The sequence below is a fragment of the Mytilus galloprovincialis genome, chromosome 4 (assembly GCF_965363235.1).
Source record: "Mytilus galloprovincialis chromosome 4, xbMytGall1.hap1.1, whole genome shotgun sequence".
Lineage (NCBI taxonomy): Eukaryota > Metazoa > Mollusca > Bivalvia > Mytilida > Mytilidae > Mytilus > Mytilus galloprovincialis.
Window position 1 is genome coordinate 37,197,761 of NC_134841.1, and position 144,179 is coordinate 37,341,939.

At 32.2% G+C, this 144,179-nt stretch overlaps 2 protein-coding genes across 3 annotated transcripts in view; both read right to left on the reverse strand.

The window, feature by feature from the left end:
• Positions 1-11,805: 11,805 nt before the first annotated feature.
• LOC143072046 (scavenger receptor cysteine-rich domain-containing protein DMBT1-like) lies at positions 11,806-73,109 on the reverse strand. The gene is made up of 23 exons (XM_076246827.1): positions 73,021-73,109; positions 67,534-67,611; positions 66,952-67,090; positions 64,783-64,970; positions 63,444-63,582; positions 60,517-60,704; positions 59,030-59,168; positions 56,377-56,564; positions 52,539-52,677; positions 42,138-42,325; positions 38,869-39,007; positions 37,742-37,929; positions 35,978-36,116; positions 34,790-34,977; positions 32,239-32,377; positions 30,952-31,139; positions 29,108-29,246; positions 25,445-25,632; positions 21,276-21,414; positions 17,111-17,298; positions 15,818-15,956; positions 14,939-15,126; positions 11,806-13,117 (listed from the first exon to the last, which is right to left on the reverse strand). Exons 2-23 carry the CDS (start codon positions 67,592-67,594, stop codon positions 12,543-12,545), a joined length of 3,906 nt encoding a protein of 1,301 aa, XP_076102942.1. The 5' UTR covers positions 67,595-67,611; positions 73,021-73,109; the 3' UTR covers positions 11,806-12,542.
• Positions 73,110-107,949: 34,840 nt separating this feature from the next.
• Positions 107,950-144,179, reverse strand: part of LOC143072047 (uncharacterized) — a 51,686-nt gene continuing 15,456 nt past the window's right edge. For both annotated transcript variants that reach the window (XM_076246828.1, XM_076246829.1), the window contains 12 exons: positions 130,277-130,407; positions 129,892-129,984; positions 128,718-128,804; positions 125,006-125,104; positions 122,321-122,507; positions 117,181-117,324; positions 116,854-116,939; positions 115,148-115,218; positions 114,318-114,496; positions 112,328-112,457; positions 111,869-111,942; positions 107,950-109,505 (listed from right to left, as the gene is read on the reverse strand). In XM_076246828.1, coding sequence (XP_076102943.1) covers positions 109,501-109,505; positions 111,869-111,942; positions 112,328-112,457; positions 114,318-114,496; positions 115,148-115,218; positions 116,854-116,939; positions 117,181-117,324; positions 122,321-122,507; positions 125,006-125,104; positions 128,718-128,804; positions 129,892-129,984; positions 130,277-130,407 — 1,286 coding nt within the window. In that variant the 3' untranslated portion in view covers positions 107,950-109,500. The remainder of the gene's footprint in view (positions 109,506-111,868; positions 111,943-112,327; positions 112,458-114,317; positions 114,497-115,147; positions 115,219-116,853; positions 116,940-117,180; positions 117,325-122,320; positions 122,508-125,005; positions 125,105-128,717; positions 128,805-129,891; positions 129,985-130,276; positions 130,408-144,179) is intronic.

Genomic DNA, 144,179 nt, shown 5'->3' on the forward strand with positions numbered 1-144,179 from the left:
AAAAATATTTTTGTAGCTTAATCTATACAAGATTTGAGGAAAAGTGTAACATATTTATTGATGTTGCATAAAATATGTTTGTAGCTACAACTACATAAAGTTGGAATAAAAGTTTTACACATTTATAGATGTTCGATTAATTGTATGAATTTCTATAAATTAATTTGTATGATTTCAAGATCATTATGGTTTTGATTTGCTTTTAAATCTTTTTTCGTCTCTCTCATTGGGTCCATCAGGTTCAAGAGTTCGTAACTGGTGCATCCAAAATCTCTCTCTCTTTTGTCTTCCTTGTGTAACCCAATAATGATTTTTCTCAATGATTTGAAATGTGACGTTTTCAAAATCATGTCCTGCTCTTAAAAGGTGTCTTGTAATTGGGCAGTTTCTTTCTTTTGTATAAAATGACCGATGGTTATTTAGTCGGACGTTAAATGGTGTTTCTGTTTCACCAACATATTGTAATTTGCAAGTTCCACACGTTAGAACATAAATGCAATTTTGCGTTTTGCAATTTGATGTTATAAATATGTTGTATTTTTTCTTTGTGACTGTGCTGACGAATTGGGTTTCGATGTTGGCGACTTTGCAGCACTTACAATTGCCCCTTCCGCATGGTTTATAACCTCCGATTGTTAATATCTCCTGTTTAGATACTTTGGATGTTACTAGAATATCTTTGAGGTTTTTTGGGTCTGCGGTAAGCTATAACGGGAGGTAATGGAAAAATCTCTTTTAAGGAAGGATCCAAAGTGTTACCAACCGATTTGACGAAACAAAATCTGCAGAATGCAAATTGTGCATGGTAGGACCTGAGAATTATAAACACTTCCTAGACAAGTGTGAAAGTCTGAATTGTGTGAGAAAAATTCATCACAATAGACTAAAATCCCTACTTTAGGATAATCATATCCCTTATTGCAGTATAATTAATTCTGATGAGGACCTTCTCGAATTCTTGGTTGACTGTTCTAGGAACAACCTTATAACTGTGTTTCAGCAGAGAGACTTAGAACGAATCTGCAAAGACTGGATCTATGCATTGCATGCTAAAAGAGCCCAACCTCTGGAAAACAAATGAACAATCAGTTAGAGTTCGGTGCTTAACTTGCAAGTGGCTGTCAGTCGTGGGAATGTAACATGTAACAAGTATTATACTACTTATGTGTATATACTTAATTAAATACTAAGTGATATAGCAAAGTACTTAGTAGTTAAAATCATAATTAGAGCATATGATAATTAATTACCCCTGTAAATAATCTTGTAGTCCCAAAATTGTGTTGACAAACTCTACTGTTTTAATTAAAACTATTTTTTATAGTTTATTTTTATCTTTTACCATTTTAGATTTTAAGTACATCATGTTAAGTGTATGGCATTAAACAGTTTGTCTAAAATCATCACTGAAAAAATGTAGCCTGCGTACCACATGCAGAAAGTTTTGTATCATTATGAATTTTCTATTGCATTTTAAAATAGATATAAATACAAAATTTAGTTCTTATTGAATGACTTTTACTTCCTTTGCTGAATTAAGTTAGTGGCGTGCATTGAAGTGTTTTTTCAACAATGAAAATTAACCTTAACAGTAAGATTTTAAAACATTTTAAGTAATTAAAAACTAATAGTTTAGCCCTTTTCAACATTCATCCAGATAAAAAAAAAATATTTCCCTATTTTTCAGCTTTCATTAAAACAATATTGTGATATATACTATACATGTTATATGCAGCTGTTTTTTTTATAACAAACCGTGGCATACTTGCCATTTATTGATCGTATCCTTTTTATTGATTTCATTATCTCGTTTACAATGGCTTATTCTGTTTTCTGTATAATGTTCAAGTATGGATATGGATGGCAAATGAATAATCCGTTTTAAGTTAAATGCATATCAAAACAAAAACAATCAAATTGAACACTGGTTTAAACTGTACGCTGGCCCAGATCCTTAACGTGCTCATGGGGACGCTGTTTATTATAATAAACCATTTGCAGACCCTTTATCCCAAATCTGAACTGACTAGTATATGATATTATTGGAGGGAAAGTTGTTATATAATTTGCAACTTTGGCGAGCTCTTCACTTTATTCGATACGGGCATCTGTGTGTCAGTTCGTATGCAAAGGTCACCGAAATGGTATTATCGCACGATAGCCAGTAGCGATGAGCCGATCTGGAACAGTTGTTGTTCAAAGGCTCCTGTATGGTTATCATTCTCTTTTTAGGATTGTATTGTTTGCCATGGGTTTCCTTCTGACCAACCTTCAGTATGCTTTATTTTCCCTAGCAGATGTTATAGGGGGTCTTTTTGACCTCGGAAGGTCTTTAATATCGTTTCTTGCCTGATTTTTATTCTCAAAACGACTTATAGTGGAATGGTGATGACCAACAATACGTGCAATTATCACAGCGACATACCTGCTTCCCTCATGCTGGATATCTGTTATCATGCTGCAGTTATGAGTTGTGGATGACCAATTAGCCGTTTCAGAATGTAAAGAATCATGGGTAATTTCATTGTTCGTACCCCAAAATGAAAATAACGTCACGTCATTGGTTGAATTTCCATTGTTTATGACATTTTTAACCAATCACGACGTTTTGGTGAACACTTTTGAAAATATTACCCAGGATGCATTAGATTCTGAAACGGCGAATTACAAGGTGTCAATAGCATAAATTTATAAACTTGGTTATTTTAACTGTTGAACACAATGAGGATAAAAACATCTGTTTTAGTGTTTCCGAGTACAGTAGCTGAATGTGCAGATAAGAACTGATAGAGTCGATATTAATTGACTAAACTCACGTGATATCTAAATAATGTTTAACTAGTTCTATTTCAACAAATTATTTAACAAAAAAAAAAAGTGTTTTTTTAATTTGAATTTCAATTTGGTGTTTTTTCCATGTGTATAGATGACAAGAAGATTTGTTAAATAATGTTGACATAGGCGGACGATATATGGAAATGATGATTTAAAATTTCCAATGAAAGAAACAATTTTTCAAAATATATAAAATATATATCATGTTATGATAATCCTTGTTGTTTAGTATTTTTGGTTATTTTACATTTTACGTAACTTCAATGAACTGCTATATCCATGAATAAGAGTGTACTTAGTACATATGTATTCACCAAAAAGTTATTCGGATGAGCTAGTGCAAAACACGCTCCACAAGTTCTCAGTCCCAACCATATATCAAACTGGTTAGAGGATAATGATTGTAAAGTAGGAGACGCATAAACTGTCGCATTACTCATTTTCAAAGAATAAACTCTCTTTTTATCATCGTCAATTTCAGTTCAAACGTTGTCATTCGACCATGTCTTGGAGATAAAGATGTTATATGTACAAGTAGTTTCTTCTCTGTTCTATGTATCGGGGAGTTTCAGATATTGGGCTACCATATATTTAGACAAAAACCATTTGTATTAGAAACTGGTGATCATTTCTTGCATCTGAAATTTTGACGGGTTTTCGTGGGAATCGTTTTTCTCTATCTTTTCTTTTTTCAAAGGTTTTGTTGTTGTTGTTTGTCTACTCTTTGACTTTTACTTAATGTTTTGTATGTAGAATATTTCAATGTTTATGGCCTTTTAGTACCTACTGGCATTCGTTACCTATGCTTAACATATGTAGAATAACTAACAAATGTTATTTTTGGTTTTTAGACTCCTAGAGTGCCTGCTTATTGTAAAAGTAATAAGTTTTGAATACATATTTGCACAAAGCCGGCTCCTATATGTTGTGGATGGTATTCTGCCGAGCAAAATACTACAGTGACTTCTTCTATTCAAGTAAGAACAGTTATCAAAAGTTGTACTACCACCATTGATTATACCGTATAAGTCTTTGTTAAATTTGCATTTTTCTAAAACATTGTACAGAATTTATCTTTGTTTCAAATACAGAAATAGTTGGCACGAACAAAGTGTTATCCTGTCCAATACGATAGAAACAAAATCACACAATGTTTCATTGTATTTAAAAAAAAAACCAAATAACCATCGCTGGAAGTTAAACAATCACATGTTTACACTTTTTTTGTATATATACAAGCTTTAGTAACCATTTAACAAAAAAAAGACAAAATCATGTTTATGCAACAGAGAACTATACATTTAAATATTGTTTTTTACATTATGTGCCGTTCACTATTTGTTTTTTTTTAACCGTTAGCACTGTAATAATGGTGCTTTGCAGGCATTTTTTGCGTGTGTAGGTTTTACAACAAATGGTGTATATAGAAAAGGGAGGATTGTGAATACATTATTTTTATTTTTATCCGTCATGTGTTATGCATTTACTATGTCAATATATTTTGTTCCTTTGTGTGTTATATTGATTGATTACAGCAAATGGCAAAAAAGATTAATATTGCTATAAATAAAAGTAAAAAAAGAGGTAAATGTAAATAATACAATGCTACAGTTTGCTTCAGACCAATTGTTACAAAAGGTAAACGCACGTTATTGCCGTATGAACATATTTCATTAGTTAACTTCAATTTTTTGCATTAACTGTAATTGCATTAACCCGATCGAAGTGTAAATATATTTCGTTAAAACATCACTTTAGTGGCAATACATGTAATAACAGATATAAGAAGTCAGGATGTTGACACACAAGAAGTAAGTATGTAAACACATATAATACATTTATTAAACAATTATTTAAAAAAACAATTCAGGTATTAAAAATGAAAGTGACCAAAATGTGTCATCACCCTTTCACTATTTTTTCAAACTATTTTCCCTATTCGCAATTAATACATGTATTTAATATAACAATAACCAATAGATATCTTCAGAAACGTCAACGTATCCGATACAGCTACGATACGTTTTTAAATGTCCCAATTCTATTATTAACTACAAATGGAATCAGTCATATCAGTGTTGGATGAGGCCGTTATATAAACTAAGCCGAACTACTGACTTTAGTGACGGATCATTTATTAGGGAACAGAAAGGAAATGCTGGCACTTTAAATTGATGCGGATATCATTTTGTAGGCATTTTGTTCCAATATAGCTGTCATTTATATTAAACAATCAATCCCGCCGTACAAATATTACTGATTTACTATGCAACTATAAGATTCACATAATGAAGTGCAAATATATTCAGTTTTTATTGAGGCGGTCAAATATTTTTTTTACACGAGCCAGCCGGAGGTATCTAAGCTACTCATTTTTCACAATTAAACATTTTGAATAAAAAAAGGACATGCTGGCCCTCTAACATGTCTTTTTTGATGCAGACAAAATGTTGTAGTCTTTGTGTTCTAATATTGCGTTCATAAGTATAAAACAATCCACCCTGACATAGAAATATTACTGATTTATTATGAGGCTATCTATTTTGTTAATTACAAAATTTATTACAAAATGGTCAGTGTTGGTTGATGCGGTCAAATAGTCAGCCTGAGGTATCGAAACTACAAATATGATTCAATGTTTTCAATAAAAGAGGATATGCTGGCACTCTGAATTGACGCAGACAAAATTGTAAAGACTGTGTTACTGATTTATTATGCGACTATGCAGATTAACATTATCCGATATTAAAGTTCCAATATTGCTGTCATTTGTTTTCTTACAATCCATACTGACATAAAAATATAACTGATATACTATGCGGCCATACATATTTACAAAAAAACAATGCAACCATGGTAGACCATCAATCACAAATTTATCTTTGTCAGAAAAAAACAACATTGAGATAAAACTGTAGAACCTGGGTCGCAAAACATATTGCATGTTACCCAAGTAATCATAACAATAGACGGTGAGTTTAAAAAAAATACCGAAAAAAATAATAGTACATTGTGTGATCAAGTTAAAACCTTAAAATTGGATTTTCTATTGGAACCATCTCATTGAAAAAACAAACTCTGCATATGTATTATTTGATAATTTATTTTGACATACAAATTTAATTGGATCTCATGTAGTGTTAATCGCCAGACGACAATATTGCCAATTGGGTGAAACCTTGTCATATTCACAAAGCTTTTTTACATGTTAATGGCAGGCCTTAACAACATATCGTATTTCATTTTCTCTTTACAGGAGCACATCAAAACACGTAATCATATACACAATAGTTGATGTTGTTGTTATTGTTACTGTAGTGCTGATACGTATAGTATGTCGTAGACTTCGAAGATTTCCTCCAAAATCGAACAACCATTCTAGAAACCGGATAAGCGAATATTACAAATATCTAACATATCTAATCAGCTATATGTTTTATTGGTTTGATTTACTCAGAATTGAAATGACGCGTCTCCGAACTTGTCTTCATAGGAACAACTTATTAACGTAACCTGTATGTATTCAACTTGGTAGTGAAAGAACATGACAGAATAGTTATCCCAAAACTGAAAGAAGAGAATATTGAAGCCAACGTATCTATAATGACTTTGTTTATTCATAGTTCAGGACAGATGATTCCAGCAGTCCGTGTAAATGATGAACAAGGTACTATTTGGGTTAATTGTGTAGACTGCTCTTGTTCAGAAAGTACATTACTGAATTGTACCTACACTATTGATGCATCAAATGGTCGTCACTCTGGAGATGTTCGCATCCATTGTTTTCTCATCAGTTCAACAGAAAATGACTGTATTATTCTGTTTAAAACAACCGTTCAAAGCAATCATCAAAAAAACACTCTTAGTCCGGCCGATCGGTGCAAAAATTGCTCAAATAATGAGGAAAGCACCAATTTTTGCATGATGGTACATTTTTGTGTACTGAGCAATATTAGCTATAGACCCATCCTCAAAATTCAATATGGCGGCTTATTTCAAGATGGCTGCCGTACGTTCTAAAATAGTTTCCAGTATTGCACAAACGACAGTTGATTTGATGCTGGGTGCACAAAAATCAAAATATTTGAATGACTTGGTGTACTTAGCAAGATTTTGTTTTGATCTATTTTTGAAATACAAAATGGCGGCTATTTTCAAAATGACCGCCGTGAAAAATAAGCAAATATTCATTATTGAGAATTGACCTTAATATAAGCATTTTATTGATGTAAAGTGTCATTTGGTATCTGTCCCAGTTCTGTCCTTTCTAATTTTGCCTTGCTTGTCATTTCATACACAAAGTAGTAGCTTTCATAAAAAAAAACTGCAGTAGTAGCTTTTATTAAAAGCTGCACTATTTGTTGTCTTGGGTCATACATAAAAGCTATTATTTTGGATTTATCTGCCTTAAGATATTATTCAGTGCCTATCTTATCTCTTGGTCGCAATATTTTGCAATTTGAGTCATTAAACAGTGAATTGAGAATCAGTTAAACACATATCAGTGAAATGGCAGGAATTGAGGACAACAAGGACAAGAACATTGAAATGGCAGAAACTAAATCACTTGGGGATATTGAGAAACCGCAAGCTGAAGACGCTTTAACTGAGGACAGCTCAGAAATGACTATTAAACAATTGTACCAAGAATATTTAACGGATAGAAAATCAAATGCTAAAAGAACAGCTGATATTTACCGCAATATACCGCAACAGAGCGAAGCGCGAATAGATAAAATATGTGTTGGTCTCATTACGTTTCAAGCTGAACAGAAAGAGGCAATCAATATCAATAACAAACAGGTGAAAGCAATATCTCAGCAAATTCAGCTGTCTGAAGACAGGATAGACCACAAGGCTAGTAATAATTGCTTGGCGGAATTGATGGTCAGACCAATAAGATATTCAATGTTGTGGTGACACGAATGGACAAGCTGACAAAAACTGAGGAAGGAGACACAGTTCTATTTCAAAGTGCATTTGAACAGCAGGGTACCTTCCAACAACTGGCATCTGTTGTGAATGAATCAGTGGACAATCGAAATAAAGAAGTTAATATTTTTGCAATGGACACATCATCTAAGCCAAAATTTGACCTTAGCCAGTACAACGCAAGTTTACAAAAAGTACACATCAAAATCCATGCCGTGGGTCTTTCCACAATTGTAGTTCGCATGAACCATAAACCGCGCCAACTCTGTTGAAGGTGTCTTTACCTTAAGTCAAAAGTCCTATGTCAGGGCCATGAGACAGTTCATATTATTCAACAACAATCTCCATTTAAGAACATACTATAAACCTCTAGTACTATTCAAGGATACCAGCAAAAGGCTTATGTGTCTTCTTACGCACACTAACCATATACTATAAGTCAATAATATTTGGTTTAGATCAGCACACCATTACAGAAACAATTAGCTGCAAATGGATTCTATCAAGTTTCTCCAATGTTGAATGCAGTGCCTACTTACGGTATCATCCCCGTCGAGTCTATGGCAAATCCCACATTTATCACTCCAATTATGACAACCTCGTCCGCTTCTGGAGCTCTAATATGCTTCCCATAACATCAAGTTGGCTCCATTGACCGATCCAGGAAAGGGCAGAGGAAAGAAAAAGAGTGTGACAACACCTCTTCTTCAGACTCTTCACTGGAGAGAGAATATACCTTGTGGCAAGAAATTGTTTGTGCAAGGGACCGGAGCCGAAGCCCACAGCTGCCAAAAATTCAAAAACTCAATTGAAGAGGATCCATCTCTAGGAAGGCGCTCAATTACCAATTTGAACGAACTGCCGGTAGATGACAATGGAAAATCAGGAAACATGTGTGTAGGCCCCAGATTGCCAGGGCGATGTTGGCTTTGAGTACGCTCGCATGGTAAACACAGATAATGATTCCAAGGCCTTAAAAAAGCATTCATTTGGAGCAGCGCTTCAGCAAGGAAGACGATCAAACCAGATTGGAACCAAAACATTCCGTCGAGGATGTAAAGACAAAGATTCTTCAAGGCATGTAATAGAGAGGAACCCAGAAACATTCAACAAGGCGTTAAAACAATTGAAAACCTCAAAAGCAAACCAGATGGCGATATATGGATAAAAAAGTGCCAATTATGACCATCGACCACCGATAAAGAAAATATGAGCAGTCCTTTGGATTATGAGTTGCATAACCTCACACAAATTGTCACAAAACTAGATGATGTTATGCTTTCAACTAATCAGCATAACTTCGGATTGGCCGATCAATATAATCTCGGTTCTTCTGATAAAATAATCATGGAAGATCACCAGTTCAATGGAAGATCACCTGATCGATATAAACAGGATTGCATTTTAGGACCATGCTAGCTGAAATGTTGCAAATTGGTTACGCACGTAGTTGGAAAAGGAAATAGTTGCCCCTTAACCATTTTAAATGATGGCAATCGTCTAATCCGCCTGAAGAAAGGTACACCTATTGATTACATAGAATATTTTGACGATGTAGTGGGTACGGCAGATGCAAACGCGATGACGTGGCATTGAAGAGACACGAGACATGGTGCCCTTGGCACTGCCTCAATGTTCAGATGAGTTACCTACTATTCCACTACATTTAACCGACCTATATTAACGTCAATCGACTCGTTTCAACCTATTTCATTCCAAACATTAAAATTAAAAGCGTTTAAATTACAATAACATGTAACATTATGATATTGATTAACATTTTGAATTTCACTATTTGTTTTTGTATATGCAGCTATATTTGCAACTTATGTGTTATAGAAATACCCAAATTATTTGTTTTATACTTTAGAATTAATTGATAACAAATTTAGGAACATGAAGTCCATTTTTAAAGAATCATTACTTTAATTTCCGAAATTATATAGAATACTTTTAGGACAATCTTGAATTTTTTACCGTTTTTCCGCCATCTTGAAAATGGCAGCCATATTGGATTTTTCAGAGTGGGTCCATAGCTGAAATCAAAGGGTATATTACCAAGAACTTTTTATGCAAAGTTTCATGCTTTCCTCATCAAGTGAGCAATTCTGCTCTAAATCTGCACCAATCGGCCGGACTATAAGCAACTGACTTGAGACTCTGTTAACGGTATTTTACACGGATTAACACTCTCAGGGGTTAATAATGAAACGTATCTTTGTTGTTTAATTAGAACTTCTATTGAAACGTGATTCGTACAGTATGAGATGTACTTTAAATTAATTTAATTATTCTGTATTTGAAACTTAACCATAATTGTTTGATTTACAATTTAAAGATAGGAGATATATTGTCTTCTTTGTCGGAATTAATATGCAAACATTCTTTTTTATTGGATTGTGGTTCATGAACACGTACACAAACAGTAATTGCTATTATGTAAGGTGAGCTGTAGACACGGTGGTCGGTAATTCATTGTTTAATTGACACATACAATCAGAGAAGCAAGTTATGTTATTAGTACGTTATCTTTCGTTAATAAATTTATGAAAGGTAAAACCAAAGACACTACATCCGACTTAAAATCCATCTTTATCAATAAACGATTAAGATTCATCCCATTACTCGCGAGTACTCGAGTATTATGATCAAGTATCCAAGTATTAAATTTAAGATTCCTAATCATATGATCATGATTCCGACTAACATATTGACCTGAACCAGAAATTTCATTTCTATTATACTTTTGTTATTTACTACTCATAACCATGGTGATGGATCGTATTTTTGCTCTTAAAATATTACACGTATGTAGATAATTTGGAAACTCTTGTACTAATACCAAAAACCATTTTTTTTAAAACATACATTAAAACTCCAAACAAGATATGACATGCAAGCCTCTGCGTTGAAGACCGTAAAATTATCTATAATTGTTTACTTTTGTAAACTGTTTAATGAATGGAGAGATGTCTTATTGGCACTCATACATATCTTCCGATATATATTTATTAGGTTTAAGTTATAGATAATGCATATTTTAAGGTGTTTCTTGTCGTAGAATACACCGAGGGGTGTCAGGATTGATCAAATGAAAGACCGACCGGAGGGAGGTCTTTCTTTGAACTATCCTGACACCCCGAGGTGTGATCTACGACAAGAAAAACCTTAAAATATGCATTAACTGACTTATATACCGTCAACAAATATTAATTTGATAAAGATTTGTAAAATTAAGTATCCTATTTTACCAACACCTACAGTGGGATATTCCTTTTTAATGCGTTCAGGTTCAGGTTTTAATACACCCTGCGGCTCATTTACAATGTGAAATAAATGATTTAGATATAAACCTTTTAAAAATTGTTATCCATATACAATAAAAATATTACTGTAACTGCATGAAGTAAGACACACATGTATTGTTACCATCCGATAACGGTGTATGGCAAATACAAGACACATTGTGAGTTATTTATTGTACCACTTAGCTTATGGAAAAGGGGGAGGGGGTATGTTTTTTTTCTATTTGTTATGGTATTTCTGTCGCGGAAAAGTGGTCAATTTTAGTTGAATCGAATGAAAAATTCAGAAAGATTGTCTTTTGAATAGCAGTACATTTTATTAAAAGATAATCAGGATATAATTATATACCCTCCGCACCCGATCCTTTCGTGAGTTACGTTAATGTTATTCAATAGAATATCAGATTATCTAATTAGTTGATCAGTTGAAAGAGTAAAAGGCATACATACAATTTAAAAGTTAAGAAATGACACGAAGACGAATATGAATACATGTAGGTCACAGCATGATTTCCTATTCAAGGTGTATCGTTCTGAACATGCATGCAATATTTGCCACTGGACGTTAACCAAGCAACTAAAAATCAATCAACCTATTCAGTTGACTCAATAAGATTTTCATAATCTTACACACGAGTACGTTAAATCTAAATTTATTTTATGAAAGTCTACATTAAAATTCATCTGACATATATGATAATGTTTCTTTATTATAGCGATAAATCAACAAAACTTCACATTATTTGTTTCTAAAATTAAAATGCGGGACTACAATGACGGTTTCTTTTGAACTTTAAAAAATAAATTTCAAAATCAGCAACAAAAAACTATTAGACGAATAAAGTAAATCATAGATTGCATGTTTATCAAGGAAAATAACGACCTTACACAGGTCGTTATTTTATGCCTTGGAGCATATATCATTGAAACATGGTATCGTCCGGGTTGATTCCGAAAAAGAATGACCTGACATTCTGAAAGAAAATAACTCCATATAGGTATATATATGAATGTGTTTAAACATTATACTCGTAAAATGTGTACAATATGTTTGTAAACAAATGGTAACGTCTATAATAATATGTTTGAATTATTTCTTGATATTTAAATATGTGACGACAATTAAAATTAATGCTTAACACATCATGTTAAAAAGAAGGCATAATAGAATAACCAACCTACTAAACATCATTTATTACACATACACAAAATTGAATAGCAACTTTTGAAAAAAAAGTAAGTAATTCGAAACTAACACTAAAATTAATATTATTTGTCTGTTTCCAACATGCCAATGTTTATCGGTGGTGCCATATCAGACTGAATATCAAAATGCTTGAAACCTGTTGTGATCATATACATATAACGATACTTAGTTAAAGGCTTTTTTGTCACGTAACGGAATCAGCACTATCCGGATATATAGATCGTGTTCTGAAAATTCAGGCATATCCGCATACAATAAATTAGTTACGCAGCTGATTCAGGCATATCCGAATGAGAATGTCTTATCGCCCTTGGATCAGGCATGTCTGAATGAACCCTCATTGTCAAACTTGTTGCAGGCATAGCCGGGGAAGCATTAATTGTTTCGCTTGATTCAAGCACGTTCGAATTTCCGCTTGTGTTTCTCAGCTCGCAGTAATCATGTTGTTGCTCTGTATTAGAAGTAGATTCTCCTTGACTTGGTTCCAGATAATCTGAATTTGAACAAGACAAACTAAGTTCCATGTTATTAATTCTGTCATAATGATCATTACTTGAGCGAGAAACTATTGTATTACGATTTTCAGCTTCTCCAAGGGGTCTTCTATTTCTTGGAGGAGATCGATTGTTCGGTTCGCCAAAGGACCTTTCAGGTCCTGGGGTCGATCGATGTTCAGGTTCTGTATTGGATCTTGCAGTTCTAAATTGAGAGCTACGTCGTCGAAACCAGCAAACTAGCAAGGTAGCAACAGCACCAATTAGAACAACAACAACACCAAGTATAACAACAACAACAACACTAACTGTTGGTTGTGTGACATCTTCATTCGGTGTGACACCTGTTGATAAGAAATTTAAGTTTGATTAAGAAATAATTCATGGGGGCTTGAATACATCGTGATTTTACCACGGGTTGGCCCTTTATGACAAATATTTTACCCTGAGTGATAGCGAGGGGTAAAATATCGGCATAAAGGGACAACCCGTGATAAAATATAGATATATTCAAGCCCCAATGAATTATTTCGATTCTAATAGGACAAATACGGCAATTCTTTTGGATCAAAGCGCTCTAGGTGGAGGCTGATATTTGCCGTTCCCATAAATAAACGCACCATTCAATTCGCGTAAAAGAATGGAACAAACTGAATAAGTGACATACTTAAACTGTTTACAATAATGTATTTAGATAATTGATTTAATGAAAATTTACTCAAATGTCTTATATGTTTAAAAACAATTGGCTTATATCACAATTTAGCATCGTTTATTTACGTTTTCTTGTTGTGATGATTTTCGGTTTCACAAGCGTGTATTTTCCCGTAAAATGCTTATATTCTGAAGTCGTTGTTCTATGACGTCGGGTAGCTCATTCATTAAAATATACATATGACGTTGGGGTACAATAGGAACAGCCCTAGCAATATATTCATATTTTACCACGGGTGTGTACTCAAAAGCGTTTGAAGGACGTCAAGTTAGAATATTAAGTATAACATCCCCTTCCAACATTAGCAGTCTTGATGTTAAGAGTGTGTAAATTAAAAGGTCATAATGTAAAGAAAAATATCGTCCTTGATCTACGAGACAGTCTATTTTTTTATATTGATAAAACAAATTGCCAACATGAAAGAATAGGAAATAGCAAAAGATCGACGACAAAGGAAATTTCGATGTGGTAAGTTCCGTATAGTTTAAGCAAAAGCTTAATTTGAAATATCAAGTACCTGACTTCGTAAATGAATTTACATAATGTATAGTAAAAATTGGTTTAATTCTTATTGTAAGCAAGCTAATCTCCTGACATTTGCATATACTTTTATGATATTGACACATCATTGTTACGTCAACATGAATCAACAGATGCTCGAGTTTCAACGATTGAGACTCAGCAAATTGCATTGTATTTCTAGCATTATCACAATAAAACAAATAACTATTTCAACATGACTTATAAAATCTAAATACACAAATTAAAAGTTTAAATGCAAAAGCCAAAATTACAAATATAACAGTAGCACAATAACGCACTGGCGGAATGTATAGTTACTTTATATGTTTAATTTAATTTGACACTGGAAGCTTAGCTGTAAAGTGTACCATAACAAGTAAGGTATTGTTTTCGCTCACTAACTTTAAATTCCTTTTTATAACAGATTTTTTAACTGTTTATAAATTCTTAAAAACCTTTACTATATTTATCAAAAGATATAAATAGTTTGTTTTGAAGTTTAATTGTACACTGCACAGAAAGCTTAAGACTGAACGACATGAACATCGCCATAAAAAAGATAATCACAGATGCTCACAAAAAGGGAATGAATCATGCTTTACAAGTGATATCCACCGGGTTTCTGATGTAAGTACACATCTGCTCCAAGTAATCATATTCAGGAAACAAAGGACGTATCTTTTTGAGGTTAAAACAATTGGAACATATAGGTAAAACAAATACATGTACTCCATAATCTCAGCCAGTTCTTGATTGAATCAATTACATTTTTGAAAGTATTATAACAACTATAAAAATTAGACCTTTTCATTTAATAGCTTTGTGAGTATTTCCTCTATTTAAAGGAAATAAAATTTGGCAAAAAAAACAAGGAATAGTGAATCAACTGGAAGATACATATCCCGTATATGTTTTGACAGTAACATACCTTCATCTTCTTTTGAACAGTTGAGAAAACAGTGAATTCCAACATCATGATAATGACTACAGCTTAATGTATCTGTAGTGTAGATACACTTCAGTAATGTTATTTCTGAACCTGAGCATTTGACTTCAGTTAACCAAATAGTACCTTGTCCATCCCTAATAAGATCAGCTGGCTGCATGATTCCTGAACTATAACAATAAAAGGTGTATAAGGCTCAGACATTTTTAAATACAAGTTGAGGGAGTATAATCAAGTCAAATACTTTTCACATTCAGTGTTAGAGAAATCAACTTCCTAACTGTTACAGCAGATTATACACACATCATTGGTCTGTATACAAAATATTGATTCATTAATCGGATTGATTTTTTTTTGTGAAAACGCCATCTGTTCTGCAATTAATTCCAATGATCATTTGGGTCAATAGTGAACTGTATGCATAATGATGTATCGCAATGACACATCCTTGTCAAGTTATTCATCAACAAACATGATGAAAAGCAATGACATTAAAATATGACGTGCACATGTCGTCATGATACGAATATGAGTTCTACTTACCACATTTATGCAATCACTACGTCACTTATTTAAACCGGTTATAAAACCATGATAAGAATGGAGATCAACGCTTACCCAGGACTGCGAAAATGGCATTAGGTTAAACTCAACTGGAATGAACCTTTCTTAAAATACACATACGATGTGTAAATAATTAAGGCGTCATATCAGTTAGTATCATTTTTGACATAATTATCTCATTAACAGTAAAATTAAACTATTTGTTATCATCTTTAACATAATATTGATTACTGGAATGTTTTGATAGGGATATAGTTAAATTTTGGATAAGGAATCTGATTCAGACGTAATACACACCAATATCCAAGCTGTTTACAGGCTACTTCTGCATCAACATTATCAAAGTATCTATCGCAAACTGTTCCCCATTCACCTTTATAACGAACTTCTAGTCGTCCTTGATTTTCGGCAAAACCATCAGTAATGCGTAAACTATCTGTAGAGGAGAAGAATTAATAAAATTCAGAAACACTCGCCGTGAGAGGTGTTTAAATTTATGTACTTTTTAAAGATTTAAATGTTTTCGTTCGACTTATTGTTGATAAATATCTTTGATAATGAATTGGTTTCTCATATTATTAAATGCTAATGACAACGAAGATTACAATACATTGTTACTTGAATATACAAAAATGTGAAATGCGAACCTATGAGACAACTCCCAATCCAAACTTAGAAATTTAATCTCTCATGTCTTCAACATGGTGTCTTGACTCACAACGAACAGCAGGCCAACAAGGGCTCTAAACATAACTAGTGTTAAACAATTCAAACAGAAAAAAACCAACGGTATAATATATGTTAGAAAAACAAGAGATAATGATGAATCACATCAACAAATGACAATAGCTGGATTTTAAAATTCCCGAAAAGTACAAACCATTGCAGCGGGAATGATCATTTAAATAAAATCAAAGGTTTTCAATTGTAATGTTAAATTCAACCGGAACTTGTTTGGTATAAGTAATGACGTACAGACTTGCATAGATGTAGATGTATTCCGTCCGTATTTCATACATTTTTTTGTACATGTAGATTAAAAACACATCATTTCACTAAACCGGTACGAAATAAATAAATTCAGCATAGAAACCAGGATTGAAATTTCGTATATACGCCAGAGGCGGGTTTCGTCTACAAAGACACATCAAAGACGCTCAAATTAAAAAAAGTTAGAAATTCCAAATAAAGTACGAAGTTGAAGAGCATTGAGTACCAAAAGTTCTTAACGTTTTGCTAACAACAGCTGAGGTTAAAACACGTGTGTCATTCTAAAGAGACAGTTGTTTTCCCCCAAAATCGCCACAAAAATAAGACGTTTGTAAGCATATTGTTGTCGCACTTTTTGAATGCCTATTTCAAAAAATTTGCACCGTAATCAACAATCTTAAAGTCGGTTCATGCCAATAAGACAAAAGTCTCGACAACTACATTGCACATTTTCAAGATTTGCTCGTATGAAATGGATATAAGGGTGTTTATCCAACATCCAGTGGCGCATCACTTCAAATTAAGGACAAAAACGTTTACCAAAGCCATGTGAATTGTGTGATAGCATTGCTTTCAGCTTTGATTTAACCAAATATTTACCTTGATCATTTGCTGAACAGCTGAGAAAACAATGAACGCCAACATCATGATGATGATTACATTGTAACGTATCTGTATTGTATTCACAGTTCAGTAATTTACTTTCTGAACCAGAGCACTTTACTTCAGTTAACCAAATAGCATTGCGGCCATTCCTAATAAGATCATATGGCTGCATGATTCCTGAACTGTAAATAAAAGGAGGTTTCATACAGAGTAACATATTATCATGTACTTTTTATGGAAATTAAATCTGAAATGTATCGACAATCATCAAATAAGGTATTACATGTATAAACTAAACCGTCCAATCGTACTTAATTTCAAATTAAAAATTTTGAACGATTCGTCCCATTGTTGGATATTACTTAAGATGGATTCTTACAGATATAGCAATTTTATTTTTCCACGATTGAATGTTTTTTCATATACTATGCAATAGCCTCTGTAAAAAAACATGGTAACAGTCATTTAAATTTGTACATAAAGGCAGCAGTAGTATTCCGCTGTTCAAAACTCTTAAATCCATGAACAAAACAAAATCAGGGTAGCATACTAAAACTGAGGGAAACGCATTAAATATAAGAGGAGAACAACGACACAACATTAAAATGTAACACACACAGAAACGGCCTAAGCTTTAGACAAAATCCGATGAGAATAGTAAGTATAACATCAAACCCAAATACATGAATTTGGGATAGAAAGTACCGTGACACTTCCTATAGTAATGTGAATTCACACTCAAATATAAGAGAAAACAAACGACACAACGGATACACAACGTAAAAATATAACACACACAGACACGAATTATAATATAGCAATGGCCATATTCTTGACTTTGTAGAGGACATTTTTAAAGAAAAAAATGGTGTTTTGAACCTAGTTTTGTGGCATTCCACACCTCGCACTTTAATGGCAATGTTAAATATAACATTAAATTAACAGGACTACAATACAAATAAAGTGGAGAACATATTAGACAAAGCAACACACAAATAAAAGCTAACAAAAGGCATTAGGTTTAAAATACTATACGCCAGAAACGCGCCTATTCCACACAAGACTTACCAGTGACGCCCATATATAAAAGTTCGAAAGTCAAAACAAGAACAAAGTTGTACAGCACTGATGATAAAAAATTCCAAAGAAATTGTGCCAAATACGGCAAGGGTTTTCTGCCTTGGATAAGAACATCCTTAGAACAATTTATGCTATTGCAAACAGTAAATTCTATCATCATTTATCAAGTGAATATAAAAAAAATATACATGATAAAACTGAAGTATAACTTATTACAGAAACAAAACACAGATACATTGCATAAACCAACTAAAAAATAGACATACCCGACTGAGTCAAGGCCTCAACGCAAAAAGTGAAAACAAAATAAACGTCAAATACGAAATGGTGAAAATGCACAAAAATCACGTCACATTTGAAATTCTAAAACAGCACAAAAAATACGTTATATTTAAATGACTTAAACTATATCTCAAAAATAAGATAATATTAGGATTGATTTAAGATTGTATTTGAAACTAAATACTGATATAACATGTAATAACAATGCACCTAGCTATACTTCATGTTAATATCAAACTGAGGTAGTAATTAAATATATTATATAGCCATGTCCGGTTTGTTTTGATTCTAACTTCAAACGTAAAATATCGTTCAGATTACGTTGAACAAAATCAAATCTAATAAATGAATTAATTTTCTTTACCATTACACATAAATATGATAGTAAGACGTCAACACATTTGACAAAATCCGATGAGAATTACACGTGTTTGCATAAATATATACTTGATGTTTTTCAAGCCATTGAATGTATTTTGAAAGGTTTGTTCTTCATTTATTACAAAATTAACATTAAAATGGTAAATAAAACACGAGTAAAGTCAGTTTTATTCATATTTATTAAATTTCGGCTCCAATTTCCTCAACACAACACTGCTGCACACAAACACATATATTTTTTTTTTCATAAGTTTCTTAAAAGCGGTGTTTTGATTTTGTTTTTAATTTGACATAAGATGGTCAAAACAATGAGATTTAAAAAAATAATATGGGTCACCAGACTATTTGTTGACCTGAAACGTTTTTTCGAACCCTAACGACACAGTGAGAACAGCTGTTTTTTGTATATCTGATAGAATTGTGTTTACAAAGTGTGACACATGTTGTTAAAATTCCACAGAATAATACTGTTTCACAAGACAATCAAATGAAAGCAATTTCAGTTACTACGAACAACAGTTACCGTGGCACCAGGACAAGAAGATGGAAAACATTATGTGTTTTGCTTTTTTTTCTGGTATGAAAGAATTACTACAGACAAAAAGAGATGAATTACAATGATTGCATAGCTACAAAACATGGCTGTTATGTAAATGTAAACATATATTAAGATAATGCGATATATATTAGCATTACTGTTGTCTGAAATGAGCAAAATAAATCACTCAGCAGTTAGCAGAAATCACCATATATTTTTTTTCTTACAACTCACAATTAATAGAGACCTTACCTGTCACGCAAGTAAATGATAAAAAAAAATATGTCACGACTTTGTGACCTTGTCCTTTATTAATAATTTAAGTTCTATTAAACAAAATGATAATTTTAGTTGTCTAAGTAACATAACAAAAACATGATGAAATTATAACTTTTTCAATTTTTTTTTAACTTTCCTCAATAATTAAGCATACAGACTGGTATATTTCAGAATATGTATATTGTTACTCCACCGATTCAGTTAAATACTGATTGATAGTCATCGCATCATTAAAGTTCACTGTATTCTAAGTCAAAATTATCAATCCCTCCATATTGAATACTACAGGTTGCTACCAATTTGATATATCATATTGCTATTAGTGGCATTACGAATAAAATACCAGTTATTTTCCTCGATTCATTTAAACTGTCACAGCTTTATATATAACATCCCTCTAATAGGTTTGACAACTGCTACCTGAGTGGTGTTACTAATTTTTGAAGGACGTCTTGTTCGAAAATCAAAATCTTAACATTGATCTATATATGTATTATAAATTTGAGAAGGGATTTGCTTAATGTTACAAGCACTAAAGCAACCGTTAACGTCAATTTCTATTTACTATGTTGTTCCATCTTTATCATTTGAACTACGTGGGGCCTCTTTCTTTTCCTTTTATTTCAATTCCTCTGGGTTTTCTGGTTATTTCTTTGCCTCTGGGTTTTCTGGTTATTTCTTTGCCTCTTCAGTTATTATTCAAACTTTCAAAAAACTTTCAGCGTACATTTTTGTGGAGATCATCTGATGCTACATTTACCTAAAAGTTTATTGTATTTGTAATGAAAAGGTGTGATATTTAATATAACAGTGCAAAATAAATCTAATCATGCATAAAAACCAATTTCAAACGATTATAAACCGGACTAACAAAGGCACTCATTAAGCGAATACTATCATAGTGTGATATAAGGCCAGAATGCGTTTTACTCTTAAACAATATAAACCGTAGACCATAATAGAAGGGAACAGAAGAAAGAAAAACAAGAGGTGTGGGTCAAGTAATTTATACAAGACACGAAACCATACACCTTCTCCACCCAGTGAAATGAGTATTGAAAATATGAATAGAAAAATTAAAATAGCTTACCATGTGCAGCTTTGATTTGATAACAATTCAACCAGCTCGATTGCTTTTCCTCGTTTCTACGCTGTTACACAATCAATATTTGCAGGTTACATGCACTGCAGCTACTAGTACTACGATATGGTATGGGCAAAAAGATCCACGGCCTTCTACTTATGGTCCAAGGTCGTATGTCCGTACTATCAACAAAGGGACAGTAATACATCTTAACGAACAGATTCTGCGCTAGGTGGTGAGCCAGATCTGACCACCGACCTTCCCTTTTTTTTAACGAAACGCTTCTAGCACTGTCTGAGATTAGAGGCAGCATTTTTCCAACTCACAAGCTGTAAGTTGGAGAACAGACGACAACGGAACGGGTACCCATATATATATATATATATAGGCGATATATCCTAAGACTATAACAGGGAACCAGTTTAACATCGGTAACACGTCGTTATCTCCCTTAATATCGGAAACTACCTTAAACAACAATTTTCGCATCTTTCGGCATTAAGCGTGATACAAACCAATATCCGAGCTGTCTACATGCTGCTTCAGCATCCACATCCCCAAAGTTCTTGTAACATATTGTTCCCCATTCACCTCTATAGTTAATTTCAAGTCGTCCTTGATTCAAAGCGTAACCATCAGCAATACGCAATTCATCTACAGAGAAGAAAATTCTATTATAATGATTTTCAATATGTGTGAGAGTTGTTTCAACATTTCTGTGTTTTATTGACGATATTTGAACCCACCTAACACACAATTAAACTATATATCTAAGCTGTAATATCCGTTTTTTGCGCTCGTAAAACAATTTAGTATTGTTCAATTTCCGTCAATTCAAGATCAAGGACGAATAAGGGCATATTTGTTTTAAAGATTTCAGCTAAATTGTATATTCTTATTTTTATGTTATAAATTCAAGGACGTCATCATTCTATACTTATAGCATAAAGTTGAACTGTCTTTAATCAAACACATTTCAAAATACTTTACGTGCGATTTGATAGATAGCACATGTTTCCTGAAATTCGAGTAAAAGTTAACAAAAAGAGTGAAAACGCAATGTTTTGTTTCTGATTGAATTGCTTATCACTTAAAACTAAGTAAAACCCTCTAATAACTACTAACAAAGCAGTTTTTGACTCGCCTTTTAATTTCACAAAGATGTTTATATGTCAAAAGCGCTTATAGAATTGTCAGTTGGTTCGAAAGAGTACACCAGTAAGACAGATTTGTACCTGTATTTAACAGTTGTACTAATTATACTATAGCTTCAATAGTCCTAAACATGGTAAACACAACCATCGCCATCTTTTTTGAAATATATATGCATTTGATCTGTGTTTTGATTCTACCACTATCAATACCCAAAGACATTTCTACGACTACATGTCTTACTCAGATACGATGATGTTTATACCATAAGTTAAGAATTGGCATACTTAGTTCTGCTAAAGAAATAGGATGCTGATGATCAGGTGAAGTCTAAATGGATAATTGACATTGTGTTACGTTACAAATAAATAATACTGATACCGAGAACTGACAGTCCTCAATAGTATCGTAGTAATTTTAATCGTTTACTTCGGTAAGACAATTGAAACTTAGGAATTACATTTTGTACATGTACTACAAAAGAGAATATGTGAAAATATCACATGATTGTCAATTTGAATTGCAAGTATAAAAGTTATTGACAGATATCAATGTCTATTGTATGACAGTTTTGTTTTAAAAAAGTCCAATGTTACTTGCACAGTTTTAATAGATGTGCACAATTAGTATTCTTTACCTGACTCACCAAAACATAGATACTCTTTCTATTTAGTTTTATGAAATACACGAAAAAGGTTTTTAAAGTAATTAAGACACATGATATCGTTACAGAATTGGATTGTTTCGTGATAATAGTAACAATTCTGGAGAATCGGGTTAGGAACACAAAAATAATTTGTCATTTATATAAGTTTAAGCCACTTTATCAAGACAAATATCATGTAATCTAAACCTGGGTTTTTTTTCACACTAATATTTGTTTTTCAGAAAAAAGTTCAAAAAAGACTGTAGAGGAAACTGAAGTCAGTTCGATATTAATGGAACCAAGTAGAAAAGTGATTTCAGCAAAGATTGAAGAGTTATCTGACGAACACGTGTAATAAAAATTCTTGTCACTAACTGGATCTGTCGCATACCTCAATCAATATATGCGATAGCTTTAGAATCTACTTCTATTTAGATGAATAAGAGTAACAGAAAATTCCCGGAAGGACTGAAATGATTCAATGGATGTCTCAAAAAAGTAACACATATGAACATTGGCATTGTCATCCATTTTTAATCAGAGTTTAGTTTAAACATATTTTATTTGCTGAATTAAAGCAAAATGGATTACACACACAAATCATACTTATGAAGTCTTCTCCATTAAATCAGAGATACTTGGGGACATGACATTTTTAGCCAAACAGTATGTACTATAATTTGATACTTTCCACAGTGGTCAATGTTTATATGCAGATTATTAGTCATCAGTTGCTAATCAAGTTCACCTACCAAATTACAATCTATATAACGGATTGGTGTACACATTTTTTTACACACATTATTATCAACTGCAATAATGGTTCTTTTAATGTTCGTTGACTTTCATTTTAAAGAAAAGTTTTCAACTATTTAAATTTAAAGAAGTACCAGCCATGTATCAATGTTTTTTTTTTATAATATACACTTCCCGTTGACTTTAAACGTTTCCCCTGTTAAAAAAAGGAGATTGTAAATTAAGGAGATTGAGTGCAGAATAAGAGACCGTTTGAAATGATGTTTAATAAAGTATGACTTAATCCCAGTTTTCAAATTTAACAGAGACACGTTCTGATTATCAATTTGAGTAATTTTTTTTTCTGTAATTACAAAAAAATCGAGATAAATTAACATAATTAATACCCATGGAAATTAAATATAAAACATTAAAAGTCGAAAAGAAGCATCTATCTGATAACGACACACAGAATCAATTCAAATATCAAATAACAAAAGGTTCATTAAATTTTGCAAAGTATATCGGAAAATCAAAGTAATTGTCAAAACCATGAAATACAAGTATATACAAGTTATTTATACAACTCAAATAAATCGTATGCTAGATAGGTTAAGATACGCATATAAACGTGATCTTATGACTGTGAAAGTTAGGCGGGAATCTTAATAATCACGTAATATATACAAATCCAGATTTCTTTCGTTTTTCATCATCTTAGAAATATTTGATATTGATCAAATTTACATTGAATGCATTTCAGTTTAGGAATACTTAGTTAAAACTTGAGTAACATAGTTATTACAATTGCTTGGTTAGTAATAACCGGTCCCGTTACGTGCGTACGTCGAGTTAGGTACGTATGTCATCTTATTGGAAATCTCTTATATAAGGTTATTTGAAAATAACTTCAACTTGCTTCATCATAAAGCCATATGACCTTTTACAAAGTAAGTTTGCAGATGATCTTGAAAAATAACAACCAGAAGTGACCTTAAGAAAACCGGTAGTAGTTATTTTTGCACTATTTTTTATATAAAGAACTTGGAATCCATATCTTTTGTAATATATATACATCAATTTCTCACTGAAGACTAGAAATGACTTACGCTGTACGGAAGTGGCAAATTATATTCCCGTTCTACATACAAAGTTATATAGACACGATATATTGTTGAAATTAACGTGAAAAAAGCTATCATATGGAACTAGATTCTTTACAATAACTTTGATGTGGAAAGGCCTTCCTTTAAAATTATATTTTTTTTTTCTTCCGCCAAGTTTTTGAAAAAATATTTTCACAATATGTCGCTTAGATATTTTCTTATATACCATCACACAGACCTTGCAAAAACTGGAAGTAGCCATTTTTGATATTTTTTCGTTAAAAAGTATTCAGAGTTCATATATTTTGTAATTTAAAAACACTTACCTATTACTCAAAACTAGAAATGACTTTCGATAAACCGGTAGTAGCCAATTTTCTCCTGGTTGAATGACCAAACTATATAGAAACTATATTTTTTGGGAATCAATGTGAAAGAAACTATCATATGAGACTGGAAAAGACAGTTTCTTCACTTGAAGTAGCAAACAGTCTCCCTTATTTCACTCAAAAGTATATCAAAACCATAAATGTATCGCATCAGTTTACAGTTACTAGCTTCTTTTCAAAATTCATTTGATGTGGAAAAACCTTTTAACTGTTCGCTGAACAATTGTATTTTTTTTTAAATGTTTGGTTTACGAAAAAAATATTTGTGACGTTACAACGTTTCGCTGTCATGCCAAGACAATAACATCATTTCGCGTAATTTCCGATTTTTTAATTTTACAATGAAAAATTATTTTAGATGGACTGATTTGTTTGTTTTGCTGTAGAATAGAGATACATATATTGTTTCTGAATCTTGGCTGCGTAAACTGGGGTGATTGATGTCGAACATTGACATCATCTGGTAACATAAAACTTATCGAAACATGGAAAAACCTTTTGTGTATATTCCTGCGTTCGTACTAAAGGTAGATATATTATGATTATACTGGTTGACGATAATCTCATTAGAATGATTGTTATCAAACGTCCAGTGGTATGTTAAAAGCATTTTTTCATAAGTTTGCTTCAATCATTTTTGTTTTACATAATTATACCTCCATCTTCTGTCGAACAACTCAGAAAACAATGTACGCCAACATCTTTATAGTGACTACAGAGTGATAAGTCGTTATTGTAGGTACAGTTCAATAATACCCTTTCTGAACCAGTGCACTGTACGTCATTCAACCAAATAGCACCGTTACCATAACGAATGATATCAGCTGGATGCATGATTCCTGAGCTATAAATAGAGGAAAGCTATTTATGAGTATATTAACGGTAATTTTAATATGGGGACTTATATACCTATATGGAGTTATTTTCTTTCAGAACGTCAGGTCATTCTTTTTCAGAATCAACCCGGACGATACCATGTTCCAATGGTATATGCTCCAAGGCATAAAATAATGACCTGTGTAAGTTCATTATTTTCCTTGATTAACATGCAATCTATGATTTACTTCAAAATTATATTCGTCTAATAGTGTTTTTTTTTTGCCGATTTTGAAATTTATTTTCTAAAGTTCAACCGATGATAGATGTAAAAGAAACCGTCATTGTAGACCCGCAATTATTTTTAGAAACAAATAACGTCAAGTTTTGTAGATTTATCGCTATAATAAAGGAACATTATCATATAGATCAGATGAATTTTAATGTAGACTTTCATAAAAAAAAATCCAGATTTAACATATTCGTGTGTAAGATTTTGAAAATCTTATTGTGTCACACTGAATAGGTTGATTGCTTAACGTTCAGTGGCAAATATTTCATGCATGTTCAGAACGATACACACTGAATAGGAAATCATACTGTGACCTACATGTATTTATATTCGTCTTCGTGTCAGTTCGTAACCTTTTAAAATTCATGTATACATTTTACTCTATCAAATGATCAACTAAACAATTATCTAAGGCCGTGTTCACATTGACCTAAATTCGGTGTTGTGTAAGTGTAACTCACACGTAAACTAAACACAATTGCGTTCCCATTGATAAAATTCAATGTTTACATGTAGTTTAAATCATGTTTTACCTACACACAGTCGATAGTCAATGTAGGCCTTGTGTAGGTTAAGTGTACACAAAACTTGGCATTAAGGACATTAGTTTTATCGTGTATACATTTAAGGAGGAAACTATTTTACAGTAAACTTTATATTTTTGATAATTATTAGTCGTCTAAATTTTACATATTTTTTTTTGTTAAAAAAAATTAACGTATTTTAATAACCTCTAATCAAGACTCAAAGCAGCATCATTGCCGAACCCATAAGGCAGCAAACAATTGATTTTCGGGGGGGGGGGCTATTATAGTTGAGTATAAAACATGAAGGCAAGGGGGTGGGGGTGATGAGCTATGGATTTTGTTTTGGAAATTTTTTTCCAGTTTTTGGCCCTGAAAAAAAATTGTTTGTTTCACCCTCAGCTGCCACTATATATAATGCTAAAATTGATTTTCACTTGTTACCAAAATTTGTTCTGAAAGAAAATCAATAGCTCACGCTCCCCTCCCCCTCCACAAAAAACTGAAGTAAATAGTTGCTGCCTAATTCATTTTAAAAGGTCTTCCCGAATCGACTTGACGTACACAGAAATATTCGCCACTGGTCTTTACTCAAAAAAACGATTCACGCATAAATGCATGACTAAAAAAAGTTTGAGGTAAATGCTATGTTTGTCTAGTATCTCAGAGCCGTTTGATAACAAGTAAAATAAATAAAAAAACGTTACCCTATTCCTTTACCAAATACTCCTTGGCGACGAAATACCATTTGAAGCGAAAAAGGCTTTCATAAAGTAGCAACCACTTAACTTAAAAAAAGGGGGAGGGTTATTTTTTTTTAACTGAGTCAGATTTTTTTCGCGCGTACGTTTTTATTCCTTTTTTTTCGATGCTGGTGATCAAATAATTTTTTTCAATATTTAACACTATAATCATGATAATGTATGGGGAAACTCTTGATTCAGAATAAAAAATTTTATCATCTGTATGACCATTTTTTTATTTTATCAAATTGGGGATCAGAATATTTCCCCCCACCCCCCTTTTGAAGTCAAATGGTTGTTCCCTTACCGGTAGAAAAATTTTCCAAATTCCAAATTCAGTTCTACGTAATGAACATTTAAATGACATATAGTTTACAAGTGGGAACAAATCTTATGTACAGGTAGCTAAACAAAGTGTATAGATGTGAACAAATGTAATGTGAAACCAGTGTACACTACACTAAACCAATTGTAAACATGTTTACTCTACACGGCGTTTGGTGTGAACACGGCCTTATATTCTATTGAATAACACGAAAAGGTCGGGTGCGGAGGGTATATAATTGTATCCTGATTATTTTTTAATAAAATGTATTGCTGTTCGAAAGACAATATTTCTGAATTTTTATTCGATTCAAGTAAAATGGTAAAATAAATAACAACTTTTCTGCGATAGAAATAACATAACAAAACGAAAAAACATACCCCTCCCCCTTTTCCATGAGCTAAGTGATACAATAAATAACTTACAATGTGTCTTGTATTTGTCATACACCGTTATCGGATGGTAACAATACATTTGTGTCTTACTTCATGCAGTTACAGTAATATTTTTATTGTGTATGGATTACAATTTATAAAAGGTTTATATAAATTATTTAGTGAGTTTTATTTCACATTTTAAATGAGCCGCAGGGCGTATTAAACCTGAACGCATTAGAAAGGAATATCCCACTTTAGTGTTGTCGGTAAAAAAGGATACTTAATTTTTCAAATCTTTATAAAATTAATATATTTTGACGGTATGTAACTAAGATAATGCATATTTTAAGGTTTTTCTTGTCGTAGAACACACCTCGGGGTGTCAGGATTGTTCAAAGAAAGACCTCCCTCCGGTCGGTCTTTCATTTGATCAATCCTGTCACCCCTCGGTGTGTTCTACGACAAGAAAAACCTTCAAATATGCATTATCTATAGCATAAACACTTTCTAATTCTGCTGAATATGGAATATTGTTTCATCATATACATGTTCTCAAATGTATCAATATAAACTATTTGGACCATTTCTGTCTGAGTCGCTTCATAAATTATATATTTTGTGTAAAATGGACTTAATATATACACACGATACTCATTGATTTATATACTTTTATATGCTGCTGAAATTATAGGCGAGTGAAATTCAAACCTAAAAATATGTGTAATGCACCTATAGCCTACAAAAACGTTTCAAAATCAGAAATCACTATCTCATATGTTAATATAACCACGATATAAATTGTTAATCCGTTATAAGAATAAAAAACCTGATGATATTATATTATAATATTAGGATGTATCAATTGTAGCATTTCCTATACTATACATGTACGTGGTTTATCATAATAGTAAAAAAACATGTTACCATTGTCGAAAATAATTTATACGAATACACTTTTGTATCTTATTTTGAAATGTATCTTTTATCAGGGAATTAGGATTTTTTAAGGGGGGCGTGAGCGGGGTGGATTTTGTTCAAATACAATATTTTTATTGTTTGAAGTTATATTTCGATTGTTAAACGTAAGATGCATAATTAAAAGAAACTTTTTTGTTTTGTTTTGTCCAATCTTTGGACATACAATTTCGAATTTCTAAACTATACGATTCTTCCTAGATTCACTTAAAAAAACCCGGTTAAAATCAAAACGGAATTTACATCTGGGTTAAATGTAATACCAACCAATATCCAAGCTGTCTACATGCTACTTCTGCATCAGCATCCTCAAAGTTACTATCACATACTGTTCCCCATTCACCTTTATAATTGATTTCCAGTCTTCCTTGATTCCCAGCATATCCTGCAGAAATTCTGAGTTCACCTGCAGACAACACATGTTTCAATAACTTTAGACAAAGGATCGTTTATGAGTTCCTTCAAACTTTGATTATTTCGGTGACACATACTTTTCCTATAGAACTATGTTAGCACATTGGTTTAACATGATTAAAAAAAAGTTTTGTTTCCTATACTGACTAGTCGAAACGTTTACAATTAAAAAGAATTCAGAATTTCATTAAATTCTTGCATCGCTAGTTTAAAGTTAACAACATTTATTAACGAAGAGTATATTATTGCATTCCCGTTTGAAGGGTGCTTAAAAAACGAGAACAAAACCAATTCAATTGCAACCTATTGCAGATTATACATGTATATCATTTTACCCTGCAATTGGGTGTCCCACTATACAGATACAGCCTTTCAGATATCACTATGCTGTATCTGTATACTATACAGATATCGCTTTAAAGCTCCGTCCACTGCGGGAATGAGTATTGTTTGAACCTGTGTGACCTCAGAATGTGTATTCCAGTTTCATTCCAATGACGATGACAATTGTCGATTTCAAAACTTGAATGTGTATGATTGTGTTACAAAATCAACCATATCAATTTCAGCATGCATGTTTAGTGAATGTCAAGTCTGAAGCGTAGAACAACTCGTACACTTCTGTTTCAAATTTGACAATGTTTTGCTATTTGTTTTTATTGTTGAAAATCGTTGTTATGTTGAAAAAATATAATTATTAACCTTGAGCGATGTATTATTATGGACAATTCGAGATTCTTTTTTTGCGATCCCGTCTTCAGCGTAATGTGTGATTTTGATATCACTACACAGGCCTCAAGGGATTACAAATTGAAAATAAATGCTAAATATGTTAGTTTTTGTGTCTTTCAAAACAAAATTAATATACAGAATTCATTGCAGGATAAAGACAATAACTGTATAGTGTCTTTAAATATCAGCTGTATTTGTACTCGGCTCGAAACAGGTGTAATAGCTAGATAGAAGCTGGCATACACCTTGTTTCCTAGCCTCTTACAAATACAGCTGATATTTAAAGACACTAAAGAGTTATTGTCTATGTTGCGATGTACATCCTGTTATCATGATACCCTAAATAATCTTAAAAATTAAATGAAAATCCCTTACTTGAACATGTTAAGTATGTAATCTCTTATAATCAGAGAGTGTACGTAGAACAACCCCCCAAGTTGTCTTACTTGTAAAATATTGTAGGCATCATAGCAAGACAAACTACACGTAATAAACGATTTAAGCAGGAAAATAACGCGAACAATGGGCAAGCGATTTATTCTCTCACGAAGACACAATTGAATACTTTCTGAATGTTTTTAAACTCCAGTCAGTTTACATACTATACATGTAGAAGAACGTGTTCATGGGGTTCTTTTCCAAAATACTGTATATTTCCATTTTGATAATTCGACCATCTGAAAACGCCAATTGGATAGAAAACTTGTTCCCTTAACCAAACGTACTTTTTTATAATGTATTTAATTTGCACTCTGCACTGTGCATCACATTGCTGAATAAGCACTATCCGTTTTCTATTAACACGACATGTGTATTGACTATTTCACAGTAGGTATTCAGGATTTTGTCATATGAATGAAGTTTTATCGAATTTCAAATGGTATTTTACATACATATTCAATATAAGTTCAAGTACAGAGGTATGTAGATTTGTTTTTGTTATTTTGTGTTTATTAAGATCATACCTTCATCTTTGGCTGTACAGCTGAGAAAACAATGTATGCCAACATCATCATGGTGACTACATTGTGATGTGTCTATCTTGTAGGTACAATTAAGTAATTTACCTTCCGAACCTGAGCACATCACGTCCTTTAACCAAATGGCATTATTACCATTACTTATAATACCAGGCGGGTGCATTATTCCTGAACTGTAAATTAATGGAAGATTACAAAGTATAAGATAGCTACTGTGTAGAGATCTGTATTCTCTAGAGTACTTAGATTTAAAATTGAATACTCGCAAACATATTTGCACAACCAATTGATCAAAGAAAACTTAGCTTTATATAATAAAATTAACTCAACTGCAAAACTGATTCTGTAGGTGATGCAGTAACGTTTGTCACTATTGATAAAATCAAATATATGTTTGTCGAATTGATTCTTAAGTGTACTCACTATCAATTAATGAAGAATTAACGTGAACCGTTTATAAACATTGTCAAGTTCCATTTCAAGATCAAGGTGGCATTGCTGACCACTTTATTTTTTATTTAAATAATGTTCAACCCCAATGATACCTGCAGCAATTGGTAAGTATAGCTTTTCTATTATATCTATTTACAACTAAGCCTGTGTTCCGTTTAAAACAAACCAACATTATTCTAAACGTATACGAATCGATGTATGTATTAACGTATATGCAAATGAACCATTATAATTGTTATGATTGGTTAGAAATTTTTTTAGAGTATGCGAGGTAGAATATAAATTGTTAACCGATACTTAACCGATACTTTTGAACTAAAATAACGGTATATGTTACTGATTCCTTGAATAAAAATACATGTTCGAAAATCAATACATCATTCAATTACTATAATTTTCTAAGTGTAATATACGTATAGCACAATACAATGATATACAAGGATGCGGTATGAGTCCTTATTAGACAACTCTTCTTTCAAGTCATAATTTGTAAAAGTTTGAAATATTATATTCTTACTAGGTAATTTGTATGAACATACTTTCACCAGTCAAGTGTTGCTGTTTCATTTTTTATTCCATTGATTTTCATATGTTTATTGGCTTAATGCTGACTGAAGACTTTAACCTCTAACTTTAAAAGTTAGCCTCTATTATCCAACAAGAAATTTTGATTGCACAACTTAGCTGTAAAAAACTTATTCCAATCTTTGGACATACAATTTCGAATTTCTAAACTATACGATTCTTCCTAGATTCACTTAAAAAAAACCCGGTTAAAATCAAAACGGAATTTACATCTGGGTTAAATGTAATACACACCAATAGCCGAGCTGTCTACATGCTACTTCAGCATCAATATTCTCAAAGTCATTCGCACATACTGTTCCCCATTCACCTTTATATTTAACCTCAAGTCGTCCTTGGTTCACAGCAAAACCCGAAATAATACGTAAATCACCTGCAAAAAAAAATGTGCTTGATATGTATTATATATGTTGTTTTAAACAATTTACCGATTTCATATAGCCGGGAGGTTTGGCTAGCTTTAAAACCAGATTTTGTCCGCCATTTTGTTTTTACATTTCCTTAACAAAGTCAAAATATGACAGTCGTTCCTGATTAGTTCTTGAACAGTATGATGTTGCTTGTATGTTTTGCTCTATATTGTTCCTATCGCTCCTTTGATTTCCTCTTATCTTTGAATTTTAATGTGGTTCTAGTTTGTTTTCTTTCAATCAATTCGTGACTTTCAAACACTGTTATACAACTATTGCCTTTATCTCAACTGGAAAGAAACCCTGTTTTTAGAAATAGCGGATATTGAACGGTTTTTGAAGTCTTGTATTGCTGAATATAAACGCATTTTCTAAGATACATAACGGAAATTAGCACATCGATTCCCTATTTGAAAAAAAAATATCATATCAAATTCCTTCAACTAACAAGACCAATACAAAGGAGGAGACCACACTGACCAATAATGGCTTCTGATTTACAAAATTACTTAAAATTCAAACTAATCAATTTTTTTATAAAAACAATTGACAATAATTTTTACAAAAAAAAAATATTTACATATTATTTAAAAAAAAAAACATTCTTGTGTTGCACCCTTATAGATTGATGTTCAAATAACTTAATGTATAAGAAAGAACTTTAAAAGTTTCAATATTTAGACAAATTCATACATATTAAACCTCAGGTTAGGAATAATGTTTGTTAAGGTTGGTGCGATTGTTGTTTTTTTTTTGCATAGCCAAGAGAAAAAAAATAATATACTTGACTGTAAATTGTCTATTCATGTAATAAGGTTTTTCTAATATATGATCGAAATGATAAAAGATAATGATTTCTAATTAAAAAATAATTGTGATACCCAGCTTGAGGAAATCACAATATTGTGAATCTACTATTTACTTATACCTTACAGTGATAAATTTTGAAAAATGATAATTTGATTCTTCAAATGTCAAACATCGAAAAATGAAATGTTCGGGGTTTGCGCAGGAAAAAAAAATATTTCTCTTTTCAAACGACTACTGTAGCCTAAACCAATATATATAAAAACATGGTAAATTGACAGATTAAAAAATTATAGATATAAACACCAAAAAAAAACCCATTTTCTTCGACCTAAATGCAATACAGGTTTGATAACATAAATGTACATTCTATCAAGAGATAGGACGAAAGTGGATAAAAAATTAAATTAGAGTCAGTATACGATAACTGTTAAACAAACAGAATGTTCACTTTAGCATTCAACACTTCAGAAAAAACCTCAAAATGCCATAATTACTGGATATAATGGCAAATAGGGTCTACATGTACTATTACAGGTTCGCTCTCATCCATTATGGAATTTACCGACCCCGTTTGTATCTTATTATGATTTATTTGTTATTTCGTATTGCCTCATTTGAAGACAAAATGTGTTATGACTTGATATCTTAATAAATGTACTTGTTGACTATATTCGACTGTATACTAACATTGATAAATTAACATGAGAATAGAACAATCATTGCGTCCTACTGATACCATAATTACTTGCATAATATTAGTTCGATTCAGTATCCTTTCATGACTGACAACATAATTTCAGTCTACAAATGTTTAATCAATATATGCGATATAAAGATAAAGAAATAACTTTTAACATTTCAGTGAATAACATATATACTTTGACAAAGATTGTAATACATGTATAAGTGTATGGTCTAAAACATCTGTTCGTGTGCATGTTTTCTTTTAATGTGGACCATGTTCACAGTCGAATATGAACAATTAATTATAAAGTATTTTGTGTTAGGAAAATTAGAAAACCCATATACTTTATCGTCTGACCAATTGGTTATGAAAATAGATTATTGACATTTAGAAGATTCAGGGAAGTGTTATAAAAATTTCATTTGACACATCTTTTGTAAACATTGTCAAATGTACGTTTTGGACGATTCAAAACAGAATTAACGCGAACAATGATTAAGCGTTTATTGTCGAATACAGGAACACCAATGAATATTTTCCAACCAAAGTAAACAATCGGCTGTTTACCTATGAGACTGTGTTTTTTTGCACTATTACCTTCACTCGAAATCACAATAACTTGGATACGAAAATTAACACAAACCTTAACGCGGGTTTTGTTAAAGTAATAATTGTGAACCCTACACATGTAACTCTATATATGCTAACGTTAAAGTAGTTTATAAATGTCATTGTATGTTTTCAAAATATTCTTGGATGCATGTTGTGTTATCAAGTGTCTACTTGTAGTTTGTATACATATGAAGAGCAAGCAACAGTACATAAGTCACAAAACTTGTAATAGCAGGGCATACAATACGTATGTTGACAAAATTCATACCTTCATCTTCTGCTGAACAGCTTAAAAAACAATGGACACCAACATCATCATGATGATTGCACTGTTGTATATTATTATTGAAGGAACAGTTTTGTAATTTACTCTCTGAACCAGAACACTTGACATCATTAAACCAAATGACACCGTCACCATTGCTGATGATATGAGCTGGATGCATTATTCCTGAACTGTAAATAAATTAAAGATACACGGGGTTAGCTATTTCTGTAGCTACTTTCTAATTCAGTAACATCATATATATTGAGTCGAATACAGTATATCATTTTAACAACTGTTCGCATAAATGCAACGTTGCATACATTAATAATATTCATCCCAAACCGAACTGATTCTTTGTTTACGTGCAATCTGTTTTGCTGTTGTGAATACGCTTTATATTTTTCTTAATTGAATGTCAAAATGTTCCCAGTCATGTTATCATGTTAAGATTGAACCCCACCTTTCCAAGCATTTTTGGCTTAGTGAGATTGTCAAAAAAATTAGAACCTCATTATGATTAATATTGATTATTTTAAAATAGTTGCAAGAACAGTATAATTATGTATGGCTATATACAAACAAAACCCAAGCCTATTAAAATTAAACTTTGGATTCTATAGCGTGTGAAATTTACTTGACCTGCAAACCCGAAAACTTGAAACTGTCGTATGCTATCTAACTGGATATATATTATTTGTTACTTGCGCAAATGATCAATATATTATGCAGATGAATTTAATTTGTAGTATTATACTTATTTTATAACAAAACACAATGTAATGTGAACATAGTTTATCGGAACATACCTTTTAAAGTCAATGTTGGTTTATTTTCATTTTATTGACCTTCGTACTACAAAATACTCACTGATAACTGACATTTTGCTATCTAATTTTGAAATATATCGATATCTATTGAATGAGGAAAATAAAGCTGCAGTATAAAATTTCAAATCGCTAGATATTATATTTTTCGATTCACATGATTTAAACTGTTATATTTGATTCGAAATTTTTTGGTATTTTGCTCCAATTCGTGAACCTAGCTGTCGAATAAACCTTTTAATTGCTATATATTGAATTACAAAATTTAACCCAGGCCAGTATTTTCTGGATTAGCAACATATTGACATTAAACTTTTATAATCGAAGTGCATATTTGTTAATCTTCTATATACGTTATGCATACCAATATCCGAGCTGTTTACATGCTACTTCTGCATCCACATTCTCAAAGTTCTTGTTACATACTGTTCCCCATTCACCTCTATAGTTAATCTCCAGTCGTCCTTGATTATCAGCAAAACCCGGAATAATACGCAAGCCACCTGTATAGAAGATTTTCTTTATTAAAATACAGATAAATTCTTTGTCATGTTATAGTTTTGTATATAAAAGCTTTTTTCAACATTATATTACCTGACGATAACGTTGACAATAAAACAAATCTTGTTATCTGATCGCCATCAATTATAATTTGCACACAAGCAGCAAATGTGCAGATAGTATTTAAATAAGAACTATGAGTAGTATAAATTTGTCATAAATAAATAGCAAACACAAAACTACGTACTGTTGACAATATTTGGCATATTCATTACATGGTAAAAGAGGTTTTAAGATTCAATAATTTGTAGAATCTGATTGTATGGCTAGCCAAACCCCCGTTAATTTGGGATACCAAAAATATGTTGACATACAACAATACGCTTCAGTCATACAGTATTAATAAACACAAGACTACCCAATACGAAAGAAAACGTAATACAATAAGTGTAAAGTATACCATATAAAACGCAATCAACAATGTACATCTGCCATGAATTCACGACATCACACAAGTACACTAAAAACGAAATAAACAGTACGCGTCAAATGAATGGATAAACAAGCGACATGCTAATGTCTTAAGCGTAAGCCGCCAAATAAAACAAACTTATCGTTTTAATTTGTGTGTTTGCATATTCGTATTTGTCAAAATTAAAGGGTTTAAAGTTCATAGTCTTTTTTTTTTTAAATCTGCATTAATATCTAGAAATTATCGTGTGCAGTATACAAACAAATTTTCAGGGCGAAATGGAGACAGCTACAAAAAATTTACCATGCATGTTTTTACAAATGTACACTGTAACCGACAGTCTAGTTATAAAACGTCTAAAATAATCTCATAATTTTGGTATGACAAATAGAACATAAGCCATTTTCCTATTGATTTTCTATTATGAAATGGTCTCGGTATATGCTTCATTTTAGTATATTAAATTTTGCAGGCATGTATTAAACACTAATGTTCTTAATTTGACTGTAAATTTGTTCTATGGTGACCACAGCTTTTTATCAGAAGTCGCGTCGACGTTATCAAGACAAATGTTCACAAAACATGATTGCTTAATTAATTGACCCTTTATTAATCAGTAGTGTGTGCTTGTTACCAAGACAGACACGTTAAAAACGTCAGTTGTTGTATCCTGGATTTTGTCGAATGAATGGTTTGCTATCCAGTGGTATATATAAATTAAAAGTATCAGTTCAATAGTTATACACGTTAGGATTGCCTCAAGCGTTTTTTATCTTCTTCTCCTGACGAACAGCTTAGCAATCAATAGATTTTAACATTATCAAGGTGATAGCAGTGTATTATTTTTTTTTGTCTCGGTACAATTTAGTTATTTACTTTCTGAACAAGAGCACTTCGTGTAATTAACCTAAATGACCCCGTGACCATTATTTATAATATCAGCTTAATGCACAATTCCTGAACTCGGAACGAATGTTTTATTATGTATGATAACATGTTAGTAGTTTCCGAAATTTCCTTGTATGTTTTCTGAATTTTGTTGGATGTGTGTATTGTTACAGTTTTATTTTAATACATATTGGGAAGGAGAAGCATTATCACAGTCACATAGTCACATTGTATTGCTTAAGTTGTTTGTTTTGAATAAATTCATACCTTCATCTTCTGCTGAACAGCTTAAAAAACAATGCACACCAACATCATCATGGTGACTACAGTGTTCTATATTGTTATTGAAGGAACAATTCAGCAATCTACTTTCTGAACCAGAACACTTCACATCAGTCAACCAAATGACACCGTTACCATTTGTTGCATGTATAGGTGGATCCATAATTCCTGAACTATAAATACATTTAAGATACATGAGGTTAGATATTAGCTACTTTCTGTGTTTGAATCTATATTATGTCAGGTCCCTTAAATATTCAGTGGAATACAGACCAGTATAACAACTCTTCGTACCGTTTAAAGACAATTTTTTGCATCATCACCACCATTCCTTATTAAGGAGGTACCCAAATTGATTGCACTTATCAATTTTGTCTTCTGTTTACAACATTTATCCAGAGGAAGTTTTTACATTATCTGGCAATTCTTGTTGACCATTACATTTTATGCCTAGGCTATGTTGAACACTATCAGTTGTGCGGTACCCTTAACATTAATAAAAACATTATTAGAAACATAGTATGAAAAATTTATTGTTTTAGTCAAAGCTTATAACACATGGTAGCAAGTGCATTATTCTTGTGAACCCAAACTACTATACTATTGCAGTTTGTATTTTTTAAACCAAAAACATACAGTAAAGTACTTCATATCAACTATACATTCCACACAGACATTATAACATGTTACAACCCTTTAAATGATGTTTAGAGTCATTTGAAAACAAAAACATTTCAGTACAAAGTTATTTTAAGCAGTCCATGTTTAAATCAGTTTCTAAATGCAAACAACTGTTTAACAATGAAAGTTTATCACTTTTTGTTTAACATATTTTTTTTCAAAGCGTACTCCAATTAAATATTTGCCAAACTGTATACAGTTATTAAAATGGTTTTAAAGAGTCATTCAAAAATGTTTCAGTACATAATGTGTTTAAGCATTCGGTGTATACATCAGTTTTGAAATTCATGTGAAATGTAGCTGATAATTACATTCAAATTGTTAGATATATTATTTTGAACTGGAATTCTTCATTGATTTGATAAAATTGAGGTTTTTTGGGTTTGAATTGAGCAGTTTTTACGAAGCTTTAAGTGTTATATTGTATATACCAATATCCGAGCTGTCTACAGGCTACTTCTGCATCAACATTCTCAAAGTCTCTACCACAGACTGTTCCCCATTCACCTTTATAATTAATTTCCAGTCTTCCATGATTCACAGCAAAACCAGACATTATACGCAACGAACCTGCAATGAAGAATAATTAAATGAATAAAGCAGATGCATTTGTGTTCAAACTTTTAATATATCGTTGTGATTATTTGTTACACATTTGGTTATCCGGTTAAATTGTAATGTGTGTTTTTATAACACTTAACAAAAATTACATTCACAATTAGAAATATCGTGTTATCTGTATGCACATATCGTGACTTTCAAAAATAATTTAAGTCATATGTTCAGGAACCCGAAACTTGCGTATTAGAAACTTTAAAAATTCCATTTTGTGTTCTTTATTTGGTAAGCAGATACTATAGTCTGGCTCAAGGTTTGCTGTCCGTCCAAAATTGCAATGATTTTTTTTTTTATTTGTGCAAATATTTCTTTAAAACAGCGATTTTCTTAAAAAAAAAAGAAAATAACAAGACGTTTCACGTACCAAGTGTCTAAATGCGTGTTCTTAGCAATTTAAATTTCTTTGAGAGAAATTAACATTGCAATGGTTGTCTATGGTTTTTTTTTCGGATGTTTTGTTTGGGAGAACATATCTACGTCTTCAAAGTTAACGCGACGTTACGCAAAGTTATCAAAGGGACATAATGAATTTTGAATTTTCTCAATATACTGCTGAAATTTACCCCAAGGAACTTACTTTTAAATAAATCAAATGTATTCGGTAATAACTGTCCTTTCCTGGATTTAGATATTTCGGTTTTAAAGGGAAGTTACACACTAAAATTTACGACAAAAGAGACGATTTTTCGTTCCATATTGTTAATTTTCCATTTTTAGATGGTGATGTTCCTTTGGCACCATCTTACGGTGTTTATATTTCACAACTTGTTCGCTATGCCCGTGTCTGTTGTGACGTTTTTGATTTTAACGAACGCAAACTATGTATTACTGGTATAAAGATTTGGTTTTGAAGTTTGGTTGTACCTGTAGAAAAATTATTTCAAACTGGATAGCACATCCTCATTTTTACGTAAATGTTGTTAACCGTGCCCGGAAATTAAAAAATGATCCATGTAAACGTGTTGCTCCTTTAAATAAACTTATTCTAAAAGGTTACCCTTATTGGTTATTCAACACTGTAATAAGGTCATTGAATCATTGAATATTGTTTTAATTGGTAAAAATATTGATTTTGTTATCAAAGATTAAAAGCTAACTAAATATTACTAGTATGTTATATACATATACATTTTCATGGATCTACAATCCGTCGATACCTGTAACTTGGCATTGCACAAGGTCATGTTTTTCTCTGGCTGTTTATCACGTCTTTATACTAAATCCATTGTATGTTGGATGTGTACGGATTGATTGTTTAGTCTTAGAGGCATGATTTTTTTATTAGTTATTAGTGGCTTTGAACTAGCTGTCAGATAACTGTGAGTACTCTCAGATCTGTTCATTGTGTCTTTTTGTGTCGGGATGTATAAGTACCCGACCACGTCCACTTGTATTTTATGTCTATCTGATGAGTTAAGACTTTTCAACTGATTTTTATAGTTCGTTCTTATGTTGTACTGTTATACCACTGTCCCAGGTTAGGGGAGGGTTGGGATCCCGCTAACATGTTTAGCCCCGCCACACTATTTATGACTGTGCCTGTCCCAAGTCTGGAGCCTGTGATTCAGTGGTTGTTGTTTGTTTATGTGTTACATATTTGTTTTTCGTTCATTTTTTTACATAAATATGGCCGTTAGTTTTCTCGTTTGAATTGTTTTACATTGTCTTATCGGGGCCTTTTATGGCTGACTTTGCGGTAAGGGCTTTGCTCATTGTTGAAGGCCGTACGGTGACCTATAGTTGTTAATATTTGTATCATTTTGGTCTTTTGTGGATAGTTGTCTCATTAGCAATCATAACACATCTTCTTTTTTATAACTCCCATTAAAAACGAAACGTTGACTCTGACTTGCAACCAGCTATGAACTACGTGTTTTCGGCAAAAAAAAAATAATGTCAGATGTATGAAAAAAAAAAGGTAATCTTCTAAATTTAGAAACAGTCACATAAGACTACAAGTAAAGTAAAAGCCTATCGCATTAAATGTTATATTATAGCAAACTAGATTTTGCAAAAAAGACTTGTTTTTAAAATTAGACCCCTTTAACTTTTCTCTTTTGTTCCATCGCCCTTATAGTGCTTTACCATCGCACACAAACAACCATCGTACTTTAGCGTGATACACCATCGCACTTTAGCATGACCATCGCACTTAAGAGTACCACCGCACTTTAGAGTCCTACAAATATACTCCACATGCAATTAAATTTAAATGCTAAAAGTTAAATCGGAGAGAGTTAATGTCAGACTACAAAAATTACCTACGCGATTTATTTTTTGTCTGCACAAACATCAATGAAAGAGCAAGATAGAGAATAAACATGCATTCAAAATCAGTTACTGTTTCTGATTTTGATGGGCGTGTCTGCTCCATAAACCGCGAAGAAGAAGATGGTGGAGAATGGTTTTGCTGATTGGTTGACGGAATGTTACGCAAAAAAGCGGAAACTATCGAAAAGAAAAACACAATAACGACTCACTGCTGTTACTAGGAGACAAAAAGTAGCCGGCATAACAAAGTTTAACCTCCGTAAGGATCGGAATGTAGGCGGTACATGCTGATCAATGGAGCGGTTAGTAAACAAATAATGTTAACTGAATTGGAGGGACAGTTTTTCGATCAAATACTTTAAATTATAGAGGTGAAAAAAATAAAGTTTTTAAAGGCGGACCCCTTTGAGCCAGAAAAAAATAATGTAATAATCATTTAATTTACACGGTTTGACTACTCATCAAAAACTCCGCCAATTCACCAAAAATCTAAGGGATATAGTTCATCTACTGATGTGGTTACACAGTGTGCTTGGTACATTAAACACGATATTTTAAAAATATTTCAAACTCGAATGTCGATTTCTTTTACAAGTGGCAAATGTTGAATGTGCTATTCTTTTTTTTTTTTTGATTTTAAAATCAAATATAAGTATGAAAGACTTTTTAAGTACAGTAAAATAATAAACTTATTCTGACGAAAATGCAATCTTCATAAGTTATATGTAGGCACTTAATATCATGTTTTTTTTTTCTGAGAAGAGAAAACCGCAGAAATATGAAATGTTCTCAAAGTTTGACAAACCCATACCTTCATTTTCTGGAGAACAGCTGAGAAAACAATGGACACCAACATCATCATGGTGACTGCAGTGTTCTATATTGTTATTGAAGGAACAATTCAGTAATTTACTTTCTGAACCAGAGCACTGTACTTCATTTAACCAAATGACACCGTTACCATTACTAGTGATTCTAGGTGGACGCATGATTCCTGAACTATAAATAAATGAAAGCTGTACATGTAGTGTTAGATATTTGAAACTTTTTGTTTTGGGATATGTCAATTATTTTGAGTATTCAGTTGAAATCATGAGAACAGTTTAATCATTGATTGTGGAACGAGAACTTTGTCTATGCATTTATGCTGACACAAAATTGTTTCAATATTAATGCACAGTCTCTTTTGACTTTGAAGAAGGGTCTGCAGTTACGCATGTTACGTAAAGCTATAGACGTATACGTTCTTAAATTGACACTCAACATTTTCTCGGTAATTAAAATGCATATTACTCAATGTTATCAAAAACTAAAACATCTTGTTAACTATCATACTAAAATGCTTTCCGACGATCAATTAAGCAGGGGAAGACTACACAAGACCATCACTAGCGTTAATGTTGCATGTAGCCGTGTAAAAATTATATCTGCTCTAAAACATATTTTGTTTGTTATAAAACCTCTTTTGCTATTAACACACATACGTATCGAGACATTAAGTATTGAAATACAATGTCATTAAGAGCCAGTCTGCCATAAAACCATGCAAAATCTCAAATTTCGTCCAAATTGGTAGTTATAACTGGGCAACATAATATATATTTCCAAAATCTTTGGGTATTTAGGAGTTAAGATAAAAAACTTTTTTTTGTAAATTCACACTATTTTTCATTTAACAGCCTTATTTGCATATTTGTGAATTATTAAAAAAAAAATGCCAAAAAAATCACCATATTTAGGTACTTTTTAAAGGTCTGGATAATTGATATATCTCTTAAATATAGCATTATCTTGTTATATTTTGCAAAGAACATTATATAAAAAAAAAGAAAAACTGCATTTTGACATTTTTTTTACCTTTTGGCAGGTTGCCAGAGAGGTTCGTGCAACAGATGTATTATATAACTTGCAGGTAGTACATGTACTCAGCAGGTGTTTTCTCTCAAGATCATATTTATTTTTTTCAACTTTTAGGATTTTTTGAAAGGTGCATATCAGTTCTTAGACAAGTAAAAAAATTTAGCCTGGCAAACATTGGGAAATTGGTAAAAAAATGCTCCCAAATATCTATAAAATGCACTAATTGTAATAGTTTTTTCCCCTTAATATTTTAACTAAAACTGATCAAAGTAGACTTATATTCCGGACAATAACTTGAGTTTTAGTGTATAAATCTTTATGATTTTTTTCCAGAAGGTTCAATACCACAAAAGGAAGGTTTGGATCGATTTTGGGGATGATGGTCCCAGCCGTTTAGGAATTAAGGGCCCAAAAGGGGCCCAAAACAAGCATTTTATAGTTTAAGGATAATAACTTGTGTATAAGTATTTCAATTGCTCTGATATTGTATTGTATCACAATGTTTAAAACCACACGTAGAAGGTTTGGATTCATTTAAATGGGTCATGGGTTCAAAGTTAGGAATTAAGGGCCAAAAAGGGGCCAAAAAAACAAAAAGAAGCATTTTTCTAGTTTCAAGACAATAACTTGTGTGTAATTGTATGGATCTCTCTCAAATTGTACCACAATGCTCCATATAACAAAGGGGAGGCTGGGATTTAGTTTTGGATTAATTGTCCAAAATATGTAGGAATAAGGGGCCAAAAAGAAGCATGTTTCTAGTTTCCAAACAATAACTTGGGTTTAAGTATATGGATCTCTCTGTAATTGTACTACAAGGTTCTATACTTAAAAGGAAAGGATGGGATTGTGTTTAAGGGTTATTCCTTAAAGGGGGTTTCAATAAATGGGGGGGGGGGGGTTGTAAACAAATTTTTAAGGGATTTCTTTTTTTTTCAAAATTTTTCAAATTTCAAATTTTGAAAATTTTCAACAAGAAATCTTCAATTGCACAGTATTGTGCATTAGATTTGTTGATCTTTGACCACATTTATTTTGTAACAAAAACCTTTATTTTGTCAAAAATGCAATCACAATCCAAATTCAGACAGCATCAAGCTTGAACATTGTGACCAACTTTAATTTGCCCCAACTGTTCAGGGTCCAACCACTGCGGTTGTATAAAGCTGCACCCTGCGGAGCACCTGATTTTCACATACTTTCAATTGATGACAGTCTTTTAAAAAGCTTGTTATATGAAACAGAGTTGTGAACATACTTGTACTTCAAAAAATCTTCCTCTTTGAAACTTTTGATTGGAATGCAACCAATTATAGGGGCAATCACTCATTGAGTGTCTAGATTCGAAATCTGTGTCTATTAGAGCGTATGTAAAAAATGTGGCCATTTTTTTCATCTACGAAAAAAGTTTATATGTGCATACATAATGTGCCATATAAAAGTTTTTGATTTATATCTCAGATTAAATCAAGATAAAAGAAAGACATTTGAGGTGACCCTACTTCTTCAAAAATCGAAAGTTTTTCCAAAATTATCTTGAATGTTCCCTCTCCAAAGAACATCTCTTTCCTGTTTGTTGATACTTTGAGATTTTGATTGTAAGTCCCCTAACGGCTAACGTCTAAGTGGACTTAGGTTTGCACTGCGTTTGTCTGTCTGTCAGTCTGTCTATCTGTCATTTTGGCAAATCAAGAGTCTTTGTGCTTGTAGATTTTGATTTGATATTTGGTTTATTGATTTATCATGACAAGTTACAGGTCAAATTCATTATTCACGCTTTAAGCTTTTCTCTTTGTTCAGTTGAAGCCCTTTCTCTAAAATTAAATTTTTGATGAAATACTTATTCATTAGAAAATTTCTGTTCAAACGGAAATAACTCATTTTTTTTTAAGACAAAATGACATTTTGAATGTTTTTCCTTTTCTTTGGTATTTAGTGATTCAGTTTTGTTCCAGTCTGATATTTGTGTGCAGAGTTGTGGTCTTTCGACATAGGAAATTCACTTAGATAGTCAGAATTCAACAAGTTTTTTTTGTTTTGCTTGAAGATTTTGTCTCGATATTTTTATGTAGTTTACACCATGACAAATTATAGATCAAGTTAAAATTTTGTTCCATTACAATGAATTTGTATTGCCATGTATTACTCACAGAATGCTTGTTTTTATCCAAAAAAAAATCTGATGCTGCAAAATTGTTTAATATTTAGTTAAAATAGATATTGATGACTTTATTATGTTAAATTTTTTCAGATCTATCAAACTTTTATTTTTTTTTGCTAATACCTTCATCATGTTCATTCATGACTAAAAACTTGTATTTAGACCATTTTGCATGTTTTTCTTTACGGTAGACCACCATAATATTACATGTATATAAACAGTAAATCTTACCATTTTAATGACAATATAAAAAAGAAGATGTGGTATGATTGCCAATGAGACAACTGTCCACAAGAGACCAAAATGACACAGACATTAACAACTATAGGTCACCGTACGGCCTTAAACAATGAGCAAACCCCATACCGCATAGTCAGCTATAAAAGGCTCCGATAAGACAATGTAAAACAATTCAAATGAGAAAACTAAAGGCCTTATGTATATTAAAAATGAATGAAAAACAAATATGTTACACATAAACAAACGACTACCACTGAATTACAGGCTCCTGACTTGGGACAGGCACATACATAAATAATGTAGCGGGGTTAAACATGTTAGCGGGGGATCCCAATCCTACTCCTAACCTAGGACAGTGGTATAATAGTAAAACATAAGAACGAATTATAAAAATCAGTTGAAAAAGGCTTAACTCATCAGATGGACAAAAATACAAGTGGACGTGGCCGGGTAATTGTATGTCTGCTCAACAGTTTAACCATTTATCTGAGTATATTTGTTTTTATACAACCGCAAAAAATGAAAAATGTTGGTTGTATATTGGTATGACGTTGCCGTTGTCATCGTCGTCGTCATCCAAAGATATTTGGTTTTCGCACTATAACTTTAGTATAAGTAAATAGAAATCTATGAAATTTAAACACAAGGTTAATGACCATAAAAGAAAGGTTGGGATTGATTTTGTGAGTTTTGGTCCTAACAGTTTAGGAATTAGGGGCCAAAAAGGGTTCAAAATTAAACTGTTTGATTTCATCAAAAAATTATTGGGGTTCTTTGATATGCCAAATCTAACAGTGAATTTAGATTCTTAATTTTTGGTCCTGTTTTCAAATTGGTTTACATTAAGGTCCAAAGGGTCCAAAATTAAACTTATTTTGATTTTAACAAAAATTTAATTCTTGGGGTTCTATGATATGCTGAATCTAAAAATGTACTAAGATTTTTGATTATGTGCCCAGTTTTCAAGTTGGTTCAAATCGGGGTCCAAAATTAAACTTTGTTTGATTTCAACAAAATTGAATAAATGGGGTTCTTCAATATGCTGAATCTAACCATGTATTTAGATTTTTAATATTTGGGCCCGGTTATCAAATTGGTCCACATTGAAGTCTAATGGGGTCTAAAATTTAACATTATTTGATTGCATCAAAAATTGAATTCTTGGGGTTCTATGATATGCTGAATCTAACCATGTATTTAGATTTTGGATATTGGACCATAATAGGTAAATGTCAAATTAAATTTTTTTAAGTTTTTAAGTTTAAGTTCTTAGACCACACTCATTCTGTTGTGTCAACTATTTAATCACAATTCAAATTCAGAGCTATATCAAGCTCAAATGTTGTGTCCATACTTGCCCCAACTGTTCAGTGTTCGACCTCTGCGGTCGTATAAAGCTGCACCCTGCGGAGTATCTGGTTATTACATGTGGTTATGAAATAAATTTTATTGCAATTTAAAATATTTGTGTTTGTCTCAGCTGGTAGTAATAGGCCATCTGTATTTTACATGTCTTATTCCCAAGCCTCAAATTGCTAGAGATTACATTCTAGGAGGAAACTTAACATTACTGTTATGTCCACTGTTCTCCCAGAATTGACATAGGGATAACTAACTGGTTCATATCAGCCTCACAAAATTTCAGTTCCAGTTTTATCAGGAACTACTAGGAGTAGTCTCTTTATATTTGACATAAAGCTTTATCACAATATACAAAATAGAGCACTTTTCTAGGTAAGAGGCACAATTCTATGAAATTCACAAAACTATTAAATCTTCCTCTTTTCTGGAATTAGATAACATGGATGTACAAGGCTGCGCAGTTTGTACAATTTTGTCTACATTTTCATACTATTTTAGAAAAGAAAATACCCCGATTTCATCTGAAGGAGACGTGCTTAGAATTTTTTAGTTATTTTATGATAGTATTTTTGTCTAAATGGCAAGGGGTTGCATTCTGACATGTTGAGTCTCTATCTCTTATATGTTAAACAGTTTTATGAATCATTATCAAATACAACATGTTTTAAAAATTTAAGACTGAACTCAATTGTGGCCACTTTGAATTTAGACAAAAAAGCGTCTAAAAACTAGACTATTATAAAATGCTAAAATTGTGAAGAACTCATGATGATATTACCTGATGAGTGTGCATAGTATTGTAAATAAAACAGCCCATAAGTTACTAAAGTAATTTACTTTTGAATAAGTTAAGATTTCAAACATGGTAAAAATGTTCAGTTTAGGGGCAAAAAATGCAAAAAAGCGGTTTTCCCGGGTTTACTCCTTTAGTATATTTTATAATTTAAACTAAGTTAAACTTGGTTTATTCAATTAATATAACCAGTAAACATTAGTTCAGTCATTATTTTTCTTATATTTTGACTATTACATACTTTTAAAAAGTTTCTAATGAAACAGATAAAAAAATCAAAAAATCGGCAAAATGGCCATCACGCCTATCTTTAATTATTATTTTCTCGTAAGAAGGTATCATTTGCCGAGCACCATTTTCTTACATTTTGTAGATAAATATATAAGCTTCATGAAATATTACATTTTATTGAAAATAAAACATGATCTTAAAAGATTCAAGCCTTTAAAAATATACAAAGGAGTAGGTTCAGTAAGACCCATTTTTGGCCCCAAAATATAGCAGTTTTAGAAAATTGTGAATATGTAATCGTTAAGATATTTATTGAAAAGTAAAATGCTTCTGCTACATAAATATGGGCTGTTTTTGACAATACGATGCACATATATCGAGTACTAGCATCATTAAGTCGTGCTAAGTTACTGAAATCTTCACAATTTGATCATTTTAGTTAAATTTTAGACGGTTTCCGTCTGAAATGAAAGTGGCCGCATTCGTGTTCATCCATAATATTGAAATGTAAGTTGTATTTTATGATAATACATAATATATATAAAGGTTGAGGATGAACACGGATGCGGCCACTTTCATTTTTGACAAAAACCATCTGAAAAGTGACGATTTTTGGCATATTTGATAGATTTTTCATATTTAAGCTTGAATCGGAGCGTTTTAAATGACGTAATCAACTAAAATCTTTCCCATAAACTAATTGAATCAATTGAATTAGACACTTAAGTGTTTAAAAAGCGTCTAAAATTTTTCGTTAGATGAACTTGAAAATTGAGGCCGAAATCAGGCCTTACCGGACCTACTCCTTTTGCTGAATCGGCACTTTTTCAAAACCATGCAATTTCAACCTGTTAGTAGGGGTATTGAGAAATCTCACAACTTTTTGAATTATCATAATTTCCTTTCATTTTAAGTTGTTAGTTAAGATATTTGTTATTATTAAGCTGTATTTTTTTCTATAAAACAAAAAAAATCAGGTCAAAATACCCTAAAATAGGCTTGAAATGGCCATTTGTCAGTACAGAAATAGACAATTATCGAATGTTCGGCATACACAAATAATGGCTGAATATTTTTTCAAAATATTTTGCACAAATAGTTATTACATATAAGGTATCTAAAATACAAAATATCAGTCTGATTGGAATATTTTGGATTTGGACCATTTTGCATGGTTTTATCACAGACTGGCTCTTAAACAGAACAATACAATTATTCCCGTCTCAAAAGATGACATAGTCCTGGTGTCTTACCTTGAAAATTGCTATTACGTTACGTTCCTACAACCCCTAGGATTTAACACAGAATCTTCGAAATTTCCTCCGCAAAACAAAATAAAAATGATAGTAAACACGAACCACTATTAAAACATATTCAATATATGTTTTAAATTATGTTTGTAAAGCTTTTTATCATATACTAAATAAAATCTAATATATTTGAGGATTAGAATAACAAAGTTATGTGAAAAAAAACGAATGTCCAACGTTACAGTTATGAAAAACTGTTTTAACTCTTTTATATAGTGATATTGTATCTTATTCTCTGATTTTCTTGAAACTTAAAAGAAACAATGGCATGTGTCGGTTCTTTGCGTCGTTTAAGCCATTTTTATTCCAAATATCATTTTAATCAGTGGCTGAATACTACGCTGAAATAAGAAAATGTCCGACGACGTTCTTCGTTAACTCAACGACTGAGTGCATTTGATGAGTAGATATAGCAGAAAATGGTTATAACGAGTAAAACAATAACAAATGATTAATAGCATCTGCCAAAAAATACAAATATTTGCCTCATAGTTCGTGAGTTCAAATGTTGCAGTGTCTATAAAATATTATCTACACAGTCGTTTTTCAAGCGGTAGCCATTTTGTCTAAGTTATATATAATTTATCAAAACAATAGTTAGATACACGAAGAGTACAAAATGCACTTATTCTTTTTTTTTATTAGCAACATATTTGGGTGAAAAAAAATGCTTCCACACATTACAAAACGGTGACCAATTTATCCCAAAGTCTGAAAATGTCGAAAAATCCAACAAAAAAGCTAAACATGCTAAAGTTTCAATCAAATGTTCATGATATTTAAAACAAATTGTGTGGTGAAAGTTTGAAAAAGGTGTTGATGGGTGCAGAAACAAAAAGTAATAGTGCATGTTGCTATTAACTCCGACCGACATAGGTTAAGTTTCTTCATTTTTTATTCATCGTTAATAGATATCACTGATGAGTCTTACATGTATGTAGACGAAACGCGCGTCTGGCGTATTGAGTTATAATCCTTAAACTTTGATAACTAGTTTATTTTTTTAGTTTATATTGCGGAAGTATTCCGAAAATAGATATTTCTAAGCCGTCACTTTAGTAATGTACATTTACCAATTTTAAAAAACTTAATACAAGTCCACGGAATGTTTTACTTCGCAATCTGTTCTGTTATTCATGATATAACTGTAGTGATAAAAGTAATTCATGTCCAACCAAAGTCGGAACTTTTCGCCAATATAAACATGATAAAAGAGATACGAAATATAGCAAATAGACAGTCAAGCTCAAAAATCGAAAATAAACTGACAACGCCATTGCCAAAATGAAAAGAAAAAAAACAAGATAAATATTAGTACATATGGCACTGCGTAGAAACAAAGGCATAATCAACACAAACCTCAACACAAACTAGGGGTGATATCAGGTACTCCGGAAGGGTAAGCAGATCATGCTCAACGTGTGGCACCCGTCGTGTTGCTCAATAACACATCCGGTAAATAGTCTAAAACGGTAGTTTACATACATGAAAGGGAAGCACGGGGATATCGTATCAATTTGGAGATATATAATAGATGCTGCTGGAATATTGCTACTTCGAAATGGAAAGTACACAATTGGAAAGTTGAAATCATTTCTTTTGTCGTAATTTTTTTTTCAACGGACCCTCATTATCATTTTCTAGATGTAAATCAAGATTTGAGACCGACTTAACTGTATCTGTTGTATCCTTTATCTTTAGTTCGATGGGTTAGTTGCGTTGTGCACAAAGTTGTGCATGGAATGGAGGTAATTGAAAAAGACTAATCACGAACAGCAACGACAACTTATTGAATGAATTATTAAAACAAGGGATTATATTAGCCGTTTTTTTTTTTGCGGACGCGATCCAGGAGTAGATTACTATATTTTAAAATGTATATCACAAGTTAAACAATTTAAGCAAGCAACTGTAGATGACTTGGGAAATAATTCTCAAGCAAATTTTCAAGTAATTGAAGGGGTGTGTTTCAACAAATGATGTGCCAGGGCAAATACTATTCTTTTTTAATTAAACCAAAGGTAAAAATGTTTCGATTTACTTGCAGATTGTCAGATATATTTGCATCTGGTTGAATATAGAAAATTTACAATGACAGATGATATGCACCATTAAAGTTAAACTTCATATGACAAAAGTTTTGTACATCTAAAAAAATATTTATAGAAAATTAACCATATGCATGTACTTCCTTCCCATTTATCCTTCCTACATTAATAGGACAGTACTGCATTCAAAGGTGAAATAAAAAATATGGTAAACATTATTAAATCGATATCCACAACATGAAATTATTAATGAGAAAATGACATCACAAAGTGACCAGAACCAGAATCAACCAACAACATAAAAAAAGAATAACACTAGTTTTTCGACGCTGCATTTTAAGTGTAACGTCGTGGTGTAATAAAAACATGCACAAGGTTGCAATTGTTAATTGGGTAATATAAGCGTCGGGATATTTTGATGGTTTTCTCTCAAAAGCCATGCGTTTTATTTTGGTGTATGTAATTTAGTGTGTCATCCAATTGTTTTGTTTTTGTTTTTGTTACAACAGAAGTGAGCAAGCTCATTCATATTTACCTTTATGTACCCTTTTATTGACAAAATATCATTGAATTTGTCAAACGAAAACACGACAAAGTCAACCTAATGAAAACAATTGCTGCGGATATCGTAAAGCGTGGTTAAAAGCTTTAATAAGTTATGAAATAAAATCTTAATCATTAAAATCACTTTATAAACTGTAACCATTTTTAAAGAAGTACCATATGTGGAGAACATATGTAGTATGCATCTAAAGATCATCGTTTTTGACCTGGCATTATTTAAATGTGCAATACAGATGTGTTTGATGAGTACAACAGCAAAGCCGCTGTATGATACTTTAATCGACCAGATTAACTTTTTGAAGTTAATGCGTAAGTAGATAAATATTCGGCTAAGTATCTGCATTTTATCCCGAATGCACGTCCTAATATTTATCGCACATATACCGAAGCAAGTGTGGTTTCTAGTAATATGCCCTTATTAGTCCATTTGGCGAAGATCATTTGTAGTCATTATCAAGCTTATTTCTTGTTTATTTTAGAATTATGATTTTTATATGAAGTTTAGTATTGATGTTTATTCGTTAATATTGAATTGAACAGGGAAAGTGAATATCATTGTAAAGTGCACTTGGTTTTCAGGTGTGTTTATTTTGTTTTGTTTTCAAGTCAATGTTGGTTATTTTGTTGTAGACGTTAAACATACCAATATCCGAGCTGTTTACAGGCTACTTCTGCATCAACATTCTCAAAGTCTCTGCCACAGACTGTTCCCCATTCACCTTTATAATTAATGTCCAGTCGTCCTTGATTCACAGCAAAACCCGACATTATACGCAACGAACCTGCAGTGAAAAATAACTTAAAAGATAAAGCAGATGTTTTCCATATGTTCCATGTGAAGTGATTCAAACTGGGTTATATTGTTGATATATGTGATCTAAACATTTAGCTAACTGGGATTATCGTAGTTTGTGTTCTTTTAAACTTAAATGTCAACCTCCGTTACAAATGGCATATGTTGAATATGCTATTCTTTTTCTGTCCTGGATTGACAAGTCTACAATAACTATTTAAGGTAAGGTTTGCATGAAACCTGGATTTTTTTTCTTGGTGATAGTATATCAATATAATACATCATTTTGTTCAGGGAGGGCTACCCAATCATTTAATGAAAAAAATCGAACATTGCTCGTCCCGTTTTTTCAGATGAAAAGCTCAAAATTCTGATTTTTAACGATTTTTAGTGGAAAATGTATTTAATTTCATTTGAAATAATAATGTATGCGAGTGACTATAAAAGAATAAAACTGAATAAAACATGTAGAAATATTTGTGGTTCATTCATTAATAATAAATTTGAATTAAAAATATTATAAAAAAAATCCTATAAACAAGATTTTTTATTTTTTTGGTTTATCAAATCCCGTTGCCATGGCAACAAAAAGCCAAAAATATCCCTTCTTCCGGTCCATCGTTTTTGTAAAAAAACTAGGAAATTGAAGAATTAACTATTTGCATTATAATGAGCTAATAAAATTGGTATGTCCCCGAACTGGTTTTTACGTAAATGACAGTTATATGTGTTTATCTGGTCATTCCTGTAAAACACAAAAAAAATTTTTTTTGTTGATCTGCAAAGAAGAAAGTCATCTTAAATAGCATCTTTTTTTAAAGAATCATTTTGTCTTGTGACACTTTGGGATTGACCATAATCAATAAGAGAAAACAGTGATTAATTTAAAAAATCAATGTAGGATAAAAAAAAAACTCAATTCAAATAGTTTGGGGGTGGGGATGGGGGGATAAAAGTTGCTGCAAGTTTTGTTAATTTTACATCGATTTTACATATACCCATACAGGTTAATCAATTTTCCCAAATTGAGTTATGAGGGGGAGGGAAGGGTAAGTGAACAAACTATATGAATTAAGTTTTTTTTATCCTACATTAAAATTTTGATGTCGTCTCTTAAATTTTATGCCCACAACTATCAGTCGGAAGGACAGGTGTTTAACTTTGGTCAAACTTGTGTAATACATGTGCAAGACTCTGATTTTGAAGGAAACTCTTATATTCTTTCAGTGCTTCAAACTGTAATATTTTAAATCTTAGAAAAGCATTCAAATTGCCATTAAAAGTAATGAAAATTGTTTCATTGCCCCATGTTTGGTGAATTGTTTGTATGCAGCAATTGGAGGAAAAGACATCAGTTTTGACTATAGTAAAGTCATTTACAGAAGTCGTGTTTATTCCATTCATTTGAATCTAGACATCAACAAATTTTATTCAAATATGATCAAATATTTATGACGAAGCAGGGGAAAGCCTTGCAGGAGAAAGATAGATTACTTGTATGATTTGTCTAATTGTTACACATGATATTCAGATTTGGAGTCTTTGACCAAACAAACAAACTACATGTTCCTGTGCATGATGAAAGACGAAACAGACGATGGCCTTGGAATACAAATGACCAGCCGTATATGTATTGTTGATATTTAAAAAAAGAAATGCAGTTATGTAGACCTGTAATATGAAAATCTTCCACATTTTAATAAATTATAATCAGTTCAATAAAGTTCACAGGAGTAACGGCATTGTAGTTGAGGAATCCCCAGCGTCAATTGGCGATTTGATGTTTGCAAATGCAGTTTTACTGTCCACGCGTAGGGAAGACAGTAAAACAGAAATTTGCGACCGTCAAATCAAAATTGATCGTGGCTTCTCTTCAATCACAGTTATATTATTATGATTATAATGCATTACACAAAGAAATAATATGTTAGAGAGTTTGGAATAAATGGATAATGTGTCTATGGGAAACTGTTGATGCCCCCTCTTACATAAACATGAAACATTATAAAGCATTAGGTATTTTTTTTATAACATTTGGTTAAGCAAACTAAAGTTTGAGAACAGAAACGAAAAATTCAGAAAACAACCTCATAAAAATACTCCGAGCGTTGTCACTACTTCATTATTATCTCTTATATATACGGAGAAAGACTAGAAACTAACAATTTCCCGGATTTTATAATGAGTCCGTGCATGTGTAGAGACACATATTACAATGCCATCCTTGTTTTTAGATAAATTGATTCAAAGTTGACTGATATGCATAGAAGTTTGTTTGATAAAAGGTTGTAAAATGTCCAGTGGCAAATACTTCAGACATGTCCAGGACGACACAATACAATAGTTGTGTCTTAATGCAGCAATAAAAAAATACTATTAGTACACTCCGTCAGTTGTAACAGCGATTGATAAAAATAAAATACATTTCGAATGATGTAAACGCGTTGGTTGTGTGCGTATTTGCGGAAAAGACCAAGTTCAACATTCTGTCATTCGTAAAAACTATGCAATAAAATAATCTGAGAATATATGCATTCTCTATAATTTAAACACATGGCGCATTATGTTAATTTTTCATTCAATCCTGAGTTTCTATGATTTCTTTTTATACTGTATAAAAAATCGGAATCGGCGTGCATCAGACTTACAAACTCAATAAAAAGACAGTTTAGCAGTCAGTGAAAATGTGACCGTGGTTTTTGAAGCAGAATAAACAAAACTTCTATCTTGTGAAACGACAAGACGGGGACAAGCCATAAAAACACAATATATTAGAACGGACGTACACTATGATAAGTACATTCGGATCAATGTACAAACAAACAAGGATACAACTCAATGTCCCTTTTGCTACGGCGGGGGCATAAACATGTACATTTATGAAATAAAATAAAACTCCGCGAAACTTCATGAATTGTTTTTGCACAAAGACGTTATGGCTAAACCTGACGTCATATAGATGAAAACTAACAAACTGAAGGTCATAACGTTACTTGTATGATTCAAATTTTGATAAAATTACATCAAAACGACGATTTTGAGGTAGGTGTTGTTTTATTTTCGATAATATTGTAGTTATCGAACATTGGTTAATCAAAGCAATTCAAAATGGCGGGTCCCTCCTTTTTTCAATTATTTGAATTCGAGTTATCTCCCTGTGTACGCAAACCTTACCTTAAGATACTTTAAGTAAATTTGCATATAGATTCCTGAATCAATTACTAGTATATTAGAAGCATTGTCCAACCAACAACAAAAAGGTTCATTTTCAAGTACAGTAGAAAAATAAACATATTCTGACTAAAACGTACACTTCATTAGTTATATGCAGTCACATAGTATCATGTATTTTCTTGAGTTGAACTGTTTTTAATTTGACCGTTTCGTTTACCAAAAACTCGTGATAACGTATAAATAGGAAATATTCTCAAGGTAATAACGCACGTGTGTTACTGAAGATATAGCTTGCACTCTAAAATGCAGGCATTACTAAATTGTAAGTTGTATGTAAATGCTTACAAAACAGAATTGTTAGCGACGACGTTCTATATAGTATGTTGTTTCGTCTAGCAGGATTGTAACCGAAGTTCAGTGTTATATTGCATAAATATTGCGGAAGGGTAACGGTTTAAAAGCTACGTAATATCCACGTGATTGCTTAAAAGGTGTTTTTTGTACAAACCCATACCTTCATTTTCTGGTGAACAGCTTAGAAAACAATGAACCCCAACATCATCATGATGGCTGCAGTGGTCTATATTTATTTCAAAGGAACAATTCAGCAATCTACCTTCTGACCCAGAACACGTAACATCATTTAACCAAATGACACCGTTACCATTATTTGTGATTCTAGGTGGATGCATGATTCCTGAACTATAAATAAATGAAAGATATCTAGTGTTAGATATTCGATACTTTCTGATTTGATTCAGCAACACACTAACATGTCTCCATACAAATGTACAATTTTTTGGGGGTTTTAAAAGCCACTGCAGATATGTATAACTAAACACATATATATATAATTTATTAACAGTTAAAAACAAATGTTGTTAATTACCATTGTCAAGTGTTTTCTTATGATCAATATAGCAGGGAAACATAATACAAGTATTAACGTTATTATTGCATATATCAATTATATCTGCTCTAAAACATAGTTTGTTCATTACAAACTATAGGTAATTCTTTTTCAGAATCAACCTGAACGATATCATGTTTCAATGAATAAAGGCAACAGTAGTATACCACTGTTCAAAATTCATAAATCGGTAGAGAAAAAACAAATGCGGGTTACAAACTTAAACTGAAAGAAACATGTCAAATACAAGAGAACTACGACCCAACTGAAAACGTAACACACAGATAAACGAACCATAATGTAACAATGGCCATCGTCCGGACTTGGTACAGGGCGTTTAATGAAAAAAATGGTTGGTTGAACCTTGTTTTGTGGCATGCCAACCCTCCTGCTTTAATGGCAGTGTTAATTATAATATTACAATTACAACATTACATGACATTGTTACAATAAATAAAAAGATGAATGGGAGAAGATATAGGACAGAGAAACAAACGATTAAAAGCCAATCAAAGGTAACAGGTTAAACAATATTTGTATACACCAAACGCGCGCTACGTCCGCACACAACTATGCTCAGATGTTAAACGTTTGAAACAACTACCAAGTTAAAGATCGCAGAGGACCAAAAGTTCCAAAAAGTTGTTAAGCCAGGATTATCCGCCTGGGACGAAACATCGTCATATCAAGAATAATACATAATTTTGCAAACAGTTTATTTTTCATAAAATGACTTTTTTAAAGAATATTCATTATTAAACTGAAGTGGTGACTAGCTATAGAATTAAAAACGAATAAATAACAAAATCACAGCCCAGTTAGCTATAGGCAATGCAACGCTTAAAGTGATGTCATATATAAAATATAAAATATGCTCCAAAGCATACAATAATGACCTATTTGAGGTCAATATTTTTCTCGATAAAAATGAAAACTATAATTTACTTTAAAATTATATTCGTCTATTAGTTTGTTGTTGCCGATTTTGGAATTTATTTTCAATGATAGGTGTAAAAGAAACCGTCGTTGGCCGCATATTGGTTAAAAAAATAATAACGTGAAGTTTTGTTAATTTATTGCTACCAGACAGAAACATTATTATATATGTGCAATGCATTTTAATGTAGTCTTTTAAAGAATAAAGCCAGATTTAACATATTCGTGTGTAAGATTTTGAAAATCTTATTGAGACAAACTGAATAGGTTGTTTGATTTTTGGTTTATTGTTTAAAGTCTAAAGGCAAATATTCATGGATGTTCAGGACGATACACACTGAACAGGAAATAAAACTGTGACTTACATGTACTTATACTCGACATCGTGTCATTTCTTATCTTTTTAAAAATTATGCATACATTTTACTCCATCAAATTATCAACTTTTAAGATATTCGTATATTCTATTAAATAACGTTGACGTGACTCCCAATAGGGTCGATTGGGAAGGGTATACAATTATATCATAATTATCTGGTAAAAACATGTATTGCTATTCAAAAGACAATCTTTCTGAATATTTCATCCAATTGAATTTAAATTGTTAAAATAAATTAAAAAAATTCCGCGATAGATGTGTCATTACAAATACAAAATAAACATACTCCCTTTAATATGAACTAAGTTGGTACAATAAATTACGTACAATGTGTCTTGTATTTGTCATACACTGTTCTTAAATGGTCACAATTCATTTCTGTCTTTCTTCATGCAGTTGCAGTGATATTTTTATTTTGTATGGATGATCAATTTTAAAAGGTGATGTATAGGTTAATTATTGAGTTTTATTTCATATTCTAAATGAGGCGTAGTGCGTATCAAGACATGAAAGTTTTAAACAGGAATATCCCACTTTAGATAGATAAAATAGGATACTAAATTTTGCAAATCTTTATAAAAAATAATATTTTGTTGACGGTATATATAAGTCAGATAATGCATATTCATAACCGAACTGTTGGAATGCAAAGTATATCACACAGAACGATAAAACTATTCCCGTCTCAGAAGATGGCATGGTTTGTTTTTTCAGCTTTAAACGTACTTTATTGTAAAGGATTGAACATACGTGTTGAATCAGTACTTAAATTTTAAAGTCATGTATATAATGATGAAACACAAAATTGAACTTGCTTTTAAGATTCACTAATAATGTTTGCATAATCAGACTTCATACTTTTTTGTATAATACATTTGTTTTATCAAAATAGTATATTACATGCAATCATCTTTGTCGTCATGTTTTTAACGTAATACTCACCAATACCCAAGCTGTTTGCATGCCACTTCTGCATCAACATTATCGAAGTTTTTATAACAAATTGTGCCCCATTCCCCTTTATAATTTATTTCAAGTCGTCCTTGGTTCACAGCAATACCTGCATAGATACGCAAACCACCTGCAAAGAAGAATTATTCATCTACATAAGATGAGTTTTTTTGGTAATCGCTGCTTCGAATTATGATGACCTACCGGTTTTTTTATTTGAAGTATTTGGTAGATTTAGTATATGTTGTTGTTTATAACACTACTGGATAAAATGACTGATATGCATAGAAGTTTGTTTGATAAGAAGTTGTAAAATTTGTATTGAAATCAGCTTCCCGTACATTAGTTTTTTTTTTGGTAATATGGCGGGAGACAAGAGAAAGGGGACGGGGGAATGGAGAAAGGTATCCCCTGTCCGACCATTCATAAATCTAGAACTGTAAAAGTGACGACATCAAAATTCAAATCTATTCTGTGTTTTTGTGGCAAAAAGCATTGTGCATAAGTTTTATATCAGTTGGTTGAGGAAGACTTAAGTTAGAGAATGGAAACTAATTTTGTAAAAACAGACGTACACTATGATAAGTACATTCGGAGCAATGTACAAACAAACAAGGATACAACTCAATGCCCCTTTTGCTACGGCGGAGGCATAAAAATGTACATTTATGAAATAAAATAAAACCCCGCGAAACTTCATGAATTGTTTTTGCACAAAGACGTTATGGCTAAACCTGACGTCATATAGATGAAAACTAACAAACTGAAGGTCATAACGTTACTTATACGATTCAAATTTTGATAAAATGACATCAAAACGACGATTTTGAGGTAGGTGTTGTTTTATTTTCGATAATATTGTAGTTATCGAACATTGGTTACTCAAAGCAATTCAAAATGGCGGGTCCCTCCTTTTTTCAATTATTTGAATTCGAGTTATCTCCATGTGTACGCAAACCTTACCTTAAGATACTTTAAGTAAATTTGCATATAGATTCCTGGATCAATTACTAGTATATTAGAAGCATTGTTCCAACCAACAACAAAAAGGTTCATTTTCAAGTACAGTAGAAAATTAAACATATTCTGACTAAAACGTACACTTCATTAGTTATATGCAGTCACATAGTATCATGTATTTTCTTGAGTTGACCTGTTTTTAATTTGACCGTTTCGTTTACCAAAAACTCGTGATAACGTATAAATAGGAAATATTCTCAAGGTAATAACGCACGTGTGTTACTGAAGATATAGCTTGCACTCTAAAATGCAGGCATTACTAAATTATTAATTGTATGTACATGCTTACAAAACAGAATTGTTAGCGACGACGTTCTATATAGTATGTTGTTTCGTCTAGCAGGATTGTAACCGAAGTTCAGTGTTATATTGCATAAATATTGCGGAAGGGTAACGGTTTAAAAGCTACGTAAAATCCACGTGATTGCTTAATAGGTGTTTTTCGTACAAACCCATACCTTCATTTTCTGGTGAACAGCTTAGAAAACAATGAACCCCAACATCATCATGATGGCTGCAGTGTTCTATATTTATTTCAAAGGAACAATTCAGCAATCTACCTTCTGACCCAGAACACGTAACATCATTTAACCAAATGACACCGTTACCATTATTTGTGATTCTAGGTGGATGCATGATTCCTGAACTATAAATAAATGAAAGATATCTAGTGTTAGATATTCGATACTTTCTGATTTGATTCAGCAACACACTAACATGTCTCCATACAAATGTACAAATTTTGTTGGGTTTTAAAAGCCGCTGCAGATATGTATAACTAAACACATATATATATAATTTATTAACAGTTAAAAACAAATGTTGTTAACTACCATTGTCAAGTGTTTTCTTATGATCAATATAGCAGGGAAACATAATACAAGTATTAACGTTATTATTGCATATATCAATTATATCTGCTCTAAAACATAGTTTGTTCATTACAAACTATAGGTAATTCTTTTTCAGAATCAACCTGAACGATACCAGGTTTCAATGAATAAAGGCAACAGCAGTATACCACTGTTCAAAATTCATAAATCGGTAGAGAAAAAACAAATGCGGGTTACAAACTTAAACTGAAAGAAACATGTCAAATACAAGAGAACTACGACCCAACTGAAAACGTAACACACAGAGAAACGAACCATAATGTAACAATGGCCATCTTTCGGACTTGGTACAGGGCGTTTAATGAAAAAAAATGGTTGGTTGAACCTTGTTTTGTGGCATGCCAACCCTCCTGCTTTAATGGCAGTGTTAATTATAATATTACAATTACAACATTACACGACATTGTTACAATAAATAAAAAGATGAATGGGAGAAGATATAGGACAGAGAAACAAACGATTAATAGCCATTCAAAGGTACCAGGTTAAACACTATTTGTATACACCAAACGCGCGCTACGTCCACACACAACTATGTTCATATGTAAAAAGTTTGAAACAACTACCAAGTTAAAGATCGCAGAGGACCAAAAGTTCCAAAAAGTTGTTAAGCCAGGATTATCCGCCTGGGACGAAACATCGTCATTATCAAGAATAATACATAATTTTGCAAACAGTTTTTTTTTTCTCATAAAATGACTATTTAAAAGATATGCATTATTAAACTGAAGTGGTGACTAGGTATAGAATTAAAAACGAATAAATAACAAAATCACAGCCCAGTTAGCTATAGGCAACGCAACGCTTAAAGTGATGTCATATATAAAATATAAAATATGCTCCAAAGCGTAAAATAATGACCTTTTTGAGGTCAATATTTTTGTCGATAAAATGAAAACTATAATTTACTTTCAAATTATATTCGTCTATTAGTTTGTAGTTGCCGATTTGGGAATTTATTTTCAATGATAGGTGTAAAAGAAACCGTCGTTGGCCGCATATTGGTTAAAAAAATAATAACGTGAAGTTTTGTTAATTTATTGCTACCAGACCGAAACATTATTATATATGTGCAATGCATTTTAATGTAGTCTTTTAAAGAATAAAGCCAGATTTAACATATTCATGTGTAAGATTTTGAAAATCTTATTGAAACAAACTGAATAGGTTGTTTGATTTTTGGTTTATTGTTTAAAGTCTAAAGGCAAATATTCATGGATGTTCAGGACGATACACACTGAACAGGAAATAAAACTGTGACTTACATGTACTTATACTCGACATCGTGTCATTTCTTATCTTTTTAAAAATTATGCATACATTTTACTCCATCAAATTATCAACTTTTAAGATATTCGTATATTCTATTAAATAACGTTGACGTGACTCCCAATAGGGTCGATTGGGAAGGGTATACAATTATATCATAAGTATCTGGTAAAAACATGTATTGCTATTCAAAAGACAATCTTTCTGAATATTTCATCCAATTGGATTTAAATTGTTAAAAAAAAATAAAAAAAAATTCCGCGATAGATGTGTCATTACAAATACAAAATAAACATACTCCCTTTAATATGATCTAAGTTGGTACAATAAATTACGTACAATGTGTCTTGTATTTGTCATACACTGTTCTTAAATGGTCACAACTCATTTCTGTCTTTCTTCATGCAGTTGCAGTAATATCTTTATTTTGTATGGATGATCAATTTTAAAAGGTGATGTATAGGTTAATTATTGAGTTTTATTTCATATTCTAAATGAGGCGTAGTGCGTATCAAGACATGAAAGTTTTAAACAGGAATATCCCACTTTAGATAGATATTTTTGCGCCTGTCCCAAGTCAGGAGCCTCTGGCCTTTGTTAGTCTTGTATTTTTTTAATTTTAGTTTCTTGTGTACAATTTGGAAATTAGTATGGCGTTCATTATCACTGAACTAGTATATATTTGTTTAGGGGCCAGTTGAAGGACGCCTCCGGGTGCGGGAATTTCTCGCTACATTGAAGACCTGTTGGTGACCTTCTGCTGTTGTTTTTTATTTGGTCGGGCTGTTGTCTCTTTGACACATTCCCCATTTCCATTCTCAATTTTAAAATAGGATACTAAATTTTGCAAATCTTTATAAAAAATAATATTTTTTTGACGGTATATATAAGTCAGATAATGCATATTCATAACCGAACTGTTCGAATGCAAAGTATATCACACAGAACGATAAAACTATTCCCGTCTCAGAAGATGGCATGGTTTGTTTTTTCAGCTTTAAACGTACTTTATTGTAAAGGATTGAACATACGTGTTGAATCAGTACTTAAATTTTAAAGTCATGTATATAATGATGAAACAAAAACTTGAACTTGCTTTTAAGATTCACTAATAATGTTTGCATAATCAGACTTCATACTTTTTTGTATAATACATTTGTTTTATCAAAATAGTTTATTACATGCAATCATCTTTGTCGTCATGTTTTTAACGTAATACTCACCAATACCCAAGCTGTTTGCATGCCACTTCTGCATCAACATTATCAAAGTTTTTATAACAAATTGTTCCCCATTCACCTTTATAATTTATTTCAAGTCGTCCTTGGTTCACAGCAATACCTGCAGAGATACGCAAACCACCTACAAAGAAGAATTATTCATCTACATAAGAAGAATGTTTTTGGTAATCGCTGCTTCGAATTATGATGACCTACCGGTTTTTTTATTTGAAGTATTTGGTAGATTTAGTATATGTTGTTGTTTATAGCACTACTGGATAATATGTTTTTATGAATAAGAATGCCTTGTTATTTGAAACTTGAAAACTAGATTATCTTTAAATGAAAATGTTCGAAACATTTTGTTTAGTTATAGGCGCCGATTATCATTCATATACCTTTCAGACCAATAACATGAACATATAATTTAAGGCTTACGATGCAAAGGAAATTTAACGAAAACTTATTTTGGAATCAAATGCATGTGCATCTTACGGAGACACTCTATTACCGATAAAAAGAAGGCGCAGCTTAATGTTACTACATAGAACAAAAATGCATTTATATATATACACATGTATTGCTATGTCAAAACTAATGAATAATAAAAACAGACTGTGTATTTAACTATTACATTTGTTCAAACATTTCTCTTGTTTTTTGATACGCAGGAATGTAAGTTTTACATTTTATTAGTGATCAACATATCTCATTGTAGATGTGTTTAAGGAAATTTGTCCGGTCAAACCTTTACAAATTCCGATCTTATTTAGTCAGACCAAAAGGAACTGTAGGAATTCGTGAAGCTTCTGTCATAGTATAGTTGAAACTCTGCGTTATATCTTGTGTAAGAGGTATAATGAATTCTGATCTGTTTTGAATCCTATAAGTCAAGAACACTAGTACAATGTAGACAGTTTTTTTTATGTATAGGTACACTCTTCCCATAAACAAACGATTGACAGAAACTGGAGTAACGTAAACGTGTGTAGCTTTTAACGTCTTTTATGTAAGCATTCGTAGCTTTAAATATCGGTCACATAGCAAACATCTGGCCTTGCGGTCATAAAACAAAAAAAAATTGTGTACTCATTCTTCAAAATTAACCAATACAAATCTTGGATTTCATGTTTCGAGCATGATTTTTGTTCTTCGATCACTGAGCAAAGTTTTATGATTTCAACCCCAGATGTCTTGAGTAGACACGAGTTGTGACCATTGCATACTATTAGCCGTTAAACAGTATAGTAAATGCATATTTAGGACAACTACAATAACATTATATAGTACACATTGATACTATAACTTTAGTTATCTGTTATACTTATGAACAAACTCATACCTTGATCTTCTGTTGAACAGCTGAGGAAACAATGGATACCAACATCTTCATTATGACGGCAGTTAGTGGAATCGTCATTGTATGCACAATTCAGTAATTTACTTTCTGAACCAGAGCAATGCACCTCATTTAACCAAATTGCACCTTTACCATCAGTAACCAAAGATGCAGGGTGCATTTTTCCTGAGCTACATATACATATATACAAATTTACATGAAGTATCAGGTACTTTCACATTTTCATATAAATATATGTATTTATTGATACAGTTTTTCTAAACAAAATGCCCTATTGATGTATAGGATTAATTCATTGTCGACTCGTGAAACGAATTGATGACAGAATTACAAAAAAAAATAAAGAATAAAATTATTTTTTTGACGTTTTTCTGTAAGGTGTTATTTTTTTAATAAATGTGCAATACATTATCCATATAAAAGCGTTTGTGTATTAAGTTCACTTTTTCTCCTTTAGAATATTTACACAGGAGTTCCATACGGTTCTTTATAGTGTCCTCTAATATTTCTTATTTATCTTAATGCAATTGCTGATGATTTGATAACTCTAATCCGATGGTTTGTGTTTCGACAATATCGTATGTACTTTGTGTTTTATTTACATAGAATGAATACGTCACTTATGATTTTGTATAACTTGGGTTATTCCCTTTCATCACTTTTGCAAATATAATATGTTCAACTATAACAACAACTGACCATAGACTAGATGAATGTTTATTACGCCGAATTAAAATTTGAAATCTTTAAAAAAAAAATGCATCTATAATATTAAACGAGAAGACCTCATTTTTTGTGTCGCTTCTTTTCCTCCCACGATGAATTATCATCATGTCTCTGTGTCCTATAGGTACCATGATTAGTCGCATTTGTCATCCATTCTTATGACTATTCAGTTTGGATAATTTGGTAGAAAAAACGAAAATTAAGGCGTCCGAAAATTGCTTCCTTCATCAATCCGACTGCATGTCACACATGACTTCCGGTTTTATCGTGTTGAGAACCAATCGTATGATAGATAACAAAAATGAAAAAATAAACAAGCCAATCAGAGCGTTGTCAACATCGTGGTTTTTATATCGTAAGAACCACTACTTTTATACTTCGGTTTTAACTTTTACACATAGTTTTTAAAACTTCTCGGACGTGGAAAAAAAGGACAACTATTTTTGCGATTATCTACATTTATACTATGATTTATACTACTACAATATATAGAGACTGTCTATATAATATAGCACTGAGTTTCCGCCATCAAACCGACTTTTAAGTCAGACATGACCACCGGGGAATATAACAGAAACCCACATAATAGTTTTTGAATAAAAAAAAGAGAGGGCTTAGAAATATTGACCTGTCTCCGTGTACCTATATGACTTTTGATGTCATTTCTTAAATTATCCAGACATAATTTTTGTTACAAAAATTAGGCTTAAATAGTTAACATGCTTTCAACCAAGCTTGAAATGTCCGCAATTTTGCTTTTAAATGTAAGTCAAACAGGACTTCCGCTTTTAAACTAGCACATAAATTAAGAGTACTCGTGGACAGAACAATATTTTGGCGTTGATAGAAACTATCCAAAAAATAAAGCAGTGATCGTCTAGGAGAAACAAAGCATTGTTAATAACACACATACTTTATTTATAATATACGTATGTACATGTATGTATGTATGTTCTGTATCTTCCTCCTTTAGTAGGAACACCACCATGGGTTATGGTGTAAAAAGGAAGACATTAAACACACTGTATCGGTACATATTTAATGTGAATTACGTATCCAGTTTCCTAGCCTGGCCGTGACAGGTCTTTTACCAGAAAGTTTCTACGTATGTTCATAGTATACAGAAACGCGAAAATAATGGAATTGAACAGACAAAATGACTTTGGACTTTGGAAACAAGGGAGAGGACTTAAAATGTTTCCATGAACTTATGCATTTTGATACCTTTTTTATATTCTCCAGGTATGAAATCTTTGACTGAAATTCCCCACACACAAAATCTCACAAGCTCTAATGCCCGCGGGTGTGATCTACTTCCAAAGGTTAATGTAAAACCAGAACTATGTACACATTGTGGTTGAAAAAAATGACAAGTATCAATTTGTAAAAATGTAATACTAATATATTGAAAAATGTCACACATACCAGTATCCAAGCTGTTTACAAGCTACTCCTGCATCAACATTATCAAAGTGATTGTCACAAACTGTTCCCCATTCACCTTTGTGATAGATTTCTAGTCGTCCGCGGTTCTCAGTGAAACCCGATGTAATGCGCAAACCACCTTCAAAAAATTGACGAGTGCTTGATAAATGAAAAAATAAATAAAAATAAAACCGCACAAAATACTGAAAAAGACATACTTGCTCTTATTTAAAGAAATCAGGTAGATTGGTTCGGCAGAATAAAATTTCATTCTCTGGTGCACTCTATTTAACAGTATGACTAAAATTCCAAGAAGTCAGGTAGATTAGTTTGGACATATCTTCGATTATGCACTTAATAAGATACACAATGGGTGCAATAATCAAGGTATGCATAGGTAGACAACACACAACCAACATTCAAATCAGAAATAAGCTAACTTGGATTGTTTGATATTGCAAGTCAGTATAATTATACAAAAAATACTTCTACGTATTGATATATGTATGTCGATGTAAAGGTCACCTCACAATGAATTTGTATATGAGGGCTAAAAATGCAGAAATGTATTGCGTAACAAACCCGATAGCTGACAGTTGACCACACATGCCAATTTCATCGCAGTCAGAAGTAGAATCCACATCAGTTGTTTTAATCTGCCTGTAGAATAAGATATTTTATTAATTCAGCTCATGAATAATAGCGTCAGTTCGGACTACTGCACTACAGCAGGATGTATGTGGTGCAGTTTTCTATAAATTCGGAAAAAAAGTCGGATAGCACAACGTGTTGTATGTTATATTTGTTTTAGTCGATAACGAACTGACAATAATCGATACACATAAACCCGATTTCAACAAGGTGTAATTAAAGAAAAAATCAAGATCAATTTCATATGTGGCACCCCTAATGAAAAGTTGATTAATATCATAAAATAATCGTTTAAATTTTTAAACTTAGAATTATTTCAACAGCACTGATAAATCAAAATTATTTAATTAGTGGTTCAATACATTACTACACGATCAAAACCCCGTGAGATGTTTCTCGATTTGATCTCATATTAGCAGTTACTGGTGATATCTGCAATAATAACTTTTATTATAATAGATTTGTTTCTTTAATAAATTATAAAAATCACAAAAACACATTCCCAATCATTCAAAACCAGTTGTAGAAAACTGGGTTAAACACATCTATTTTGAAGCAATAAAAACATTATCTGTGTAAACCAAACCAATTTTTGACATAATTTCCATTTTCAATTTCCCAAAACATGGAGATATTGGCTATTTGAAGTATGAATTTCTTTAGAACTATCGGACATTGTTTGATTGTTTTACGTCATATTTTCTTTATTTATATCAATAATTGTAAGAATCTTTAAACTACATTGTACACCTTGACAGGATCGTACCAAAGACTTTTCATTTTACATTTCATCAATTGACTGTCTGCCAGAACTGATTGTAACTGGAAGTGTTTCAATCGTACCTTTTATGTGTATTATTGTTTACGTGTTTGGTAAGCCTTTACTAAAATGTTGTATATTTCATTTATCGGAATATTATATATTTTTGAAGTGGTAAACTTTGTACATTGGGCAACGAGTAAGGGAAATTTCTACTCCAACCAGAAAATAGGTTTTTTGATTGAACTGAAAACGGGAACTTATAAACGAATGGCAGTAATAGCAATTTTTTTCAAGAGTATAGTGTTCTTCTTCCGTACATGAAACAATGTTTAACTATCTACTAGACACGGGAATTTAGTTCCGTTATGCTTCCGAAACTTTGTATGTTTATGGTATAGAATACCTCATCCTTGTCTATCGTTTTAATATACATTGATTCAATTTCACCTTGGATATATTTCGAGTATTATTTAAGAAAACAAATTGACATGTGACAATCGTTTTGAAATTGATATACTAGTTGATATAACGTTAACTTGTGCATTAAACAAACCACCTCTTGGTATATTGGTGTAAGAACTTAACCACTAGTTATCTTTCCTTTACAAATGCACATATTTGTTAAGTTGTGATGATCACACTAAGCTTTGACGCAAATTAAATTATGAATATAATTATTATAACTGACAAATTACTTTTACACATTTTTTATACAATTTGTTTGGTCCTTAAAAACAATCCCACACTGAACTTCTAACTTAAAAATCATTAAAGCAATACCGTACATAACACTAAGTGATGGATGTTTTTAACAAATTGTCAAACAAAACTATCTTTCCAAGTGCGATCAAACGTAACTTGCATACTAGTTAGGTAGTATGGAATTAATACCGTATATTTTAGTAACATTACTCCTTTTAATTTTTTGTGACAAATACACGAATATATCAGAGTACAAACCAAGATTGTGTAAACATGGGGAACAGGGACACATGCATTGTTATTTGAACTCGTTCAGACAAAATATTTGATTTAAACAACCTAAGAATTTAGTTTTTGTAACGAAATGTTTATTTAAATGTATAATAGAATTTCAACAAAAAAAAATCGATGATTTTTAAAAATGTATATTTTAGATTTGTTAGTACACGTCAATTGAATACAAAATGGCAAAATTACCTGTAAGAGACTTTATTATTGATCCATTATGATTGTTGTCACATAGCTATCTTTTTAACTATGCACAATTGTATAACGACCTTGATATTTTCAATAGAATTGAACTTTTTTAGTGAACGGGTATAAATACAAGATTGGTTACTACTTTTTCAATATCCTGACTCGGATGGTATAATTAGATAAAGTCTCTCCCATGTGAGATAACTTATCAGAAGAGTAGTGAATACATTTCTTTATATTAATTAATCTCCAATGCGTTTATAGCTTTCCTTCCCGAAGATAGTGATCAATGTAAAAATGTACCAAACATAACAGTTGAGTTACTACAAGTGTCCGTACTAATTGTTGTATATAAATCAACACATATTTGTTTTTAAATGTTTAATGGCGGTTGATTCAAAAGTATTTTATGACTGGATCAATTTGATACTGTTCGCGGTCGGTCGCTTGAAATCTACGTTTTAGTTACTAGACGATATAACAGGAAAAATAAACTTAACACACAATTAAAAATATGAGATCATATGGTATGATTCCATTAATACAACTTAGCTACGCTTTCTGTGTATTGTTAACGAAGCCGGTATGCATATATATATAAATATATATATATACAACTCGTCTAAACATCAACCCAACAATGTTTAGACGAGTTGTATATACATTATGTACACAACCATGTATCACCATCATTGATAGCGATCCAATGGATACATCTGTTGTAGAGTTGTCACTGAATCAGACGTACTTATAAATATATAGGGAAGAACCAAAAATTTGCGAAAGCAAATTTACAGATCTAACATTGTTGGGTTGATGTTTAGACGAGTTGTATATACATTATGTACACAGCCATGTATCACCATCATTGATGGCGATCCGATGGATACATCTGTTGTAGGGTTGTCACTGACTCAGACGTACTTATAAATATAATTATTTTCTGTGACTGTATCTTACATTAATTTGTAGGATCCTTTACTATAGGTAATTTAGCTGATCTTTAACAATAACATCTTCATGCCTTATATATCATGTACTGCAGTACGCCGCTAGATTAAAACTGACGTGGAAAGGTAACACACGGCCAGCGAAAGCTCTTTTTATAAGAGCCCAGATGGTCGTGTGGTCTAGCGGGACGGCTGCAGTGCAGGCGATTTGGTGTCACGATATCACAGAAGCATGAGTTCGAATCCCGGCGGGGGAAGAACCAAAAATTTGCGAAAGCAAATTTACAGATCTAACATTGTTGGGTTGATGTTTAGACGAGTTGTATATACATTATGTACACAGCCATGTATCACCATCATTGATGGCGATCCGATGGATACATCTGTTGTAGGGTTGTCACTGACTCAGACGTACTTATAAATATAATTATTTTCTGTGACTGTATCTTACATTAATTTGTAGGATCCTTTACTATAGGTAATTTAGCTGATCTGTAACAATAACATCTTCATGCCTTATATATCATGTACTGCAGTACGCCGCTAGATAAAAACTGACGTGGAAAGGTAACACACGGCCAGCGAAAGCTCTTTTTATAAGAGCCCAGATGGTCGTGTGGTCTAGCGGGACGGCTGCAGTGCAGGCGATTTGGTGTCACGATATCACAGTAGCATGAGTTCGAATCCCGGCGAGGGAAGAACCAAAAATTTGCGAAAGCAAATTTACAGATCTAACATTGTTGGGTTGATGTTTAGACGAGTTGTATATATATATATATATATATATATCAACATCAGTTGTTCGACCTGTTAGTCAAATGCGTTTTGTTTAAATATACTTTTTCACTTTTCTGGTCTTTTGGAAAATGTTGTTTGTGCTGTTTTTAGACCCTTCTACAACGAAATTTGTTTAACATGCACACGTATAAAATTTGCTGTTTTTATCCAACGCAATCATAGGTTTGAACGTAGTTTTCAATTTAGACTCGTATATAATATATTATATATATATAACTCGTCTAAACATCAACCCAACAATGTTAGATCTGTAAATTTGCTTTCGCAAATTTTTGTTTCTTCCCTCGCCGGGATTCGACCCCATGCTACTGTGATATCTGACACCAAATCGCCTGCACTGCAGCCGTCCCGCTAGACCACACGACCACCTGGGCTCTCAAAAAAAGAGCTTTCGCTGGCCATGTGTTACCTTTCCACGTCAGTTTTAATCTCGCGGCGTACTACAGTACATGATATATAAGGCATGAAGATGTTATTGTTACAGATCAGCTAAATTATCTATAGTAAAGGATCCTACAAATTAATGTAAGATACAGTCACAGAAAATAATTATATTTATAAGTACGTCTGAGTCGGTGACAACCCTGCAACATATGTATCCATCGGATCGCCATCAATGATGGTGATACATGGCTGTGTACATAATATATATACAACTCGTCTTAACATCAACCCAACAATGTTAGATCTGTAAATTTGCTTTCGCAAATGTTTGGTTCTTCCCTCGCCGGGATTCGAACCCATGCTACTGTGATATCGTGACACCAAATCGCCTGCACTGTAGCCGTCCCGCTAGACCACACGACCACCTGGGCTCTCAAAAAAGAGCTTTCGCTGGCCATGTGTAACCTTTCCACGTCAGTTTTAATCTAGCGGCGTACTACAGTACATGATATATAAGGCATGAAGATGTTATTGTTACAGATCAGCTAAATTATCTATAGTAAAGGATCCTACAAATTAATGTAAGATACAGTCACATAAATTAATTATATTCATAAGTACGTCTGAGTCAGTGACAACCCTGCAACATATGTATCCATATATATATATATATATACTTTCCGGAGATAGTGATCAATGTAAACATTGATCACTATCTCCGTAAAGGAAAAGTATTAATTAATATATACGAATCTAAATTTAAAACCACGTTCAAACCTATGATTGCGTTGGATAAAAAATGCATGTTGTATACGTGTGTATGTAAAACAAATTTCGTTGTAGAAGTGTCTTAATACAGCACAAACAACATTTTCCAAAAGACCAAGAAAGTAAAAAAGTGTATTTATATATATATATATTCCATTTGTGGTCTTTTTGGAACATGGTGTTTGTGCTGAATTGCGACTTCTCTAAAACAAAATGTGTTTACATGCAGACGTAGAAAAATTGCAGCTTTTATCCAACGCAATCATAGGTTTGAACGTTGTTTTCAATTGAGACTTGTATACATATATATATGTATAAAGAACATGTGTTATCCGAAATATTTATAAATGTTTGCATTTAATTTTTTTTTCGTTATTGGTTTTGTTTGTTCATTTTGTAGGCGCTTATACATATACATATCTACATATTTAACTTTTTAATACGCATATATCAAGCCAACGAATTTCTTTTTAAATTGAAATTAATCGCAGAAATTGAGGGTGTACCATCTAAAATATTTATGTTTCAAATCAATGCAATAACATAAATACTACAATACAATTACGTCATACTCACTGGTTCCACTTCCAAAAATATATCTACAAATGTAAATTGGTGACAATTGATATCTGATATATTCAAATATTTTTTTTTAACTGCCAAGGTAGTGTTAATAAACATAATATCTTTTAAAAAACCTTTTCGTACATGTAACACATGAATAACTTTACGTTTTAATAGCATACCTAGGCGAATGGATTAAAAGTGACACAGTTATATTTGCCAGTGTAAATATTAAAATTCAGAAATATGTAAGCGGTATGTCATTTGGAAGAAAAACTAATATCAAAACCCAGACTTTTTTTATTAGGTTAATATAAGGGATAACGTGTTTCTAGGAATGCAGTTTCAAATATATAATACACTAACCAGATTCCATCAACTTCAGACTAGTGTTAGTTAAAAAGCTTGAAAGTGTAAAACGTACATTTAATAATCATCTATAGCATCCGTGTTTATTGACATTTTATTTGAAATACAAACATTAAGATAGATACATAACGTCGCTGGGCTTCTTAAATGTCGTATATGACTTTTTTGGCTAAAAATACTTTTTGACACCAATGGTTTGGGCGGGAGGAAATCTTTGGTATTACAGTTAGACCAATTAAAATGTGTGAAATAAGACATATTACAAAACTGCCTATGTCAGTTGTTTGTGAAATTTGCTTCCAAAATGCTGTATGAAAACTTGAAAATCGTTGTAGAAAGGCTTTGGGAAAAAACTAATTGTACATTTATTTATTTTTTTTGAAAATATTTTAAGTTCTTGGACAATCCAGAAAGTTTTTATATCACTGTTATTTACAAAAATGTCCAAGTTCACATACGACATTTTGGAAACATGCATTTGGCCAAAATTTTCAAAGCCTGTTTGTGAGATATTTTTTTCTTGAATAATTTGTAATGTACAACATTTTAGAAGCCCAGCGACGATAAGGTTTGCCAATGTTTTCATAGACAAAAAGATACACTTCGTCCCTGCAAATTATATCAACGTATTGGTCATTTGAAACACAATGTCTAAAAGTAGACGCTACGAAGATATTGACCCCACCATTTATTTTGCTATGAACAATTTAACCATGACTGAAATGTATTGTTATTCAGTTTTGACATATACGAGTAGCATATACTTACCCTGTCAAAAGTGTTAACTGTTAGGTTGCATTTCATTGAATACGTACCAGAGCATGACGCCTTTTGACATGATATCCTCCTGAATATTGTTGGGTTCGTTTTCCATTAATTTTTAAAACAGTTGCGTGTGATTTCTTGTATTTCGTATAGTGGCACAGTTTTTCTACTTATTAGTTTGAACATCCCTTTATCTGGGTTCTCTTATCCAAATTGCTTAACTTGTTTGTAAAGTGTCAAACGTTATCTTTGAGAAACTGGTATATTATCAAATTCGGCAAACATGTGTCAAGAAAAGTAACGACTATAAGCTTACATCTATAACCACATTTAACGCCGAACATAAATCGTATACTATTTCATTTGTGAATTTGACTTATCAGTTTGTCGTATAAGATATACTGGTGTTCTGTTCAATTAAATTTTCTGAAGACCCTTGATTTTTTAGTAAAATGGTACTCTCCATCATAAATTGAGAAAGAAAGCCGACCAAAGAGTAGACAACAGCCGAAGGCCACCAATGGGTCTTCATTGCATAGCTAATTCTAAAAGACTTTGTAATTGGTAGACTATTGCTTTTAAAACCAAAAACACCAATTCGTAACGTTATTTAATTGTCATTCTAATGATTTCCACATTTGATAATTTATCTGAAAAAAATACATTGCAAAGGTTTGTCCCCGTTTTCGATTGTTATTTGAAGTAACATATAACCTGAGTTGTTTCGTCTCTGTACAGAACATTTTGAGAAATGACATATTTCTCATGTTAACTGAATCGTCTGCATATACTAGTCAATACAAGTATATGCATGGTATATATGTAGCTTTATAAAACAGTGAGCAATTACATACAAATTTTTATGTTAGCCTTTATGATCTGTAAGTGCTATATACCTTTATTGATTTGTAATAGATTATACAGGTATCGGGAATGTTAATTAAAAAGTCAGCGGTGTTTGTGCTTGTTTTAATTAATCAAATAAATAATATGATGTAACAGTTTCATAACCGACATATGCAAGAGTTTACAATCAGTTTCAGCACGTTTGATATCTTACTAGCAATGAAGCCTATAGTCCGGCGGCTACAAACATATTTCAGACGAATTGTGCACATCCTGCTACAAGCATGAAATTTGCTAAGACCTTCCTCAACTATTACTCTTTTATTACAGATAGGGAGGCATTTGAAAAAAATGATTCACTTCCGGTAAAATCCAAAATGGCGGACTTTATACTTAAATCAGCAAACTATCGAAGGCCAGTGTTTGAAAAGGTGTTATTATCATGATATTATCATAATATTTGGTACAAGACTTTGTTATGTACTACTTTTTGATATATTATATAGACAGATAGAGTAGATGTATTTAGAAACTCTACTTCCGATAAAAACAACATAGCGGACATTGTACTAAAATAATCTTATTTTTTAGGGAGAGTAATTGAAATGTGTTTTAACGTATTGCTATTATCTTTACATTGTGCAGGAATCTTTCTTTTGTGCTTCTAATGGATACAATGTATAAGAAAACTGTCTTTAAAATCCCTACTTCCGGTAATAATCAAAATGGTGGACATAGACATATTCTTTCATTATTTAAATATTCAACTTTTTTCAAAATGTAAAGAAAATCTTGTTTTTTGTGCTGGTCATTTAACTTTTGGCTTTAAGTTATCCTCAAAACCCATAATTCTTTTTTTGTACATGTATAAATACAAAGTTGACACTTCGGGTTAAAAAAATATGGCGTAAACTACAAAGATGAGTCCTGAATCAATATCTTCGATGTAGAGTTTTGGATAGATTGTTTAAACAAAATAAAATCACTATTACACTTAAACATTTTTAAAAGTACTACTATCTGGCCAAGAATACCTGTTTATTCACAGTCACCACTACATGCACACAAAGCAGTGCACTGGAGACCCGATTTTCCACATTAACAACGACCGCGACATCCTTTCTTTCATCCACAATGTAAAAGCTTCTGACAAAATGATGAGGATTCAGATAGCGTTTTTTTAAGAGGGATCCTCTTTGTTCCTTCGCCATCCATTAGCGCCTGGACTGGGTAGCATAAGAGCCAATCCAAAGCCCGTCCCCCTAAACACCTGTCCCATGTCTCCCGTGCAGTCTTTGTTCTTTTCAAGCAAAAACAGAACCGTATCACAACCGGTAAAGGCTTTAATCACAATAAGTGTGTGTGTAATTATTCATTGCCTAGTGTATTTGAAACGTCATTCATAGATATTTTTCAAAGTGTTTTGCCTCCCCAAAAACAATCCTTAGTTCTTCTACCCCTATGTCACGGAAAAGCGAAACAGTAATGAATCATGACTCGTTTATGTTCGTGTTTCACTGCATTAGACACATGCAACATGATTCTAGTGTCAGCCTCCTAATGTGAACATGGTGCTAAATTTTAAATACATCATGTTGTGGATAACACTGAACATCCTTAGCATTTGTTGCTACAACTGCCATACTCATCAAAGATTTCATCCACTCTTGTTAAAGTTTCAATTTTATTAAGGTAATGACGTAATACCCAATCTGCATACTCGTTAGGAAACACATTGAAACTGTAACAACAGTGGATGTAGTCTCGGGTGCGTATATAGACAATATTGGAAATTTGAAGGCTGCGACAAGAAGCAGAGAGATGACGACAATAAGAAAGAACTTTTTAGTTTACATTCACAGCAGCTTGCTCAATAAAATGTTGAGGACAAGTTAGTAGTAGCAACAAATGCTTAAGATGATCAATGTTATCCACCACTTGATGATGTTTCAAGTTTAGCACCTTGTTAACACGAAGAGACTTACTCTAGAATCAAGATAGATGTGTTTGATACAACAAACACAAACTTAACTGAGTCATGACTCCAAAAGTCAATACTGATGTCATTGCTGTTTCGCAACGCTGTTTGGACAACGCTAGATCTTAGTGAGGCATCTTCATCTTATCAGGAGCTTGTACATTATGGATGTAAGAAACAATACCAGTCTTTGTATATGTGGAAAATCAGCTCTCCGATTGTGAATAAACATGTATTTCTTGCCTAGCGAGTTTGCTGGTTGGGTATTATATCCTTACCTAAAAAAAACTTAATACTGTAACATGAGTTGATGACTTCTCGAATGCGTATCGTAGTTGTAGCAACAAATGCTCAGGATATTCTGTCTTATCCACCACGTGATGTATTTCAAGTTTAGCACCAAGAGGTACATGTAGACACTAAAGAATTTTAAAGGAGTAGGTCCAGTAAGGGGTGATTTCGGCCTCAATTTTCAAGTTAATCTAACGAAAGATTTTAGACATTTTTTTTTAAACACTTGTAAAAGTGTCTATTACAATTGATGCAATTAGGTTATGTGCAATATTTTAAGTCATTAACAATGATTGAAATCGCTCCGACTCAAACTTAAATATGAAACATCAATCAAATATGTCAAAAATCGTCACTTTTTTTTATTTTTTTTGTCAAAAATGAAAGTGGCTACATCCGTGTTCAACCTTTATATATATTATGTATTATCATCAAATACAACTTATATTTCAATATAATTGATGAACACGAATGCGGACATTTTAATTTAAGACGGAAACCGTCTAAAATTTTACTAAAATGCAAAAATTGTTAAAATTGTGATGATTTCAGTAATTTAGCATGACTTAATGATACTTAGTCTAGTAGTCGATATATGTGCATTGTATTGTCAAGAACAACCCATATTTATGTAGCAGAAGTATTCTACTTTTCAAGAAATATCTAAACGATTACATATTCACAATTTTCTAAAACTGCTATATCTTGGGGCCAAAAAGGGATCTTACTGAACCTACTCCTTTAATCAAAATAATTAAGCATGTATTCTTTTTTGGGGGGTTTTAAGTTTCTTGAGATAAGTAAGTTGTTAAAATAATATAATAGACAGATAAAAACAATACCAAATGTTAAAATTATTTTTTTCAAAATGGTCACAAAGCTTCAAGTTTGATATTTTTTTAATAAAAAATGCATGAAAAAAATAAAACTACCCATAACACTTCAGTTTGTATATTTCATGAGCAGAAGATAATATAATTTAGTCAAATACAAACGTATAACCCCAACAAAGTATCATAGTTAACATAAATTTCAGGGAAAAAAAACGACCAAAACATACTCATTTTTGCAAGAGTTCCAATGTTTATTTCCCTTGAAAATTTAAAATGCTGATTTTGAGATGTTCTCAAATTAGATTTTATGGGACTTTTTTTCTGTGTATACATATGGCATAATGCTATAGATTAGTCTTGAAACATTTTCTGTTGCAATTAGTTTGAGGTTAAATCTAAGTTTGACTGGACTATAGTCAAAAAGAAAAACCAACGGTATAATATCTATAAAAACGATGAACCCGTATGAACTACGTCAACAAACGACAACCACAGTACCTCATTTTCCGGAATTAGAACAAATGCATTCAAATATAGCGGGTTTAATCATTTTAATATGCAATAAAATCACCCTTACCCGAAACAATTATGTCATCTTCACAACATAGAAAGACACACTGACAAATATCAATTTAAATGGCTTAAGGTGGGATCTAACAGGGAGATATCTCTGTAAAATCGGCTAAACGTTTTAATTACGTTGTTTTGTTGTGGTAATATTAAGCTTCTCAATGATCAAAATTAGCGTGTGTCAGTCAAACTGCTATATAACCAGTGTATTTTTTTCTAAGAAAATGATTGGTTCAATTGTTTTGAATTTTTTATAATTTTGTCAATACTTTGTCATAATTTTATGAAAATGAAACGAGCCAAATCAAATGTAGTGAAGGTGTTGGGTACCACCTCTACTCAACCAGAAAGCTTACTAACGCATCAAGTGAATAAACACTAAACGAGTATAGCTTATTCGTGGCACTATCTTAATACAAAATAAATAAAATAAGGGGAAAAACAAGTTAATCAATTTCGATAGAACTTAGACTTGAACAAAATGCGGCCAAACAGAATAATGTCACAGTTTAACGAAAACTTAACTTTGCTGTTAAGCTTATATGAATATATAAAAATAAGTTGGCTGTACCCAGTGCGAGAACATAAATTAACTCAGTATATTTTACATGTCAACACAAAGGTAAAGCATGCTGTACAGATTAACAAGTGATCAAAATGCTGGAGTTTCTGATCGACAACATATTTGTTGACTTTGGAGGTACACTTTTCCAACCAATTGTCGGCATTCCTATGGCAACGAACTGTGCGCCTCTTTTTATTTTCATATGAGTCGGATTTCCTTCAGACACTTGTCAAAAACAAGAAAATCAAAGAAGTCAGATTATCTAATTTCACTTTCCGATATATTGAGCTGTTACATTTACAAACCGAACTTTCTAATTGGGTCCCATTACTATATCCCCCAGAACTAGAAAGTAGCTTAGTAACAGACACGGCTTCGTCCACCTCATTTTAGACTTAAACCTGGAGTTTGACATACACAGTCATCTCATTTCCAGAATATATGACACATTATTTTTTCAAGAGCTTGCAGTTTCTACTCAGATTTTGTAAAACGTCGCTAGTGCTTGAGGGCGAAAAAATGACGAACCTAGTGTATGTCAAAGAATTTCTCGTCCTTTTTTCTACAAAAACTTCATCGGAAGGTACTAAGACCTTGAATTTTTTATAAAAAAAAGGACGAGAAGTTCTTTGACATACACCAGGTTCGTCAATTGTTTTTTCCCAAGCACTGGCGACGTTTAACAAAGTCTGAGTTTTACAAAAAGTTCGTCGGAAGGTAGTTATAACTACCGACCGTGCAAGGGCTGTATAGCCAGTCAAGGTCGTTAAACACTTCCATTTGTTGTCTAAGACCTTGTTGATAAATATTCCGTATCAACTTCACACATAATTCATAATTGTCTTGAAGTATAGATTCTGCGTACTGACATTGGTTAATATCTTAATAGCGTATGTATTTGAAACCAATTCTAAACCATATTTATAAATGTTCATGCTTTCCGTGACTGAATTTAGATCAAGCGTTAAGATATTTCTTTTATTTTATCCCGTACAAATGTCATATTGTTCCTTTATTTGTTTTTTGTTCTATTATTAATATTACTTTAACTGCTTTGTCTGTTTTCCTTGGTATCCCTTTGACGAGGCTCGGTACTTTCACATCCCGTCAATGTGTTTGTATTATCTTTTATTTTTGCTGTTGTGTTTTGTACGTGTGACTTTTTGTGTTTATTTCGTACATATGACGTGGCTCTGTACTTTTAAAGTTCCCACCGTTATGTTATTGATTTATTACAATTTTGTGAAAATACTTTGAATGACAAAATTATATTACTTGCGTAATGGTATTGCCATATGTGGATTCTTAAAAATTCTATAGAACTTCGTGATAATTTTAAATCTTAATCTTTCTCTGAAATAAGTTCTAACTAAACTTTTGAATTCTTAAAATAGTCTACCACCATTTCCCATGTCAACTTAAGTGTTTTTAAAGTTCTTTGAACGACAACATTATTTTGTGTTTCTTCCTGTGTGACGTTTGCATTTTCTAACTTCCGACACGCAAATCAAACAGGGGGTTGTTGGGTTATATTGAGGTGTGTTCTGCTTATATGTTTAATATTTTTTGTTTTAAGATTGTGGAACAGTGATGAATGCTGTACCAATATTTTGACAATTTTATTACATTTATGTCTGCATTGTTCACGCATCGTTTGTAATTTCATGAAATTTGATGCAACTGTCATACATTTACACATGAAACGTGAAGCGCTATGAAAACAAGTTTAATCCATCATATACGGCAATTGAAATCAGATATACCAAGTCAGGAATATGACAGTTTTTGTCATTCGTTTGATGTGTTGTATCATTAGGTTTTGTCATCCAAATTCATTTTTTTGTGATTTAGTTTTTTTTAAAGTCATACCAAACGTTCATCAAAACTGGTGTATATGAAAAATAGACTGACGAGATACAATATTTAATAAGTACACATTGAATGACAAAAAGCATAACAAATTGTATCAACAGCTCAATTTAAAACATACATACGATTTGAGAGTACTCGAAAATACTTAAAGTTGGTTGAAATACCAAAAAAAACAATTATAAAAGAAAATATGTACCAGAAACTATAATTAATGCATGCTTTTTGATTGAAATGGTATTTCAAACATGTAACAAACTGGAAAATACATAACCTTAACATGGATTTTAGCGATTCTGGTTTAGTGTTCACTAAAACAGTTGTAATAACCATTATACTAAACAGGTGTTTATGTCAAGAAAGCTTACCAATTACATGTTTCGCAAGACCTATGACCCTGAAAATCATTCCAAAATATGATGTTTTGTTTTCCAATGTATTGATAAAATTTTCTCTTGGTATAATTTTATTTTGCTATATGATTTGAATGACTTTTTGTCTGTGTTTCTACATCACTTTTTAGCACCACATTTAGCCATTTCGTGGCGGCTAGTTTTTTTTTCAGGTGCAGGAATCCGGAATGCCCGGAAAAAAACGACCGACTAGAAAAACTGAAAATTCTAGTCAATAAAGATTGAATTCATCCGTACAAGGGGTTTCCAACTCACAACTTCAGTGTTAACTAGCAAGTTACTACAAAATTATAGATCGTAAAGGGTGTGTTTATGTACAGATGCATGCGAAATTGAATGACCATGTATGTAAAAAGAAAAACAAAGAATTATCGTACTACTCCTTAACCCAATTCTTTTATACTGAACACTACATTGTAAACAGAAGTACTTTAGTCGCTTGAAATATGAAAGGCCACACAAATTTCATGAACAGCAATACATACCAATATCATTTGAAATAGCCATGATACTGATATGAGTGTTGTCAGTGACATTAATATACATGTATGTATATGAGATGAATGTTTTACAGTTAGTTTGTAATGCACTCTACATTTATGAAGTATGTTTCGTTCAGATACATCGGAATACCTAGAGGAAAGTTCCATTTTCAATGACTTATATATATATATATATATATATATATATATATATATATATATATACAACTCGTCTAAACATCAACCCAACAATGTTAGATCTGTAAATTTGCTTTCGCAAATTTTTGGTTCTTCCCTCGCCGGGATTCGAACCCATGCTACTGTGATATCGTGACACCAAATCGCCTGCACTGCAGCCGTCCCGCTAGACCACACGACCACCTGGGCTCTCAAAAAAAGAGCATTCGCTGGCCATGTGTTACCTTTCCACGTCAGTGTTAATCTAGCGGCGTACTACAGTACATGATATATAAGGCATGAAGATGTTATTGTTACAGATCAGCTAAATTATCTATAGTAAAGGATCCTACAAATTAATGTAAGATACAGTCACAGAAAATAATTATATGTATATATATGTATATAATATGTCAATATTTAGTCCAAGCAGTACAATTAGAAAAGGTAACATACATTCCGTATAATATTTTCTTATTTGAACGGAAACACTGTATTTACCAACAAGCTGTTGATAATGACATAACGTTTTTATAAATCTTTATAAAATATAAATTAATACGTTGTTACTGCTTTCTTATACATTGTGTGTTCATAACCGTCTACAATGATAGGGTCTGGGTGCATTGACACCAGATAACATGTTAAGAACTATACACGCAGTAAGAATCACCAAAAGGTACGCACTACGTTGAATAGTTCAGTAATGGCGATCGAAATCCGCTATTTTTCAATTTTGATGTGTTTTACCTAATTATAAAGATGAACATATAAGTACATTTTCAAGTCATTTGCCATAATGTTAGAAATTGTCAATGTTTAACTTATTTGTGATAAAAAAAATGATGATAATTAATATTCAACAGATAGAAGTTAACTTGCTAGGGAAAGAACACATGCTTTGTACATTATATAATTTAGGGTTGTAATTGTCAGTCAGTTGAAAACAATTGAAATATTAAAAAAACTAATTATTAGTACAACTAAAACTAATTATCTTATTAGCAGTAATGTTCTATTAAATTTCATTATAATTACATAAGGTGCATGTTTCATTATAATACGTTATTCTGATTGGCTACACTGCAATCTTGCATTATTATTTTTGCAACTTTATTATACAATAAACTGTACTATTCATGATGACACGAGGTCCCACAATAAAGTGCACAGGTAAACTAATCATTGTAATTGTAAGTATAGAATGCCTCTTTTTGTTACTTCATTGGGTTGTAAAAGCGTTGACCGTGTGTACATTTTTAGAATCAAGCGCGTCCGCGCTTTCAGCCAAATGAACGTCGGTCAACGCTTTTACACCCCAATTAAGTTACAAACAAAAAGCATTAAATTCTTAAACATGTGTTTCAATACATATGTGTTGTATTCAAATGTATTAAACGCAGTACACGATTATATGATAGATTAGAGAAATAAATACCGAAAAGGCAACACCACATATGTACTCATCTGAAGTTATAAAATACACGCAATATACAAATTTCAGTTATCTATTGTTTTTAAGCATGAAAAAGACACAGCTTAATCACACTTCAGATTATATAAAACAATGAAAAGCATTTTGACAAAAGTAATCTTCATAAATTTGATAAGTACTATGGTCATTCTTTTATATAAATGTTCCATACAATAAAAAAACTACATCATTCAGGTGTTTAGTATGTAGTCATTTGCACTATAATTGTCCTTGTCAAATACTACATCAAGCTAAACAATCTGTGTAAAGCTGTTGGTAACTCTTTTAAACGTCATCGATATACTCCATGTACCTATAATACATACACACACTCGCTTTTTAAATGGTTTATGCTGGAAATAGTTTAAGATTTGTTTTCTGTAAACAAAATTGATATTGTAATACTTTACTGATTATGGTTACAAATACTAATTACTAACAAAAACGTGATACCAATAAATTTTCAATGGACAAAATGATATTTGATGATTAGCATTTTATCTATTTACATGGTAACGCCTGTATAAAAAAACAAAAAAACTACAGTTCACCAGGTTCACTATACATAATTAATTTGATATTATTTTATAAAACAATCAAATTATTTTGTGTTCCTTTTGATCTTAACAAATGCCAAATCAGCATGTTTTGATGATTTGCAATGTTAGGTTAAATGAAGTCAAATGCGATACATTGCGAAATCAGACGAATACAAAATGATTTGTCACTAACATAAAACAATGAATAAATCGCAAATTAAATAACTCTCTACTATATTTTGAACACTTTAAATTCAATATGTTGAAATGTATATGTGATAGCTTTTTCCAAAAGATTCGAACGAATAAATATTAGAAGTTGGATAATCTGATTTTGTTATGTGTACTGTATGCATATAAAAAAGAAGATGTGGTATGATTGCCAATGAGACAACTGTCCAAAAGAGACCAAAATGACACAGACATCAACAACTATAGGTCACCGTACGGCCTTCAAAATTGAGCAAAGCCCATACCGCAAAGTCAGCTATAAAAGGCCCCGATAAAAAAGTGTAAAACAATTCAAACGAGAAAACTAACGGCCTTATTTATATAAAAAAAAATGAACGAAACACAAATATGTAAAACAAGAAAAGAATACATGAAACACTTACCCAGATCCATGGCAGTTTTCACAGTGCCTATCAAAAAAGGAAATATGAAATACTAAAGCAAGAGTTCCTGCTAACAATACATATTTTATAATATCACATTTAGATGCTAGGAAAGTGAATTATGACATGTTCGATACTTTAAAGAACATATTATCATACAATAAAGTAATATACATTATGTGAACATCGGGTATGCATGTATACATAGTTTTTCATTTTTTAATGCTTTAAATGTCTACAAACCTAAAGTAAGTCATACGTGTAATGATGATTTAGTTGTAAATGTTTCTTTATCATCATTTACGATGCAATCTTCAAATAGCTGTATATGTAATGCACATACTTTCCTCTGTGAGCTTTCTGATTTTTGTTTAAATGAGGTCTTTTGCTTTTTGAATAGATATGTTTATTCAGTATACACAAACTACAATGTTTTTTTTCTAGACATACACTAAAATGTGTTGATACAATGTGAGTCTCAATAGTTTACGATCAAATTAATGATGATAATTATCTCAAACACGACTCATTCAGATCATCGTCCTAGTGACAATAGCAATATTACACATATACAGCCATGTTCAGTTCTCCTTAAAGACAGTTTGGTTTTTGATGACACAGTACAACACTGTCGCATTTCAAAATGTGAGACCACAGGCTGCAAAACGCGTGCTATTTTAATTACAGATGCTGAATTCACTAGCAATTTGACCAAGAAGTCATATATTACCGGAAGTTACGATGAACTGAATTGTAAATCGATAAATGTCGTCTACGGATTAGAGTGCAACCTTTGCGGATTGGTATACGTCGGTGAAACGAAAGGAAGGCTTAACAAACATATGTGCGGTCATAGATCAGACATTAACCTCAATGCTAACGACATTCTATACCAGCCTTTCAATCAGCCCGATCATTCCATCGTTTCTATGACAGTTCGCATTATCGAAAAGATATACCATAGCTCTAACAATCCTAATCTTTCAACGACTCTCCGTAGACAAAAAGATGACTACTGGATTAGACAATTGGGAACTACAACACCTTATGGCTCCAATGACAAAATTGATGGTATAGGTATTCTATCTAGTCCTTTGTGTAACTCGGTGAATGTGATGAACATTTTCAACTCGACTCCTCGGCGTAGACGCAGTCATGGTCATCGTCATTATACATCACATTCTCTGCATGATGTCCCTATTAGTGACTTTCTGCCATTCATACAAAAGCCGTTAGGTATTCATCACATTCGCACGAAACTTTTTCATGACCACTTTCAAAACTTCATTCTCTGTTTAATTTATGTTTGGAATTCACTGTTACAAACCCTCATTCAAACCAATACAAACTTCAAGCTATAATTTCGGATAATGCAAGTCACAGACTTTTCAAGTCAGTTCGCATTGGAAAAAATGAAAAAGAGAAAAGATCTTTTCTAAATCTTTCCTTTGCCAACAAAGGTCTCGATGGCGTCAAACTAGGCAATATCCTTCATCATAATATAATTAGTTCAATCGAAAATACCTCCTTATTTCAAAGACCAGTCTGTACCAATAATTTCTTATACCTATACTAAACCCATTGCAACTAAAATTTTCAATTACAAACGCGTTTTGCAGGATCTCGATATTAACGACTTCAAGTCTAAACCTCCTGATTACACTTGTTCTAGTTCCAAATTTACATGTAATCCTGCTGGCCACGTTATTACTGGTGACCTTAAAATTGTTAATAACACTTCTCCACGAAATGTGTTAACGAAAGGTCCGAAATATCGTGAGCCTAAATCCATCAATTGGAAATACAACTTTAAAATTTTGATGGATTCAGTCGAGGATTATGCCAGGCAATGGGCTAAGCGCGAGAAGGAAGACGTAGACACTCTTTCCGAATGAATTGAGGCAGTGAGGTCGTTGATACAAATTAGAATTAAGAAACTGAATGGGTTCATCAATGCCCATGCTACGTCAATCTTTAAAAACCCAAATGTTGCTAAACACCTATCCGACCTCCATGATAAATATGTTGTTGTGTCCGCCGACAAAGCCCCAAATAACATCGTTTTTGTATGTAAAAGTCATTACATTAACTGCTTGATAAACGAATTAGGTATTGACAATGCACTTGGAAACTCAACTTATACCCTCACGACACTTACCAAAAAGGAAATCCTGGATAATCATAGGTCTGTTCTTTGTTCCTTTGGAATTTCAATCAAGGATGAAGAACTGGATCTTTCATCACTATATTGGATACATAAACTACATAAGTGACCTTACAAACAACGGTATATTGCTGGTTCTTCCAAGTGCTCCACGAAACCTCTTTCTAAATTATTTACATCTATTTATCAGCAATCAAAGACGGGCTTCAAAGTTATTGTGAAACTGCCTATTCTAGAGGTGGCGTGAATCAGATGTGAATACTTAAAAATTCCAAAGATCTTTTAGAGTACATACAATCTAACTCTGGCATATATATATATATATATATATATATATATATATATATATATATATACGATCATATATAATCATCTGGTAACAGTATTAGACAATTTGACTGTTCTACTCTTTACACAAGCATTCCAGATTCCAAACTAAAAGACAAATTGAAAGATTTGGTATTACTTTGCTTCATAAAAAAGAATGGCCAACGTGGATACAAGTATTTTGTCTTAGGGAGGGATAAATCCTACTTTGTGAAGAATCACTCTGATTCAAACAAAAAAATCTGTGAAACTGATATTATCAAGATGCTTGATTTCTTGATTGACAACATATTTGTTACGTTCAGAGGACGTGTTTTTCAACAGACTGTCGGCATTCCAATGGGAACAAACTGTGCCCCTCTACTTGCCGACTTGTTTATTTATTATTATGAGGCTGACTTCATTCAGGAACTTCTGAGGAAGAAAGATAAGAAGTTAGCAATATCCTTTAACTCTACTTTCCGCTATATAGATGATGTTCTTTCACTTAACAATTCAAAATTTGGTGACTATGTGGAACGCATCTATCCCATCGGACTAGAGATAAAGGATACAGTTAAGTCGGCTTCATATCTTGACTTACATCTATAAATTGACAATGAGGGTCGGTTGAAAACAAAACTTTACGACAAAAGAGATGATTTCAGCTTTCCAATTGTGAACTTTCCATTTCTAAGTAGCAACATTCCAGCAGCACCTGCATACGGGATACATATCTCCAAATTGATACGATATTCCCGTGCTTGCATTTCCTAACATGATTTTCTTGATAGAGGGTTGCTGCTGACAAGGAAGCTATTAAACCAAGAGTTTCAAATGGTGAAGTTGAAATCATCCCTTCGTAAATTTTACGGACGCCATCACGAGTTGGTTAACCGTCATGGAATAACCGTTTCACAAATGATATCGGATATGTTCCTTACGTCGTAACTAAAATCCCCTTCCTTTTCATGAATATACTTACCGAATTAAACTATTTACCGGATTTGTAATCAAATAAGCAACACGACGGGTACCACATGTGGAGCAGGATCTGCTTACCCTTCCGGAGCACCTGAGATCTACCCTAGTTTTTGGTGGGGTTCGTGTTGTTTATTCTTTAGTTTTCTATGTTGTGTCATGTGTACTATTGTTTTTCTGTTTGTCTTTTTTCATTTTTGGCCATGACGTTATCAGTTTGTTTTGGAATTATAAGTTTGACTGTCCCTTTGGTATTTTTCGTCCCTCTTTTTTAATCACAAATCTGTCTGTAGGTCATTGCAAGTGGTTAATTTTCAAAATACATGTAGGGATAGGAAGATTGTGGAATGAGAACTAATGAGACAAACTCTCCATCTAAATAACAGTTTATGAAAGTAAACAGTTATAGGTCATGGTACAGCCTTCCTCACGAAGCTTTGGCTTACACCGAACAACAAACTACAAAACTACAAGTGTAAAACCATTTAAACGGGAAAATCAACGGTCTAATCCATATACAAGAACGAGGAACGAGAAATATGTGTAAGTTGATTAAACAAACGACAACTACTGTTCATCAGATTCCTAACTTAAGACATATGCAAACATTTGCAGCGGGATTAATAGTTTTAATGGTACCAAACCTTTTACCGAGACAATAGTATAACATCACAATATAGAAAACACACTCTAAAATATCAATCGGAAGGCTTATCTCAATAAAAAAAAACGTAGATTATAACAATATGAGCGAACAAATTTGAAATGCGATACCTGAATGCTAAACATAGTTAATTAAGTTGTTAGGGATAGATATTTATGGTCAAAAGTAAATAAACAAGCTATGTATATGTTTTTTTATTTATTCTGAATGTTAAGATGGGGTAACCTTCTTTCAACACAGAAATGGTGAACAAAGCATTTTCAATTTGGTTTAAATGCATTTTATATCCAAAACCAACCCAATGAGCAGTACGCACTGACTAGCATTTGCATTCTTTACTTTGAATTTGTTACTTTTCAACAACTACGCGCTGCTTACACTTACATTGAACGGACCTCAAAAAGAAACAAGAACCTGCATCCCAGATTATATATATGTTGCAAGCATCCTTTGTGTTTCTTTTTTTATCTTACTCGTGAATTTGAACTCATTAAACACAACATTTAAATATATGATATGCTTTTTGAATTATTGGATTAAATACTGTTTATTTCGAAAATCGTAAAGAAGCTGTATCCATAAAGTTTAACCAAAACTAAGACATCGAAGTGAACCTGTTTCATATGGATTTGTTCGGAAATGAGGAATAATAAGACATATGTTTCGGCGTTTTTTTGTTATGAAACCAAAGAGAATAATAAGTTGGTTATTGCATATACGTTGTGCATTTTTAGACCTAAAGCAATAACACAATGGGATTGACATATTTGAATAATATGTTGCCTTGTACGTTTAAACAGCAACATCTGTGTTTTACTGAGGGAGAAAGCATACAGTGGAGATCAATTCTAACCCCTGATTAAATCTGTCAGGAAAACTGTTCTAGAACAGTACGTATAACTGTCAATCTGACACATTTTAGTCAGTTCTAGGTTAGAACTGTTCTAGCTAAAACTGATTTGGTCAGTTCTACCTAGAAATGATTTGGACAGCTCTACCTAGAACTGATCCTGACAGTTCTACCCTAGAACAGTTTTGGACAGTTCTTGCTAGGATTGATTTTAATAAATTCTGCGGCCAGAATTGATTAATAAATTCTACGGCTAAAATTGATTTATAAATTCTACGACTAAAATTTTAATTTATAAATTCTACGGCTAGAGTTTATTTATAAGTTTCAAGAACTCTTTGCCTTAATATAAGGGCTTGGGTAAAAAAGTGATTTTTTTTTATTTCAGATTTATAATCGGCAGGAGAACATGTTTAACCTGCCATATTCTGCATGTGTGTGCCTGTTCCAAGTCAGGAGCATGTAATTCAGTGATTTTCTTTTGTTGATGTGTTACATAAATTATTTCTTTTTGTTTCATTTTTTGTACATAATTTAGGCCGTTAGTATTAGGGAGGGGGGCATTATTATCTGAATTGTTTTACATTTGTTATTCCGGGAGTCAGGATGACTCGTTATCACATAACACAAAATTATCGGACCTCTTTAACCAATATCAGTTTACGATTAGTTTTCATACCTCGGACGACCTGTTTAACAAAAATCTTTTGACCGCATCAATCTAAACTGCCATTATTTGCTTTTTTTCTGCAAATCTATATAGCTGCACAGTACTTCAGTTTTAATTTTAGGTCTAGACGGACTGTAATATACAAGTTACAGCAATTTTGGAAAACAAAATTGTTCGCATCAATTTATAGTGCCAGCATGCAGTGGCAGATCCAGCCATTTTTATATATGTCCAACTAAATGCTCACATTCAAAAGCTTTGATGTTAAAAAAGTGGGGTTCCAACCCTTGGACCCCCTCCGTTTGATCCTCCAATGAGCATGTCCTTGTTTTATTCAAAATATTGAATCATAAACAAATATCAGTTATGTAGTTGTTATACTTCAGACTGAGTCGTGTAATGAAATATGTTGACTGCATCAACCTAAACTTACCATATTTGCTTTTTTTTTATGTAATATTTAAAAAAAGATATGGTATGATTGCCAATGAGACAACTATCCACAAAAGACCAAAATGACACAAACATAAACAACTATAGGTCACCGTACGGCCTGCAACAAAGAGCAAAGCCCATACCGCATAATCAGCTATAAAAGGCCCCGGTAAGACAATGTAAAACAATCCAAACGAGAAAACTAACGGCCTTATGTATGTAAAAATAATAACGAAAAACAAATATGTAGATAAAGGAAGATGTGGTGTGAGTGCCAATGAGACAACTCTCCATCCAAATAAAAATTTGAAAAAAAAAGTAAACCATTATAGGTCAATGTACGGCCTTCAACACGGAGCCATAAACAAACGACAACCACTGAATTACAGGATCCTGACTTGGGACAGGCACATACATAAATAATGTGGCGGGGTTAAACATGTTAGCGGGACCCCCCCCCCCCCCCACCCCTAACCTGGGACTGTGGTATAGCCGTACAACATAAGAACGAACTATAAAAATCAGTTGAAAAAGTAAATCTACATAGGTGCACAGCAATTCAGTTATAATTTAAGGTCGAGATGGACTGTAGTTTATAAATAACTGCAATATTGGAAATCAATTAGCACTATTTTTTTCGCATCAATTGAGGGTGCCAGCATTTCCTATTTTTATTCAAAATATCGCATCAGAAACAAATATCAGTAGTTTTCATACCTCAGACCGACTCATGTAACACAATTATTTGTCTGCATCAATCAAAACTGACCATATTTGACAGAATCAGCCAAAAACTGACCATATTTGACCACATCAACCAAAACTGACCATATTCATTTTGCTCTTTTTTATGTAACCCTTATAGTCGCATAGTAAATCTGTAATATTTTTATGTAAGGATGGAGTGTATAATCATGATAATACAAATGATCTATATTATAGGGTTATTGCATGAATATTGGGGAATATTGTTCCGAGTAGAGTTTTATATTGCACGAGCTTATATTTTTTTATAGCAGGATGGATTGTTTAATATAAATGAAAGCAATATTGGAAAAAAAAATTATGCTCGCATCAGTTTATAGTGCCAGCATGTCCTCTTTTTAATCAAAATGTTGAATCGGTAACTAATTTCAGTAGTTTTGATATCTCAGACTGACTCATGGATATAACAAAATTATTTGTCCGCATCAACCAAAACCATGAAAACTGACCATATTTGACAGCATCAACCAAAAACTGACCATATGCGACAGCATCAACCAAAACTGACCATATGTGACAGCATCAACAAAAACTAACCATATTTACACTTTATAATGTAAATCTTGATATATATATATATATAGCCGCATAGAAAGTCACTTAAATTTACATATCACGATGGATTGTATAATTCAAACGACAGCAATGTTGTAACACATTGGCTACAAAAAAAATTCCACATCAATTTAGAGTACCAGCAATTTTCTGCAAGTCCTCTTTTTATTACAATATTGAATTGTAAACAAATTTCAGTAGTTTCGATATAGATGTATCAGACTGAGTCGTTTTAACAAAATTATTTGACCACATCAACCAAAACTAAACTTATTTACACTTATCATGTAAATATATATATGGCCTCAGTCATTGTAAACCAATAATATTTCTATGTCAGGACGGATCGTATGATAAAAATGACACCAACTTTGGAACACAATACACCTTATCGCTATTCCTGGATGACCCGGCCTCTTAACTTTTGAAGCATACAACAATCACTTTTCCATTGTGGCGTCAGATATTTTGTCAAATGTTTACGGGAACCTGTGTGATATCCAGTAATGGCAGAAAAATAGCGATAAGGTGTATTTATACCATATCTAAAAATGTAGCCTGTATCCATAATAATGAACCATCACTAAAGTGACTTTTTAAGTCTGTTAGTTTGTGCTGAGACTACTACATAGTAGTCTCAGGTTTGTAATGTTGTTTTTTTTAAACAAAACTAGCTACGGCATCTTCCAACACTGACATGACTGATTCATATACTTTATTTACAAATAAAAAAAAGTACATGTATGGGAAGTTCTCTTCTTGAATAGTATACTGTTAATATAATTTGAAGAAGGCAAAGAAAAATGCATGATTTTGTTTGTAGCCGAACGTCCAGGGGCAAATGTTTCATTCATGTTCAGATGAGTATATTTTTCTGAGTTCCAGACTCCCAGATATCATTTATAATCATTATGGATAAGTCTGGCTAAATTAACGTGATGGTGCAAATGTATATAGTTTTTTTAAGGTTATAATACAACACTTTTTTCCATTAATATCCCATAATTCATCCACTGTACAAATTTTTTTTGAACATTTGTCAAAACAGAATCTTAAATGAATGTAAATCCAAGGTAAACAAGGTACATTACGATTAAAATTCCATGAATTAAATGCAGAGTTATATTTATGAAGAGACTGTTAAAAACGGGGAACGAAGAAACGTAAACAATGATGTTTCCTATGCAATCTTATCTTATACAAATATTTCTCCGATGAGTTGGATAATCTTCTCTTCACTTCGATATTTGGATATGTAACGTTTGATCAGTAATAAAATAGAAAATCTGCTATTATATTAATAGCAAAGTAATTGGAAGTGATTTATTTCTTCTACATTCTAAAGTGCCCTTACTGTAGTGACGTCATTTAGAACTGTTCTACAGTCCATACTGATTTAGTCAGTTCTGCTGACAGTTCTACGGTTAGAACTGATGTAGACAGTTCTACCCTAGAACTGATTTAGACAGTTCTACCCTAGAACTGATCCTGACAGTTCTACCTAGAACTGATTCTGACAGTTCTTCTTAGAACAGTTCTAGGGTAGATATTCTGACAGTTCCAATGATAGGTTAGAAGTGATCTCAACTGTATACCCCCTGAGATCAACAAAAACATACGTTATGCACTTCAAAAAATCAGTTTTATTTAAAGGACTTACAAACTAACAATAAGTGATCATAGTTGTATGCGTTACTATTAACATTTATTTTAGAAAATATGACATTTGACTCATGCATGAAATCACATAATCATTTTTTTTGTTAGAATTTCAGCTTGTTTAGAGTTAAACTGAACTACCTTACCTATTTTATAACATTTTAAGTGTATCAGTAAGTGTGCAATTCCAAGTGTTTTGTTTTTAGATTTTAAATTTCTGCTATTCAGTGTGTTGCTTTAAAAATTAAGTAATCAACAGTTCTCCAAATCAATCTTAAACTTACTGCCAACGGTTAAAAAAAAGGATTATATGTTTTTCCATCATCATCGATGAATTATGTATAGTGTTGTGTATGACTGGGTTTTGAATTCTAAACAGGTGTTTAATGTTAGACAATAATTATCAAGTTAAAAAATGTATGATATAAGCTTTAAAGAACTGTTTATCGAAATTGCATTTTCTATTGAATAAGAAATGCAACTGTGTAATAAAGATTCCAAATATTTATGACACATATATGTTTGTTGATGTTTCAGCCATCAAATTAACACAACTTATAAATTGATCAAAACATCAATTACTTGTTGATTACACTGAGAGATAGCTTGAGATTTATTAACATGATTAAAGACATTTTGAAATCCATGTCACCGATCCACAATGCCATTTCAAAAGAAAAAGCATGTTTGCTAGATTGTTTTATATTGCATTTCTTATTCAATAGAAAATGCAATTTCGATAAACAGTTATAATATAATCCTTTTTTTTTAACCGTTGGCAGTAAGTTTAAGATTGATTTAGAGAACTGTTGATTACTTAATTTTTAAAGCAACACACTGAATAGCAGAAATTTAAAATCTAAAAACAAAACACTTGGAATTGCACACTTACTGATACACTTAAAATGTTATAAAATAGGTAAGGTAGTTCAGTTTAACTCTAAACAAGCTGAAATTCTAACAAAAAAAATAATTATGTGATTTCATGCATGAGTCAAATGTCATATTTTCTAAAATAAATGTTAATAGTAACGCATACAACTATGATCACTTATTGTTAGTTTGTAAGTCCTTTAAATAAAACTGATTTTTTGAAGTGCATAACGTATGTTTTTGTTGATCTCAGGGGTATACAGTTGAGATCACTTCTAACCTATCATTGGAACTGTCAGAATATCTACCCTAGAACTGTTCTAAGAAGAACTGTCAGAATCAGTTCTAGGTAGAACTGTCAGGATCAGTTCTAGGGTAGAACTGTCAGGATCAGTTCTAGGGTAGAACTGTCTAAATCAGTTCTAACCGTAGAACTGTCAGCAGAACTGACTAAATCAGTATGGACTGTAGAACAGTTCTAAATGACGTCACTACAGTAAGGGCACTTTAGAATGTAGAAGAAATAAATCACTTCCAATTACTTTGCTATTAATATAATAGCAGATTTTCTATTTTATTACTGATCAAACGTTACATACAAATATCGAAGTGAAGAGAAGGTTATCCAACTCATCGGAGAAATATTTGTATAAGATAAGATTGCATAGGAAACATCATTGTTTACGTTTCTTCGTTCCCCGTTTTTAACAGTCTCTTCATAAATATAACTCTGCATTTAATTCATGGAATTTTAATCGTAATGTACCTTGTTTACCTTGGATTTACATTCATTTAAGATTCTGTTTTGACAAATGTTCAAAAAAAAATTGTACAGTGGATGAATTATGGGATATTAATGGAAAAAAGTGTTGTATTATAACCTTAAAAAAACTATATACATTTGCACCATCACGTTAATTTAGCCAGACTTATCCATAATGATTATAAATGATATCTGGGAGTCTGGAACTCAGAAAAATATACTCATCTGAACATGAATGACACATTTGCCCCTGGACGTTCGGCTACAAACAAAATCATGCATTTTTCTTTGCCTTCTTCAAATTATATTAACAGTATACTATTTCAAGAAGAGAACTTCCCATACATGTACTTTTTTTATTTTAAAATAAAGTATATGAATCAGTCATGTGAGTGTAGGAAGATGCCGTAGCTAGTTTTGTTTAAAAAAACAACATTACAAACCTGAGACTACTATGTAGTAGTCTCAGCACAAACTAACAGACTTAATAAGTCACTTTAGTGATGGTTCATTATTATGGATACAGGCTACATTTTTAGATATGGTATAAATACACCTTATCGCTATTTTTCTGCCATTACTGGATATCACACAGGTTCCCGTAAACAATTGACAAAATATCTGACGCCACAATGGAAAAGTGATTGTTGTATGCTTCAAAAGTTAAGAGGCCGGGTCATCCAGGAATAGCGATAAGGTGTATTGTGTTCCAAAGTTGGTGTCATTTTTATCATACGATCCGTCCTGACATAGAAATATTATTGGTTTACAATGACTGAGGCCATATATATATTTACATGATAAGTGTAAATAAGTTTAGTTTTGGTTGATGTGGTCAAATAATTTTGTTAAAACGACTCAGTCTGATACATCTATATCGAAACTACTGAAATTTGTTTACAATTCAATATTGTAATAAAAAGAGGACTTGCAGAAAATTGCTGGTACTCTAAATTGATGTGGATTTTTTTTTTGTAGCCAATGTGTGACAATATTGCTGTCATTTGAATTATACAATCCATCGTGATATGTGAATTTAAGTGACTTTCTATGCGGCTATATATATATATATATCAAGATTTACATTATAAAGTGTAAATATGGTTAGTTTTTGTTGATGCTGTCACATATGGTCAGTTTTGGTTGATGCTGTCACATATGGTCAGTTTTTGATTGATGCTGTCAAATATGGTCAGTTTTCATGGTTTTGGTTGATGCGGACAAATAATTTTGTTATATCCATGAGTCAGTCTGAGATATCAAAACTACTGAAATTAGTTACCGATTCAACATTTTGATTAAAAAGAGGACATGCTGGCACTATAAACTGATGCGAGCATAATTTTGTTTTCCAATATTGCTTTCATTTTTATTAAACAATCCATCCTGCTATAAAAAAAATATAAGCTCGTGCAATATAAAACTCTACTCGGAACAATATTCCCCAATATTCATGCAATAAACCTATAATATAGATCATTTGTATTATCATGATTATACACTCCATCCTTACATAAAAATATTACAGATTTACTATGCGACTATAAGGGTTACATAAAAAAGAGCAAAATGAATATGGTCAGTTTTGGTTGATGTGGTCAAATATGGTCAGTTCTGGTTGATTCTGTCAAATATGGTCAGTTTTGATTGATGCAGACAAACAATTGTGTTACATGAGTCGGTCTGAGGTATGAAAACTACTGATATTTGTTTCTGATGCGATATTTTGAATAAAAAAAGGAAATGCTGGCACCCTCAATTGATGCGAAAAAAAATAGTGCTAATTGATTTCCAACATTGCAGTTATTTATAAACTACAGTCCATCTCGACCTTAAATTATAACTGAATTGCTGTGCACCTATGTAGATTTACTTTTTCAACTGATTTTTATAGTTCGTTCTTATGTTGTACGGCTATACCACAGTCCCAGGTTAGGGGTGGGGGGATCCCGCTAACATGTTTAACCCCGCCACATTATTTATGTATGTGCCTGTCCCAAGTCAGGATCCTGTAATTCAGTGGTTGTCGTTTGTTTATGGCTCCGTGTTGAAGGCCGTACATTGACCTATAATGGTTTACTTTTTTTTTCAAAATTTTATTTGGATGGAGAGTTGTCTCATTGGCACTCACACCACATCTTCCTTTATCTACATATTTGTTTTTCGTTATTATTTTTACATACATAAGGCCGTTAGTTTTCTCGTTTGGATTGTTTTACATTGTCTTACCGGGGCCTTTTATAGCTGATTATGCGGTATGGTCTTTGCTCTTTGTTGAAGGCCGTACGGTGACCTATAGTTGTTTATGTTTGTGTCATTTTGATCTTTTGTGGATAGTTGTCTCATTGGCAATCATACCACATCTTCTTTTAAATATTACATAAAAAAAAAGCAAATATGGTAAGTTTAGGTTGATGCAGTCAACATATTTTATTACACGACTCAGTCTGAAGTATAACAACTACATAACTGATATTTATTTATGATTCAATATTTTGAATAAAACAAGGACATGCTCATTGGAGGATCAAACGGAGGGGGTCCAAGGGTTGGAACCCCACTTTTTTAACATCAAAGCTTTTGAATGTGAGCATTTAGTTGGACATATATAAAAATGGCTGGATCTGCCACTGCATGCTGGCACTATAAATTGATGCGAACAATTTTGTTTTCCAAAATTGCTGTAACTTGTATATTACAGTCCGTCTAGACCTAAAACTAAAACTGAAGTACTGTGCAGCTATATAGATTTGCAGAAAAAAAGCAAATAATGGCAGTTTAGATTGATGCGGTCAAAAGATTTTTGTTAAACAGGTCGTCCGAGGTATGAAAACTAATCGTAAACTGATATTGGTTAAAGAGGTCCGATAATTTTGTAATTGTGTTATGTGATAACGAGTCATCCTGACTCCCGGAATAACAAATGTAAAACAATTCAGATAATAATGCCCCCCTCCCTAATACTAACGGCCTAAATCATGTACAAAAAATGAAACAAAAAGAAATAATTTATGTAACACATCAACAAACGAAAATCACTGAATTACATGCTCCTGACTTGGAACAGGCACACACATGCAGAATATGGCAGGTTACCCATGTTCTCCTGCCGATTATAAATCTGAAATAAAACCGGCAAAATAGCAAAACTCTATATAATTTAAATCACTTTTTTACCCAAGCCCTTATATTAAGGCAAAGAGTTCTTGAAACTTATCAATAAACTCTAGCCGTAGAATTTATAAATTAAAATTTTAGCCGTAGAATTTATAAATCAATTTTAGCCGTAGAATTTATAAATCAATTCTGGCCGCAGAATTTATGAAAATCAATCCTAGCTGTAGAATTAGAAATCAATTCTAGCTGTAGAATTAGAAACCAATTCTAACCGTAGAACTGTTCTAGAAGTAGAACTGACCAAATATTTGGTCAGTTCTAGCAAGAACTGTCCAAAACTGTTCTAGGGTAGAACTGTCAGGATCAGTTCTAGGTAGAGCTGTCCAAATCAGTTCTAGGTAGAACTGACCAAATCAGTTTTAGCTAGAACAGTTCTAACCTAGAACTGACTAAAATGTGTCAGATTGACAGTTATACGTACTGTTCTAGAACAGTTTTCCTGACAAATTTAACCAGGGGTTAGAATTGATCTCCACTGTATGCTTTCTCCCTCAGTAAAACACAGATGTTGCTGTTTAAACGTACAAGGCAACATATTATTCAAATATGTCAATCCCATTGTGTTATTGCTTTAGGTCTAAAAATGCACAACGTATATGCAATAACCAACTTATTATTCTCTTTGGTTTCATAACAAAAAAACGCCGAAACATATGTCTTATTATTCCTCATTTCCGAACAAATCCATATGAAACAGGTTCACTTCGATGTCTTAGTTTTGGTTAAACTTTATGGATACAGCTTCTTTACGATTTTCGAAATAAACAGTATTTAATCCAATAATTCAAAAAGCATATCATATATTTAAATGTTGTGTTTAATGAGTTCAAATTCACGAGTAAGATAAAAAAAGAAACACAAAGGATGCTTGCAACATATATATAATCTGGGATGCAGGTTCTTGTTTCTTTTTGAGGTCCGTTCAATGTAAGTGTAAGCAGCGCGTAGTTGTTGAAAAGTAACAAATTCAAAGTAAAGAATGCAAATGCTAGTCAGTGCGTACTGCATTTAAACCAAATTGAAAATGCTTTGTTCACCATTTCTGTGTTGATAGAAGGTTACCCCATCTTAAAATTCAGAATAAATAAAAAAACATATACATAGCTTGTTTATTTACTTTTGACCATAAATATCTATCCCTAACAACTTTATTAACTATGTATATGCATTCAGGTATCGCATTTCAAATTTGTTCGCTCATATTGTTATAATCTACGTTTTTTTTTATTGAGATAAGCCTTCCGATTGATATTTTAGCGTGTGTTTTCTATATTGTGATGTTATACTATTGTCTCGGTAAAAGGTTTGGTACCATTAAAACTATTAATCCCGCTGCAAATGTTTGCATATGTCTTAAGTTAGGAATCTGATGAACAGTAGTTGTCGTTTGTTTAATCAACTTACACATATTTCTCGTTCCTCGTTCTTGTATATGGATTAGACCGTTGATTTTCCCGTTTGAATGGTTTTACACTAAGTCTTGTATTTTTGTAGTTTGTTGTTCGGTGTAAGCCAAAGCTTCGTGAGGAAGGCTGTACCATGACCTATAACTGTTTACTTTCATAAACTGTTATTTAGATGGAGAGTTTGTCTCATTAGTTCTCATTCCACAATCTTCCTATCCCTACATGTATTTTGAAAATTAACCACTTGCAATGACCTGCAGACAGATTTGTGATTAAAAAAGAGGGACGAAAGATACCAAAGGGACAGTCAAACTTATAATTCCAAAACAAACTGATAACGTCATGGCCAAAAATGAAAAAAAGACAAACAGAATAACAATAGTACACATGACACAACATAGAAAACTAAAGAATATACAACACGAACCCCACCAAAAACTAGGGTAGATCTCAGGTGCTCCGGAAGGGTAAGCAGATCCTGCTCCACATGTGGTACCCGTCGTGTTGCTTATTTGATTACAAATCCGGTAAATAGTTTAATTTGGTAAGTATATTCATGAAAAGGAAGGGGGTTTGAGTTACGACGTAAGGAACATATCCGATATCATTTGTGAAACGGTTATTCCATGACGGTTAACCAACTCGTGATGGCGTCCGTAAAATTTACGAAGGGATGATTTCAACTTCACCATTTGAAACTCTTGGTTTAATAGCTTCCTTGTCAGCAGCAACCCTCTATCAAGAAAATCATGTTAGGAAATGCAAGCACGGGAATATCGTATCAATTTGGAGATATATACCCTGTATGCAGGTGCTGCTGGAATGTTGCTACTTAGAAATGGAAAGTTCACAATTGGAAAGCTGAAATCATCTCTTTTGTCGTAAAGTTTTGTTTTCAACCGACCCTCATTGTCAATTTATAGATGTAAGTCAAGATATGAAGCCGACTTAACTGTATCCTTTATCTCTAGTCCGATGGGATAGATGCGTTCCACATAGTCACCAAATTTTGAATTGTTAAGTGAAAGAACATCATCTATATAGCGGAAAGTAGAGTTAAAGGATATTGCTAACTTCTTATCTTTCTTCATCAGAAGTTCCTGAATGAAGTCAGCCTCATAATAATAAAGAAACAAGTCGGCAAGTAGAGGGGCACAGTTTGTTCCCATTGGAATGCCGACAGTCTGTTGAAAAACACGTCATCTGAACGTAACAAATATGTTGTCAATCAAGAAATCAAGCATCTTGATAATATCAGTTTCACCGATTTTTTTGTTTGAATCAGAGTGATTCTTCACAAAGTAGGATTTATCCCTCCCTAAGACAAAATACTTGTATCCACGTTGGCCATTCTTTTTTATGAAGCAAAGTAATACCAAATCTTTCAATTTGTCTTTTAGTTTGGAATGTGGAATACTTGTGTAAAGAGTAGAACAGTCAAATGGTCTAATACTGTTACCAGATGATTATATATGATCGTATATATATATATATATATGCCAGAGTTAGATTGTATGTACTCTAAAAGATCTTTGGAATTTTTAAGTATTCACATCTGATTCACGCCACCTCTAGAATAGGCAGTTTCACAATAACTTTGAAGCCCGTCTTTGATTGCTGATAAAATAGATGTAAATAATTTAGAAAGAGGTTTCGTGGAGCACTTGGAAGAACCAGCAATATACCGTTGTTTGTAAGGACACTTATGTAGTTTATGTATCCAATATAGTGATGAAAGATCCAGTTCTTCATCCTTGATTGAAATTCCAAAGGAACAAAGAACAAACCTATGATTATCCAGGATTTCCTCTTTGTTAAGTGTCGTGAGGGTATAAGTTGAGTTTCCAAGTGCATTGTCAATACCTAATTCGTTTATCAAGCAGTTAATGTAATGACTTTTACATACAAAAACGATGTTATTTGGGGCTTTGTCGGCGGACACAACAACATATTTATCATGGAGGTCGGATAGGTGTTTAGCAACATTTGGGTTTTTAAAGATTGACGTAGCATGGGCATTGATGAACCCATTCAGTTTCTTAATTCTAATTTGTATCAACGACCTCACTGCCTCAATTCATTCGCAGTACCACAGGAAGACAACTTGAATAGACTTACATCTTTACTGGAGATAAGCTTGACGCGCATTTTATTCATATCACGATGGAATGATTTAAAGAGATTTTTTTTTATCATAAAACTTTCTTGCACATACAAGGGCTTCATCTTTGTCAGGACTCCCGAAGTTCTAATACCACTGACATCAACGTGCCTGTCCTTAAAAGTCATGTAGACTGATTTCATGTCTACTCAAAAGAGAGACAAAGTTGTGTCGCGTCCACTAACAGCATGTACAGCAGGCAGCAGCTAACAAATCGTTTGAGAAAGACAGACACATACTAGTAGACAAATGGTATATGGTGAAAAGGTAAAAATCTTCGCCAGTCCTTTACTGTGCGTTTGTACTTTTTTGGCATTTTTAACTTTTTTGATTCAAGCGTCACTGTTGAGTCTGTAGAAGACGAAACATGCGTCTTTCGTACATAATTTTAATCCTGGTATATATGATGAGTTTATTTTCTTCCAGTCAGGAATACTCCTGCCTTCTATAACCTCGTACACTTTTTTTTGAAGCTGAAGTCATACACCTCGAACATATCAGCATCAATGTTTTATTAATTTTATCTAGGGGTTATATTTACACGTCGAACATCTCAGCACCAGTGTTATATAAACGTTTTCGAGGGATCATTCACCTCAAACAATTCAGACAGTGTTGAATAAACATTATTTAGGAGTCGTTCATCTTCAACAACTCAGTATCAGTGTTGTATATATGTAAACTTACGGGTCATACACCTCAAACAACCAAGACAAGTGTTTAAGGAATATTATGTAGGGTTCATATAACTCGAAAATCACATACCAGTGTTATATAAACGTTGTCTAGGGGTCAAACATTTCGAAAATCGTAATAAAAACGCTGTATGAACGTTATATAGGGTCCTTACAATCGAACATATCAGCAACAGTGGTATGTAAACTGTATCAAGAGGGTACACAAAAACACTGTACTAGCATTGTAGGATCGTTATTTATGAGCCATTCACATCAAGTAATCAGTCCCCAGTTATTTATGTACGCTTTATGTGGATCAATCAATTTTAACAACTCAGTACAAACGTTTTATGTACGTTATTTAGCGTTCATACACCTTGCACACCTCAGTATAACTCAGGGTTCGTATTGTATGAACGTTATATACAATGGGATTTCCAGTGACACTAGAACAATAGAAAAGTGACTCTTCTTATGAAAGAGATAGAAAAGGTAAACAAAAAAGAGGAAAGACAATTAACACATAAAACTCGATATGCATAGGGATGAATATCTCTTAAAACACAAAATCATAATATAACTTTTATACAACCACCATAAGTAAAGTATATTTTAAAGCTGAATTTGTTGATATATGATTTTTTTAGTTGCCAAATATGCTGTTAATTGAACAATTTATTGCTCAACATAGATGTATAAAAAACTGCCAATCTTGACTGCATATTTTTCGTTTTTAGCTCACCTGGCCCGAAGGGCCAAGTGAGCTTATCCCATCACTTTGCGTCCGGCGTCCGTCGTCGTCCGTCGTTAGCTTTTACAAAAATCTTCTCCTTTGAAACTACTGGGCCAAATTTAACCAAACTTGGCCACAATCATCATTGGGGTATCTAGTTTAAAAAATGTGTGGCGTGACCCGGCCAACCAACCAAGATGGCCGCCATGGCTAAAAATAGAACATATGGGTAAAATGCAGTTTTTGGCTTATAACTCAAAAACCAAAGCATTTAGAGCAAAGCTGACAGGGGTAAAATTGTTTATCAGGTGAAGATCTATCTGTCCTGAAATTTTCAGATGAATCGGACAACCCGTTGTTGGGTTGCTGCCCCTAAATTGGTAATTTGAAGGAAATTTTATTGTTTTTGGTTATTATCTTGAATATCATTATAGATAGAGATAAACTGTAAACAGCGATAATGTTCAGCAAAGTAAGATTTACAAATAAATCAACATGACCGAAATGGTCAGTTGACCCCTTTAGGAGTTATTGCCCTTTATAGTCAATTTTTAACAATTTTTCGTAAATCTTAGTTATCTTTTACAAAAATCTTCTCCTCTGAAACTACCGGGCCAAATTATTCCAAACTTGGCCACAATGATCATTTGGGTATCTTGTTGAAAAAATATGTGGCGTGACCCTGCCAACCAACCAAGATGGCCGCCATGGCTAAAAATAGAACATAGGGGTAAAATGTAGATTTTGGCTTATAACTCTAAAACCAAAGCATTTAGAGCAAATCTGATAGGGGTAAAATAATCTTTTAGGTCAATTTCTATCTGCCCTGAAATTTTCAGACAAATCGGTCAACCCGTTGTTGGGTTGCTGCCCCTGAATTAGTAATTTTAAGGAAAGTTTGCAGTTTTTGCTTATTATCTTGAATAATATTATAGATAGAGATAAACTGTAAACAGCAATAATGTTCAGCAAAGTAAGATCTACAAATAAGTCAACATGATCAAAATTGTCAGTTGACCCATTAAGGAGTTATTGCCCTTTATAGTCAATTTTTAACCATTTTTCTAAAATTTTAGTATTCTTTTAAAAAATCTTCTCCTCTGAAACAACTGGGCCAAATTTAACCAAACTTAGCCACAATCATCATTTGGGTATCAAGTTTTAAAAATGTGTGGCGTGACCCTGCCAACCAACCAAGATGACCGCCATGGCTAAAAATAGTACATAGGGTCGAAATGTAGATTTTGGCTTATATCTCTGAAACCAAAGCATTTAGAGCAAATCTGTCGGGAAATAAATTGTTTATCAGGTCATGATCTATCTGCCCTGAAATTTTCAGACAAAACAGACAACCTGTTGTTGGGTTGCTGCCCCAGAATTAGTAATTTTAAGGAAATTTTGCAGTTTTTGGTTGTTATCTTGAATATTATAATAGATAGAGATAAACTGTAAACAGCAATAATGTTCAGCAAAGTAAGATCTACAAATAAGTCAAATGACCAAAATTGTCAGTTTACCCCTTAAGGAGTTATTGCCCTTGATAGTCATTTTTTAACAATTTTCAAAAATTTTTGTAAATTTTTGTAAATTTTTAGAATATATTTTCCACTGTAATTACTGGGCCAAGTTCATTATAGATAGAGATAATTGTAGCAACAATAATGTACAGTAAAGTAAGATCTACAAACACATCACGATCACCAAAACACAATTTCGTCATGAATTTATCTGTGTCCATTGTTTAATATGCACCAAGGTGAGCGACACAGGCTCTTGAGAGCCTCTATTTTTTTTTTAAATATATGTCAAACCTTTATAATGTAGCTTTCTGAGGATCCAATTTTTAACGTGTTCCAAAATGTAGTTTCGCCACAGGAATTTTTCAAAGTTGGGTCATTTTGTCTATGAATGTCGGTAAATTCGTATGATCGAGCACACCGATAAGTGTATCGTTGGGACAACTCGATATAATGTAATCAATGTACGTGACAAATTACCTAATGTGAAGTGTATTGAAATCATCATAATATAAATGATCAGCATATTATTTTTGAAAAACGTGAGTCCTATAATATAAGACTTTATTTAAGGTTCTTATCATTTACATTCAACGTTTTTTATCGGAATTTTTTTTACTATTAATTTATCCTCGAGGTTCAACATTGATAGTAAAAAAAATCCCATAAAAAACGTTAAATGTAAATGATATGAACCTTCGAATTCTTATAATATAGAACTAGAAAACATGTGATCAAAATTTACCTCGTGTGTGTTATAGAAGATTTTGCACTTTTATGATGCACAGGTATGCGCATCTTCCATATTCAAATCTGTTAAAAAATGAAACATTGAAATACTTACACACTACGCAATAGTTTTGTCTTTGTTAAAAAATCATGAGTATTTTTATTTGGTATTCCTTTGATATGATTATACTCACTTCTCTAACTTTGAATTATATTTATTGTCCGTTCATGTTATAAGTTGGAGTGTGTGCAAAATAAAAATATCCATCCGAGTCAAATTAAAGATGCATTAATTTTTCTTTGTGTAAAATTGAACAACTTTTGCAGGTGTTGATCTAGAAGTCCTCATGTGAAATCTTTAACGTGCATATTAAAGTATAAACAGTGGCAGTTCCAGAAATTTTTCTAAGTGAACGATCATTTAACTTAAAAAAGGGGGTATGGGTTTTTTCTTTAAAAATATTCTGATCCCCATGTTGATGAATTTTGTTGGTAATACTTTTATACAATGACTACATATATATAGGAAAGTATATGTTAAATCTGAATTTATTAACATTTGAAAAATGTTTGACTCTGACAAAAAACAAACATATCCTTCCACCCGTTTTGAAGTTAAATAGTTGAAACCTAAGGGGATGCCCACTGACTGCCTAAAAGGGGGTCCACTCCAGTCCTGCTTCAGTGATTTCGTATATAACTTACCAAGTATGTCTCACTCTGAAAGGGGCGCCGGGCTTGTCTTGCAAAACAGCCGTTAGACGTCAGGGTAATCTCGGACTTAAACTTGTCATGTCGTATTAATAAACAAATTAAATCTTTATGTGTCATAAACTTTGTGAGATACAATATTTTGAAAACTGAAACCAAAAGCCCATCCTTGATAAAAATGTCAAGTGTGCCAAATGTGGAATTAAAACGGCAAATAGATTCTATCATAATATGAACAAGGCAAAGGAGTTTTTTTAAAGTTGGTAACAAACAATCATAGCTTATGATTCGTGGGCCGTCTCTGTCCCAGTTGTAACATTTCTTTAGAATGCAAATGTGTCAAACCCCAAATTCCCCTAACTAAAATTTGGACTACATCGCATATTGCTTAAACTCCTATTCCGTAATCTTGAGCATACGGGTGGTGAGGTTAAAGATACATTAAACCCCGTGTATTTCGAAGTGTATATGTCAGCAGAATACTTGCATGATCTTGTGTATTCATGTAAGGGGGAATCTCCGTGTAAAATGTCATGTGTTTGGTCACAACAAAAACTTATATATGCGGAGCTGTGCTTGTGTAAGGAGGTCAGAATTATGCAGAAATACCCAGTTATATTCCTTGAATGATGAAACAGAATATTTCTCCTGGCTGAATTCTGCTGTTTGGACCTCTTCGAGGGTATTGTTTTAATTGTAACTGTTTGCGATGCATTTAGTAGTTTTTGGTTTTTATTAATGACATACATGCGCTTTTGCCAAATACGCATTCCGGGTAGTAGGCTTCAAGTGAAAACAATATTTATCATTTTTTGCACAGGTTGTATGTTGAGGTTCACCAGGCAAGGTAAGTACTGCCACTTTAACGGAATATGTGTTTGATCTCGGATAATAGAACAAATGTGTGAAAACGTCAATTGTCATATAAATTGACGTTTAGAAATCTTTTTTCGAGATAGTTCATCGTTAATTGAATTTTAAAGATGTCTGTATCTGAAATTTAACATAAATTGCTACATATATCTTTAAGTTTTGAAAATATAGAAGAAGAAAAATAAACATAGTATTTGATCTTTGATCTTATTTTTTGCAAAACTGTTACCACATTTCTTATGGACGACATTGATATTTCGAAAGTACTTATTTTGACAAATCCAATGATTTATCATATAGTCATAAAGTATAGTTCACGATAAAGTCTGAAACGTATTGAGGCTGGTCACTGTTCTACAAAATGATGTAACTTGCATTGACAAACAAGCTGGTTTGCTATGGTCTATTGTTAACCAGTATTTTTTTATTGTTTATTGATAGATTATAATTAATATTAAACAAATAATTGAAGGAAGGATAATGGGTATCAAAGTAAGGTAAAGCATTTATTAAACATATTACCCAATAATGGGGGTTACAAGATAAATGAATAAATTTCGAAAACATTGTAACAGTCAAAAATTATAAATAAGTCACTACATATCCTAGTCACTAGGCTAGTGGGGTACCAACTGCATGGAATTAAAAGTATCTCCACCAAAAGATTAAAACGTCACTCTCAGCTATAATTCCGATACAATAAAAAAAAATATGTCATTTATAAAACAAAATTGAATCAGCATATATAGACCGAATGAACTCATGATTATTTTATTTGGATCGATGCTTTAATTGTAGGATTAATATACCCTCTTCCCTTCTCCTTATCAGTGATATTTAAAGTTAATGTAAAAAAGCTAACTATTAAGCTGGTGATACTGTCGGGAACGAAACATTCACTACAGTGGCATCGACCCAATGAATGTAAAAGTTTTTCACCGATTACAAGCTTATCATTTCGTACACCAAACACACGTTTCGTCTACATTTGATTCATCAGTGGCACTTGAATCATAGACAAATAGCATAGATGATACCAAAATGTTAATTAGTGGTCTATTAAATATCTCTAGTAATTTTACTTTTTCATGTTTCATTATTCAATTGTTTAATGTACGTATGTGTTATCGAAACTTTGATTTCAAATTCTAGTATATCATTAAATTAATAATTGAAGCATGTATACTGATATAACCAATATTGAAGGTTAGTGGTGTATTTTTGTTATATTGTGAAATCATCAAAAGTCGAAGAAGGCAAGAATTTGGAAATTGTTTACCAATGAATATCATATTTTTTTTAATGAATGGAAATTAACAGGTGTTGAATGTCATTGTTCACATCTTTGTCCCTGCCTTTTCTCCTCGACAATCATATTGCATCTCCTTTTTTTTTACATTTAGGTGCAAGCGATTCCAACTGACAAAAGATTTTGGGTACATTAGTGTTTCTCATCATTGGATAAACAGCATCGACCTGTTGAGAAGTTGTCTTAATTTGTTTTTAAGCGGAATATATTTCATATGAATAACTTTCGATATAATATTTTCGAATAGAAAAGCTGCTTTCCATAGGTCAATTAATGGACGGGTTCTTATAAGCAATTTCATCAAATAAGACACTTAAAGTAACAAAAAATAAGAATATGAATATTGGTATAATGACAAAAGGGACATGGAAGAATATAAAAACAATAAAAAAACAAAATTGAAATTAGCATGAATAAAACTATGACAATAATTCCTTTCAAACCAACGCAATACGCATGAATAATTTGTTTAAATTTAAAAAACAGTTTTATTTTTTTTTCTTCTGTACTTAATTTTGACTTGTAGCATACATCATGTACATACAAAAAGTATATAGAAATAAGAAGATGTGGTATGAGTGCCAATGAGACAACTCTTAATCCAAGTCACAAGTGTAAAAAGTAAACAATCATAGATCAAATTACGGGCTTCATTACGGAGCATCGGCTGACACCAAACAGCAAGCTATAAAGGACCCCACATAGTTCATGTTAGGCGTATTACCAGTATCAATCTGAAAGTAAAAGCACACAATTTAGAAGAATACTGTCGAAAAAGTTATATTGTAACAATAACATTACACAACATCTACTTACTAATTGTAACATTAAATTGATAAGATTATAGTATTCTTAAGCTCAACATATTTCAATTGCTTATCATTTCTTGTTTTAATGAATAATCCATTAGGAAAGAAGGAAGAGGGCTTATGGTATTTATAAGACAATCCAATGAAATTTTACACAATAAGGTTATGGCAATCAAAATCATAATATAGCTTGTATTCATCTTAATAAATGATGCAAGGTATGTATCGCTAAGATGAAGTTCTAAGGGCTTGAATAGAGTCCAAAAGCCCCTTTTGTCATATTTACCGGTCCTCCTCTATACCTAAATTGTCATATTCACCATTGTGTTCATACTAACAATAAGTAAACAACAATGTTACTGGTGGAGTGGGAAGTACTTACCTTCTCGGAGAACATTACTGCCCCCTGGTGTTTTCTACATGTAGGTTCATGTTTTAGTCTTAAGTTCTCTTTGTATTGTAAGTCGTTGTGGTTTGTCGTTTTTTTTTCGAATTCTCCTGCAGGATTTCTGTTTTTATTTGAGTATGCTATTTTATTGCCCGCTTTGTGTTTCTTCCTTTTTTCATTTTAAGTATTCATGCGTGCTCAATTGTTTTTTGAAGATACATATGCGGTAGTATTATGTTAAAAATATTATATTACTAAATGCAAAAGCCATGCTCTGTAGGTACTGTCATTGCAGGCCTTTCAACACACTGTATACAACGATTAATAAAAATCAATGAACAGTTATAATACATCAAAATGTGAACAGTAACACGTAACGTCAAAGTTAAAGTTTAACTCGACTGTATGAAGGACATCTGATATTAACAATGTCATCTAGATCTCAAAATACATATGGAGTAGAATTCTCATCAGATTTTATGAACATTATATAACATTATTGGAAATATGCAACACAAACATGACAATAGGGACAAATTGTACACATCCAATACAACAGACAAGACCTTTATCATGTTTTTGTTAATTTCAAAAAAGTAAGTTAATTCTGAAAATCTGGTCTAATTAAATTGTTATTGATAAAACATATACTTACTATTTTCCTATTCAAAATTTGTGAGACCTTATGTTACATTCATGATTAGCGGTCAAAAGTTATGCGCCACACGCTTTTTATTTTTCTGTCTGCTTACAGTCTGCTGTTAGCAGAGTGTTTCTTCTGTATGTATCAATCCTGCATGCAATGATTGCATGGTTTACCTTAAAATGCGGCTTTGTTGATATTTAATTGTTCCATATTTTCTGCATAATGGTAAATAAGAGTAAAAGGCAGCACGTATAAACTAAAGTTATGGACAAATTGTATTGATAAGAGAAGGAACACATTTAATAAGGAAAAATAGGGTGAAAAAGTAAAGTTATCTTAAAAAAGAATCGTAAAAATAAAAAAAAGCGAGAACAAGAGAGTAGTCGTTGCAGAAAAAGCATGTGATATATCTGAAAAAAGCTATTATATGTCAGTAGTTGGCAAAACCTTTCGGAATTTTGAGTCCTCAATGCTTTTCAACTTCGTTATCATTGGTCTTTTAAACATTTTTTATTTTAGCGTCACTGATTAATCTTTTAAAGATGAAACGCGCGTCTGGAGTACAAAATATTAAACAGGGCATATATGATATGTGTATAGTCATTAATAATACCAGTATTAAACTTTAACTGGGTTTAATTTAATATGTCGGTTTTGTTTTAAGTATCATTTTTTCATTGATCATAAAAATTGATCAGGATATACGTACTTCGATAACCAAGAATACCCACAGCTCACATTATCTATGTGACCGTTGTCTCTTTGTACATTTTAATTATGAAGGAGTGTAATCTGACTAATATCTTTTGCTTCCTCTGATACATTTACATACTTTAATTATCTTGCAGATAGTTTAAGTCCAGTAGATCATTTGTTATAATTGTTGGAATTTATAACATGTGAATAAAATGAAATGTTACATAATGGCTACCGTATTTTTTAATTATTCGACAAGCATGTAGATGCAGATAGTTCAAGCCCAGTAGATCATTTTTTTTAATTGTTGGAATTTATAACATGTGAATAAAATGAAATGTTATATAATAGCTACCGTATTTTTTTAATTATTCGACAATCATGTAGATAGTTGAAGTCCAGTAGATCATTTGTTATAATTGTTGAAATTTATAACATGTGAATAAAATTAAAAAGTTCCATAATTGCTATCAATTTAACGTATTTTTATGATTCGTCAAGCATGCAGAAAGATGGCATGAAGAAGTCAAAATTAATGTGATCGAATATAAAACTTACCTTTTCTCCTAACAGCCAGTTCAGTCATATTCTTAACATTTTCTTGAACCATTCTCGAAAAATGGATTATATATCTGTTATAAAGTAGAATTTCGATATAACATAAAAACAATTTTCCCCCTGGTATTCGATCATGTTATCATAAAATCTATATATAAACGTTTTTTAAACTTTAAAAAAAAATTGACATCATTTTATTTTTAGTTTAAGTATCCTGTTTGAATACCATTTAATGTTATAAACAACATTTACAAATATTAATACAGCAACAGTAGTGAACCAAGGCTCAAATCTTACAATTCGATTAGGAAGACAAATGAAATTTGACATCAATAATGTTCGTACATGTTGTAATGTGAAGCTGTTCTTAATGGTATTTCATATTTGAGTTTCCATTACCTTAAAATGTTAGGTTTAAGATTACTTCTCACATTTATCAAAATGAAAATGAATGCTTACATTGTACGATCCATTTCGATGATGATTTTTCCTGATTTCTTCCTTTGATAGGCTTTTTCAATCTTGACATTTATTCCGGAAGGATATTTTGTCCATTTTGAAACTCTCTGGTATTCCCAAATAGCGCTGGCTGTTAAAATAAAGGTCATACACATAAAGGGATTATAGAAGTATGTCATGCACATTTATATATAATATCTCTTAAGTGTAATAATTTGCACCCTCCTTAGCAATTGGTTATGTTGAATCATTACTGGAACTGTCTATCATTATCGTTATATTTTTTTTTGTTCCACTTCTTCTACAAACATTTTATTTATAGACTATGTGATTCCTGACATGAAAAGTCCTTTTTGCAATGCAAAAAAAAACAAACAAGAAAGTGCCACACATTTTTACAATTAATATCATTTCATTTGTACACGCATAAAAATGATGTACAACCATTATAGTTCCTTCAATATTGTCGATCGAAATTCCCACACGCAGTTGACCAAACATAAACAAATGAGCAGTGCTTTCTTTATGTTTTTGTCTGAAAAAACAAAGTAGAAGACAACAAATGCTCGCAATTTTCTGCAAATTTAAAATGGCCGTTCGATCGGAATACATGGATATAAGTCAATGTAAAACGTTGGAAAACAAATCATATGTCTTTCTTTTCAGATGGATATTATCATTAAAACCATATATAATATGCTCATAGTAATATACAACAACAGTATTTTTAGTTAATGTATTTATAATACGTATATATTCTTATCCTTGATTACAAACAGTTAGGCCAGATTTGTGCTTTACATACGCAAGTGCAGTCAGGATTCTACTTCGTCAAAATTATCTCCCCATTACGCCAGTTCATTTTCACAATCGTAGGGATGACGCGCTGCCAATTTTGCTCTCGGAAACCGATAAATTTATCCACATTGCACCATAACGATCCTTATTTGTCAGTTGTATTTTAAAAGACAAATGTATCAACTAGCTAATGAGCATCAGTTAATGATCTTGTCTGCATTGATTCAACTTAAAACTATTGTCTGATCGGTTGTCAGGTGAAGTTTTCGAAAATTCATAAACATTTAAAAAAATTATAATTAAATATTTCGTGGAAGGGCAGACTAGATTTTTTTAGTGGTTGAAGACTATAAACCCTGGTTATCACACACAAAAAAATTATAATTTTTCGAAGATATGCATTTTCATCATCCAACTTGAAAGACTGTCGTCAAGTACTTTCAGTAAAAAAAATAGCTATTCGAACACACCTACTCTGTTTTTGTGTTTCATTAGATAGGTATTTCACTTGACCCATATATTGCATCTTTTAGTACTGTGATTTTTTTTATGTTATAAAGTCAACCTGTAGCTTTGATATATAAAAATGATAGAATCTGAAGCGAAGCGATGTATGAAATATTCTTGCTTTGTACGATATCAAGACAAAATATTCAAGTCAAACACGCCCTAACATAAAAAGGTGCACTCGATTCTCTATTTTCGATACAATTGTTACCCATTTTTTTGGAATTTTTTCTTGAGTCACATAATAGAAGGGCAGACACGAAAATTACTGAATAGACTGATTTGTTATCCGTCAGTGGTAATTTTTTTTTTAAATCGGAGGTTATGCATTTTCTACATCCAACTTGAAAGATACCCATGTCGTCGACTTGATATGTAATAGTTTTGCTTAACTATGTACTAGATAAATTGAAAACTTATGCAAATGGTGTTTTTAAAATAAAGCACTTCGTAATTGAGAAGAAAATTGTAATTTTGTTTGTTTCTATAAACTTTTTAATTTTTTGTCACTATAGTAAACATTACAGTAAGCATTTATCGCCTTCTCTAACAAAAAGCTTCGATTCTTTTGTTCTATTTCAACCGGGTTTCCGACTGAGTGTGTTTTCACAAGAATTAAATTTTGAAAACTGTTAAGTTTTTACTTTTGAAGGTGATTAATTATCTGAACATGACATTATCTTACCTGCTACATATGAATATATAGGAATAAGGTAATCATCTGAATCAAATTCATTTGTAATGATTGTATTTGAATCATTGTTGTGTTTCAAAATTTCTCTTTTCTTTAACCTTTGTTTGGTCTTGTTATACTTTTGCGTTTCCTCGTTCTGTAATGCATTGCTGTTACTTGAAAGTGTATCACTGCAATAATGGGTATGATTAATGACCCAAATTAATTCAAACTCTCTAATAAGCAGATGGGAAATAAGGAATTTAATCTATGAAATTACCCACAGACTTTAATGTTTCAACTAAATATCAAATGGAAACGAACAGATTATATCGTTACATAAGTGTTGTTATAGCTTGCTGTTCGGTGTGAGCCAAAGCTCCGTGTAGAAGGCCGTACTTTGATCTATAATGGTTTACTTTTACAATTTGTGACTTTGATGAAGAGTTGTCTCATTGGCACTCATACCACATCTTCTTATATCTAATTAATGCTTTTTTTCTTGAACATCCAATTTCATCCGAGAATGTGTTTACAATATGTATATTGTATAGTTATTTTGTTTGAGGACACGCATTTATCTTTCTATTCTTTTGGTAATGCTCCTTTTTCCTTTTTCTGATATTCTCCCTTATAGTTTTTTCCGAACAATTAGAAATTTTCAGAGAGTAACCCTGTGAAACTGAATAGATTCATTGGTAAATAAAACGAACTATGATTAAAAAATATGGTCGCTAAGATATTAAAAAAAATTATTTATAGAATGCTTATATCTTATTTTAATGTTAGTTCACATATCTCTATATAAAGCATTGCAAACATGAATTGCACTTAAAACTTACCATAACTTTAGCTCCAAAAGTCCCTCACATCCCATTTTATATATGCCTATATTTTTGCTGTCCCATCTTACCTAAAAACCATTTTTCATTTATTACCAAGACTATTGAAATGGTTTCTAAAACGCATAATTCAAGATCCAACCAACTAATTTCAATTCAAAATCTTGAACCATTAAAATATTTCAAAGTAATAAATCCAGCAATTCAAATAATGACAAATAAATATATAGTGAAATCAATTATTTTTATTATTTTTGTGCACCTGTATTATACAATCTATGACAAACGAGACGATTTCAATTTTGAAATTATAAATTTCCCCCACCTTAGTAGCAATAAACCAACTTCACCTGCATTTTTTCGGAAGATAACAAGACCTTGTTGATAAATTTCCGTATCAACTTCACAAATAATACACGATGAGTTTTAAAGTATAGATTCTAGGTATTGACGTTGTTTATCATCTTAATAAAGTGTAATAGTATTCTTTTTTTGGTCTTTGTAAAGTATTACTTTTACTGTTTAGTCTTTTTTTTGGTAATATCCATTTGACGTAGCTCGGGACTTATACATCCCGTCATTGTGTTATTGTGTTATAGCAATTTTTATATTCTTGTCTTTCGATTTTGCTTATGTGCTTTGTCTATTTGCCTTTTTTTTTCTTTGTTGACAAATTTGTTTGTTTTTATAGTGACACAATGTTGACTGTTGTACTCCTATTTTTAACATGTTTGCTTATTATGTCAGTTTGTTTTGTTCACACATCGTTGTCAATATAAAGGAATTTTATGCGACTTTCATACAAAGTAAAATCACAAAAATACTGATCGCCGAAATCCATCATTTTTTACATAAGAAAAGCCTGTACCAAGTCAGGAATGTGACAGTTGTTATCCATTTGTTCGATGTGTTTGAGCTTTTGATTTTGCCATTTGCTTAAAGACTTTCCGTTTAGAATTTTCCTCGAAGTTCGGTATTTATGTTATTTTACTTTTTACTATAGCTCATTCGGATGTTTTGTTGCTATACATTAATGTGTTCTGTAATTCCTTTTGTCTTGTTTACATATTTATGGCAATATTGACCTGGCTTGAATGTTATGAATAGTGCTATAAATATATTAAGTTCATAAGGTCCAGTTGCCATTTATGGATATGTTTTGCGTCGATATTAATGAGATATTGTCGATGAACATAAATTCGTAGTCCGATCGTGTCATATTTATATTGTTCAAACGAACCCTTGAAAAAACATTACAAACATAAAACTTACTTTTTTTTAACCAAGATAATTTAGTAGTTAGTTTAACACGTTTGTGTAGTATTTATATTTATATTAACTCATGTTTATGTAATTGTTCGTTTTCTGGCGAATGATTTGATATGATAATTGCTGATAAGTTGAAAACTTAAATATCCGTAAGCCTGAGTTTAAGTGAAAATTCAGAAATCTTACAACATTTTTCATTTAAAGTATGAAGTTGGCCTGTTCGTAGGCTTGATCTTCAAGTTATTAAAACATCACATCCTATGTTTATTTTTTCAGTGTACAAAATATTCATATATCTCTTCTATATTTTTTATCAGTTTTAAAATGTAACTTCGTCTGTTTGGAGATAGTTAAATTGTCTTCAGTTGTCACATTTGTTCTTGTTAACATAATACTTTGGTGTTCATTAATAGATGTTGCTAATGAACAAATCTCACCACTGCATTTCCTGTTTTTGGTATACCCAATACTGTTCCATACGTTCCTGTGCCTCCATCAGTATCTCCATATTTCCAATCCTGGCCTATGAGTAAACCCAATTATTAGTTGTTACATATATATGAACAATTTTTGTTTTCAGATAACTATCTTCTTTTCTATTATGCATGGATAGTTTCACGAGTTATCGATAAGTTTGAAAAAAAAATATATATATATCAATCTAAGTCATAAGGAAGACCAATTTTGCTGTTATCTTGAAATGTTAATAAATACAAAAGTATTCGCGAATCGTAATGTTAATAACATATCATTATTTTAATTACCTCTGACAACTCTACATCCAACTGCTATCGGTTCATCGACCAGCATTCTAACTTCATTGACTTTTACTATATGCTGTACCTCCCTCTCGTCAACATAGTCATAAGAACATGCTAATCCATGATCCCATTCTACCAGTACATCACCTTAGATATTTATCAAATAGCTCAAATAAAATATAAGACAAAACTGTATTTTCCTTATTTTTTTAATTTAGACATTATTTGAATATGACATCCTATTCCTGATGCGTTGATTGGATAATTTCAATTTGCGTGTTGCTTGACCAGTCGTCATAAATTATGCTCGAGACCAAAGCTTTGGTTATCCTAAATAATGTTAAAGATAACGCATATTTTAATGTTTTTTCTTGTCATATGTTATATCAAGGGGTGTCAGGATTGACCAAGTGAAAGACCGACGTTAGGGATTTTTTTAAATGAGAATATTTGGTCATTTGACAGAATGGAAGATAAATATCAATGTAAAAAAAATCAAGAACTGACACGGAGAAAGCACACATCGTATTGTACATGTAACAAAATAAACGAACATCCATAGCTCAAAATACGATTTCCAATATTAAAAGAATTGTTTCGACTTAAAACGTATAAGTTGGAAAATTAAAAAGTGAAACCCCAATTGCCAACAACTTATGTTTTAGCCTTGTATGATTATATTTTTTAATTTTGATACATTTATATGTTTCGGAGTTGGTAGGACGTCCATTTTCGCTGAACTAGTACACATTTTTGTTTAGGGGCCTGTTGAAGGCCGCATACGGGTGTGGGTTTTTCCTGCAGTGTCGAAAACCCATTGGTGGCCTAGGGCTGTTTTCTATCTGCTTTTTGGTCGGATTGTTGTCTCTTTGACACATTCCCCGTTTCCATTCTCAATTTTATTTCTATAAAATAAGTTAAATGTTTAATTGAACTGTAGTTTGCATTTTAATAAAGGAAAATAATGACCTGACATTTCATTGAAACTTGGTATCTGCTGGGTTGATTATTCAAAAGAAAGACATATCTTTACTCCATGTAGGTATATAAAATACGTGAATACCGCATAAATCAAAACATTTACGAATAAAACAGTGAAATAGCTATCTCACACCCCTAGTTTTGTTTTAAACATGTAACTGTTGATCTTGCTTCATCTTTTTGTTGATTTTTATTATGCATTATTTTTATTTCTCTAATTCTTACTTTTATCCTTTTTCTGACCTGTTGATTATGTTCTATAGATACAATGGATAAGCGTTGATTCTTGGAAAAAAAACCATGAGCCCGCAATGATTTAATTTTATTTAATCAACGTGTGGTTCGTTTGATCTCAGTTCTTCATTGGTCAAAGTTCAATTATGACGTCAAATTTTCTTGCTTTCCTCCGAAATTCCTATTGTGACGTCATGAAAAAAGCGACCATGCCTGATGACGTCACGTAGAAAGAACACATTTTGGCAGGTCGTCCGATAAGAAGGATTTAAATTACCTGCATATCGTCTAAAAGCATTAGAGAAACAGATTCCACCAACTTATCTTGCGTAATACGATATTTATCCACTCTCGACATTTAAATTTTAAACATTTAAAACGCTCGGCGAGCCTCGCGTTTCAAATTTAAAATTTAACTGTCTCGAGTTAATAAATATCGTATCACACTCGATGCAATGGTAGAATCTTTATATGTCTATAATATTTATATCGGTAATAGTCCTGTCTGTTATTTGTCATGAAAAACTTGTTTCGATTTCAAAAATTCACATTCGGTCACATTTCACGGTAAGAAAATGTACATGACCGATGATTTATGAATTTACAAAATTTGGTAGTGCGTGATACTTTTTCATTTGATATAACTTATCAACATTTTTTATAAGAATAACACAACGTGTATCACATGTGGAGCAGGATCTGCTTACCCTTACGGAGCACATAAGACCACCCCCGGTACATGGTGGGGCATGTGTTGCTCAGTCGTTATTTTTCTATGATTTGTTAAGCATACTGTAACATGTATTTTGATGTGGTTTTTTTTATATTTTTTTTTTTTTTTTCTTTTTTAACATTTCATTTTCAGTTTATCGTCAACATATGAGTTTGAACATCCATTTGGTAGATGCCTGTCTTTTCCGTTCACGTAAAACAGAAGGTGTTGAAATTTCAGTTTTGATAGCACAACTTTGTTTGTAGCATTTTGTATCTTCCTGATACGTTGTTTTATTACAAAAGCAGCTTTTTTTATATTCATATAGGTCAGTTTACATGCTTCATGTGTAATAAAGGGTACTGTTGATTATCGAAAGTTAAAATAACCTGCATTGAACAATTATGAGGCTCTAAACACTTATCGATCACCTCGATCATATGTAAATGTATAACGGACTACTTATGTAATCTCCTAAAGTTCAGAAGCCATAACCCCTACGCTTTTGAGGAATTCAACAAAACCGATGGAAATTATGATTTTCCTCTTCGTATTGAGCGAATGTTTTGCAGCTGTCTTAAAAATTAAAGATAATGGCCTTGAATTGTGTTTGAATTTCCTTTTTCGACATACGGTTTAGATATGTAAAGAGGGGCGTTTTTTTATATGTGAATAAGTAAGACGCGAAAAACGGGTTTTACCCCACCAAAAGTTGTACCTGTAGCAAGCAAGGCTATCTGGACCGTATGTTGTAAGTTGTTGTTTGTCTTTGTGTGTTTGTCTGTTATTTTTGTGGACAAGTCGGCTGTTGGTTGTGCGGTATTCTGATATCGTTTTCAAGTATAATAACATTACTTCTGCAAGGTAAAGCTAGGGGGGATCTAGTGGTATCCATTATGAATCAAACATTACATGTGTACAGACAGCATGGCTGCCATGTGTGTAGACAATTCATTATACACAAATTAAACGAAAAGAATTCACCGATGAGTATTTTTGTAATAACCTCTGGTGACAATGTATTGTGCGATGATAACGAGTGTTTGTTATATTTATTCTATTCAATATAACAGACTAGTTTGTGTCTGAATGATTGTCGAATAAAACATAACTATGTGATTCACGATATGTATCAGTAGATCAAGCCTGGCATGATTGGCGGTATTTATGCCCTGCGATCGACAAGAAATGAGGATTATTTATAGAGAAATTCCAAATCCCCATTTGAAGAAATGATTTGAAGTTTTAGTAATGGACTAAAGAATAAGGTTTAAATTTAATCTACCAGAATCAATAACTGCCTCACATTACAACGTTTACAGTCCGACATTTTGATAAGCGATGTTGATACACACTCACAACTTTTCCAATGCTTCAGTTTCCCTTTTAAGATCCGCAGTACATACTTTTAATGTGTACTAACTAACTTTGCAGTGGTGACAACAGGAGTGATATTACTGTATTGTAATCATGATAATGTTACAATAAACGCCACCGGCTTTTTAGGCATGAATTGTGTATCCAAAGTTTGTTTAATATATTAATGAGTTTTATTTTACTATTACAATCTTTGGTTTTCAAACATATATTTAAAGGCAAAATAATTTCATTCGAAAAAGACAGAAAATATTTTTTCTTAATACCTTGCATACAGTACAAGCTAAGGCAATGTGATAATCATGGTCATCAATGTACTGTTGTTAGAACACCAAACAAGTATATAATATGAAACTTTGTAAAAGACAATATAGAGTGTAAATCTCCCAGTTGATACGGTATTCCAAGGCTTGCGTTTCCTAACATTATTTCCTTGAGAGGGTTGCTACTCGCAAGCAAGCTTTTAAACCAAGAGTTTCAAGATGTCAAGTTGAAATGATCCCTTTAACAATTTTACGAACGCCATCACATTTTGGTTGACCGTTATGACATATCTGTTTCACAGATGACGACGGATCTGTACCAATTGTCATGACCACAATCTCGTATTTTTGTTTCCCAAAGTTAGCTACCGAATTAGAATTTATATCGGGCTTGTATTTTACATGAGCAACATGGCAGCTGCCACGTGTGGAGAAGGATCTATTATCCTTCCAGAGCACAAGTAATCACCGCCGGTTTTTGGTTGGGATCATGATGCTCAGTTTTGAGTTTTCTATGTTGTGTTGGTTGTCTTTTGTGCTCTTTTGTTTTTTGCCATGGCGTTGTTAGTTAATTTTCGACTTTGAATGTTCCGTTTGTATCTTTCGGAGTTTGAAATACATTTGAGAAAAAATAATGATAATGCTTATAAATTTATTATAATGACGATACATATTGTAAAACGTGTTTAAGTAACCCGATCATTAAAGCAAACATATAAGGTATGATGAAAAAGACGAACTATATCTTTATCATGATACATTTAAATAGCTTGAAATAAAATAAAAAGTATAATTAATCTAATGATAGCTGATTTGTTAATGCATTTGCCACAATACTATATAAGGTTCACAAATATCTTTATTTTTATAAATTAACATAGCATTAGTATACTTTGAAGTCAAGATATATATTTTTGAAAACAGGTATAATGCTTACTGCTACTAGATTATCTTTGCCAGTTTTTAGTCAATTTATTTTCTTTATCTCAATATACATAACCATACCATAAGCTACAATATTTTTTTTTCATTCTGGAGTTAAGGACCTTTTAAAATCACCAACTACTATTTTTCATTAATATGTAAACCGGCAAGTTCCAATCCATGCTTGCTGCATTTATAAACTCAAGACCTGGCAAATCACTGCCACAAATATGACAGGTTTGATACTAATGATTACATCTAAAGTAACACAATGTATTTAATAAAATCTCTGTATTGTCTTCTTATCACAAATACTTTATAAACAAATAGTCAGCAAAAATCAAATATCATTAGGTAATTATAATATGACCGAGTTCTGAATATGTACCAAAATCGGATAGTCAACTGAAAGGCATATACCTTGAAATTAAGTGCTCGAGGCAAATCTCTTCGCACCAAATTTCATAGTATATACCTTTTCATTGACTTACCGTTACATACAATGTATATTATTTTCGAGAAATTTATAAATGCTGATAGACAATGAATAACTGACACCTATTTAGCTTACCAGTATATTGAAATATTTTTGAAAGTGTTGCACCTATTCAGTTAAATAACGTGTGTATCTTGTAAAAGGAGTTGTGCTTACCGTCTCGATCTTGTCCAATGACTGTCCCTGCAAGACCTAAATCTTTATTTCCGCATCTACAATACGGTCCTTTTCTTACTCTATCTCCTAGTTTGAGTGTGTTAAACTTTAACTCCACAAACTGACCTTGCATATAATAAAACTTTAAAGGGTCTCTGAATTCTTTTACCATATCTAGACAGTCGTCCTAAAAACAATTATACCATCTTGTTTGATTTTAATCTTTCTGCAGTTGTGTGTTCTTTTTTAAAAATAAATAAGTCGTCAATAAAAAAAATCACGGAATAGCAGGTTTATAACCTGTCAATTGGAGTCTCAAACAGAAACATAGAATTTAGAAAATCAAAATCAACAATTCTTTATGAGCAAAATTTGGGCGGTTTCTTTTTTTTTCAAATGAAGACAGGTTATCAAATCAATTGTTTTTTTGAAAATGTTTTCATATATTTAGATGATCAAATAAGAGGCAACCGTAGTTCAATAATGTTCACAAACTATTTTGAACTTGACAATCAGTTTAAAAATATGAGGACATCGTAATAACTCATTAGAGGGACAGCAACGGTGCATTAAAACATTATGACTCTCTCTATATGCACGAAAAGAAATAGTTGAAGTAAGATCAATATTAAGCTTACTTTTTTTATTCTGTTACAACAATATAAAGAACGAAGGAATGGCTGTATATGTTTAACAATTTTGTTTTTATACTGAAGCTGTTATTCTGTTAACACTTGAGTTTTGTACGAATAAAGATCCTAGTCGACTTGATGAGAAACACATGATGTTGATGTAATAAAAAAGTCGATTGTCTTTTGTAACAAATATGTTTCCAATGAACAAAAAGCATCTTGGTAATGTCAGTTCAAAGAATTAATTGCGTCATAAAAAAGTAGGTTTTAAACAAAGAATGAACTGTACGTTCTTGAATATGTACTTTATAAAATACGTTTCCGCATTTCATTAGTCCCATGGAGCTCGGACACTGCTTTTCGTAGTGTGAAATACAAAATTTCAATCTTCTAAAAAATCATTCCTTTTCCAACTACACAGTGTTGTCTTCTGCACTTTTAAACGAAACGCGCGTCTGGCGTACTAAATTATAATCCTGGTACCTTTGATAACTATTTACACCACTGGGTCGATGCCACTGCTGGTGGACGTTTCGTCCCCGAGGGTATCACCAACCCAGTAGTCAACACTTCATTGCTGACATGAATATCAACAATGTGGTCATTTTTACAAATTTCCTGTTTACAAAACTTTGTATTTTTCGAAAAACTAAGGATTTTCTTATCCCAGGCATAGATTACCGTAGCCGTATTTGGCACAACTTTTTGGAATTTTGGATCCTCAACTTTTAATTGTTTAGCTTAATAAATATTTTGATATGAGCGTCACTGATGAGTCTTATGTAGACGAAACGCGCGTCTGGCGTACTAAATTATAATCCTGGTACCTTTGATAACTAATTAAACAGCTAAAGTTCAGTTAATTCTTTTATGTAGCAAAACGTCATATAGCATTGACATAATTGAGGACAAGTTATTTCTTACCAAAAAATAAGTTGTGCTTTTATAGCGGTTCCTTAGTGGAATTGACCCTAATTGTACTAGAAAAACTTTAATTAAGTCCTCCGAATATACATATGTTTTTTCTATCTCTAATGGCGTTGCAATATTTTTATCTTTTCTCTACTTGTTTGGTCATATTATTCGATTTATTGTATTAATTGCGCCTTGGTATATTCATTCTTCTCTCCAAAGTAATAAAACTAATTATTCTAAAACGTTGTATTTTTTTGGTAATGATGAAAATGAATACATCAAAGGGATATTCAAACTGATGAGTTGACAACAAACTGACAATGACAGGCAAAATTATATTCTTTTCAAAATAACATTATCTATACGGATCTATAATCAGGTTTATTAAAGTCATAAACACTTTTTCTAATTCAAAATTCATTTCTTATCAATATTTCTGCTAAAAGCTCGTAGTCTTTAATTTGGAAATAAGAAGCTATAAAATCATCAAGTGAAAATCTATTTTATGAAAACATACTTTAATGATAGAATTTTTTTATGACATAATTTTCAAGAATTGTTGCGAAGTATTCATGTTATACCACAATTGTTTTTCCCCTATTAGTCTTTGTTTAATTTGCTCTTTTCGAAAAAAATGTGCAGAATTTATCTGTGTTTCAAATAAAGAAATACTTGGCATGAGTAAATTTTCATCCTGTCCAGTACTACAGACAAAATTTCACATCACATTTCATTGAATATAAGATAAGATAAAAAAACCATCACTGGAAGTTAACCAATCAAATTTTCACCCCTTTTTTCCTTTATACAAGCAATGTAACCTCAAGTTTGCAAAATATTCTATAGAAACACACACAAAAAAAGAATGGTGCTTTGAAACACCCAAGATACATGTTTATGACTCAGAAATTTTCACTGCAATGAAATGTAGGATTAATTTCCAACAACTGTTAAATTCAAGGGAATATTTTATTTCGACCCTTTTTCGTATGCGACCGGACGTGACGTACTATGATTTGGTGGTATTATACCGTACATGATTTTTTAAGTAATGGCGAAAATTATTCATGCGAATATCTTTTGTCAAATAGAGTTTCCCATTGACGTATTTTTTACAAACTAATTGTCAAAACCTTACATAAATATCATCTATATATGCTGATATTTTCATCCTCATGACATCTGTGCTTTGATTTTCTGAATAGCGTATATCAGCTGCTAAGCGTAATGCCAGTTTCTGTAATGTAAATATATAAATAGTGCACTTTGGTAAATTTATAACATTAATTGTTAGTATCATTAGTATTTAGAGTTGTACACAGAAGTTGATATATGCCAACTGAAATTATGACATTCATCATATTTCAATATTTGCACTGTTGCAGATATTAACTTATGTTTTAGTTCTCTAATCTGTATCTGAGAAATGTAAATAATTACAAAACTAACGGGGTTTCCAGTTTCTAAGTTGACAGCTTAGATTAGAAAATGTTTTTAAGTTGGTGTTTCAAATGTACATGTTATCCATTTATAGCAGACTTCATTTTTTTACATAAATAAGGCCGTTAGTTTTCTCGTTTGAATTGTTTTACATTGTCTTTGCGGGGCCTTTTATAGCTGACTATGCGGTATGGGCTTTGCTCATTGTTGAAGACCGTACGGTGACCTATAGTTGTTAATGTTTGTATCATTTTGGTCTTTTGTGGATAGCTGTCTCATTGGCAATCATACCACATCTTCTTTTTTATATTGTCTCTGGACATGTATTGTTATGAGTCACAGTGAATGGCCAAACGCAGTAAATATCTTTCTTAATTTCATTCAACTGAGAAAATTAGTTACACTAACTATTACGTTTGAATATATATAAAAACAAATGTTTAATTAGACTGTTGAAAGATATCGTAATTAACATATTAAAAAAAACGGAATAGTACATGGTAATACGGTCTTTTGATCTATTCAAATATTTCATTTTTACACTGGGAAACTGTTAATTTAAATTTACGGCAAAGAGACGATTTTTCGTTCCACAGTGTTAGTTTGTTGCCAATAGTGATATTTCTTTGGTCCCATTTCTGTTGTACTTAAAGGAATAAAATATGTTTTAAACTGAAATATCATTTAATAATAAAAAGTAAAATCACAAAAATACCGAACTCCGTGGAAAATTCAAATGGCAAAATTAAAAGCTCAAACACATCAAGCGAATGGATGACAACTGTCATATTCCTGACTTGGTACAGGCATTTTCTTATGTAGAAAATGGTGGATTAAACCTGGTTTTATAGCTAGCTAAACCTCTCACTTGTATGACAGTCGGATAAAATTCCATTATATTGACAACGATGTGTGAAAAAACAAACAGACATAATAGGCAAAAATGTCAAAATAGAGGTACAACAGTCAACATTATGTTATAATTTTAATCACTATAAAAACAAACAAATATGTAACAAAGAAACAAAAAAAGGCTCCGTGGTGAAGGCCGTACTTTGACCTATAATGGTTTTCTTTACAAATTGTGACTTTGATGGAGAGTTGTCTCATGGCACTCATACCACATCTTCTTATATCTATATAGACAAAGCACATAAGCAAAAATGAAAAGAATACAAAGATTAACCATAGAACAATTATACAATGACGGGATGTATAAGTACCGAGCCACGTCAAATGGATATCATTAAAATAGACAAAAACAAAACAAAGATTTGGCAAGGAAGTGGGCTGTACCAAAATCGTACAATAATTGAGATACAAAATAATAAGTTATACGGATATATAATGAACATACCTGGTATATGAAGATACAATCCGTATATAATTATTGTTGCTTTATCTTTGAAAAGTATTTGTATGGTTACTTACATTATTTGAATTTGTTTTTACATATATTGTAAATATCTATGCGTTAACATTTCTTGGTCCTACATTCTGCCGAAACTTATAGTTTTGTATTGCACATAATTTTGCTCTTCCTGACTTACGACGACAGATGTGTTAAGATTGTCTGGGAGAACATGGTTTATTTTTATTATCTTAAATTTGGCTCTTAATAAGCTTTCAGTTAAGATCAGTACTATGTGGTTTTTTATTCGATTGGATGAGTCAGCCATGTCAAGCTGATTATTAAAGTTTATTCTTAAAATGTGTTATAACTACATCGTTAGGAGGCTTGAGCGCTCACGATCATTTTAACCTCGCCATATTCTTCATGTGATTGTCCCATGCAACCCGTTTTTTTCAGCGGTCGATGTTTGCTTTCTGCAATAAGTGTTTTATTTCATTGCTGTACGATGAATAAGATAGGTGATATTCTCATTTCGAATGATACACATTTTGGCATGCCTAAGTATTGCATTTTTATGAAGTAAAGGAACAATTTTCCTCACATTTGTTGTCCGAAAAGTTTCGGACTTGAGGTAAAAATCTATGCTTTATATAAAATCACACGGAGTAACACTAAGTGATTATGAATACATCCTACAAGGTTAAGGTTGAGAAATTTACGAAATGACATTGAGAATGGAAACGGGTAATGTGTCAAAGAGACAACAGTCCCATCAAAGATCAGAAAACAACCCAGGGCCACCAATGGGTCTTCAACACAGCGAGAAAATCCAACAAAAGAGGTGGGCTTCAGTTGGCACCTAACAAAAATGTGTACTGGTTCAGCGAAAATGGACGTCACACTAAACTCCCAATCATATAACTGAACCAAAATTTAAAAAAATTCATATAGGACTAACAGGGGCCAGAGGCTCCTGAATTTCGACTAATTTGAGCTAAATAAAGGCAACAGTAGTATACCGGTGTTCAAATTCATAAATCGGTTGAGAGAAAACAAATTCGGCAAAAAAACTAAAACCGAGGGAAACACATCAACTATAAGAGGAAAACAAAGGAACAACAGGAACACTGAAGTGCAACAAAAACAAACGCCAACATACATAGAAACGAACTATTTGATAACAACTGCCATATTCCTGACTTGGAACAGGACATTTTAAGAAAAAATGGTGGGTTGAACCTGGTTTAATGACACGCCAAACCTCCTCCGCTAAATGTGTTTAGTGAGATCTCGACCCTCCCCCTATACCTCTAGCCAATTTAAAATTTAAAAAAAAACACAGCAATACACTTAGTAAAACTCAGTAAGAGAAGTCCGAGTCCGATGTTAGAATAGGTAACAAATGAAACTAAAAAAGATGAATATGATACATAAATTAACAAAGGACTACTAGCAGTTGCTGACATGCCAGCTCCAAATCTCAACTTAACTGATTGAAAGATAATGGCTTTATCATATGAAAATCAAGCACACTCCCTCTCGTTAGGGGTCATCATAAAAATAGACTAAATGTTTAGTTTTGCAAAACTGGGGAAAGAACAAAAATCGTCAAACTCAAATTTAGTGTGGTCACCTACACAGAATTACGAATTTTCTCCGTAAGAATGAACACTTTTGCATGCGAACAGAAAGGGACCACTAATCACGCGATGTCATTATGACACAAACAACGGTCAGGCACATGCATCTCAGTCGTGTTTGTTGTTTGCTACGTATTGAAAATAACTATATGCCGTATGGTAAATTATTTTATATCTTTTGAAATAAAGCACTTCTCAACTGTTTACTGTTGATTTATGCGAATTATTTGAACACAATTTAACGGTTCGTCATTTTGCTTCTGCATAGCCATTGCAACTTGTCATTTATTCTGACACTACGTAGACATATTTAATATATCATTTCATATTGATTTCAATAACTTTCTCAAATGAAATATTTATCAAACTGTATAAGCTGACCGATGGACTCCAACATAAACGCTAAGTATATTTACCATAATATGTGTCATATTGATCAACCGGTTCATTTCATTAACTGGAATAATTTTCCCATTTGTTTGTCTAACAGCATGTTCTAAAATCTGAAAATACATTATATTACACAGCTATTCAACTCAGTCTTCTTAATTTCATAAACAAATATCACATTCTTCCTGAACTATAATAACCCAAAATAATGTTGATAGCTTCGAAGACTAATTCTGCGTTTTCGCTAGAATACTCTCCTACAAATTAATAAATCTGAATATTTGTATTTTCATCTGGAGTTCACCGGTTCCTATTCCTCTCAATAAACAACAAAAAATTGGCTCTTAACTCAAAAGTAAAGTTTTTGTTCTAGCAAATATGTTCAAATTTACGTTCTCATTATCATAAGTTTTGTATACTTCAATTGAAATATTGCAAGAGCGTTTCGCTATGTAAGTTTTGCAATAGCCGAAACTTTCACGGCTGCGTGTTACACGATGTGTTAATTTGAACTCTGAATTGCGTGGACAAGTAAAGAATTGTTTGTAATGGAATTAAATATAATCAGTTAGCTGGCCAATTAATTTTGTTTTGGTATTTGTAGGGTTCCCTCACGCATGCTTGTTTTGAGTCGCAAAAGATTCGATAGAGTATTAAAAATGTAACAAACAACAATACTTTTTTTTTACTTTGAAAATATCCTATTACACTGATTTTATCTACGAATGAATGATTTTTATGTACATGCAAGTCTTGCAATTATATTGAGAGTCCTAAATTCCATATAGAAAAAACAAGCTTTTTTGTAAATGAAATATTTTTGTCAAATTAATAAAAAAAAAAAAAAAAAGGACTGCTATTTACAAATCCACCAACCGCAAAGAAATATGCATGTAGATAAATGTAATGACCAAAAGCTTAGTGTTGAAAGTAAGGGATAATAGATGAACACAACCTTTGAAATATAAAATTGATAAATCTAGTTCAACCGGTTCATTTCATTAACTGGAATAATTTTCCCATTTGTTTGTCTAACAGCATGTTCTAAAATCTGAAAATACATTATATTACACAGCTATCCAACTCAGTCTTCTTAATTTCATAAACAAATATCACATTCTTCCTGAACTAAAATAACCCAATATATTATCAATATATCGATATAGAAATATCAAAATATTGATATTGAATAGTTCTTACATTGTTGCACTGATGTCTGCCAATAGGGACATAATATATCTTTGTACTGGTTGCAGCTATTTCGTCGATGACCCCGTTAATATCAGATGGTACCTAAAAAGTGAAACGTTGAGTACTAATATCTACATACTTATATAGTCAAATGGAAACAACCAATTATTTAATTCAGAAAATATTAAGTAATCCGTCTTCTCCCTTGTGACAGTCAACTATAGCTTATGTTTTAAATATAAAATCATATTTTTCTGATTTATAATTGTATAGCAGTTTGCAAATTGGTAATACGGATTCGGTACAATGCACCTAAAATATTAGTAAATGTCCTGCAAAACAAAATATGTAATTATTGCTGAAAAAAATATTTTAAAAAATCGTACATACGTACCGGAAGATTCCTCAAATCCAAATTAGGTATTTGTTCATCTTCTAATAAATGTTTAGACTGTTCTGACGATCCATTAGTGAAAACAATCATATTTGCCGGTATTACAACATCTCTGATACTGCCCATTAAGCCTGTGAGTAAAAGTGAATATACAGCCCGTAACAGAGAAGTGATCGAATTGATGTTTCTTTACCGTCAAAATTAGCTACGTTATCGACAAACTTAATTGAGTAGTGACCGAACTATTGGTACGTTAACGTTAAAAAGATTGACAATGCTGACAAACTTTCATGTGTTGATAATCAAGTTTAATACCGATAATATTGAAAATAATTCTAATAATATGAAACAAAATATGTCCATGCACCATTTCGATTGGGCGAAAAGTAGTCATTTCTTCAAAGTCAGAACAGAAAAAAAAAATTGTATGGAAGGACGTCTTGATAGTATTATTTCCTTTACAATTTTACCCAAAACTAAAAGAAATATACTGGTAAACAATTAAAAAGGTGTTTGATAGGAATGAAGTCCTTTATTTTTTCGGACTGTGTGATGGATTTGAATTCAATCAATAACTTTGAAATGGTATACACAAAAGGGAGGACTGGTATTTGTACTTCTGTTAGAATATGTATTCGTCCGTTTCACGTGCCAAACTTTTTTCTAGTACAGTTTAAACGGGGAAATTTTGTTGAGATTTTTTTTTAATATGACAAAATAACGAGCAAAACTATTTCTTGCAATGGCACACACAGAGAATATTTTTTTTAGTAAAAATCAGTAAAAAAAAAATTCTCCAAAATATACCATGGCCAGGACCTGACAGTTTTTAGCAGTGTACTAATGAAAATCGTGCGGAAAACTGCGCTTGCTGTCATTTTGAGGGATCATGCAACATTTCACCTATTACCCATAAACAACATAGGTTCTCAATTACTAAAAAAAGTTCTAAAAGATCATTTCAAATCAGAGTAAACATATTAACTTCCTTATATCCAGTCGAATTTGTCTATAGGTTACACAAAGCTGGTTCTTAAAACGTTTGTATCAGGGAAAACATTTTTCTTTGACTTTTAAAACATGTAGGGGAAACGGATTTCCTAACCATTCACATATAATATTCCGTATTTCTGATTTTTTGTTCGATAACGTAAATTATACGACTTTTTTCATGACTACGTGAACTTGTGCCATTTATTTTTGTGGTCTTTAGGAAGACAATTTACAATTATGCAGTGAACGGAGGCACTTATACATAACCTTATAATTCTGTTTGGAAACAAAAATAAATTCCCAATATATAAATATACATATATGAGAGTTTTCCTTTAGTTACAAATGTAGCTCCATGTCTGATGGTGAAATAAAAATGAATGTCTCAGAAAGTGGTGAATTAGTTTCCATAAATGACAGATGAATCGGGCCAAGCTTAGTAACTTACAGTAAACAGACTTCTGTAACATTGACGCACTCGTCGAACTGTTTAAAAGATTTGTGTTTATGACCAACAATTTATCTACAACTTCGTTTATAAATTAATCTGAATTTCATAGCGCGTCGTCACAATAATGAAAGTTATAAAAAAAAAATATATTACCAGCAGATCTATACTTCTACAAAGAAAGTATTCTTGTACAAAAGGGTATTTATTATAAATATATAAAATAAAATAAATAAATAAATAAAACTATAGAATAGATAGTTTACCACAGAAATCTTAAACGGAAGTTTCGACAATATTAAACAGAAGAGATTTGAAAATAAAATTAACTTTAAATAAACACTGAAATAATTTTAATACCTCGAAGGTGTAAAGAATAAACCAACAATCTCAATCTTTTAAAGTGTCTTCATTGCACTAACCGACGAGTTCATGTTTACAGTAGAAATAGTGGATGTGACTCCAATAAATTCATTATCATTGTAGTCATGAATATTTATCGCTTATATTAAATTGATAAAGATTTTATCGAGGTCGCACCAACTGTTTCTACAGCTAAGATCAGTTACATGTAACATGATCTCGTCGATTCGCACGACGAAGCCATTGTTTATGACAGAACACACATTCTACATTATGTATTTTTGTTTCCGTCAGTTCGAAAGTATTTGATCATTTCAACTCCTTTGTATTTCATAATATGTGTCATGAACAAAGACATATGTTCGATTGAATAATGATTTCCTCGTAACAAATGATAGAAATTTCGGAGATCCCGTATTTGATCCTTTACCGTTAAAATGAAAATGCCAATGACAGAGGTTGATTATAAAAAATGTTTTACTGTGTTAAAAAAACTTCGACTTAAACAATGAAAACTTACACGTTGAACATGAAATATTTTGTCGATGAAGAAAATTAAATTATGTCACTTCTGAAATAAGTTTGTTGATAACGTAACTTATTCTGACGGTAAAGAAACGCGAATTCGATCACTACTCTGTTACGGGCTGTAAGTGTAGATAAAATCAAATATACGTTGATACTTGTCCTTCATAACAGACATATATATAACCCAATTTTTTTGTTAAAGCTAAAGATTGGGGTAATCAAGCTTAAAAAAACATCGTCAAATATCAATGAACGAGTATACGTATCCGATGCTCATGATCGAAAAGTGCATTTAAAAATCTTTTTAAACAGGTGTAAGATTAATCTTAATGTAAATTTTAATAACAAAATGAGGCGTTAAATACCAGAGGAGGACCAGTGAACTATTTAACATTGGTAAAATAATTTTCATCTTATAATTGTTGATCATCCAAATGTACAATATAAGGACAGAACGAACTTTCTGCTGCAGAAATTCATCATTATGTATTATAGAGGCATTAGCTTTCAGTGCGTGAAGGAATTAGAAGACATGAAAAGTGTTCATATGGGAAACAATAAAATCAATATAAAAAAATATGTAACGTCCCGGTACCCAAATTGCACCTATTTAGCAAAAGTAGCAGCTGAAATCTTAAATGTTTTCTTAGAGACTAAACAATTTGTATTTTTATTATTTGACATTATGCACGTCTTTTAACATAAGTAAATATATACAAATATGCACAAAACGTTCACAGTATACATCAACAGATGAAGTATTACTGGAAAAGGTAAACTGTACGGAAGCGTCGCCATGCGATGTCATCAAAAACGTCGTCTTTTTTAAATGAACAACTAAAATATTTTACAAGCCTCTATTTCTTAAGAAATGAATAGTAAGCATAGACTAATGTCCAATTATTCTAAATATTTGAAGAAATAAAACATATTGTCCGTAATTCGATTTTAAAGGATGTGAATTTAAGCATGGAAGCAATTTGGGTACTCCTCATTGCAGAATAATGGATCGTTTGGAGGTCTGTTCAAACCTTTTTTTTTTTTTTTTTGATTCAGTATGGATTTAAAATTAAATTAGTGGAACCATATAATGAATAATAATACATCTACAAAATAAGCACAGAAACGGGAACTTTTGTTTGGATTTTACAAAAACGTAGGTGAAAAAACTGTCAAAATAGGTGCAATTTGGGTACCCTCACGTTAGATGTTTGAATTTTTCACTGAAAGAAATGTGATTGATAATTGGGAAATATCCTTGATCTGGATGTGATAATCAGTTAAAGACAACAATATTGTGATAAACATTTATTAGGTGAAGTATATATACACAAAATACCCATAAAACTCTATATCAAGATATAAAACCTATCCTCCACGAAGACCAACGCAAAGCTCCTCACATTCTGATTGTGATTTTGTACGTCCTTCGCCCAAAAGATTGAACACAAAATCGTACTCTGTACCCATTAAACCCTCTCAGTCAACAGTGTCCATCCCAAACCCAGACCAAAACGTATCAACAAATGATTTATATAAATTAATGTTGAGTGTTAAACAGAACCAAGATTCTCTAAGTACATCTTTGGAGCAAAGAAATACGAACTTGGAATCAAAATTCACACATGAGATCAGCAAAGGTATAAATCTTTGAAAGATGAAATGTCATTGGAATTTGCCAATGTACTATTATTTGTCTGTTTGTCTTTTTATTTTTAGCCATGGCGTTGTCAGTTTATTTTCAATCTATGAGTTTGACTGTCCCTCTGGTATTTTTCGTCCCTCTTTGATAATAAGATCAGAACATTGGAAAATAATATGTTGAAATATGAACCAGATTTACAAATTAAAAACACCACAAAATCGGCAATTAATGACAACCGCTCACAACACAAAAATTGGTATTTAAAAATATCCCCCTTGATCATTCGGACGTAGAAAGCCTTAAGAAATATATTAACGGTGTTTTAAATGCCATATGATTAGACTTTAACTAGGTCGATGTTCAGATGATCGGAGTTAAAAATAACGGTATGAATTACGAAATCTGCTTCGTGAGGTAAATATTGCCGAAAAAGACTATTTGAGTTATCAGGGTGATCGTCGAGCAAAAACAAAACGCAGGGAGATATTCAAAATATAGCGCAAATAATTTGATAAACGCCTCCGACAAGAAGAGCGGAAATATACAGCTCAAAGACTGAATCGACTAAAAACAATCAATCGGGGCAATCCAAAAGAATTTTGGCGTGAAATCAGTAAACTAGGTCCCGGAAAAACATCGACAAACATTGATAGTGTCAGTATGGAGGATAGGTCAGTGTCTCATGATCCCTCCGAAATTTTACAACGATGGAAAGAGGAGTATACCAAACTGTTCTCCATTGACACTACAAAAGTTGATTTTGATTTTATTGAGCAACTGGAAACCCTTAATTCACAACTAGAGCGTGAATATGAACCCCTCCCTGTAAATGATCCGACATATATTGACAACACGAGCACATCTAAATTGAACGAACCTATTTCTCTTGAAGAAACGAAACGTGCGCTGATGAGTTTAAAAAATGGCAAGCTGTAGGAATAGACAATTTACCTAATGAAATACTGAAAAGTGATATACTGTCGAAAACCCTTCACAAACTGTTCAATGTATGTTTAAGCTATGGAATTGTTCCAGATCCTTGAGTCGAAGCATAGGTCCTCTGCTAAAAAAAGGCAAAGATTTCCGCAATCCAAAGCATAAGTCTGATGTCAATTGTCGCAAAAACATTTAGTCAGATTTTGAATGAAAGGCTCATCAGTCATCTCGAAAACAATAACTTTCTTAGTGAGGAGGAAAACGGATTTAGGCGGCTTAGATCATGTCTGGACCATATCTTTTAACTGTGTACAATATTGAGAAACAGAAAACTGCAGAACATAGACACTTTTGTATACTTCGTTGACTTCAGCAAGGCATTCGATTCATTAAATCACAATACTCTGGAATAAACTTTTAGCCGTGGGTGTGTATGGAAATATGTACAAAGTTATTAGGTGTCTCTACTCAAAGCTGCAAGTCCAGTACGCTAATCGCCTACGATTTTTATTGAATGGTTTTCAGTTAATTCAGGTGTCCGTCAAGGCGACAACCTCGAACCTACTCTTTTTGCATTATTATTGATGAATTGGTAACACTCATTAACGGTTGTGGCGCATTAGTCGGTGACGATATGATTAGCTGTTTCCTATACGCCGACGATCGTGTTCTTACTTCGGACACTGTTGATGGATTACAAAATCAGCTTAATGCTCTGAACGATTGGACAAAGACACAATTGATGAACGTTAATACAGAAAAGACAAAAATTATGCATATTCGAAAGACGACAAAGGATAGACCTCAATTTACATTTCGACTAGGGGACAACACAGTTGAATTTGTAACTAAATATCGCTACTTGGGACTCACATTATCCGATTTTATGGATTATAATGTCTCTGTTAGTGAACTCGTAAGTGCAAGTAGTAGATCATTGGGTTCATTTACAGCTAACTTTTTAAACATGGGTAATATAGACTACGAAAACTTACGAAAACATTTTTATTCCTATACTTGATTATGCATCCGGGGTATGTGTAGCCAACCAATATGACAATATCGAACGCTTACATTATAGAGCTGTCAGAAATTTTTCTTGGCGTCGGCAAAACAACACCGATTCCAGCAATATTACCAGACATGGGATGGCATCCAGTTTTTATTCACAACCAGTGTAATGTAATCCACTTATGGTGGCGTCTTATGACATGCCTGGTCACAGCATTTGCCGAAAAGTGTTTGTTTGGGATCGTGAATTGTCGAGACGTTACCGAAACACGTAGTACAATAGTGTAAAAACGCTTCTGGACAAATGCGATCTTTCACACCTAACTGACAATGACTCCGACATCTCAACAAGATTCATCTTAGACTCTGTAAAAAGTAAACTTGTAACAGACTTCAAAGACAAGTGGTTTAACGAAACAAACAATATGCCAAAGTTGAGGACGTATAAAAATTTAAAAACTGAATTTTGTGCCGAGCCGTACTTAAAAAAAGCATTTAACAAGGACCCAAAGTTCTGCAATCTCTAGAATTCGCTGTGGTACTTTCCATCTAGAAGTCGAACGAGGACGCTATAGAAACATACTAATCGAACAACGAGTCTGTAAAATGTGCAATTCTGGGTCTATTCACTTCATCTTATACTGTGATTGTTACTCGGTTTTGAGAAATAAACTATTTACTGCAATATCACCAGATCCTGCTTATCCTCTACGCATAAATGAATTTCATCCAAATGCTGCCTTAAATGAACTGTTATCTAACAATAACAAATGCATAGCGAACTTTATTTTGGGCTGTGATCGTAATCGAAGAGAAATTGTCTAACTATTTTACTTTAACTGTTGCGTTTTCTAATAACTTAGCTATTAGTCCAAAACTATTTGTTATCTATTTTTACAAAAATTGATTTCAATTTGTCAGTGCATCGTAAGCCTATCTGGTTGGCTGTAATGTAATATTGTAATAATATGTATCTATTGTATATATACAGGTTGCACTATAATAAACCATTCATTCATATATAACTGTATATAACATCTAACTTAATAAACATAAATCAATAAAAAGATTGAGGTCCTAGTCGATTCTGAAATACCTGGTGTAAGTTCATAGTGTTAATAGCTTTCGTGCATGCTTAAACAGTAAGTTCCTCTTCTAGAGTATGACTTTCCTCTGACTTTAGACTTCTATCTAATTTTGTTTCCTTTCAAATATTTTATTTATATTATCATGAGGATTTGTGCATTTATATAAACTTTCATAAATAAAAATTCTAACTTTAGAATGTCTGAAGATTTTATTATAGTGTTTCCCGTTTTTGCAGGGAAAATCTGAACTTTGAATAAAGGACAAGGTATGATAAGGGCCGTTTCTGGCCCCCCTTTTTCCAGATTTTTTTAAACTTTGAAGTTAAAACCCATCACGCCTGTGTAATGAACTGCAGTATCTGATCTTCCATGTAGAACCTTATTTTAAGGAGTTCTGTACTCAAATATGTTCAAACTGAGACCTTGAAAAGCCCTAAACGACAAAAAGTGTAAAAAATCTACAATTTCGTCATGTTCGGAGACAAAATTTGACATCAGCGCCAACGTAGACCATCTTGAAATTTTCAACCATCAACTGTACTCTTATGTATCTTTCACATAATAAAATATCATGGTGGTCTACGTTGGCGCTCATGTCTAAAAATTTGAAAAATAATCCGATTGTTTACATATTTTGACAAGTCATTATAATACGTCATAGTGAACGGCAGGGGTACGAAATCATTCCGGGATCTATAATTGATCAGAATATCACGTACGGATTGTTTTATGTCGTATCCAGTCATCAAAACATGTCACTCTTTTTAAGAAATATGTTGTACGTGAAATTAGACCCAAAATGACCAAAATAGTCTAACACTGTGCAGCCAAATACAGAGTTGTGTCCCTTGAAATATGGTGAATTAATTTTTATTCATTATAATTTTCAAATATTCAACGAAATCTTACAAATGAACTTTATAATAAATTCTCAATATATACAAACTCTTTTTGTAGTTCTGAAGAAAATCATTTCATCAAAACGTATAGATTTTGCACTTTGAAGTTTTCTATTTAACCATCTACAGAAAAATAGATTTATGTATCTTATCCATTTCGTGCACATCTTATTTAATTTATGGTTAAAGACTTGACATGTGCAATGTCCTTAATTTAGTAGTTACTTGAACAGACTGAATGAAGAATACAGAAATGACTTGTTGATAGACAAAAAATCTGCGTACAGTACTAAACTAATACGTTATGCATGTGCAGTCAGTACTAAATCCAAAGAATGAAATGTAATTATAAACATAATTCCAGGTAGAGAGCAGTTGATACTGAAATAAAGTTAACTACACTGTCTTATAATTTACTGTAAATTATGTATTTCCAGCCTATTCATATATCGGTAAACCAATAATTTTTCTTATATGGGTCGTTTTCAAAAAATGTCGAATTTTCAGTACACCCATGCTAACTTTTTTATTTCTAATGGAAATTTCAGTTGTAATGGTTTAAATGAAAGCTTGTCGGATTTGTGATTCAGAACATTAATAATAAACACACCTTGCATCTATTTTGATAAGATTAAACTGCATTTAAGACCCATTTTGGGGGTATTTGTCTGCGTACAGTGTCAGAAAAACACATTTCAAATGATTTTTTTGCGATTTTCTGATCGCCTTGATATCTACAAAAGGGACTTTTTAAGAACGTTAAATATTACTCTAACGAAAATTCGTAGCTTCTATATCATTGTATGTAACATATTATCTACAAACTAAATTGAATCTGCGTACAGGAGGTTCATGTCTTTCCTGTTACCGCTACTTAAAACAGCCGTGAAATTATTCTCCCTATGAATATTGAATCAGTCAGTGTTGATTTCAAAAGTGCAAAGTAATCTTTACATTTAAAACGCCTCGTTTCTTGAACGACAGTGTAGAGAAAAGAAATTTCAAGACATTTAGTGAAAAAAATAGAGCGTACTTTTTTTTATGTCTATGCTGTTACCATCAATTTTGATTAAATACACCAACAGTATATTTGTAAAAAGTGCAATAACGTGTTGGAAACCAAATTCACAATAGAAAAACATAATCACTTCACCAAAGGGAGTAGTTATTTTACAACAGCAATCAAAAACGAAGAAATTTGTCTATCCTGTTATGTCTATCCTGTTACTATGGTTGCTATGGTTACAGTAACAGCATAGACAATTGTAGACAAAAACGTCGTTAATTTTTTTATCTTAACATATAGGTGCAAAACGAATGAAATATTTCGTTGTTTGAAGTCATCTTAAGGTTATAACGTCTTAATCTTCCCAATTCAAGCATTCGCAGGTGCAATACTGATATCGGTAACAGGATAGACAAAAAGGTAACAGGATAGACTTTTATATAGTAATATATCAGAAACGTACGTTCCTGTTACCAATGAAATATAGAGAAAAGTAAACTAACTTATGAGGGATTTACTTGATGTTGGGTTTATTTGAAAGGGTGAAAAAATGCCAAACAATAGAAATTGCTATCTTAGACTTGCATTACTGGTGGTAATTTTTACAACCTTTGAAAACCAATTTTTAGAGGCATTTTTCAGGACAACCTGGAAAATTGGCAAATAATCTATTATATTACAGAATGAATATATATAGAAGTTTATTCTCTTGAAAACCATCTAATTGTCTACGTAAAACAAGCTTAACATTTTATCTAAACCTTTTCTTAATAACCCAAAATTTCTTTTGAAAATGGTAACAGGATAGACAAAATAATGTACCACCGATCAAAAAATGTTTCAACATATTCTTGTATGACATCATTAAGATTGCATCTTTTAATATGTTGTTCTTAAAGTACTGTTTGTTATGATTTGCTTATGTAGAGGGTTGTTTGAATAAGTAACTTTTAATAATTTTTTCAATTTCAAAATTCGACATTTTTTGAAAATGACCCATATAGGTGTCAGAGCACTCTTTTGACAAGATGTAATCATAAAATAAAAGTACACATGTAACATTCAATTGACTCAGATCCTATATGGATTATCAAATAAAACATGCTATAGCGAAATTACTTTTAACATATTTTACTTGCATAATTACAAATTGGATAAGACCCATGGCAAACAAACTTATGAAGTATGCGCGAAAAAAACATGTGCATTTGTTTGCCATTTCGAATGTGTATTTTGTTTTGTCTGGAGTTCTATGTAAGTGACAAAATTTCATGCCAAACCTATACCGATTCCTGGAGTGCACTGGTACTTCTTACCTAGCTGTTTGATGTACATGTACACTATGTCCTCTTAATACTATTTCACATTCCCCCCTCCCCTCACTGGACAAAATGTCGAGCACGTTCGTTAATTAAGATCTGTCCGTCCATTCATCCGTCCGTTCGTCTGTTTCTGTCCGGACATATACATCTAGCTATCTCCTTCAATTTTTGACCTAAAAAGCTTTTTATTTATAATAGAGGTGTGTTTGTCTACAGGGTTTCGATTTTTTTATAAAATTTTCTTTAAATGTCCGGTATTTTTGGTACAAGCTATATATATAAAGAGTCGGTTATCCTCCTATAGTTTTTGAGACACAGCTTTAACACCTTATAGGTTTATTGTACACATAATTGAAGCATGTATTGCCATCGGATTTTTATTATTCTTCAAATATTCTAAAAATGTCAGATTTTTGGACTTAGTCAATATTTCTTGCTAAAAAATTTACTTAAAAAACAATTAGGGTAGTTGTTGAATATTCACCAAAAACGGTAGTTGAACTTGTTTTCCCTCTCACTTGCTATTGAAGGCACAACTTGCACTACTAGTACTACAGTTTAATGTCCCTAATGCAATAAATAAGATTTGTTTAATTAACTCCAAATATTTATTCAATACCGGAAAGGTTGAACTTGGTGAATACTACAGCCGATTTCATAAGTCAAAGGTAATATTTTTAGTTAGCTTGCTTGTTAGATGAACCATAAAGTGTTGACTGGCTAGTGATTACAAAAGTAACTTCTTAGACCACTCGGCCACCGAGACCCTTTAATAAAGTATGTCTACGTTTCTAATCAAATTTGAATGTTTTGGGGTTTCATGAAATACTACTTACCAACATCTGTTTCATTAAAAAAAAGCATAACATTTTGAATAAGATAAGGAGATGTGGTATGATTGCACATGCTACTATACACCGGCGATCAATGTGCTAATTTCAGGATATATATCGTAGAAATAATGAATTTTTAGAGAAGCTTGAAGATGTTCATGACTCTTTCGTTTACATATCTTAATGAATTTTTAACGTCTTAAACCCTGACCTCATGGAAAACTTTGAACTGTTAAAAAGTTCACAGTGTACGATTCTTTAAGTGACAAACAATGACATTGTACAGGATATGCATATTTGCTATACATACTGTATAAATCTGATACTGAATCTTCAATAGTAGTTTTAATTCATTCGCGTTTTTTAATGTACCGGTAGTCATCATGTAAATGTGAAATGCTATATTCATAACTTCAACTATTATTTATGAATTATAAGTGTGCCACTTCTTATATAACTTAAAGTTTTTTTATGCCCCAGTTATGTCTGTGCGTCCGTCTGTTCGTTCGTCCGTTAATCCGTCCGCCCGTCCGTCCGTTCGTCCATCTGTCCCTCTCCATGTTAAAGTTTTTGGTCGAGGTAGTTTTTGATGAAGTTGAAGTCCAATCAACTTGAAATTTAGTACATATGTTCCCTATGATATGATATTTCTAATTTTAATGCCAAATTAAAGATATTGTCCCATTTTCATGGTATACTATATATATACTGGGGACACATTCTCGTTTATTTTACCTATTAACTTTTTAATGTTTATACTTACTAATTATTATGTGACAATATGATTTGTATTTATCCTTTTTTTTTAATAAACCGACCAATTCCTTGATAGCTATCTTTTATTTAATACTAAAATTGAGAATGAAATGGGGAATGTGTCAAAGAGACAACAACCCGACCAAAGAGCAGACAACAACCGAAGGCCACCAATTGGTCTTTAATGATGCGAGAAACTTCCGCACCCTGAGGCATCTTTCAGCTGGCCCCCAAACAAATATGTATACTAGTCCAGTAATAGTTGACGTCATACTAAACTCCGAATTATACACAAGAAACTAAAATTAAAAATCATACAACACTAACAAAGGTCAGAGGCTCCTGACTTGGGACATGCGCAAAAATGCGGCGGGGTTAAACATTTTTTTTTGAGATCTCAGCCCTCGTTTTGGTAACAGCATATGATTTAATATTTACATCATCAAGATAAAATAATAATGCCAAAAACCTACTTCGGTTTACAAAAAAACAACAACATTATTTAACCGTTGCTAAGCACTATTTTGGTTGCTAATCTTTTTATCAGCATGATAGACAATTGACTAAATTGCTTTCATTTCTTACTGCTAGTTATTCTTGCATGTATTAACCAATCTTACTAACCTAATTTTACTCTAATTTTTACAATCAAAAGGTTTTTTTTTGTAGTTCAATTTAATTTCTATCTTTTTAGGCTGTTGCTAAGCAACTTTTATGTTGCTATGGTCAATTTCATTTTCTTGAAAAAAATAATGATGACTCAGACATCATATGTATGAAAGAAAAATCATTTACAGTAGCTAAATCTTTAAATGTTGCTATATGTATACCTCATATGGCCGAAATGACAAATTTTGAACCGTTGCTAGGCAAAATTTTTGTTGTTAGGTTGTTGCTAAGCATTTTTTTAAACTGAAATTGAAGTGACTTTTCATTTGCAAACTCAAGTTAGTGTTAAACAAACAATATTATTTTGAATTATGCTAATGTGTAATGGGAAAGCCATGCATATGTGATAATTTGGCTATTTATTAAAACCGTTGCTAGGCAACCTTCCTTTTACCGGAACATAAAAAAATCATAGTTTTGAATAGTTTCTATACTAAGGCTATCAATGATGTATATATAAACTTATTTGGGAAGGGGGCCAAAAACGCCTCTTATCATACCTTGTCCTTTTCTGCTAGTAAGGTCACATTAACCTTTTTAATAGACGTATACTGTTAAACACATAAAATGGAGGGGACTGATATCTGTCAATGCGATACAACTACAAATATTATTGAATCACCATATGTTTTCCCTAAAATTGACCTAACCGTAAACTTTAAATATTGTCGCCGATATTTACGATATTCTCGAAGGTCCTGTCTCCGCGATTTCATCGAGGCGTGATAAGACTAAATACACACCCGTTGACTGGCTATTGAGTTCTACATATCATATCGCTTAAACATATCAAACGAATATTTTTCGGTCTGACAGTTTGGTTTTTTTTCAAATTTTCTTCAGTGGTAATATTTTATAATTTACATATTAATAATGCATTGCCCCATTAGTTGTTCAACAAATAGACTTCGCCTATTAACAAAAATATTAATTAATCAAGGTAGGTGTTCACTCGTTTTAAGGAACATTTTGTAATTAATAGCATTTTTCTTTAAAACTATAATTGCATCGTCAAAATATACATTTAAAAAAAATTAAGGCTGATCACGTCTTTATAACCAAAGTAAAATAAGGCTAAAGAAATTGTTGATTTGAATTTTACATGAATTTTTTTTTATACTATTATTACCTACAGCCTCTTTATTGTATTATTATCGTATTTATCGTCGAAAACATGCCTCCTTATATTTAAATTGCACAACTGTGAAAGAGAACTTCATACCACGAAATATTTAGATTATACCTTAAAGATAGATAAAAAAAAAAATAAGAATCTTCAACAATCATAAAAAAAAATTCATGTTCATAAAAAAGAAGATATAGCTGATCCAATTATGACGGCGTCAAATCAGAAGAATTACTTCAGTTGATTATATCCAAAACTTAATGACAATTACGCTTTTACT

Coding starts and splice junctions, on each gene's coding strand:
- LOC143072046 (XM_076246827.1), bottom strand. CDS start 67,594: ATGTGGATTCTACTTCTGACTGCGATGAAATTGGCATGTGTGGTCAAC. Junction 52,678..56,376: donor CTGTTCACCAGAAAATGAAG/GTATGGGTTTGT, acceptor TTTTCACTGCAG/GTTCGTTGCGTATAATGTCG. Junction 31,140..32,238: donor TGTAGACAGCTCGGCTATTG/GTGTGTATTACA, acceptor ATTAATTTACAG/TTCAGGAATAATGCACCCGC.